The following is a 124,647-nucleotide window of genomic DNA, read 5'->3' as shown; positions in this document are numbered from 1 at the left end:
GTAGCAGCCCAATAGCAATATATATATGCACTTAAAAAAAGTGTGTGTGTGTGTATACATACATACATATATATATATATATATATATATATATATATATATATATATATATATTATATATACACACGCACCTCAATAAATTAGAATATCATCAAAAATTTAATTTATTTCAGTAATTCAATACAAAAAGGGAAATGCATATATTATATAGAGTCATTACAAACAGTGATCTATTTCAAGTGTTTATTTATGTTACTGCTGATGATTATGGCTTACAGCCAATGAAAACCCAAAAGTCATTATCTCAGAAAATTAGAATTATTAACACAAAACACCTGCAAAGGCTTCCTAAGCATTTAAAATGGTCCCTTAGTCTGGTTCAGTAGGCTACACAATCATGGGGAAGATTTCTGACTTGACAGATGTCCAGAAGGCAGTCATTGACACATTCCACAAGGAGAGTAAGCCACAAAAGGTCATTGCTAAAGATGCTGGCTGTTCACAGAGTGCTGTATCCAAGCATATTAATGGAGAGTTGAGTGGAAAAAGTATGGTAGAAATAGATGCACATGCAACCAGGATATCCGCAGCCTTGATAGGATTGTTAAGAAAAGACCATTCAAAAATTTGGGGGAGATTCACAAGGAGTGGACTGCTGCTGGAATCAGTGCTTCAAGAGCCATCATACAGACATATCCAGGATATGGGCTACAAGTGTCACATTCCTTGTGTCAAGCCACTCATGACCAATAGACAATGCCAGAAGCATCTTACCTGGGCCAAGGAGAAAAAGAACTGGACTGTTGTTTTCAGATTAAAGTAAATTTTGCATTTCATTTGGAAATCAATGTCCCAGAGTCTGGAGGAAGAGTGGAGAGGCCACAATTCAAGCTGCTTGAGGTCTAGTGTGAAGTTTCCACAATCAGTGATGGTTTGGGGAGCCATGTCATCTGCTGGCGTAGGTCCACTGTGTTTTATGAAGACCAAAGTCAGTGCAGCCGTCTACCAGGAAATTTTAGAGCACTTCATGCTTCCCTCTCCCGACAAGTTTTTGGATAGAAATTTCATTTTCCAGCAGGACTTGGCACCAGTCCACACTGCCAAAAGTACCAATACCTGGTTTAATAACCACAGCATCACTGTGCTTGATTGACCAGCAAACTCGCCTGACCTAAACCCCATAAAGAATCTATGGGCTATTGTCAAGAGGAAGGCAAGAGATACCAGACCCAACAATGCAGATGAGCTGAAGGCTGCTATCAAAGCAACCTTGGCTTCCATAACACCTCAGCAGTGCCACAGGCTGATTGCCTCCATGCCACGTCGCATTGATGCAGTAATTCATGTAAAAGGAGCCCCGACCAAGTACTGAGGCATTTATTGAACATACTTTTCAGTAGGTGCCAACATTTCAGAGATTAAAATAATTTTTTCAGTTGGTCTTCTATAATATTCTAATTTTCTGAGATACTTTCGGTTTTTCATTGGCTGTAAGCCATAACCATCAACATTAACAGAAATAAACACATGAAATAGATCGCTCTGTGTGTAATGACTATATAATAAATGTGTTTCACTTTTTGTATTGAATTACTGAAATAAATTAACTTTTGGATAATATAATTTATTGAGATGCACCTGTATTTGTCTTGTTTCAGTCCCAACGGGAGTTTTATTTCTCTTAATTCCTAGTACATGAGCAATCCTAATAACATTACAGGAAATAATTGTTTTCCTACAATTTACTGAAGTTACGTCTTTATACCATGAGCTAATCCTCCAGGCACAGAATACCGGTAGGAACACACATTTATAGCCAAATCCAGCATAGGTTCCAGGGGTTGTCTGCCACTGCGCTAACCCTGATATATCACTATGTTCCCACAGAAAATATATTTATACCACTCATCAATATCCGTTGGGGCGGAAAGCCAGTGACAAAAAAGTAAAATGTTGTACCATGTGACAATGTCGCACAACCCACCGGGAATAGCAAAACTGACATCGCTGGGAGGGCGCAGCTGCAGAAGGGGAGGACACATTGTCTATGGGTTCCTGAAGTGATTAAAGGAAACTGACAGCAGATACATGGCGCTCTAGTTTAGGGCCGGATGGATCGGACACCGGCAGCATGGTTTCAGAGCTGCGGTGTTTGAGGAAAAAATAAGCACATACTTTAAAGGGGTATTCCCATCTCCAAGCTCCTATCCAATATGTACGAGTAGTAATAATACCTCCAATTAGAAATGGAGTATATTTCTTCTATACTATGTCACTTCACATTCATGGCACTGCAGAAACTTAGGTATCCAGGATTACAACCACGTATATAGTCACACTTGTCAGTTGCTGATAGTCATAACCTTGGATACCCAAAGGTCCTACAATGCCCTGCACATGAAGTGACCGTGAATCACAAGTATACAATACTAATTGGAGGTACTTGCTAATATTCCTATTACACCTACTATACATTGGGATAGGATCTGGGAGATTAGAATAACCCTTTAAGTCACCAGGAACCAAGTCACATAGGAGACTAGTCATACAGGCAAGTCTCAAGACAGCTTCTCCCTATCTGCTGCCAAAAACCAACAGGACTGTCTCTATATAAACATGGAGACACTTGTCACTGACGGCGAGCAGCCAGAGATAAACTGCTGGGGACCTGTGTCTGACTAGTCTCACATGTGTCTCAGTCACTGGAGGCTTTTAAAGGGAATCTGACACCAGGTTTTTGCCACCTAAACTGATAGCAGCATAACATAGGGGCAGAGCTCCTGATTCCAGAGGTGTAACTTACTGGGCTGCTTAGTGTAGTTTTGATAAAAATCACTGTTTAATCAGCAGTAGATTATCATTAGATACTTGGCGTGCTGTCAGGTAGTCCAGCATATTCACAGTTCTGTAGGAGAGAACATTGATTTTATGAAAATGATGGCAAAACACTCAGTGACACCTCACTGGAATCAGGGTCTCTGTCTCTACATTATACTGCTATCAGATGGGGTAGCAAAAACCTGGTGACAGAATCCCTTTCTCTAACACTGCAGGATTTCAGAGAAAACATACCTGGCTGAACTCATTGTCTGAGACATGCTGCCTGTGGATAGGGAACATGCATCAGCTGTCAGGTTCCCTTTAAGCAGGGGTCTTACAGAAGTGGAGTCAAATCTTAAAAGGTTTTTACACTATTTGATCCCCTTTCATACATTAACTCTTCCTAACAATTTTATACTGATGTTGCTTCTATGAGCACATCTTTGTGTGAGGTCACATCACCCTTTGTATTATTGTAGTCCTGCTCCCTGCCGGTCATTAGAATGCATATCACATACTGGTCAGCTGAAGAGGTGCGCTCCAAAGCATCAGCAGGATCTGAGCTTGGTGATGCAAATGACAAATACTGTGATAGGCTTTCTAACAACAAGCAGCACAGCACTGCTTGTTTATGATACTAAAGGAGTTGGTGCTCCAAACATCAGCAGAATCCATGCTTGATCTGAGCTCATCGATGCATGGTGCAGGATGTTATGGAGTGCCAGATCCTTTAGCTGACAAATAGTGTGATAGGCTTTCTAATGACAAGCAGCACATCCGTTTGTTATACTAAAAGAGTTGGTGCGCCAAACATCAGCAGAATCCATGTCTGATCCGAGCTTGGCAGTGCGTGGTGCACGATGCTTTGGTGCACGATGCTTTGGTGCACGCGCTCCTTTAGCTAACACTGTGATAGGCTTTCTAATGACAAGCAGCACATCAGTTTGTCATACTAAAGCAGTCGGTGCACCAAACATCAACAGGATCAGTAAAGTCAGTGATCTGAACATGCGTGCTCAGGCTCCTGTCAATCACTAATGGGCAGCTCCAGACCCACCAGCGACGTCCTCGTTATTCTGTCCAATTCTGGAGTGCAGAAAGGAAGTAACAGAGCAGGAATCAGCAGCTACACGATAACAGAGGGTTATGTGACACCTAGACAGATGCGCTCATTGGAGCAGCGCAGGTAATAAAAGCATGTTAAGAGTGATTGCTGTGAAGTTAGTTCCTTATGGATTGGGGTCAAATAGTAGTTGAACACCCCCTAAAGAACAGTGACCAGATGAAGACTTTTTCTAATTGCAGATACGCAGTCACCAGAGTCATACATTCTTGCCATATTTAGACGAATGGTCTCTTCAGTGAGGAAGTAGTCGAGCTCTAGTATCACCTATTGGAGGAAGCAATCCTAAAAGTCAAAAGTGCCCCTTTAGGCTATGTGCGCACGGTGCGTTTTTGGTCTTAAAACTGCATGACTGCTTCCCCAGCAAAGTCTGAGTTTTCATTTTTGCTGTCCGCACAGTGCTGTTTTTTTTTTTTTAGCCGCGATTTTGAGCTGACAAACAAAAAAAATAAAAAATAAAAAGTCAATTATTTTCTGCATTTTTCCACCCATACAATGCATTTGCAAAACGCAGCCAAAAACGCACCGAAACGCGGTAAAAATGCATGTGTTTTTACTGGTGCGTTTTTGCGGCCAAAATGCGTCAAACGCAGCATGCGCACGTAGCCTTAACGAACTTTCCCCTTAGACCCCATACTTATATGTATACAAGATTTTTATGATAGTGTGTATGAAAGGTTAGAAATCCACTGCTGCAAATTGTAAGTAGGGATGATTCTTATAGAAAGAAAAAAAATGACAAATCTAGTTGTCTAAAAGACAATTCACTGTACATGTTTTATTTACAGTTTTGTACACTGTCTTAATATGAATGGTGACTGCTTTGCTACTTGAGCCATTTTTTTTTTCTTTTTTGAATAACCAAAAGCAAAATATAGTCTAATACAATGTGTTAAAATACGCAATAGGATACAAAAAAAAAAAAAATGAAAAAAAAACCCCCAAAAGGCATACTATTTCTAGTAAAGATTAAGGAATGTCATGATGTACATTAAAAATAAAAAAATCCACAATTATGTTTAAGAAATCACAGAAACAGATCACTGATTCTACTGAAATGCATAAACTTGCAGCAAAGCTTTGTAATGGCATACAAAATAAAAAATTAAATTAAAGAAGGTTTCTAAACGCACAAAAAAAATAACACTTTTATTCAACCAATTTGCTTTTTTATATCCCCCAGATCCATCACCAAATGTTACATGAACTAAAAAAAAAAAAAATAAAAATAAATCAGAATATCACTAATGTTATCAAGGAGGGAACAAATAAATTAAACCTAGCAGCCAACATCAGCACAAAATACAGCCGGAACAATGCTGTTAAAATGAGAGGAAAAAAAAAAAAGCAACAGAAAAAAAAAAAAAACACAAACCATGAATCGCTAGATAAGTTTGAATGCATTTAATCCTCCGCCTTGCAAATCAGCAAACTATTGTAACTGCATACAATACAAATGGAAAGATTCATTTTCCTGTGGGAGTTGCAAGTGCACACTCTGGATAAATAATCTGTAATAGTAGAGGCAAAATAACGGCTATTACAGTGTTAACCTGGGCAACCTATCAGATAACTGGGAGGAGGGGCATTTGCGCGTTGAAATGTTCTGATTGGGTAACTTATTTTACGAAAAATAAAAAATAAAATAAAAACGTGAGGAAATTTGAACATAGCACAAGACAAAAGGCGAATGACTTCACAATTCTTAGCAATATTGAGGTGGAAATCAAATTTTTTATGCAGTCCACTCTGCTTTTGTAGAGGCTTTGGTACAGCTCCCAAGACGTGATTGCTTGACGCAGTCTCCTGCTCAGAAGGCGTCTTCTTAAACAACAAATCTATTCTTAGTGGTGGAGCCGCTCTTAGTAGCCGTATCTGCATGGGACTGGTATCCAAGCACTACTTTTGGGGGAAGTCCTAACCTTTCCTTGTAAACTCTCCTGTAAAAAATAAAAATAAGACATTGTTTTAAAACAAACAAAAAATAATAAATACAAGGTTCTTAAAACCTAAATAAATTAATAGATTCTAAATACATCATAGCACATATTGAGTAAACAGCAGCCATAGGCATGTAAGTTGACCTCTGACATTCTGTGATTATACGGCCAAGATAAAGGGAGAGGGAGGACATAGCAGCTTCCAAATGTTAAATCTGCAAGTGGATGCCACATGTTCACTTGACCACTGCAGACAATATTTGGGTTCAGTGGAGCGTTTTAGTTAACCAGTGGCCTGAGCGATCAAGGCACTGATGAATCCTGTGGGTCCCGCAGCTTTGTTCAACATGCAAGTTGTAGTTTTTTTTAGGTTATAACATTTTTACTCTTGGCCAAGGTTTGCAAAGTCCCTGTAAACTGTTTAAGAGGTGGTCCACTATTCAGCATTAGTGGCCACATCAACATAAAGCTCATAGAGAGGGCGCGGTGCTATTGTGGTCCACTCATCCCATCACCTGACCCCAAGGCTCCATGACCTCTGAGATCCGGTGAGGTCAAGTCACCTTCCAGTTGACTCAACATCACTAAGGCAGGATCAAGGCTCCCTGAGTGACTGGGCTGTGGGCGGAGTCTCACAGCCCAGCATCACTCCTCCTTGCGGCGCTCTGCAGCGAAAGAGCGCACACAAGAGGATTGTCTTTGACAAAAGATGAAACTTCGCCCACAGCCCAATCACTCAGGGAGACTGAGGCCCACCTTGGTGATGTTGGGTCAGCTGGAAGTTGACGTGTTATAGCGGGATCTCAGAGGTCACGTAGCCCGTGGGTCACACGATGGGGGATGAGCGGATCGCAGTAGCGCCGCTCACAGGCAGAATGTGCTACAAAAGGTATTTCAAAAAAGCCTACTCTATGATCTTTACAGCAATGTGGCCACTCATTTGAAAAAGGACAGAAAATAAACGGAACATTTAAGGCATAATAAAGTAAAGATATTTTATAATAAGTACAAAATTGTAAAAAAAAAAATCAAATATTTTCAAAATTACAATATGATGGTGCTAAATGTTCTCTCTCGCTGTCTCTTTCCAGGGCTGTCTGTCTGCCCACCGACATCTTATTACCTCACACATAAGCTTCTTATACTAACAGTTTATTTTGTTTCTATAGCAACCACTGACAGTTGATATTAATAGCCTGCATCTCCCACCTCCATTCAGATTAATGGAGGCACGATTTTGGAGAGTAAATGTAAACTGCAGGGTTACATTTTCCAGTCATAACAGTCTGACGTTCCCTGAGTCACATGAGGCGTCTGTGCAAAATTTTGTGATTGTAAATGCGACGGTGCGGATTCCTTTAGCGGACATACACACAAACACAGCTTTATATATTAGATATATAGAGCCCCTCCCTTTTGGACTTCCCATTATTCTTGTGTTGGTTGCCTGGGCCCCCCATTAACATGTGGGTTGTCATCCATTATAACATCTAGCACCATCATATTGTAATTTTGAAAAAAAAAATGGATTTTTTTACAATTTTGTACTTAATAAAGTTGAATTTTTTATAATAAGCCTTAAATGCTCCGTTATTTTCTGTCCTTTTTCAAGTTTATTATGGAGTGGCATATGATATGATACGAGATGTGCACTGGTAAATTATTTATATGTCTCATTGTGGCCACTAATGCTGAGTAGTGAATCACCCCTTTAAGGCTCCATGCGCATGTTGCAGAAAAGTTAACTGCACCTTTTGGCCAAAAACCGCATGCATTTTCGGCCAAATTCACATGTTGTGCCTTGGGGTGGATGAATTTCCTTAGATTCCACGTTTTCCAATTGAGAAAGGAGTTTACAAATGTGCAATACAAATCCCTTTAAAAATCAATTTTATTAGATAATATTAAAATCGCCCAGGTGATTAACCCAAAAATTCAAACAATAAGTTAATATAAAATAGGGAGCTCATATAGATCAGGGGTAGCCGAAATCTTAATATATGTAGGCAGATGTAACAATTGTATAATGATAATCCAGTACACACATCTACACTCCAGTGACCCTAATATGTCACGGTGTCTGGCTCTGCCTATCAACGGAGGGTATGACACCCTAACGTAGCTGGGCGCCCCCATTCCTCGACGGCTGACCCTCACTCTCCCTAGATAACCCTACCAATCAATGATAAATACTGTACCTATAATTCTCACAACCAACAAGTTATGATAAACCATTGTTAATCACACTAGAAGATCAATACCTCAATATCAACAAACTAGGTACAGAAAACGAAGCACCTGTTGCCACAGTAAGCTCACAGCATGTCACTCCTAAATAAATGAGGATGAAGGTACTTCCCTCAAGCTGATGCTATATGCATGGCCTCGACGCGTTTCCCCGTCCGTCATCGGATCATCAGGAGGCCCAAGGGAAATGATGTGAGAAGGAAGATTTCAACATCATGTATGGTAGTGCATATGATACATGATGTTGAAATCTTCCTTCTCACATCATTTCCCTTGGGCCTCCTGATGATCTGATGTGCATATATCCGTCTATCTATATACACACACACATATATATGTGTACATATACATATACATACATATTCACACTTAAAAAAACAGAAGTTAAAACTCATGCAGCTATACAAAACTTACTGATGTCACTTTTAATAAAGAAAACACTGAACATAGCTGTACACATCACATTTACTGTAGCATAATAGTATATAACTAGGGATGATCGAATACCTCAAATATTCAGCTTTGCAAATATTTTCCGAATAGGTCGCCACTATGCGAATATTCGATGTGCAGTGTAAGTCTATGGGAAGCCCAAATAGTTCCGAATAGTTGTTATTCGGGTTTCTCATAGACTTACATTGCGCATCGAATATTCGAATAGCGGCAACCTATTCGGAAAATATTCGTGAAACAGAATATTTGAGGTATTCGATCATCCCTATATATAATGCCTGAATATATTAGAACTTACCCTATATGTGTAACAGCGTCCCTGTTTTCACATTCAGAAGTCCAAATTGCTATTTTATCTCCTTTTGCTCTAACATTTACAACAGCTCCACATACATCATCACTGAAGTCATCAAATGACTCTCCAATAAGGCACATGAGCTAAAGAAAGAAGTATATAAAAAAAATTAAAGTGTAGTTACGATTTCAACATTTTGTCCTACAACTGTACAAGAAACAACATAATAGAAAAAAACACTGTGGAAGAGGACATTTCTTGCCTCCACTTACCACTCTCACTAAAATAAATATATATAATATATAGGAATAGTGTCCTAAAGAGTCAGGTCAAAATATAGTTAAAACATATCTTAAACATGGGCAGGAGAAAATATAAATCGAAACACCCACAAAACTGTCATTTTTTTTTTTTTTTTTTAGTGGCTGCCACTTCATAACCAAATAAAAAAAATTAAAAAAAAAAATAAAAATATATATATATATATATATATATATATATATATATATATATATATATATATATATATATATATATATATATATATATATATATTATATATATATATATATATATATATATATATATATATATATATATAATATCTCTCTCTCTCTCTCTCCCTATCTCTCTCTCTCTCCCTATCTCTCTCTCTCCCCATCTCTCTCTCTCCCCCTCTCTCTCTCTCCCCCTCTCTCTCTCTCCCCCTCTCTCTCTCTCCCCCTCTCTCTCTCTCCCCCTCTCTCTCTCTCCCCCTCTCTCTCTCTATATCTCTCTCTCTATATCTCTCTCTCTATATCTCTCTCTCTATATCTCTCTCTCTATATCTCTCTCTCTATATCTCTCTCTCTATATCTCTCTCTCTATATCTCTCTCTCTATATCTATCTCAAATCAAATAGGCTTTATTGGCAGGATCAAAAAAAACTATTAGCATTGCCAAAGCAAAAAAAGAAGTGTGAAAGGGGAGTGGGTTAGGGTTGTGGGGATGGGGTGTTGGGGCCACAATTTAGGGAGTGATGGCCCATTTGGAGGTCTTTAGTACCCCTCATCTTATGACAAGTGGAGACATATTGGGCGGCGATCTCCACCATTGATTCCTCTTCCCCCAGTAGGATGCGGAGTTTCCTCTCCTCGTCCATGGATGGAAAGTCCGGGGTATGAGCGGTAAGTTTCTGGAAGTGGGAGGCCCTCACTCCTGAGTATTTGTCACAGTGTAGTAGGAAATGCGCCTCGTCCTCCAGGGCCCCCTGCTGGCACAGTCTGTTCTCCCACGGCTTGTATGTCTGTCGGTGCCGCCCTGTTTCCACCTCTAGGCTGTGGGCACTCAGTCTGTACAGGCTAAGTGTCTGCCTGTCTTTGGGGTGGCGTAACCTTTGCAGATATGGGGCCAGAGTGTAGTCCCTCCGCAGTGACCGGTAGATGGTGAGTTTCTGGGCATTCTCTAATTCACTCTTCCAGACCTCTATGTATTGCATCTTGCAGCTCTCTGAGATCTCTTTTATTTGGCCTTTTGTCAGGGTGTGTTGCTGACTTTGGCTGTACTGGCTGCCGGGGTTCCTGGCTTGCTCTGGGCTCCGGCTCAGCAGGGCTTTATGATGGTAGGAGCTGGGGTTGCTGTTCTGTATGTGTGCCTGGTGTGATAGTGCCCGCTTGTGTATACTGAGCCATAAAGGGAATCGGCCCAGCTCTGCCCGACAGGCTATGTTTGAGGTGCTGCGATGGACTTGGAGGAGATATTTGCAGAACTCCAGATGGAAGACTTCAGTTGGGCTGGAATCCCACTTTGGTCTGGATAGGTCACTGGGCCCCATATCTTGCTGCCATACAGTAGTATAGGGGTGATGACGCTGTCGAATATCTTGAGCCAGACTCTCACCGGTGGTTTGAGGTGGTACAGTTGTCTTCTGATAGCATAAAAGGTTCTGCATGCTTTCCCTTTCAGGGTCTCTGCTGCTTGCTTAAGGCTCCCAGTTTGGCTTAGCTCCAGACTGAGGTAGGTATAGCTGCTGGTCTTCTCCAGCGTGGTGCCATTTAGTGTGAGGGAGGGAGTAGAGGTTTCATTATACTTCCTCTTCTGAAACACCATGACTTTGGTCTTCTTTTGGTTGATGGGCAAAGCCCATGTGGTGCTGAATGTTTCTAGCACAGCCAGACTATCTTTGAGGCCTTTCTCGGATGGGGAAAGCAGCAGGAGGTCATCTGCGTACAGCAGGAACTTCACCTCTCGGTCATGCAAGCTGAGACCTGGGGCGGGGGAGGATTCCAAGGCTGAGGCCAGTCCATTTATGTAGATATTGAATAGAGTTGGGCTCAGGCTGCAGCCCTGTCTTACCCCGCGGCACTGCCGGAAGAAGGCAGTCCTCTTTCCATTAACCTTCACGCTGCATCGGTTCTCAGAGTATGAGCTCTTGATCACGTCGTAGGTTTTGCCACCTATTCCACTCTCCAGGAGTTTAAGGAACAGGCCTGGGTGCCACACTGAGTCAAAGGCCTTCTTGAAGTCCACAAAACATGCAAATATTTTCCCCTGTTTTTTGCCATGGACGTGGGTCTTGAGGCTTTTCAGGGTGTAAATGTGGTCCGTGGTGCGGTGGTTTGGCATGAACCCAGCTTGGCTTCTGCTGAGGACGTCACCCTGGGTGAGGAAGGTGATGATCCTTTTATTAATAATGCTGTTAAACAGTTTTCCCAGAATGCTGTTAACACAGATCCCTCTGTAGTTTGCTGGATCATATCGGTCTCCATCCTTGTAGATGGGCGTTATGAGACCTTGATTCCAGCTCTTTGGGAAGTAGCCGCCACTCAGGACATGGGTGAATAGTTTAGCCAGTGCTGCATGAATATCTGGGGAACTGTATTTGATCATCTCTGGCAGGATGCCGTCACTGCCCGCGGCCTTCTTGCATTTCATAAATTTGATTCTGTCTTTTATTTCCAGCACACTAATTGGTATGTCCAGAGGATTTTGGAAGTCTTTGATTGTCTCCTCCATGTCCCTGAGTTTAGTGGTTAGGTGCTCCTGTTCTGGAGTTAGGTCTTCTTCTGGTATATTCTTGTAGAGGCCTTTAAAGTAGCTGTGCCAGATGTTGCCATTTTGGATGTGGAGGGTGCTATGCTTGGACTTCGTGCCAATATGACTCCAGGTTTTCCAGAATGAGTTGTCCTGGAGGGAGTCCTCAAGCTTCTGTAGTTCTTGGGAGATGTGCCTCTTTTTTTCTCCTTGAGAATGCGCTTGTATTGCCTCTTTAGGGTGTCATAAGCTGCTCTTAGGTCCCTGTTTTTGGGGTCTCTGTGTTTTTGGTTTGAGGCTACCCTTAGGGAGTTGCGTAGTGACTTGCATTCTTTGTCGAACCATTTTTGGCCTTGTTTGTTTGAAGGTTTCTTGGGGTTGGTCTTTCTGACGCCTGCTAACTCTGCCATGATATATAGGATGTTGTTAAAGTCATTCACTGCCCGGTTGACTCCTTGCTGGTTTGATGTATAGCGTCTTGTGTTGAAATTTACAAGTAGCTCTTGGATCTTGGTTCTGTTGCTCATGTTGGTGTATTCAGTGGATAACTGTTTAGGCCATTTGTAGGATGGTGTCAGGTTGTGGAGACCGGTCAGGTGGGGCTTATCTGTGTATTGCTTGTCCGTTGATCTCATGTACAGCAGTGTCTGGTTGTGGTCTGACAGGTGAGTTTCGGGGGTGACTATGAAGGCATTTATTTTTGCTGGGTCCATGTCTGTTATTGCATAATCCACCACACTGCTGCCAATGTGGGAGTTTAGTGTAAATCTCTCTAATGAGTCCCCCCTGATGCGCCCGTTCACTATATATAACCCTAAGCTCCGACACAGGTTCAACAGGGTTCTGCCGCTTTTATTCACCACTCTGTCAAAGCTGTTTCTTGCTGTCTGTACTGAGTCACTGTAGAAGGGCCCCTCTCCCATTACATATGTATTTCCGTCAGGTGACAGGTAGTCCTTCTCTGTACCCGTCCTGGCATTGAGGTCTCCGCAGATGAGAACTCTGCCCTTGGACTGGAATTGGGCTACCTCCCTCCGTAGGTCCTCATAGATGTCCGGCTTATAGTATGGGGATTCTGATGGAGGAATGTAGGCTGCGCAGAGGTAGATGTCCTGCTGAGAGGTGAGGATGGAGCTGCCTATCCTCATCCAGATATGGCTTTCTCCTCTTTTTACTGCCTTGATGTGATCTTTAATCTCTTCCTTGTACCATATTAGTATTCCCCCTGAACATCGGCCCTGTATGGTGTTCTTGTTTTTCTGGGCAGAGACAGAAAATTCCCTATATCCTATGGGTGCCAGGGATTCTTTCTCTGTCCGTACCCAAGTCTCCAGAAGGATCTGGATGTCAATGTTCTTTAGCCTTTGTTTGAAGTCTGGGTCATTTGTCTTGGACCCAAAAGCTGAGGCATTCAATCCTTGAATGTTGCAGCTGCTGATAACTAAGGATGTCATATTTGGTCGATATACCTTATAATGAAGAAAGATTTTCATAGGACATAACAGGTTCTTGTGGTAGAGGGTTTGGGTGGCATGTGTTAAGGGTGTCTCATGAGTTGGCCGCACAATGTTTTGAGCAATGTCCTTATTTCTGCCATGTCACCGTTCACTGTTGTTTTGTAATGCCATTGTGGGGCATGTGGTCCCCTGTGCCCTCTCTGTGGACTCTCTCTGGGGTTTGCTGTGTGTTGCAATTGTGGGGCATGTGGTCTCCTGTGCCCTCTCTGTGGACTCTCTCTGGGGTTTGCTGTGTGTTGCCATTGTGGGGCATGTGGTCTCCTGTGCACTCTCTGTGGACTCTCTCTCTCTATAGATATCTCTCTATAGATATCTCTCTATAGATATCTCTCTATAGATATCTCTCTATCTATATATATATATATATATATATATATATATATATATATATATATATATATATATATATATATATATATATATATATATATATCTATATCTATCTATCTATCTATCTATCTTCCCCTCTCCCTATCATTTGTGCTCCAAAGTGTCAGCTCGGGGCACAAAAGAGAAAGAAAAAAAAAATCCTCACATCCCCATTGATGGAAACATAAATGTATGGGCCTCAATACAGCAACAAAATTTTTTTTATTTTTTAATTTAACTCACCACTAAAAAGATATAATTGACACATTTGGTATAGCCATAATTGTATGGATCTGGAAAATCAACTAGCTAGATTATTTTTACTTCTAAAACTACCCAAAAAAAAACCAAAAACGTGTGGATTGGCAATTTATTTTTCCCATTTTTTTCTGTTTTCCAGTGCATTCAATGGTAAAATGCATGATGTCATTCAAAACTACAACTAGTCCTGCAAAAAATGAAGCCCTCATATGGCTGTGTCGATTGGGATAAAAACTGCTTTTCAAACACTAGGATATAGCGATTGTGTTCTATCCCAGGCTACATTTATAAGAATAGAATTTCTGACTTTTCTCTGCAGGATTTCTACAAGACTGTTTCAGGATCTTTTGTTTTACAAGCATTGGTTACAGTAATGCACTTTAATGTCATGTTGGTAGATTAAGTAGACCCGGAGTCGGTCTTGGAATCAGGCCTGTTCCTCTACCATTCTGTTTTTTATAGGAGGATAGTATCAGTAAAAGCCATACAATTGCTCTAGCTTTACTTTCTTAGTCCTCCATGTCCGATCAGGTATAAATATAAATACAATTCAGAAGCATCTTAACACTAGAAGTCCCAGGAATTTCAAGCTCCATAGGGTTTCAATGGTAGACATATTAAATGACCCCTCTCTGGGACTTCTAGTGTTAAAAACGTCTGTAAAAGTTGGCAGAAAGTGTCCAGCAAGGTCGGGGTAAGGAGAAAATCAAAGTAGTTTGTCATTCTAGATTTGTAGCTGCCCTCCCCATGACACACATACGTGTGAACAAATTCCCATCCACGGCAAACAGCGGAAACCAGCGAGTCTGCCGTATGCTGCCTCTGAGGGAACGCTCTCTTTAAAAAGTAGACGTCTTCAGGAAACGAATATACAGGGTTACAGGTAACCGCTACAAATACACCAGTACCCAGCAGGGTGTAAGGACTCTATTCTTTCTCCAATTGGGAATGTCATTCAGAGGCAGTTTGGGTGTCTGGCTTTACTGGGTTTCGTATGGGGCCAACTTGGTGTAGGGTTTTCTCCACCCTACTTAATCTGTTATGTTGGGGATAAAACCTACCGTTTCTAACCAAAAACGATCTAAGTCATTTCTTCTTTGCTGCTTATTCAGGGTAATTAGCCATCTTCCTCCACGCTTATTCTTCTCATCCTCCCACATGGGGTCAATTCCATCCTGGAGAAAAAAAAAAGTTTATTTCGAGTTAATGCAATACAGGATACTGCTGAGCGCTAAACCATGACACTACTGGTCTTCATCCCTATTTTAGCCGCCTAAGAGGCAGGTCATCTGTCTTCTACACTTATGAGCATGGGCTGTGCACTACCTGGACAACCTCTTCCTCCCAGTGGCTTTGCCAGAGGCTTCTGCTCCACTCTGCTGACTGGGCGGGACTGCTGACGTCATGCTGATCAATAGTCGGCTCCCTGCTGTCTAACTGGAGGAGTCGGCTGTCAATCAGCATGACGTCTGCTGTTCCGTCTGGTCTACAGAGCAGAGCGGATGGGAAGCCACAGCCCTGTTGATGTGATGTCAGCGGAAGCAGCCGAATCACTGGCAGGGATAACACAGCCAGTTTCTGATACATGCGCTTGATCGATGGTTTGGGCAGCATGTAGTTATGAGCAAGAACTACCATGCTCAGGTGCTCAGTACTCGTAACGAGCAGTCGGGACGCTCAGACGTGCTCAATATGTGTACAGATTATAACTGAACTCATTGGGGCACTAGAGCATTCTTCTGGATGATCTTCTGGAAAAATTGCTAGAGTAGTTTATTGACTTCTAGTACACGAGTGAAGCCCTTCCGACTGCTCGATACAAGTACCTGAACATGGTAGTGCTCGCTCACCACTAGCAGCATGCATCAGAGGTCAGGCTCCCTTAATAGTAAGCACGGTCAGTCGCCATAAAGGGAGGATGTTAATCAGGGGGCAGATGTGGGCGCTGAGCACTTTGCCATGCGAAAAGGTGCACAAATACCACCCTAATTTACATATGTAATAAAAAGTTTTATTTTTTTACTGTATAAAAAGAAGTTAGCTAAATCAACAACACTAGTATTTTCTAAGGGCTAGGCCCTCTACATGAGTGTCTGAATTATTTACTGAGTATTAGGGGGTGACAGAACCTTTGACTCCTTCCCACTGTGGCCATTTTTCATTTTTTTGTGCTTTTATTTTTTCCTCCCCAACTTCCAAGAGCCATAACCTTTTTGTTATGATTCCCCAGGTCAGTACAAGTATGTAGATATCAAACCTTGTTTTTTTTTTTTTTAAATTTAAGTGGTGGGAAAAAAAAATCTCATTTTTCGGGATCTGCGGGGACTTGTTTTTTTTTAGTCCTGAGCTGCTGCTTTTACTGATACTACTTCGGGGTAGATGCGATGCTTTGATCGTCTCCTTTTGCATTTTATGGCAATGTTGCAGAGACCAAAAAACCCGTAATTCTGGGATTTAGAATATTTTTCTCATTACGAGTTTTACTGATCAGATTCATTTTATATTTTGATATATCAGGCATTTCTGAAAGTCACAATACCAAATACGTGTTTGCCTTTTGTTTTATTTTTAATTGGGCAAAAGGGGGAGATTTGAATGTGTTCTGTTTTTTTCTAAACCATTTTATTGTACTTGCTAGTCCCTTTAGAGGACTTCAAATTGCGATCTTACGATTGCTTGTGCTGTACAGAGCGGTGTAAGATCACATCCGCGCCTGTTAGCTGCACATGTTGGATGAGCGGATAGCCGACATGTGCAGGGAAACACGCAGAGTCACGGAGCCGACACAGGAGGTACCAGTATGCCCTAGGTCAGTAAGAATTAAGAAAAACAAACAATCTCACCAACATTACTATAGTAATGTCTCTTAACCCCTTAACGACCCATGACGTACTGGGTACATCATGGATCGTGTGCGGTTAATCCCCGCCCTCCCCGCCGTGGGCAGGCGGCGGCGATCCGCGCACATATCAGCTGTTTTAAACAGCTGACATGTGTGCCTGCTAGTCGCGGGTGGAATCACTTCCACCCGCGATTATTAACCCCTTACATCTCGCTGCCAATATCTAGCAGTGAGATGCATATGCGCGCCGCCATTACAGTGACTTACCCTGCCCCCATCAGAAGTCACATGACATGATCACGTGACTTCCGGTGGTTGCCATGGTAGCACAGGGTCATGTGATGACACCTGTAGCTAACATGAGTCACTTCCTCTCAATGCCGGAATACAGCCGGAATTGAAAGTAAAGCACCATATCTGCAGTTCTCAGCTCTGTAGCTGTGATCTGGAGATATGGCAGAGCAATCGGATTGCTGATCGCTATAGTCCTCTTGAGGGACTAATAAAATTTAAAAAACAACAAAAGTTAAAAAGTTTTAAAAAATTAAAAAAAAAAAACAAAAACTGAAGTTCAAATCACCCCCCTTTCACCCCATTGAAAATTAAAGGGTTAAAAAAAATAAAAAATATACACATTTGGTATCGCCGCGTTCAGAAATGCCTGATCAAAATATAAAATCACTTAATCTGATTGGTAAACGGCATAGCAGCAAAAAAATTCCAAATGCCAAAATTACATTTTTTGGTCACCGCAAATTTTGCGCAGAATGCAATAACAGGTGATCAAAATGTAGCATCTGCGCAAAAATAGTACAGTTAAAACAGTCAGCTCGAGGCGCAAAAAATAAGCCGTCTCTGAGCCATAGATCCAGAAAAATGAGAACACTACGGGTTTTGGAAAATGGCGCAAAACGTGCGCCACTTTGTTTGGACAAGCTTGTGAATTTTTTTTTAACCCCTTAAATGCAAGTAAAGCTATTCATGTTTGGTGTCTACAAACTCGCACCGACCTCAGGCATCATACCCACACATCAGTTTTACCATGTAGTGAACACTGAATAAAATATCCCAAAAACTATTGTGCGATCACACTTTTTTGCAATTTTTCCGCACTTGGAATTTTTTTGCCGTTTTCCAGTACACCATATGGTAAAACTTATGGTTTCATTTAAAAAGTACAACTCGTCCCGCAAAAAACAAGCCCTTATATGGCAAGATTGACAGAAAAATAAAAAAGGTACGTCTCTCGGAAAAAAGAGGAAAAAGACTAAACGGAAAAACGCAAAATGCCCGGAGGCTGAAGGGGTTAAAGAACAGAGACAATAACAATGGATTAGGAGCATTGAACTAAAAGTGAAAAGTTGCCATTGTAAAGGAATCGGTCAGTAGGAGCAACCCTCGTAAGCCTTCAAAATAGGCATGTGGATTAAAGGAAGCTGAATAAAAAAAAATTATATCAGATTGCAGATATCAAGTTCTTCTAGAGATATCAACCTTTTTCTCAATACGTAAACGAGTTAGGATCTATGACCCGGAAACGGATTTCCCCTAGAGTGTGCCTTTTAATTAAATGAAAGGGGGTATTACTAGTGTGAGACATGTAATGACTGACAGTCTGATCTCTTGATCTACATATCTGACACTGGTAACGCTCTCTTTAAATGTAAAATAAGCCATGGAGGCAGCTTCCCATGCTGATCTATGTCCAGCACACAGCCTATTAAAGCTTATGTACATATAAAAAAGAGGGACTTCTCTGGAATAAGACTTTGGATTGCAGATAACTAGCTATGATTTTATTCAGCTTCCTATGACCTACATGCCCATACAGAGTACTTAGGAGAGTTGATACTACTGTCAGACTCCTTTTAAAAGGAATGCTACACACAATTACAATTGGAAAAACAGCCATTTGATGTAGTGTAAATATATTTACTTATATAAAAAACTTACCTTAAAGAGTGAGTAGTCACAACCTGACATTAAGTTACTAGACAACTGAATGTGGTTATAAAGTCTGGAGGAGAGAAAAAAAAAAAAAAAAAAAAAAGAAGGAGTCAGGAAGAATCAGCAGAAATCCAAGTCAAGGACTGCAATAACAAGTCTACAAGATGCAGATTTCACTTGTATTACAAGGCCTGTGGTTTCTTTCCTGCAACATAGTATCTTCAAAACGAAAGAAGAAAAAAAACCCCAAATACTGAACTAACTGCCCCTGAAACGGCAAACTCAGTATATCGCTAGCTTGGAAGAGGGGAGAAGAAATGGCGAAACACTAAGATGTCTTTTCCCAGCAGATTCCGGTCAGGACCATTATTTCATGGTGCATGTATACCAACTTATTTGCCGGCTCATTCTTCTTTGGTAATGATTTAGCTTCTTGTTCCTTTTTTCACCTGGCATTTCATTACATAGCTTCTCACATGCAGGTGTCCTAACAGTCGGGCCCTGGTCCTGCTCTGCCCCCATCTATATGGAGGCTGGCTGATAGAGGGGGAGGTTAATATTAGAGGCTAGGACCATGCCTATTCAGTACACTTTGTCGCGGTGAGATGGTTTTTTGATTACAAGCGTGTTAACCAAGTATCCTAATGATAGTTAATTGTGCCATTCCTATTTACTTACTGCAGGGTATATGCTCATTTTGCTTCTATATTAGGCTTTGTCTATTGAATCACCATAGTGTGAATATGCTCTTACACGGTGCATGCTCCAGCTCATTTCTTTAGCTTTGCTTAGAACAATTAGTGCCTAGATCAGAAATAAGAGGTAAGCATAGACTAAAGCCGGCCTTACACACAATGTCTGAACCTGCGCTTCAGCTGTATGAGAAGACTGAATGTGTTGCTCTGACGTTAGGAGATAAGGTTCAGGAAGTTGGATTTTAGCTATTCTATGCTTTTGTCCACAGCGAGATAAGTCCCCAGCAGAGGTGTTGTCCTGTTGTACCACGAACCCCTATTCCCATACTTACACACTTGGCTGAGCTAAGCAGATTTTACATAAGGGGGTCGAGAACAGATAGCCATTAGCCAAAATGAGCCAGCCAGCAGTCTGTAGGAAAAGCCTGTGCCTATTGTCTTTAACAGTATTGGCATTTATGGTTAGGAAACAAGGATCTCTTAGCATCTCATTCTATATTTTCTCATGTCTGGATTCAGTACCCAGTCAGGGACATATGACAAGTGTTAACTCTTTAATAAAAAAAAAAAAAGACCCTAGTTATTTATTTATTTTAAGCACTTTCCTCCAAGAGCCCTGGCAGACTTTAATCTACAATCATTTGTACCAAAGGAATTTCAGTACATCGTAATCTGTCGTAATGGAGAGCTTCCCAATGGTACCAAGATGGCAGCCATGGGGTACTTGAGCAGCCCCCTTATTCCCTTCCCGACTGCCATGGTAGCCCATCAGAGTGACAGTGGCATCTAGATGGTTAAAAACTGTGTCAGGACCGTCTCTAAGCGTGGAGTGCCTCTGTTCCCTCTACACTTGAGGACACTACTACAGAGTTATTTAATGTCCTAAGGCTAGGGACACACGAGCGTATGGCATCCGATGTGAGAGCATTGGATGCTATATGCCAACGACCCGCTGTGCCGCGAGCATGACCGTGTCATACTGTGATCCGATCCTGCTGCGAAGAGGGAGGGACTACCTCGTAAGTTATTTGGGCTAATGACTTTTTTTCTGTTAGTCTTTGCTCCTCACTGGCCTGTCAGTGACATTTGCCCTATCTCCTCCCAAGGACACTAAAGTACTGGAAGAAACAGACAAGGCATGATGTGTCCAGTGTCTACATGTGGCACAGATCCTAACCACAGAGCACACTATGCGAAGCAGGTCAGCACCATTATTAGCCATGTTACATCTTTCCTTTTTCCCCAGTAACAGCCTGCCTTTAACACAAAAACAAAGTCAGAAAAGTAGGATGCCGGAATCCAATAAGTCGATACTTACGCCCAAAAATCTTCAACTGTGTCAAATTTTGATATTAAACGAAGGTTGGCTTGCCAGGTTTTGCTTTTGTCATTTTTGAAGAACCACAAGGCCCATCTGTAACAGAGAAATATTGATGGAATAGGGCAGTGAGTGTCACGCTGTGTGAAGAGAATGCCTAAATACATTACCTTGAGACCCACAATGGATGACATATACACCAGGTAGAAGTGTTCATCAGCACATTAATATACATATTGAACAACAGGTGGCGCCATATTAAGTACATTTAAACAGCATTAATACATGAGGATTTAATTTCGAGCCATAAAGCTTAAGCCCACTAATGACTATATCCAGAACACCGGATGTACGGCTACTTTCACACTTGCGTTGGACGGCTTCCGTAGCATTGCGTTCTGTGACTGATGCAACGGATGCGTTGCATATAGTGGCACAACGGATGCTACGGATCGTACAAAACAACGGAAGCTTTTTTTTTTTTTTCTTCTTTACAGTTTTACCGGCAGCAGACTATTGTGAACGATCAGCTGATCGCTCTTAATAGCCGGCTGCCGGTCGCTCAGCTGAGCGCTATCACATGCCAGCGGCCGGGCATGCCGGCGGGCGGGCGCTCAGCTGATCTCTCTCAAATGCCGGCGGGCGTTCAGCTAAGCGCTCTGAATAGCCGGCGGCCAGGCATGCCGGCGGGCGTGCGTTCAGCTGAGCGCTCTCAATAGCCGGCGGCCAGGCATGCCGGCGGGCGTGCGTTCAGCTGAGCGCTCTCAATAGCCGGCGGCCAGGCATGCCGGCGGGCGTGCGTTCAGCTGAGCGCTCTCAATAGCCGGCGGCCAGGCATGCCGGCGGGCGTGCGTTCAGCTGAGCGCTCTCAATAGCCGGCGGCCGGGCATTCAGCTGAGCGCTCTCAATAACCAGCGGCCGGGCGGTCAGCTCAGCGCTCTCAATAGCCGGCGGCCAGGCATGCCGGCGAGCGTGCGTTCAGCTGAGCGCTTTCAATAGCCGGCGGCCGGGCATGCCGGCGGGCGGGCGTTCAGCTGAACATTCGGCCACCAAGAGACAAAATAAAGTTTGTGATTTATATAAAAAAAAAAAAAAAAAAAAAAAAAAAAAAAAAAGAAGCATGCGCAGTGAAATCCTACGGATTGCGCTGCTCAAAAAAAAGTTACATGCTGCGTTCCTTCCGCCCGACGCAGCGTCAAAATAAGCGTCGTCCGGCGGATGCAACATTGACACTTGCGTTAAAGTGCGCTGTCCATACAAGTCTATGGAGAATAGCGCAGTGCTTTATAGCCTTATACTAAAAGCTCCAGAAGCAAGGACTAGGGGACACAATATGCAACTGGGTAAGGAATTGGCTAAAAGATAGGAAACAAAGAGTAGTCATAAATGGTACATTCTCTAAATGGGCTATAGTCAGCAGTGGGGTGCCGCAGGGATCTGTGCTTGGACAGATTCTTTTTACTCTCTTTATTAATGACCTTGTGGATGGGATTGATAGTACAGTGTCAGTCTTTGCCGATGATACCAAACTATGTAGGATATTAAAAACTGACCTGGATAGTACAATATTACAAAAAGATCTGGATAAGATGTCAGAATGGGCAGATACTTGGCAAATGATATTTAATGTTGATAAATGTAAAGTAATGCACCTAGGACGGAGTAATCCTATAACTGCATATACATTAAATGGAAGTAAACTCGGGACTACAGAACAGGAGAAGGACTTGGGTATTCTCATTACAAATAAGTTGAGCAGCAGCACTCAATGTCAAGCAGCAGCTGCTAAAGCAAACAAGATTCTAGGGTGTATAAAAAGAGAGATTAGATCCCGTGATCCCAACGTATTGTTACCCCTCTATAAATCACTTGTAAGGCCACATCTGGAATACGGGATCCAGTTTTGGGCTCCACATTTTAAAAAGGACATTCAGAAGTTAGAGTCAGTTCAAAGGCGGGCAACTAGACTACCACAAGGAATGGAAGGCCTCCCATATGATGACAGGTTGTAAAAGTTAGATATGTTTAGCTTAGAAAAAAGACGTCTCAGAGGAGATCTCATTTATATGTATAAATACATGTGTGGTCAATATAAAGGACTGGCACATGACTTATTTCTTCCAAAGACAGTACTAAGGACCAGGGGGCACTCACTGCGAGTGGAAGAAAAGCGATTCCGACATCTAAATAGGAAAGGGTTCTTTACAGTTAGAGCAGTCAGACTGTGGAATACACTACCACAAGAGGTAGTAATGGCAGATACTATAACAGCTTTTAAAAAAGGGCTGGATGATTTCCTCAGTACACAAAACATTGTTGGTTATAAATGACTTAGTGACCAAATGTAGAACTGGTGGAGGAAGGTTGAACTAGATGGACCTAGGTCTTTTTTCAACCTAAGTACGGTAACTATGTAACTATGTTAACGGACTGCGCTATTCTCCATAGTGACGGACTCCGCTGAACACAAGTGTGAAAGTATCCTAAACTGTATATGAAGATAACACCGCAGCTCCGAACACTGCTTAGTGGCAGCTGCTAGGTACTGCAGATTAGGTCCCATTGAAGACTATGGGAGCCGATTTAAAGTACCCATTACTCAGTGGATGTGACAGCTGTTGGACAGGGCAGGTGCTGAGTGTTGGCCGCAGTGACCTTATATTGATGATAAATACTAAGAACAGGTCATTAGAATAGAAATAGTGAACACACCTTTAATTCAAAAAGAAAATGTAGAAAGGCTTTATACACACTAGCATTTTTTAATACCAGACTGGCGGCACCCAAAGAACGTCATTCACCAGAATGGGGTGCATCGATTTTTTTGGTGCGGAATTGAGAATTTTACTGGACAAATGAGTGCAACGTGCCACAATTTCTAGCAGTATCTGTGCTGCAGGCTCCAATGCAGAAGTGAGCCCGGCCTAAATGAAAGCATTCCTGCTGTCTGGATTCCCAATGTTTGCATACAAAACTCTGCAGCCTGATCAGAGAGTAATATTCTCTTTCATCGGTCCTCTCCTCCTGGCTACCCTGCCAAATATACATCAGATAAATCAAATGAAAGGAAGACGGAGACTACAGATTATTAAGTAGCGACACGGGTTCAGTAGACCCCATCAAGAGCCTTCTTAGGCCTTGTGCGCACTGGGAAATGGAATTTTCTTGAGAAAATTCCGCATGCTCTCAAAAATTACCGCACCCGCGGTAAAAAACCGCGGGAAACCGCACCCGAAAACCGCATGCGGTTTGCTGCGGTTTTACCGCGGTATTATTCGCGGTATTGCCGTGGTTTTGCCGCATGCGGGTTGGGATGTGCTTTATTGCATTCAATGCAATAAAGCACATTAAAAAAAAAAAAAAAAAAAAGTCATTTAATTCTGAGATAGTAGATAGACAGAAGAATAGATAGAGGGATAGATAGAGGGATAGACAGACAGATAGATAGATAGAGGGATAGATAGAGGACAGATCGCTACATTTCCCACGGTCAGCAGTGAGTTCACATTACCGGCCGTGGGAAATGACCGGTAATTACCTCTGCTGTCTGCTGCATTCATTCAGCGCTGTGTCTGTGACAGTCACGGCTGGATGTAAGCAGCGCAGGACCTGTGGATTACGCCGGAGCGGTGGATTACGCCGGAGCTTTGGTGCGGGAGGGGTTAATAAAATGGTGAATGAGGCTTGTTTGTTTTATTTAAAATAAAGGATTTTTCGGTGTCTGTTTTTTTCACTTTACTTACGGGTTGATCATGTCAGCTGTCACATAGACGCTGCCATGATCAAGCCTGGAGTTAATGGCGGTGGTCCCCCACCATCATTAACCCCTTGTATTACCTTGCTGCCACTGCTACACGGCTGCAGGAAGAGCAGAGGACACGCCGGTGCTGCCGCATAATGAATGCGACAGTGCCGGGGCAGCTGCGGCTGATATTCTCGGCTGCCGGAGGGGGAGTGAGGCGGGGGACATTAACCCTGCCCCTCTCCCTCCCCAGCCTGAGAATACCGGGCCGCCGCTGTGTGCTTACCTCGGCTGGACGGTAAATATACAGTGGAGCCCACGTTCTTTGTTTTCTATATTTCCGTTTTCTTTCTATGTGTGTTCTATGTGTCTGTGTCTATGTGTTCTGTGTCTGTGATGTGTTCTGTGTCTGTGATGTGTGTGAGTTTACTCTCTGCACGGCTTCCTCTTCCTGTAATGACATCACTTCCCTGCAAACCGCAGACAGGCGATGTACATTACCGGAGGTAAACCGCGAAATACCGCAGGGAATAACGCAGCAAAACGCAGTGAACCGCACAGAATTTGCTGCCTGCGTTATTCCCTGCGGGATTTCATGATTAACATTGAGTCAATGGAGTGAAATCCCGCAGCGATGTGCGGAAAAGAAGTGACATGCACTTGTTTTTGCTGCGGGATTCCCGCAGCAAAACATGCAGCTGTCAAATTCCGCCCAGTGCGCACAGGATTTTTTTTCTCCTTAGGATTTGCTGGTGATTCACTGCAGAGATGTTATGAACATTTTCTGCAGCGAAACATGCAGCAAATCCGCGGAAAATCCGCGGCAAAATCCGGTAAGTGCGCACATAGCCTTATTAGCATGCAAGTCACTGGTAAGGAAGGGCAGACGGTCTAATGCTTCTTCATAAAATAATAATGATCCATTTATTGGTAATGAATTAACATGAAACTGTACTTTCAACAAACTTTGTATAAAAATCAGTAGAACAAACGAATAAATTCAACTTTGTAATATCTGATCTGAAAAATCAGCTATTTTCCCCACTTATCACTTATTCCTCACCATCCACTGGGGGGGTGAAAAAAAAAACAAAACAAAACATCGCATATCTGTCTTGCCCAGCAAGTGGCATGGAGAGGAAACAGGCAGAGGCACAGAAGCATCAAGGTGAGCTCTCCAAGGCGACCTTAGATAGTTAATAGATAGCTGATCGCTAGGTAGATAGATACATACATAAAATAGAAATAAAGGATAACATTTATTTTACTGAAAAAGAAAACTAGTGATTCCCCCCCAACATGCAAATGGAATAAGCGCAGGCACTAACGGCCTTATGACTAGTCCCTACGCTCATTACCATGTCATAAAGGATCTTTAGAAATACTTTTCCTAAAGACCTATTTATGTTTGCTACTAGATGCTGGGACAGTTAGTCAGGGATTAGCAATATGCACCCAGAACTGCTTGAAGTCCTGGGTGCATATTGCACCGGACAGGGTTCCTTTAAAATCACGAGGTCATAGACCTAACTGAATGAAGCCCCCTATATTTCTCTTAACAGATGATGAATCTGAGTGGGGACTCAGGACCCGTGATCATGTCGCAGGGGTCCCTATCGCGTGGGAGAGGAGCACACCACCTTGCCCTGCTTCCTAAATGCTGCAATCACAATTGATCACAGCATTTATGGACTTATCTAGGTGACGCAGGCACCGCTCCTGGCAGTGAGATTCGGGGCTCTGTTGTGAAAGTAGCTCCTGTGGCTGTGCGATAGCCACCCAAACTGCCACCAAAACTGCATCTTGTCACAGAAAGCCTGGAAATATGAAAGAAAAAAAAAAAAAAAAGCTTGTAAGGATGGTCCGTTTTTGCCACGATGTTGTTAGTGCGTTTTTTTAAAGGAGAAACAAAATAATAGGATAATTGATAGCTAGAAAGAAATAAAATAGCTCGATGGAACGATAAGCTCACTTGGCCAGCTGTTTTTTAAATTTTATTTTCTGGGGAAAAAAAAAATGACTTTGGGTCCCCCCCCGTTTTTCATATCCAGCACAGGAACAGCAGCAGCTGCGGGCTACAACCCTCAATTGTCTGCTGTACCTTGGGAGGAAAAAGAAAAAGAGGAAAAAGAAAAAGAAGAAGAAAAAGAAGAAGAAAAAGAAGAAGAAAAAGAAGAAGAAAAAGAAGAAGAAAAAGAAGAAGAAAAAGAAGAAGAAAAAGAAGAAGAAAAAGAAGAAGAAAAAGAAGAAGAAAAAGAAGAAGAAAAAGAAGAAGAAGAAGAAGAAGAAGAAGAAGAAGAAGAAGAAGAAGAAGAAGAAGAAGAAGAAGAAGAAGGGATCCCAAGTCCCCCCCCATTTTTCTAAAACCAGCCAAAAGTACAGCAGACAACTGGGGGCTGATATTAGGGTTAGAAGGACCATGGTTATTTGGCCCTTTCCAGCCTAACAATAGCAGCCCACAGCCACTCCAAAAGTGGTAAATTCATAAGATACGCCAATTTTGGCGCTGGACCCGGCTCTTCCCATTGCCCTGGTGCGGTGGCAATCGAGGCAGTAAGGAGTTAATAATAGCCCATAGAAGCTACTAAGCCCTAGATTAGTAATGGCAGGCATCTATGAGATCATTAATCTGTAAGTGAAAAGGACATTTTTGTGTACTCACCGTAAAATGTCTTTCTTGGAGCCTATCATTGGGGAACACAGACAGTGGGTTATATGTTGTCTCCAGGGAAGGCTTGACACTAGGTTTAACCCCTTCAGCCCCCGGGCACTTTCCGTTTTTGCGTTTTTGTTTTTTGCTCCTTTTCTTCTGAGAGCAGTAACTTTTTTATTATTCTGTCAATCTTGCCATATGAGGGCTTGTTTTTTGCGGGACGAGTTGTACTTTTAAATGAAATCATAGGTTTTACCATATATTGTACTGGAAAACAGCTAAAAAATTCCAAGTGTGGAAAAACTGCAAAAAAAGTGTCATCGCACAATAGTTTTTGGGATGTTTTATTCACAGTGTTCACTATATGATCAAACTGATGTATCTATGTGATGCCTCAGGTCGGTGCGAGTTTGTAGACACCAAACATGTATAGGTTTACTTGTATCTAAGGGGTTAAAAAAAATTCACAAGTTTGTCCAATAAAAGTGGCGCACGTTTTGCGCCATTTTCCGAAACATGTAGCGTTCTTATTTTTAAGGATCTATGGCTCAGTGATGGCTTATTTTTTGCGTCTCGAGCTGACGTTTATAATGGTACCATTTTTGCGCAGATGCTACGTTTTGATCGCCTGTTATTGCATTTTGTGTAAAACTTGCGGCGACCAAAAAACGTAATTTTGGCGTTTGGAATTTTTTTGCCACTACGCCGTTTACCAATCAGATTAATTGATTTTATATTTTGATAGATCGGGCATTTCTGAACGCGGCGATACCAAATATGTGTATATTTATTTATTTTTTAACCCTTTAATTTTCAATGGGGGGAAAGGGGGGTGATTTGAACTTTTAGGTTTTTTGTTTTTTTTTTTTATTTTTTTAAAACTTTTTTTTTTATTTTACTAGTCCCCCTAGGGGGCTATAGCAATCAGAAATCCGATCGCTGATCGCTATCTGCTGATCACAGCAATACCGCTGTAATCAGCAGATTCAGTCACTTTGGTTTTCCCTCTGCTCTCGGCCGAGGGAAAACGAAAGTGAAACATCGTAGCAGCAGGCGTCATCACATGACCCTGTGCTACGATGGCAACCACCGATAGTCACGTGATAACACACATGACTTCCGGTGGGGGCGGCGGTAAGTAACAAACATGGCCGCGCGCATTTAAATCTTGCTGCCTGACTTTGGCAGCAAGATTTAAGGGGTTAATGGCCGCGGGTGGAAGCGATTCCACCCGCGGCTAGCAGGCACACATGTCAGCTGTTGAAAACAGCTGATGTGTGCCGATCCACGCCGCCTGCCCGTGGCTGGGGGCGGGGCTTAATGGGACACGATCCTGGACGGATATATCCGTCCAAGGTCGTGAAGGGGTTAAAAAAGTTAGCTCCTCCTCCCACAGCATATAACCCCAGCTAGGCGGGAACTAGCTCAATTTGGTGTAAAAGCAGTAGGAAAAGGACAAAAACAAGGGCGGGGGCTGTGTCCCCCAATGAAAGGCTCCAAGAAAGACATTTTACGGTGAGTACACAAAAATGTCCTTTCCTTTCTCGCCTTTTCATTGGGGGACACAGGCAGTGGGACGTCCCAAAGCAGTCGCTGGGTGGGAGCTGAACTATTAACAGTGTATAACATCAGACTAAGAGCTGACTAACAACTGCAGTGAACACATATCAAAACACTGTCAAGAACCGAGCAGTGGCCACTTATAAATGGGCCACTGCTGCTGAAGGACTTGTCTTCCAAGAGCAGCATCCGCGGATGCATGCGTATGCACTCTGTAGAATTTTGTGAACGTGTGCACACTGGACCAGGTAGCGGCCTTGCAAAGTTGGGCCGCCGAAGCCTGATGGCGGATAGCCCAGGAGGCACCCACTGCTCGTGTAGAGTGGGCCCGCACAGATTGAGGGGGAACGGCACCTCGTGCTTTGTATGCCTCACAGATGGCAGTCCTGATCCATCGAGAAATCGTGGATTTAGACACCGGGTTGCCCTTTTTGTGTCCTACTGGGAGGACGAAGAGGGCATCGGACTTGCGCAACGGCGCTGTTCTGGAGATGTAGATCCGCAGAGCCCTGACAAGATAGAGAGTGTGAAGGGCTTTCTCAAAGGAGTGGACCGGGGCCGGGCAGAATGACGGCAACACAATGTCCTCGTTCAGGTGGAAAGAGGATACTACCTTCGGAAGGAAGGCGGGGGAAGGCCGAAGGACCACCTTATGATGGAATATCAGGTAAGGTGAGCGACAGGAAAGAGCTGCCAGTTCGGACACTCGCCAGATAGAGGTAATAGCGATTAAAAAGGCAACTTTCCAAGACAGTCGTTGAAGAGAGATTTCTCTCAGAGGTTCGAAAGGAGGAAGTTGAAGGACTCCCAGAACCAGATTCAGATCCCAGGGATCTAAGGGGTGGCGATAAGGAGGGACCAAATGCGCTACCCCTTGAAGAAAGGTACGGACCTGAGGACGAGAAGCCAGCTGCTTTCTGGAAAAAAAAAAAAAAAAAAAAAAAAATTGACAAGGCAGAAACTTGTCCTTTAACCCCTTCACGACCTTGGACGGATCTATCCGTCAAGGATCGTGTCCCGTTAAGCCCCGCCCCCTGCCGCGGGCAGGCGGCGTGGATCGGCACACATATCAGCTGTTTTCAACAGCTGACATGTGTGCCTGCTAGCCGCGGGTGGAATCGCTTCCACCCGCGGCCATTAACCCCTACAGCAGTATAGCTGTGATCAGCAGATAGCGATCAGCGATCGGATTGCTGATTGCTATAGCCCCCTAGGGGGACTAGTAAAATAAAAAAAAAAAGTAAAAAAAAAAGTTTTAAAAAATAAAAAAAAACAAAAAAAACCTAAAAGTTCAAATCACCCCCCTTTCCCCCCATTGAAAATTAAAGGGTTAAAAAATAAATAAATATACACATATTTGGTATCGCCGCGTTCAGAAATGCCCGATCTATCAAAATATAAAATCAATTATTCTGATTGGTAAACGGCGTAGTGGCAAAAAAATTCCAAACGCCAAAATTACGTTTTTTGGTCGCCGCAAGTTTTGCGCAAAATGCAATAACAGGCGATCAAAACGTAGCATCTGCGCAAAAATGGTACCATTATAAACGTCAGCTCGAGACGCAAAAAATAAGCCATCACTGAGCCATAGATCCCAAAAAATAAGAACTCTACGTGTTTCGGAAAATGGCGCAAAACGTGCTCCACTTTTATTGGACAAACTTGTGAATTTTTTTTAACCCCTTAGATACAAGTAAACCTATACATGTTTGGTGTCTACAAACTCGCACCGACCTGAGGCATCACACCCAGACATCAGTTTTACCATATAGTGAACACCGTGAATAAAATATCCCAAAAACTATTGTACGATCCCACTTTTTTTGCAATTTTTCCGCACTTGGAATTTTTTTGCCGTTTTCCAGTACACTATATGGTAAAACTTATGATTTCATTTAAAAGTACAACTCGTCCCGCAAAAAACAAGCCCTCATATGGCAAGATTGACGGAATAATAAAAAAGTTACGGCTCTTGGAAGAAAAGGAGCAAAAAGCAAAAACGGAAAGTGCCCGGGGGCTGAAGGGGTTAAGGGAACTGAGAGCAAGACCCGAGTCCAGACCGTCTTGCAGAAAAGCAAGAACATTAGGGATTGAAAAGGTCAGGGGTGACCGATTATGACGGTCACACCAGGAACGATAGGTCTTCCAGGTCCTGTGGTAAATGCTGGCGGAGGAAGGCTTCCGAGCATTAAGCATAGTATGAACTACTCTGGAAGAAAGACCCGATTTGGCTAGAATCAGGGATTCAAGCGCCACGCTGTCACATGCAGCTGTGCTGTATTCTGGTGGAATATTGGACCTTGAGACAGAAGATCCGGGCGGTCGGGAAGACGCCAAGGAGTGTCGCTGAGAAGTTGGAGGAGCTGTGGATACCAGGCTCTCCTGGGCCAGTCCGGGGCCACGAGGATCACCGGGATTCCCTCCGCTTTGATTTTCTTGATTACTCTCGGAATGAGAGGAAACTGAGGGAAGATGTAGGACAGGCGAAACTGCGACCATGGAAAGACTAGGGCGTCGGAGCCGAGCACTAGCGGGTCTCTCGACCGGGATATGAAGGGATGTATTTTGGCATTCATTCGAGACGCCATGAGGTCCACATCCGGGAGTCCCCAACGAAGAGTGATCTGATGGAACACTTCGTCGTGGAGGGACCAATCCCCTGCCGCTAGACCTTGCCTGCTGAGAAAGTCTGCGGCCCAGTTATCTACCCCTGGGATATGGACAGCTGAAATAATGGGGATGTGCTTCTCTGCCCAAAGAAGAATCCTGGATACTTCCTTCATCGCTGTCTTGCTGCGAGTTCCTCCCTGACGGTTGATGTAAGCCACGGCCATGGCATTGTCTGACTGGATCCGAACAGGGAGGCCCAATAGTAAGGGTTGAAAATTCTGAAGGGCCAAAATTATGGCTCTGATCTCCAGAACATTGATGTGCAGGGAGCGCTCGGAAGGAGACCAGCGTCCCTGAGCAGTGTGGTGGGGAAACACTGCCCCCCAGCCGATCAGGCTGGCATCCGTCGTGACTACCTGCCAGTGGACCGGGCGGAAGGACTTCCCTTGAGATAGGGATGAGGCTTGAGTCCACCAGAGGAGGGAGCTGAGCGCAGACCGAGATAGGCGGACTGACCGGTCCAGGGAAGCTGGATTCTTGTCCCAGGAGCATAGAAGATCCAGTTGTAGAGGGCGCAGATGGAATTGGGCAAAGGACACTGCTTCTATGACCGCCACCATCTTGCCTAACACTCATTTCATTCCGAAGGGATGTGTGACGGCGAGAGCGCAGGGATTGGGCGGCCCGGATCAGGGAAGACCTCTTGTCCTCTGGAAGAAAAACCCGGGACTGAGCAGTGTAACAGCATACCTAAAAAGGTGATGCGCTGATGAGGAATGACTTGAAGTTGATAAGCCACCCTAGCCTTGACAGCGTGTCTAGGCAAATCTGCACACTTTCTGAGCAAACGTGAAGAGAGCTCCCTTTGACAAGAAGGTCGTCCAAATAGGGAACGACCAGGATGCCTCTGGGGTGTAAAATGGACATGACGGCCGCCATGACCTTTGTGAAGACCCGAGGCGCAGTGGCCAGCCCAAAGGGGAGGGCCCTGAATTGGAAATGACGGTGTCCTACGGCAAAGCGAAGGAACCGTTGATGAGAGACACATATGGGAATGTGTAAATAAGCATCTTGAACGTCTATGGAAGCTAGGAATTCTCCAGGTTCCATAGCAGCTAGTACTACTCTCAATGATTCCATTCGGAAAGTTCGAATCCGTACGAATTTGTTCAGCCGTTTGAGGTCCAAGATAGGGCGGACAGAGCCATCTTTTTTTGGGAACGACAAAGGTTTGAATAGAAACCTTTGCCGCGCTGTTCCAGGGGCACTGGAATGATAACGTTTGCTTTCTGTAAAGAGGCTATGGCCTGAAATAAGGCCTGGCTTTGCGTTTTGGACTTTGGAAGGCGAGAACGCAGAAACCTGTTGGCCGGCAGGGAATGGAAATTGATCTTGTAACCTGAGGTGACAATTTCTCAAACCCAAGCATCGTGAGTGTGGTCTAGCCAGATATCCCGTAAAAGCAGAAGCCGCCCTCCCACAGGAGTCGGATATGAGGGATACCTGGCGTCATGCTGAGGGGGTCTGTACAGAGCGAGGTCCTTTGGGTTTAGGTTGCTTGGAGTGGGAACGCCAAGAAGAGCCACTTGAGGGACTGGATCCTCGATCTGATCGTTGGGACGGTCCTTGGGCTGATTGTTTTGGGGGGCAGGGCGAAAGGACTGCCTGCACCAAGAAGATTTTTTGAAATTTCTGGCTACAGGCTGTTTTTGTGGTAGAATGGTACTTTTACCACCCGTCGCCTCAGATATGAGTTTGTCCAGGGATTCACCAGACGAAGACCCTGGAAGGGAAGTGTGGACAGGGACTTCTTGGAGGCACTGTCCGCATTCCATATTCCTGCGGACGAAGACAGCATTGGCTGCCGTTAGGGCTGACCAGCTAGCTGCATCTAGGGAGCCGTGAAGAAAATAGAGGCTAGAGAGAACAAATCAAGAATCTCCAGAGCCTCTGGAGGAATATTGCAAGGGCGAAGCAACTTGCGCAGGTTCATACTCCACACGCTTATAGCTCTTGCCACCCATGTCATGGCAAACAGGGGGCGTAGAGAGCTGCCCGAAGCCTGGAAAATAGATTTGACCGCAGCCTCAACTGCGCGGTCGGACGAGTCCTTGAGAGACGCGTTGTCTGAAACAGACATAACCGTGTGTTTAGCCAGTCTGGATACTGGCGGATCCACAATGGGGGGTACCGACCAGGGCTTAACCTTTTCCGGAGGAAAGGGATAAGCGAATGAAGAGGAGGATTTTTTATTAAACCTCCTATCAGGGTGATCCCACCGTTTAGATATGATTTGATGAAAAATCGGATCCTGGGCAAAGGACTTAGGAGGCTTCTTGGCTCGCTTGATCGCCGACTGAGAAGTCGGGTCCGAGGGCTGATCAGAAATCGACAGAGTGATTGACAGCCACTATTAAAAGTGTCTTCCATATGCCTAGACTCAGAAGGGACATCTGAATCAGAGTCAGAGTCTCAGGAATCGTGACTACTAAAGGTCACGGAGCCTGAGTCAGACTGACCATCGTGTGAGTCAGACGAGGCGGAGCGGTCGCAATGGCGCCTTTTGGAGACAGCCTTTTTACTGGGGATGATACACTAGACGAAGGCGGGCTCCTCTGAGGGAGCTGAGCCGGGGGGAGGCTGCGGGAGCCTATTGAAGGCTGGGATATCTGAGCGGCCAGGTCATCTAACCTTTTAGACATCAGAAGAGCCCATGCAGGGATAGCCTCATCAGACGGGGGTGCTGCCTGAATGGTGGCCGGGGCCGAACCCACAGACTGCACGACCCCCTGGTCCGGCAACGCCTGTTGTGACACTGTAGTAGGGGCATCGCAGCCCCGGCAGAGTGGATAGCTTCGACCATTGGGAAACGAGCTTCCACAGGTGGTACAAGCATAGTACAGGGCCATAGAGGATGCCTGGGAAGCTTTATCACCCTTGTGGTTTTTACGCATGTCAGCAACAAACGTACAATTAGTACTGTGAGCCTCTAGCAGTATTACACTACTGTGGGTGAGGAGCTATTAGCAGTATTAGAAAGGGACTGCTATACAGAGCTGGTATATACCAATAGTAAAGTGGCATACATTGCCAAACAGTCGGTATATACCTGCAGGCACAGTCAGTATATACCGCTAAAAGCTGATATACACCGCCAGCCAGCAGGCACACACCACTAGAAAGACAGCAATATAACGCTGAACAGAGCGGTATATAGTGCTGCAGAGTTGCAGAGCCAAGGAGGCGATCTCACCAGTGTCTGCTCCCCACGTGTAATGGCGTCCAGTGTTCTCTGGCAGCATGGAGGGGAGAGACGGCCCACTAGAGGGAGCGGCTTCTGGAGCAGTGGAGGGGGCGTTGCTAAGAATGCAGGCCGAAGCCGGGAGCTAAATTTATGATGCTTCCCCGGGAACACAGCCTGCATCGCCCCACCGGCGCCTCCTCAGGCGGCGGTTGGATGCAGGGGACGGATACAAGTCGTCTCCCTACCTGCTCTTGCTCCGTCTGAAGACACGTCGGTCCTGGGATGCGGAGATCTCTGGGATGCATCTTCGGCTCAAGGCTACCAAGTGCTCGGCTCTGCTTAGCCCTCTGGAGCTACCTTTGTGAGGTGCTTCCAGGGAGCCTGGAGGGGTACGCAGACACTACCACTTGGGCGCGAGGGAAGACTGACGGCTTTTGCACTCCAGGTTTCCTCTGCCCGTAAGCGGGGGGGAACGAGGGTGAGCACACCCTGGTATTGCCCCATAGTCAAAAATAGAATAAAATCACAAAGAAACAAATAAATAAACAAAAAACATGAGCTGGCCTGGGGCTCAGGCCAGACGTGTCAGCCTCCCTGCTGACACTAAAAAAAAAGAGGCAGTGGGTGTCTCCTGGGCTATCCGCCATCAGGCTTTGGCGGCCCAACTTTGCAAGGCCGCTACCTGGTCCAGTGTGCACACGTTCACAAAATTCTACAGAGTGCATACGCATGCATCCGCGGATGCTGCTCTTGGAAGACAAGTCCTTCAGCAGCAGTGGCCCATTTATAAGTGGCAACTGCTCGGTTCTTGACAGTGTTTTGATATGTGTTCACTGCAGTTGTTAGTCAGCTCTTAGTCTGATGTTATACACTGTTAATAGTTCAGCTCCCACCCAGCGACTGCTTTGGGACGTCCCACTGCCTGTGTCCCCCAATGAAAAGGCGAGAAAGGAAAGGACATTTTTGTGTACTTACCGTAAAAGGTCTTTCTTGGAGCCTTTCATTGGGGGACACAGCTCCCGCCCTTGTTTTTGTCCTTTTCCTACTGCTTTTACACCAAATTGAGCTAGTTCCCGCCTAGCTGGGGTTATATGCTGTGGGAGGAGGAGCTAACTTTTTTTAAACCTAGTGTCAAGCCTCCCCTGGAGACAACATATAACCCACTGTCTGTGTCCCCCAATGAAAAGGCGAGAAAGGAAGTAAATTAACACACAACCCAAAAATCCATTATTTGAAATAAAAGATAAACAAGTACCCTCTTTCACCACTTTATTATCCTCAAAACCACCTGTGCAGGTCCAATGTAATCCATATGAGGTCCCACGACGCTCACAGCGAGCGCAATAGAACTTGACTGCCCGATGTGAGCTCCACGCAGCAACTGAAGTGAGCCGCGCGGTCAGCGGTGGGGTCACCCAGGTGATATGCTGTCACAGCTGCAGTCCTCCACCTGTGACCGCAAATCAGGGGACTTTTCCCTGATTGACATCACCACTGATGGAGCAGCGCACTTCAGTCTCGGCCTGAACCTCACAGCGGGCAGTCTTGTTCTATGGCACACTGTGTGAGCATCAGATGTAGCAGTGCTGGAAGTATCGTGGGACCTCGTGTGGATTACGTCTGATCTGGAGGGGTGTATGGCAGTTAAAGTGGTGAAAGAGGGTGTTTGTTTTTTTTTCTTTTATCTCAAATAAAGGATTTTTTGGGTGTTTATTTACTTTCACTTATAGATTAGTGATGAGGGGGTGTCTCACATGCCTGCCATGACTAATCTAGGACTTAGTAGCACCTATGGGCTGTCACTAACTCCTTATTACCCCAAATGCCACTGCACCTGGGCAAATCGGGAAGAGCTGGGCAAAGTACCAGGACTGTCAGATTTAATGCATGTGGTAATTCCGGGCTGCTGCTAGCTGATATTTTTAGGCTGTGGAGAGCCTAATAACCATAGGCCGCCCCAGTCTGAGAATACCAGCTATGGGACACTTAATTTATTTATTTTAAAAGGTATGATATAGACCCGCCCACCAGCGTCTTTGATTGGTTGCAGTCAGACAGTTGTCAGCATGGGGGAACATCTGACTGCAACCAGTCACAGACGCCGGTAGTCGGGAGAAGCGGTGAATAATTATGAGCTTAATAAGCAGTCCTGAAAAAAGAATGAGCGGCCACGAGAGGAGTGTGACAGCCGTGCTGTGCCGTTGATCGGTGAGTATGAAGCGGACGGAGAGAGACCGAGAGAATTTATCCTGGAATAATGTGGATGACCCGCGATTTTTGTGACAAAAACGCAAATAAAACACATGCAAAATGCACAAGTTTGGTACCATGCATTTTTCATCCCTTCATTGATTTCAGTGGGTGACAAAAACACAAGAATAAACATGCTGCATTTTTTGTTAGACTGTTTTGACAAATTGCAGACCAAAAAACTACAACGTGCGGAATTCGCATAGACTTTGCTGGGAAGTAAAGGTCAGAACTTGCCGACAACAAAACTGCACCAAAAATTGCTACAAAAAAACCATGGCAAAAACGCAGCGCGTGCATGTAGCCTAATAGTACATTGCAGGCTGGAAAAAAGTTGATGCATTTTTTTGGGAGCCAAGCACAGCAATGCATTACTAAAGAGAAGAGTACATTTTTTCCTGTTTTTTAACCCACTGTTGTGCTGGGCACCGAAAAAAAAAAACCAACCCCCAAACAACCAGATAGTGCAATTCCAGCGTTAATATTACTCATTAATGTTACTCATTACATACCTGTTCTGTAGTGGATGCTTGATGTAGTGCTCAGGGTTTACAATCTCCTGACTAGTCTCTGTTTTTTCTTCTTCTTGAGTACTGACAGTTTCCTATAAAAGGAACGTAGTCTTGTTACCATCAGTGTCACTAAAACCTAAAATTAGCACATGCACACTACTCAAAATTGAAACTAGGAAAAGTCATTAAATTATAACCACAGGATTGATAAACATGTTAAGGACCAGAGAGCCGATACATGCTGCCCGATTTAAGGAAGCATAATTCAGATACAGCCAGGTATGTATGACTCTGAAACACTGCGTTCTTTACAAGAAAAAAAAATAGATGTGGACCATGTGAATAGGATATAGGAGAGTTCTGTACTGTACGAGATGTAGGATATAGGAGAGTTCTGTACTGTACGAGATGTAGGATATAGGAGAGTTCTGTACTGTACGAGATGTAGGCTATAGGAGAGTTCTGTACTGTACGAGATGTAGGATATAGGAGAGTTCTGTACTATTTGAGATGTAGGATATAGGAGAGTTCTGTACTGTACGAGATGTAGGCTATAGGAGAGTTCTGTACTATACGAGATGTAGGCTATAGGAGAGTTCTGTACTATACGAGATGTAGGATATAGGAGAGTTCTGTACTGTACGAGATGTAGGCTATAGGAGAGTTCTGTACTATACGAGATGTAGGCTATAGGAGAGTTCTGTACTATACGAGATGTAGGATATAGGAGAGTTCTGTACTGTGCGCGACATAGGATATAGGAGAGTTCTGTACTATACGAGATGTAGGATATAGGAGAGTTCTGTACTGTACGAGATGTAGGCTATAGGAGAGTTCTGTACTATACGAGATGTAGGCTATAGGAGAGTTCTGTACTATACGAGATGTAGGCTATAGGAGAGTTCAGTACTGTACGAGATGTAGGATATAGGAGAGTTCTGTACTGTACGAGATGTAGGATATAGGAGAGTTCTGTACTGTACGAGATGTAGGCTATAGGAGAGTTCTGTACTATACGAGATGTAGGCTATAGGAGAGTTCAGTACTATACGAGATGTAGGATATAGGAGAGTTCTGTACTATACGAGATGTAGGATATAGGAGAGTTCTGTACTGTACGAGATGTAGGCTATAGGAGAGTTCTGTACTGTACGAGATGTAGGATATAGGAGAGTTCTGTACTATACGAGATGTAGGATATAGGAGAGTTCTGTACTGTACGAGATGTAGGCTATAGGAGAGTTCTGTACTGTACGAGATGTAGGCTATAGGAGAGTTCTGTACTGTACGAGATGTAGGCTATAGGAGAGTTCTGTACTGTACAAGATGTAGGCTATAGGAGAGTTCTGTACTATACGAGATGTAGGCTATAGGAGAGTTCTGTACTGTACGAGATGTAGGCTATAGGAGAGTTCTGTACTATACGAGATGTAGGCTATAGGAGAGTTCTGTACTATACGAGATGTAGGCTATAGGAGAGTTCAGTACTGTACGAGATGTAGGATATAGGAGAGTTCTGTACTGTACGAGATGTAGGATATAGGAGAGTTCTGTACTATTTGAGATGTAGGATATAGGAGAGTTCTGTACTGTACGAGATGTAGGCTATAGGAGAGTTCTGTACTATACGAGATGTAGGCTATAGGAGAGTTCTGTACTATACGAGATGTAGGATATAGGAGAGTTCTGTACTGTGCGCGACATAGGATATAGGAGAGTTCTGTACTATACGAGATGTAGGATATAGGAGAGTTCTGTACTGTACGAGATGTAGGCTATAGGAGAGTTCTGTACTGTACGAGATGTAGGCTATAGGAGAGTTCTGTACTGTACGAGATGTAGGCTATAGGAGAGTTCTGTACTGTACAAGATGTAGGCTATAGGAGAGTTCTGTACTATACGAGATGTAGGCTATAGGAGAGTTCAGTACTGTACGAGATGTAGGATATAGGAGAGTTCAGTACTGTACGAGATGTAGGATATAGGAGAGTTCTGTACTGTACGAGATGTAGGATATAGGAGAGTTCTGTACTGTACGAGATGTAGGATATAGGAGAGTTCTGTACTGTACGAGATGTAGGCTATAGGAGAGTTCTGTACTATACGAGATGTAGGCTATAGGAGAGTTCAGTACTATACGAGATGTAGGATATAGGAGAGTTCTGTACTATACGAGATGTAGGATATAGGAGAGTTCTGTACTGTACGAGATGTAGGCTATAGGAGAGTTCTGTACTGTACGAGATGTAGGATATAGGAGAGTTCTGTACTGTACGAGATGTAGGATATAGGAGAGTTCTGTACTGTACGAGATGTAGGATATAGGAGAGTTCTGTACTATACGAGATGTAGGATATAGGAGAGTTCTGTACTGTACGAGATGTAGGCTATAGGAGAGTTCTGTACTGTACGAGATGTAGGCTATAGGAGAGTTCTGTACTGTACGAGATGTAGGCTATAGGAGAGTTCTGTACTGTACAAGATGTAGGCTATAGGAGAGTTCTGTACTATACGAGATGTAGGCTATAGGAGAGTTCTGTACTGTACGAGATGTAGGCTATAGGAGAGTTCTGTACTATACGAGATGTAGGCTATAGGAGAGTTCTGTACTATACGAGATGTAGGCTATAGGAGAGTTCAGTACTGTACGAGATGTAGGATATAGGAGAGTTCTGTACTGTACGAGATGTAGGATATAGGAGAGTTCTGTACTATTTGAGATGTAGGATATAGGAGAGTTCTGTACTGTACGAGATGTAGGCTATAGGAGAGTTCTGTACTATACGAGATGTAGGCTATAGGAGAGTTCTGTACTATACGAGATGTAGGATATAGGAGAGTTCTGTACTGTGCGCGACATAGGATATAGGAGAGTTCTGTACTATACGAGATGTAGGATATAGGAGAGTTCTGTACTGTACGAGATGTAGGCTATAGGAGAGTTCTGTACTATACGAGATGTAGGCTATAGGAGAGTTCTGTACTATACGAGATGTAGGCTATAGGAGAGTTCAGTACTGTACGAGATGTAGGATATAGGAGAGTTCAGTACTGTACGAGATGTAGGATATAGGAGAGTTCTGTACTGTACGAGATGTAGGATATAGGAGAGTTCTGTACTGTACGAGATGTAGGCTATAGGAGAGTTCTGTACTATACGAGATGTAGGCTATAGGAGAGTTCTGTACTATACGAGATGTAGGCTATAGGAGAGTTCAGTACTATACGAGATGTAGGATATAGGAGAGTTCTGTACTATACGAGATGTAGGATATAGGAGAGTTCTGTACTGTACGAGATGTAGGCTATAGGAGAGTTCTGTACTGTACGAGATGTAGGATATAGGAGAGTTCTGTACTGTACGAGATGTAGGATATAGGAGAGTTCTGTACTGTACGAGATGTAGGATATAGGAGAGTTCTGTACTATACGAGATGTAGGATATAGGAGAGTTCTGTACTGTACGAGATGTAGGCTATAGGAGAGTTCTGTACTGTACGAGATGTAGGCTATAGGAGAGTTCTGTACTGTACGAGATGTAGGCTATAGGAGAGTTCTGTACTGTACAAGATGTAGGCTATAGGAGAGTTCTGTACTGTACGAGATGTAGGCTATAGGAGAGTTCTGTACTGTACGAGATGTAGGCTATAGGAGAGTTCTGTACTATACGAGATGTAGGCTATAGGAGAGTTCTGTACTATACGAGATGTAGGCTATAGGAGAGTTCTGTACTATACGAGATGTAGGCTATAGGAGAGTTCTGTACTGTACGAGATGTAGGCTATAGGAGAGTTCTGTACTGTACGAGATGTAGGCTATAGGAGAGTTCTGTACTGTACGAGATGTAGGCTATAGGAGAGTTCTGTACTATACGAGATGTAGGCTATAGGAGAGTTCTGTACTGTACGAGATGTAGGATATAGGAGAGTTCTGTACTATACGAGATGTAGGCTATAGGAGAGTTCTGTACTATACGAGATGTAGGCTATAGGAGAGTTCTGTACTATACGAGATGTAGGCTATAGGAGAGTTCTGTACTGTACGAGATGTAGGCTATAGGAGAGTTCTGTACTGTGCGCGACATAGGATATAGGAGAGTTCTGTACTATACGAGATGTAGGCTATAGGAGAGTTCTGTATTATACGAGACGTAGGCTATAGGAGAGTTCTGTACTGTACGAGATGTAGGCTATAGGAGAGTTCTGTACTGTACGAGATGTAGGCTATAGGAGAGTTCTGTACTGTACGAGATGTAGGCTATAGGAGAGTTCTGTACTGTACGAGATGTAGGCTATAGGAGAGTTCTGTACTGTACAAGATGTAGGCTATAGGAGAGTTCTGTACTATACGAGATGTAGGCTATAGGAGAGTTCTGTACTGTACGAGATGTAGGCTATAGGAGAGTTCTGTACTATACGAGATGTAGGATACAGGAGAGTTCTGTACTGTGCGCAATGTAGGATATAGGAGAGTTCTGTACTATACGAGATGTAGGATATAGGAGAGTTCTGTATTATACGAGATGTAGGCTATAGGAGAGTTCTGTACTATACGAGACGTAGGCTATAGGAGAGTTCTGTACTGTACGAGATGTAGGCTATAGGAGAGTTCTGTACTATACGAGATGTAGGCTATAGGAGAGTTCTGTACTGTACGAGATGTAGGCTATAGGAGAGTTCTGTACTGTACGAGATGGAGGATATAGGAGAGTTCTGTACTGTGCGCGACATAGGATATAGGAGAGTTCTGTACTGTACGAGATGTAGGATATAGGAGAGTTCTGTACTGTGCGCGATGTAGGATATAGGAGAGTTCTGTACTATACGAGATGTAGGATATAGGAGAGTTCTGTACTGTGCGCGACATAGGATATAGGAGAGTTCTGTACTATACGAGATGTAGGCTATAGGAGAGTTCTGTATTATACGAGACGTAGGCTATAGGAGAGTTCTGTACTGTACGAGATGTAGGCTATAGGAGAGTTCTGTACTGTACGAGATGTAGGCTATAGGAGAGTTCTGTACTATACGAGATGTAGGCTATAGGAGAGTTCTGTACTATACGAGACGTAGGATATAGGAGAGTTCAGTACTATACGAGATGTAGGCTATAGGAGAGTTCTGTACTGTACGAGACGTAGGATATAGGAGAGTTCTGTATTATACGAGATGTAGGATATAGGAGAGTTCTGTACTGTACGAGATGTAGGATATAGGAGAGTTCTGTACTATACGAGACGTAGGATATAGGAGAGTTCTGTATTATACGAGATGTAGGATATAGGAGAGTTCAGTACTATACGAGATGTAGGATATAGGAGAGTTCTGTACTGTACGAGATGTAGGCTATAGGAGAGTTCTGTACTGTACGAGACGTAGGATATAGGAGAGTTTAGTACTATACGAGACGTAGGATATAGGAGAGTTTTGTATTATACGAGATGTAGGCTATAGGAGAGTTCTGTACTGTACGAGACGTAGGATATAGGAGAGTTCTGTACTATACGAGACGTAGGATATAGGAGAGTTCTGTACTATACGAGATGTAGGATATAGGAGAGTTCTGTATTATACGAGACGTAGGATATAGGAGAGTTCTGTACTATACGAGATGTAGGATATAGGAGAGTTCAGTACTGTACGAGATGTAGGCTATAGGAGAGTTCTGTACTGTACGAGATGTAGGATATAGGAGAGTTCTGTACTATACGAGATGTAGGCTATAGGAGAGTTCTGTACTGTACGAGATGTAGGCTATAGGAGAGTTCTGTGAACCTACATTTAGACCTGCGTAATCATATAGTGCATCAGAGAAAATACACAAAATTTCAAAAAGTATACAAATTTTATTAACATGATATTGACAACACAGAATATCACATGATTAGAGACGGATGTCAAAAAGGACACAGTTAAAAGTCATTCCCCTTAAAAACACAGAAAAACAATCCTGGGACAGTGTGGTATAAAGTTGGTATAATTGAAGTGGTCAAAAAATTGGATATATGCATACACCCTAAAGTACATCAAAGCTAATTTGCATAAGATCACCAGTCTAATATGCTTCAGCAATCATAAGAAGGTGCATGATTATACCCCTAATACATCAAAAATACTAATACTGACATTCCAGCAGGTATAATCAACAACTGTTGTTTAGAATTAATACAACATGCAGATGTAGGCATACTATACATATAAGAAACCATCATGGATTACAAAGATCAAAGCATGCATTACTGCAGTTGGATTATTGGTTATTACCCATGTAATGGTTTACCAAACTTCAGGTCAAAAGGTATATAATACCCCAAATGCGTACCATGCCAACCTACCACCCAAAGAAAGAGGGGGGAGGGATAGGCCAGGGGTTTGACCAAAAGACTTGGTAATCTGCTGGAGGCAGATTAAGAATAATCAAGAACCACTACCTGTTGAACCACACTGCCCAGCACCTCTACGCGCGTTTCACACTGGCTTCGTCAGGAGGTGCTGTGACTGTACGAGATGTAGGATATAGGAGAGTTCTGTACTGTGCGCGATGTAGGATATAGGAGAGTTCTGTACTGTACGAGATGTAGGCTATAGGAGAGTTCTGTACTGTACGAGATGTAGGATATAGGAGAGTTCTGTACTGTACGAGATGTAGGCTATAGGAGAGTTCTGTACTATACGAGACGTAGGATATAGGAGAGTTCAGTACTATACGAGATGTAGGCTATAGGAGAGTTCTGTACTGTACGAGACGTAGGATATAGGAGAGTTCTGTATTATACGAGATGTAGGATATAGGAGAGTTCTGTACTGTACGAGATGTAGGATATAGGAGAGTTCTGTACTATACGAGACGTAGGATATAGGAGAGTTCTGTACTATACGAGATGTAGGATATAGGAGAGTTCAGTACTATACGAGATGTAGGATATAGGAGAGTTCTGTATTATACGAGATGTAGGATATAGGAGAGTTCTGTATTATACGAGACGTAGGATATAGGAGAGTTCTGTACTATACGAGATGTAGGATATAGGAGAGTTCAGTACTATACGAGATGTAGGCTATAGGAGAGTTCTGTACTGTACGAGACGTAGGATATAGGAGAGTTCTGTATTATACGAGATGTAGGATATAGGAGAGTTCTGTACTGTACGAGATGTAGGATATAGGAGAGTTCTGTACTATACGAGACGTAGGATATAGGAGAGTTCTGTATTATACGAGATGTAGGATATAGGAGAGTTCAGTACTATACGAGATGTAGGATATAGGAGAGTTCTGTACTGTGCGCGATGTAGGATATAGGAGAGTTCTGTACTATACGAGACGTAGGATATAGGAGAGTTTAGTACTATACGAGACGTAGGATATAGGAGAGTTCTGTATTATACGAGATGTAGGCTATAGGAGAGTTCTGTACTGTACGAGACGTAGGATATAGGAGAGTTCTGTACTATATGAGACGTAGGATATAGGAGAGTTCTGTACTGTACAAGATGTAGGATATAGGAGAGTTCTGTATTATACGAGATGTAGGATATAGGAGAGTTCTGTACTATACAAGATGTAGGATATAGGAGAGTTCTGTATTATACGAGACGTAGGATATAGGAGAGTTCTGTACTGTACGAGATGTAGGATATAGGAGAGTTCAGTACTATACGAGATGTAGGATATAGGAGAGTTCTGTACTATACGAGACGTAGGATATAGGAGAGTTCTGTATTATACGAGATGTAGGATATAGGAGAGTTCAGTACTATACGAGATGTAGGATATAGGAGAGTTTAGTACTATACGAGACGTAGGATATAGGAGAGTTCAGTACTATACGAGATGTAGGCTATAGGAGAGTTCTGTACTGTACGAGACGTAGGATATAGGAGAGTTCTGTATTATACGAGATGTAGGATATAGGAGAGTTCTGTACTGTACGAGATGTAGGATATAGGAGAGTTCTGTACTATACGAGACGTAGGATATAGGAGAGTTCTGTATTATACGAGATGTAGGATATAGGAGAGTTCAGTACTATACGAGATGTAGGATATAGGAGAGTTCTGTACTGTGCGCGATTTAGGATATAGGAGAGTTCTGTACTATACGAGACGTAGGATATAGGAGAGTTTAGTACTATACGAGACGTAGGATATAGGAGAGTTCTGTATTATACGAGATGTAGGCTATAGGAGAGTTCTGTACTGTACGAGACGTAGGATATAGGAGAGTTCTGTATTATACGAGATGTAGGATATAGGAGAGTTCTGTATTATACGAGACGTAGGATATAGGAGAGTTCTGTACTATACGAGATGTAGGATATAGGAGAGTTCTGTACTATACGAGATGTAGGATATAGGAGAGTTCAGTACTGTACGAGATGTAGGCTATAGGAGAGTTCTGTACTGTACGAGATGTAGGATATAGGAGAGTTCTGTACTATACGAGATGTAGGCTATAGGAGAGTTCTGTACTGTACGAGATGTAGGCTATAGGAGAGTTCTGTGAACCTACATTTAGACCTGCGTAATCATATAGTGCATCAGAGAAAATACACAAAATTTCAAAAAGTATACAAATTTTATTAACATGATATTGACAACACAGAATATCACATGATTAGAGACGGATGTCAAAAAGGACACAGTTAAAAGTCATTCCCCTTAAAAACACAGAAAAACAATCCTGGGACAGTGTGGTATAAAGTTGGTATAATTGAAGTGGTCAAAAAATTGGATATATGCATACACCCTAAAGTACATCAAAGCTAATTTGCATAAGATCACCAGTCTAATATGCTTCAGCAATCATAAGAAGGTGCATGATTATACCCCTAATACATCAAAAATACTAATACTGACATTCCAGCAGGTATAATCAACAACTGTTGTTTAGAATTAATACAACATGCAGATGTAGGCATACTATACATATAAGAAACCATCATGGATTACAAAGATCAAAGCATGCATTACTGCAGTTGGATTATTGGTTATTACCCATGTAATGGTTTACCAAACTTCAGGTCAAAAGGTATATAATACCCCAAATGCGTACCATGCCAACCTACCACCCAAAGAAAGAGGGGGGAGGGATAGGCCAGGGGTTTGACCAAAAGACTTGGTAATCTGCTGGAGGCAGATTAAGAATAATCAAGAACCACTACCTGTTGAACCACACTGCCCAGCACCTCTACGCGCGTTTCACACTGGCTTCGTCAGGAGGTGCTGTGACTGTACGAGATGTAGGATATAGGAGAGTTCTGTACTGTGCGCGATGTAGGATATAGGAGAGTTCTGTACTGTACGAGATGTAGGCTATAGGAGAGTTCTGTACTGTACGAGATGTAGGATATAGGAAAGTTCTGTACTGTACGAGATGTAGGCTATAGGAGAGTTCTGTACTATACGAGACGTAGGATATAGGAGAGTTCAGTACTATACGAGATGTAGGCTATAGGAGAGTTCTGTACTGTACGAGACGTAGGATATAGGAGAGTTCTGTATTATACGAGATGTAGGATATAGGAGAGTTCTGTACTGTACGAGATGTAGGATATAGGAGAGTTCTGTACTATACGAGACGTAGGATATAGGAGAGTTCTGTATTATACGAGATGTAGGATATAGGAGAGTTCTGTACTGTACGAGATGTAGGATATAGGAGAGTTCAGTACTATACGAGATGTAGGATATAGGAGAGTTCTGTATTATACGAGACGTAGGATATAGGAGAGTTCTGTACTGTACGAGATGTAGGATATAGGAGAGTTCAGTACTATACGAGATGTAGGATATAGGAGAGTTCTGTATTATACGAGATGTAGGCTATAGGAGAGTTCTGTACTGTACGAGACGTAGGATATAGGAGAGTTCTGTAATATACGAGACGTAGGATATAGGAGAGTTCTGTACTATACGAGACGTAGGATATAGGAGAGTTCTGTACTATACGAGACGTAGGATATAGGAGAGTTCTGTACTATATGAGATGTAGGATATAGGAGAGTTCAGTACTATACGAGATGTAGGATATAGGAGAGTTCTGTACTATATGAGATGTAGGATATAGGAGAGTTCAGTACTGTTTTTTGACACCTATTTTTTGTCTCTTTCCATGTCAGGTTTTAAATAAACCTGCATTGTTTTTGATACTTGCTGGAATTTGGCTTTTGATAAATTTATTGATATACTTATATGTGCGGATTACATGTTCTTGATGAGTTTACGCAGTGGAAATACATTAAAATAAATGTGCATTTTTTACAAACGGATTTTTTGCATGTAATGCAAATGTATGAGACAAATCTGCAAAAAAAAAAAAACAAAAAAAAAAAAATTCAGTGTACCCGGAAGAGAAATTGACATGTCGCAGATTTAAAACACGCACCGCAGGTCAGTTTACGCTGAGAAAAAAAGAAGCACAGGGGGCAGGAGATTTCTATAAATGTCATCCACTTTGCTGGAACTGTAACTGTCAAAAACAAATGCGGCAATACAGATGTTGTGGGGTGATTCCGATATTTTTATATCACATTTTAGTCTCCTCGTGAAGCTTCGATCAGTTATAACACACATTGCTATACTATAGTATTGCAGTACATAGTGAAAATCATGGTATTTTATGAGCTCCGTCTCTGAGCTTGTTAAAAAGTACCAAGATGGCATCTTTAACAATGACCCTTTGAACCAATGATCACGTTGTGGAGTGGGTCAATGGAAGTCTGCATGCGAGCACCACCGAGCATTCCATTTACATACGTCTGTAAGAGATTGACAGCAGCATGTAAATGGTTAACAGCCACAGCTAAAGCTCAGGACTGGCATTAATCCATATCCTAATGATAGAATTGAGTAATTAAGAATGAACTAAAACAAAAAATGCAGACTAGCATAACATATCTAATGAGAGAGTCTGGACCTTAACTTTTTTCAAAAACGCTACTTGTAGCGTTTTTGAGCTGCGTCTAAATACTGCAAGTCGCTGGATCCTGACTAAACAGCATGCAAACGCATGTCAACGGTGGTATACTGAGACAGGATCCTGCTTGCTCTACTGAACATGCACAGAAACCAGCCTCCGGTAATCAGTCCCTCTCTCCTCCTCTCTCTCCACTCTCCCCCGCCTGAGGGCGGAAGACGCTCGTAACCAAGGTAAACATCGGGTAACCAAGGTCTTAGTTACCCGATGTTTATCTTTGTTACGTGTGCAGGGAGCCCGGCTCCTAGCAGCTGCAGACGCTCGTAACCAATGTAAATATCGGGTATCCAAGAAAGTTACCCGATGTTTACATTCGTTACGAGCCTCCACAGCTGTTAGATGTCGGCTCCCAGTCTTTCACGTTCAGTTCCCCTCACTCCCGATCACATGACTCCAATGCCCGCCCATAAACTTAAAGTGACAGGATCCTGCAAATTAACACATGCGTTTTTCTTTGCAAAAACAGGATCCGCTTTTGCAGCAAAAAAAAACGTTCATGACGCATGCTAAAAAAACGTAGTGTGAAAGCAGCCCAAGCTCTGCAGCTCTGAAAACGGATTGTACGACAACTGCCGCGCCCAGTAAACTAAGTGATACATCTCTGCAATCTGGGTCTCTGTCCCTACCTAACTCATGCTGCTGTCAAAATAAATAGCAAAACGAAAAGCCTGCCGACATATTCCTTTAACCCCTTCACCCCGGCCACTGAAACACCCTTCTGACCGAGCCACGATTCTGACCAATATCACTTTGACAGGTTAGGCTCCTTTCACATTGCGTTTCAGTGGCTCTGTCGGGGCATAAGGCCGAATTCCCGCCCCTCCCCCACAAAACTTGTTTTGGACGTATGCGCCGACAGGGCTATTGAGTATAATGGAGTAGATAGAGCACACGCTTGCTCTGTCTGCCACCATTTTCGGGTGTATAAGCTTTTTGCAGGCGGACACCCAAACAGTTATATATTTTATAACGTTGAGCCGTGAATATAAATTAATACACTAATATAAAATATATATATAAAATATATATATAAAATATATATATATATATATATATATATATATATATATATATATATATATATATATATTATATTATTATAAGATAATATATATTAAAAAATATATATACATACACGTACATATACACACACACACGTGCGTTATATATATATATATATATATATATATATATATATATATATATATATATTTATATAAATTTTTTTTTTTTTTAAACTACATTATCACTTCAACCAGGTAGCTGGTTTTTTTTTGTTTTCTTTACAAGGGTATCAGGAAAAAAAATGCACCACAAAATTTATTGTGCAATTTCTCTTGAGTATGCAGATACCTCATATGTGGTGGAAATAGACTGTTTAGGCGCATGGCAAGGCTCAGAAGGAAAGGACATTTGAGTCTTCAAACACATGGACGCTGATCAGTGCATGGACTGATGAGGTGCAAAACAAGAAAAAAAAAATCCTGCCCGAAAAATCGAGCATGGATGCCGATATGTGATGTACATTACTGATCAGCGTTCAGCCGCTGCAGGACGTACGGACAGATGAAGTGCAAAACCTAAGTACATGAAGTACAAAAACTAAAAAAATATAAAAAAAATTCTGCCCAAAATGGAGTATGGATAACGCTCCGTGATGGGCATCGCGGATCAGCGCTCGCAGGACGCACGGACGGATGAGGTGCAAAAATTGATGGGGGATGACGGAGAAAAAAAAATAAATTATACTCACAGGACCAGAGGATTAGGAGGATAAGTGACCACAGGAACTGCAGGAGGAAAAGAAAGCAGCAAGAAGGAGAGCATATCACAGGAGACAGCAGCAGGCAGCAAGATAGACGGCTCACGCTCGAGGACCCAGCGATGGAGGCAGATGCGATCGGACTAATGAAGACCTCGGATGAACCGGTGGCAGCAGATAGGGGACGTCTGAGGGGGACAGCAGATGCTGAATGGGAGAAAGGAGAAGCCGAGGGATCGCAACGACCGCAGAGGGAGGAGAGGAGAACGTATAATTCAGATGGAGAGATCACAGGGAGGGCGCAGGATGGAACAGATCAGCAAGGGGGCAGATCAGGCGGGCGCAGGGCCAGCACGCAATACTCACAACAGCAGCAGAATCAAGGAGTAGGAGCAGCGATCGGACAGTGGGATGGTACTACTAATACCTGCAGGGCCCGGCACAGACATGCTGGGGAAGGGCTCTCTCCAAGCCAAAACAAGCCTGGGGAGGGCGGTCACCTCCAGGTCAGACCGCTCGGCCTGAACACTGATTGGAGCGATTGTGCATCATAGCACGATCGCTCTAATCAGTGCTGCGGGGAAAGGAAAGGGGGGTGTTATGGGCGCCGTATCTGCTAGCCTCTAGCCAATAATCCAATGCTGCTGCAGTACCCCATAGCTGGATCTGGATTTTTTTTTGCCAAAACCAGTGCGATCGCAGTGATTGGCGGTTCAGATTTGAACAGCCAATCACAGTGATCGTGGATGGGGGGTGGCGATGCCACCCCTCCTCCTAGGGTCAAGCACAGATCTCCTACTGTAAGAAAGAGCAAGGGGTATAATATGAAAGCCGTCGCTAAGGCCGAGGCAATCAAATGAATTTTAGGACGTACCCTTACATCGTTAAAGTCACGTAAAAATAAAACGTAACAGTACGGCCCGTGGTCGTGAAGGAGTTCATGGTAGCAACCCAAGTTTGCCGCGATGCGGCAAAAAAAACGGATGCAGCCGCCAGATGCCTTCTTTAAACTGAGCATGCTCCAATTTATTGTAAAAAACGGATCCAGCAAAAAAAAAAAAAAAAAAAAAAAAAAAAAAAAAAAAAAAAACAAAACAAAAAAAACAAAAAAAGCAAAAACACAAACGGATGAAACGGATGCAAGAACTGATGCGCAGGATCTGTTTTTTGACGGATCCATAAAAAAAAATAAAAATCTGGCGCTTCCGTTTTTGCATATTCTGCGCCGGATTCGTGTCATCAGGCAAACGCCGGATTGTGCCTGATGCCAAAAAACTGATGTGGCCTTACCAACCAGCAAGACCTGTTCTTTTCTCTATAAGAAGCCCTCCTACTCTGCACTCATTACCTGTAATAATTGCACCCGTTTGAGCTTGTTACCTGTATAACAGACACCTGTCTATACACTCAATCACATTCCCACCTCTCCACCATGGCTGACCAAAATTGCAAACCTGCATAAGGCTGGGATGGGCTACATGACAATAGGCAAGCAGTTTGGGGAGAAGTAAACAAATGTTGGAGCAATTAATGGAAAATGTAAGAAACACAAGATGACTGTCAGTCTTACTGGATCTGGGGATCCATGCAAGATCTTACCTCATGGGGTAAGGAGGATTCAGAGAAAGGTCAGGAATCAGCCCAGAACTACACAGGAGGACCAGGTTAGAGCAGGGACCACAGTCTCAAAGACTACCATTAGTAACACACTACGCGCCATCATGGATTTAAATCCTGCAGGGCACACAAGGTCCCCCTGGGCACGCCAGCACATGTCCAGACCAGTTTGAAATTCCCCATTAACCATCTGGACGATCCAGAGGACGCCAGGGGGAAGGTCAAGTGGTCAGATGAGACCAAAATAGAGCTTTTAGGTAGAACCTCCACTCGCCATGTTTGGAAGAAGGATGAGTACCCGAAGAACACAGTACCAACCGTGAACCATGGGGGTGGGAACATCACACTTTGGGGGTGTTTTTCTGCAAAGGAGACAGAACGACTGCAAAGTATTGAACGGAGGATGGATGAGGTCATTTAACGCGAGATTTTGGCCAACAAACTCCCTCCCTCAGTAACTTAGGCAAGATCTACATGAAATGCCTGACCTCTAATTGCAAACAAAGGTGTCTGTATCATATATTAAATTCTGCTTTTCTATTGTATCAAATACTTATTTCACGCAGTAGAGTGCAGATTAAAAAAAATCATACAATGATTTTCAGGAATTTTTTTTTGGGGGGGGGGGGGAATTCTGTCTGTCACAGTTGAAGTATACCTACAATAAAAATTACGGCCCTCTTCATTCTTTGTAGATAGGAAAACTTGCGAAATCAGCAGTGTATCAAATACTTATTTTCTCCACTATACAAAGCCTCAATATACTTAAAGCAGATCGTCATCTTTTTCTGTGACACAGACACGCCCCGCAAGTCTCTGTATTCAATGAATGCAGAAACCAATACATTTTAGCAAAATTATTTTCGTTTTTTCCTTCTCTTAGTCCAGGGGTGGGGAACCTTTTTACTGCCGGGGGCCATTGGAAATTTCTGCCAACCTTCGGGGGCCGCACACAATTATCAGTGTGAAAATGAACCGGCTATATTTGGTCAAACAGTTAATTAACTCACCCCTATTGTGGTGGCCGGAGCTGCTTCTGTTTTGTGTGGCTGTGATGTTCGGCGATACTTATGTTGCTTCTCTCTTTTCCAGGTTTGTCACGGTCTGGAGCGCAGGCAACTCTTTGTGATAATAAGATTGGTAGACTATATACATCACACAAGAGACACAGGGACTGGTGTATATAAATCACAGGAGACACATACATGACTGAAGGGGCTGTTGGCATAAACATCACATAGGAGACGCTTGGACTGCTGTATATACTGTACATCACAGGAGACACCTACATCACTGGAGACACTGGGGGCACATACATCACACGAGGGGCTGGGGACTTGTATATGCCCCCATCCCCCTCCTGTGATGTATGCGCCCAGCCCCCTCCTGCGAGGTCTATGCGCCCAGCCCCCTCCTGCGAGGTCTATGCGCCCAGCCCCTCCTGCGAGGTCTATGCGCCCAGCCCCTCCTGCGAGGTCTATGCGCCCAGCCCCTCCTGCGAGGTCTATGCGCCCAGCCCCTCCTGCGAGGTCTATGCGCCCAGCCCCTCCTGCGAGGTCTATGCGCCCAGCCCCTCCTGCGAGGTCTATGCGCCCAGCCCCTCCTGCGAGGTCTATGCCCCCAGCCTCTCCTGTGGTATGTATGGCCCCAACATTTCCAGTGTGATGTATATGCCCCCAGCGTCTCCAATGTGATGTATATGCTCCATCCCGTCTTGTGATGTATATGCTCCTAGCATCTCCAATGTTATGTATATATCACAGGAGGGGTTGGGGCATATCCAGGACAGGAGAGTCTGGGAGCAGATACATGACAAGAGATGCTGGGGACATATATATGACAAGAGGGGAAGGGGAACAGACATTACTAGTTCACTGGGAGGCATAAGCATTGCTGTGAGGCACAGATGGCACTGGGGGGGGCACAGACATCACTAAGGCAACACAGAGAGCACTAGGGGGGCATGGACATCACTAATGGGGGGGGCACACAGACAAGACTATGGGGGGGCACACAGACAAGACTGAGGGGGGGCACACAGACAAGACTGAGGGGGGGCACACAGACAAGACTGAGGGGGGGCACACAGACAAGACTGAGGGGGGGCACACAGACAAGACTGAGGGGGGGGCACACAGACAAGACTGAGGGGGGGCACACAGACAAGACTGAGGGGGGGCACACAGACAAGACTGAGGGGGGGCACACAGACAAGACTGAGGGGGGGCACACAGACAAGACTGAGGGGGGGCACACAGACAAGACTGAGGGGGGGCACACAGACAAGACTGAGGGGGGGCACACAGACAAGACTGAGGGGGGGCACACAGACAAGACTGAGGGGGGGCACACAGACAAGACTGAGGGGGGGCACACAGACAAGACTGAGGGGGGGCACACAGACAAGACTGAGGGGGGGCACACAGACAAGACTGAGGGGGGGCACACAGACAAGACTGAGGGGGGGCACACAGACAAGACTGAGGGGGGGCACACAGACAAGACTGAGGGGGGGCACACAGACAAGACTGAGGGGGGGCACACAGACAAGATTGAGGGGGGGCACACAGACAAGACTGAGGGGGGGGGCACACAGACAAGACTGAGGGGGGGGCACACAGACAAGACTGAGGGGGGGCACACCGGAGAAGGGGCGGGGAGCGAGCGGCACACAGCGCCGTGCACCGGGCGGCACACAGCAGTGGAGGGGGCATGCTGCACCGGAGAAGGGGCGGGGAGCGAGCGGCACACAGCAGTGGAGGGGGAATGCTGCACCGGAGAAGGGGCGGGGAGCGAGCGGCACACAGCGCCGTGCACCAGGCGGCACACAGCAGTGGAGGAGGCATGCTGCACCGGAGAAGGGGCGGAGAGCGGGCGGCAGTGGCACACAAGTGCCGTGCAGCGGGCGGCACACAGCAGTGGAGGGGGCATGCTGCACCGGAAAAGGGGCGGCGAGCGGGCAGCACACAGCGCCGTGGAGCGGGAGGCACACACAATCGCTGGAGTGTGGGCGGCACAAGGCTGGAGGCGGTGAAGGTTTTGTGGGACGGAATCGCAGAGTGATAAACCCGCCCACAAAGTAAGTCCTGAGCACGCTGGCCACTGCCATCGAGAGCGCTCATTGGTGTGCGCAAGCAGCGCATGTGGAGATTTAAAGGGGCGGCAACCGGCAATATCGCGGCGGCGTCCACAGCACTGCCACCCCCGGAAATCTGCCCGCGGGCCGCAGAAAAAGGTCATGGCGGGCCGCATGCGGCCCGCGGGCCGGAGGTTCCCCACCCCTGCCTTAGTCCAAAAGCCATAACTTTATCATCAGGTGATGAGTTGTAGTATTGGGTAACACCATTCAATTTTACTAATCCGCAGGAAAAGGAAAAATTTGCAAGTGGGATGAAATGAAAAAAAAATGCAATTTTGACATTTATCATTTTTACAGTGCTTCGACATGATTCTCAAGATCAGTACAATCACTTGAATATTGGTTCAGTAATGGAGGAACGGACTGGCCATGTAAAGGCATTGCTGCACATATAAATAGACTGGAGGGAGGTGAAGAGCTGCTGCCATATTCCCTTCAATAAGTGGTGACATCCTGCATGTCACAGGAGTCAGACGGTCCTCGTCTTCGCAGGAGAGGTGCAGATCGCAAAATACAGCATACCTAGAATAATGATGTATTGGTACACACAATTCCTTGCTTGCTACTTTAAGGCTATGTGCGCACGCTGTGTTCTAACTTGACAAACTGCAGCGTTTTGACCAAAAAAAAAATATTGCATCCAGAACACATGCATTTTGGATGCATTTTTGACAGTGCATTCCCACTCAGCTCTGCTACATCCCCACCGAACATGGCTGGCTGCAAGACAGAGCCGCACGATCAGAATGAACTCGGAAGAACTTCACCCGACTTCATTGTCATCATGCGGCTCTGTGCGTGTGCTGTGGCCTGATTTGCGGTCACACGTGAGAAACTCACCGGTGACCGCAAATCCCCGAGTGACTTAAGTGAGCCATGCGATCAGCGGTGCCATCACTCAGGTGACCCACGGCCAGCTGGATTCCTCCGCCCGATCACCGCAAATCACCTGAGTGAGGGCACCGCTGATCACTTCAGTCACTCAGGCGACTTGCTGTCACAGTTGGAGGATCCAGTGCTGGCCGCGGGTAACCTGAGTGACATCATTGCTGTTCACACGACTCGCTTCATTTGCTGCGTGGAGCTGACAGAGCGGTCGTGGTCTGTGGCCGCTCGCTGTCAGCTTCCGATGTAGCAGAGCTGAAAGCGTTGTGGGACCTCGTGTGAATTATGACGAACCTGGAAGGGTGTTTGGGGATTAATAAAGTGGTGAAAGAGGGTGGGGTTTTTTGTCTTTTATTCCAAATAAAGGATTTTTTCTTGTGTGTGTGTGTGTGCTTATTTTCTTTAACTTACAGATTAATCATGGGGGGTGGGGGGGGTCTAAGACGCCTGCCATGATTAACCTAGGACTTAGTGGCAGCTATGGGCTGCCATTAACTCCTTATTACCCAGATTGCCACCGCACCAGGGCAATTCGGGATGAGCTGGGTAGAGTCCCGGGACTGTCGCATCTAATGGGATTGCGGCAATTCTGGATGGCTGCTGGCTGATATTTTTAGTCTTGGAGGCTCCCCATAACGTGGGGCTCCCAATCCTGAGAATACCAGCCGTCTGCTGTGTGGCTTTACCTTGGCTGGTATCAAAATGGGGTTGGACCGCACGTCTTTTTTTAATTAAATTATTTCACTGCATGATATAGACCCGCCCACCCGCGGCTGTGATTGGTTGCAGTGAGATTGGTTGCAGCGTGGGGGCACGTCTGAATGCAACCAATCATAAGCGCCGATGGGCAGGGGAAGCAAGAAATACGAGATGGAATTAAGAGCGGCCGGCATTTTCAAAACCTGGAGAAGCCGCCAGAGCAGTGTGACAGCCGTGCAGCACGGCGCCGGTGATCGGTGAGTGTGACAGAGAGAGAGACAGAGAGAGACCGACAGATTTCAATGGGTGGAAAATGCAACCAAAACGCAAAAAAAGAAGTGACATGATGCTTTTTTAAACGCATCGATTTTGTCAAATATTTGTCACCCAAAATGCTGTGTTTAAAAAAGCAACGTGCGAATGGAATTTACTGACTTCTCATAGACTTTGCTGGGGAAGCACAAAACATGCATTTACGCTGCAGTTTAAAACGCTGCGTAAACGCATGAAAAAATGCAATGTGCGCACATAGCCTAAAGCGAATGTTGATCCGATTTGAGATGTGCACAGTTAAAAGATTAAAAAGTTACTTTTCTGTACAAAGTAGAGGACGCCACATAAGCAAAAACATTCACGAGGCCGTACAGGACAATACCAAAATACAAATGACCCGATTGGCAGCAACTAAAGTTGCAGACTTTACCGTTTCCACACAATACTTTTACCTACAGCACTTTTGAAAACCTCTAGAACGACCTCTTAATGACATCAGGGACTAACGGACCTAACAGGAGCATGACAATAGGCTAAAAATGAATGGAAGCCCAGACATACATCAACCACCCTGGTAATCATTAAAATACTGTATACCCATTTGCAAAATGAGACTCGAATTAGGATGTGACGTAGACTGCTCAACATTACTGGATGTAATCACAATCCAATGACACTGGTACAATGTCAGTTCATATACCCCCTATCCATCCTGTTCATATACCCCCTATCCATCCTGTTCATATACCCCCTATCCATCCTGCTCATATACCCCCTATCCATCCTGCTCATATACTCCCATCGTGCTATATGCCCCCATCGTGCTCATATACCATCCTGGTATATGGCCTGTATCCTATAGCACAGAGAAAAAAAATAAACGTTTATACTCACCTTTTCCTCACTCCCTCCAGCACCGATCATCTTCCTCTCTGCGCCACTGACCTGTGTGTGTGGAGCCGTTCCCCTGCTGCATCGCGATGTCTTCCTGTCTGTGCCGATCAGCTGACCAGCTCAGCACAGATCAGCTGACCGGCACAGACAGGAAGACATCGCGTGCAGCAGGGGGGCGGCTCCACACACGGGGACGGGTGAGTGTACCGATTCACTGCACCCCGCGCTGGTAATGACGCGCGGGGGGCAGTGAATACAGCCGCACATGATCACTCCAGGCTGTAATTGCCAGGGGTGATCATGCGGCCGGCTCTTTGCTATGCGCGCGTCCCCGCTCGTCCTCCCGCCCACCTGTCAGTGCCGGCTTCAGCGCTGAGAGATGGGCGGGAGGATGGGCGTGCATATGTAATGAGCGGGCCCACGTGGTCACGGCAGGCGCTACTGCTGCCTGCTCGTGCCCCCGATGACCCGCAGCACCCTCATTCCCAGCCGCAGCCCTATAGTCAGACCATAAGACGCACCCCCAACTTTCCCCCAACATTTGGGGGAAAAAAAAGTGCGTCTTATGGTCCGAAAAATACGGTAACTTTCAGCTTCCTTTCTTCCCATGTGTTTCCCCCATACATTGAATAAACTCAATTTCTAGAAATTCTCCAGGACTCAGATCAATGTGTTGAAAGAACACTAATCGTCAACATTATAGAAAAAAAAAAAAATCCATCTCAGTGGAATATACTATGTCCACACGGAGAACAGAGGCTAGGGCTTCACAGCTCAAAAGAAGAAATGCAGGGAGAAAATGTTATTAAACCATTAAAATAACGCCGCAGCGGCACCAGAAATGGTGTCTTGTCTAAAGCCTGCTTTACATGAGACGATAGATTGTGCGATAGCACAATCGATCGTACCCGCCCCCGTCATTTTTGTGTCACGGGCAATTAGTTGCCCGTGGCGCACAAACTCATTTAACCCCCGTCACACGTGCTTACGTTCCGGACAACCTCGCTGTGGGCGATGAACGTCCACTTCCTGGAGTGGGAGGGACGTTCGGCGTCACAGCGACATCACACGGCAGGCGGCCAATAGAAGCGGAGGGGCTGAGATGAGCGGAATGTAAACATCCCGCCCACCTCCTTCCTTCCATTAAGCCGTCGGGTGCCGCAGGAGGCAGGTAAAGCTGCTGTTCATCGTTCCCGTGGTGTCACACGGAGCAACGTGTGATGCAACGTCAACGATGAACAACCTCCGCCATTTTAATTAAACAATTTTATGAAACCTAGCGACGAGTACACGACTCACGATTTGTGAGCGTTACTGCGTCGCTAGGAGGTGTCACACGAGACGGCGTCGTGCGGTATGCCGTATGTGCGTCACGAAAACCGTGACCCCGACGACATATCGCACAATCTATCGCCTCGTGTAAAGCCCGCTTAAGGCTCTGTGCGCACTAGTGCGTTTTACCCGCGGATTTACCCGCGGATTTGCTGCGGAAATTTCTTGAGAAATGTCTGCAATCTTTGTGCAGACATTTCCCAGCAAATTCTAAGAGAAAAAAAAATAGCTGTGCGCACGCTGCGGATTTTTCTCAAGAAATTTCCTTGAGAAGAATTTCTCGAGAAAAATTTCTTGAGAAAATGAGCATGTCAATTCTTTTCCGCAGGTACCCTGCGGATTTCGGCAGTACAGCCTGCAAAATCCGGAGGGAACCACCCGCGGGAAAATCACGGCAAATTCGCGGCTAATCCGCATGCGGATTTGGTGCGGATTTTTTCCGGAGGTCCGGAAATCTTTCACTCCCAGAAGTTTCTCAAGAAATTTTCTTGAGAAACTTCACATTTCTAGTGGGCACAAAGCCTTAGACTCTACTGATGTCGAAACACGTTGAATTTGTTCCCTGAGGGGTCTGTTTGGTACCAGTGCCTCTGCAGCATTATTTTAATTGTTTAATAAAAGCATACAAATTTTAATCACTGCCTTCTTCTATTCTCTTCTGAATCGTCCACATCAGCTGCCGGTTGTCCATGTAAACAGCCCTGTAGTCTGCAAGCTGAGGAGACCGCTACTAGCAATATGGTTTTTAGTTACAAATTGGATAGATATTGAGTCAAAGGATGAAGAGGTTAATCCAGAAAGAGCCCACTTCGAATTCCATGGAGGAAAAAGATTTCAAGTGTAAGTTCTTGGCCCAACTCTAAGAGAAGGTCTACAGAACCTGGAGCTCAACTTGGAACCAGAGCGGAGCAAACTGGACTGCGTGTACTGGGAGCCAGACCAGTACACTGCCTTGAGAAGAATATTCATATGCTATGAACCTTTCCACATTACACCCACAAATGTATTTTATTGGGATTTTATGTGATATACCAACACCAAGTATCAAGTATTTGTGAAGTGAGAAGGGAATAGTGTTCTAAATATTGTAACTGTATACATCTGAAAATTGTGATGTGTTTTTGTATCCTCCTCCTGAGTCAATACTTGGTAGGACCACCTTTTGTGGAAATTACTGCTGCAAGTCTATTGGGGATGTCTCTAGCAGCTTTGCACATCTAGAGGATCACATTTTTGCCCCTTTTAATTTGCAACCTCGTTCTTAGCTGAGGCTACTTTCACACATCCGGTTTGAGCAGTGCGTCTCAATCCGGCTGTGAAACCTATGCAACGGATGCGGCGAAAGCACCGCATCCTTGGCATAAGTTTTTACATGCGGCCCGTCCATTCTTTTGCGGTTGCGGCACGCTACTGAGCATGCGCAGTGGAAGAAGCCGCAAGTGTTTTTTGCCGCATCCGGCGTCCATAGGCATGCATTGAAAAATGCGCCGCAGCGGCCGGATGCGTTTTTTTTGCCGGACAAAAAAACGTTACAAGATACGTTGCCTCCGGCCGCCGCTTTACTTAATTTTTCCGCATCCGGAAAAAAACGGATGCAACGCAAAGCCATCAGGCACAATCCGGTAACAATGCAAATCTATGGGTATAAAATGGATGCGGTACCGGATCCGTTTTACCCGTTTTTTTCCGGATTGTGCCTGATGGAAAAAACCTGATGTGTGAAAGTAGCCTAAGCGAGATGAAGAGCGTCTGAAGAGCAATTTTCAAGTCTTGTCACAAGTTGTCAATGGGATTTAGGTCTGGACTGTGCCATTCAGGTCAACAGTGCATGTTTTAACCCCTTCAGCCCCCGGGCACTTTCCGTTTTTGCGTTTTTGTTTTTTGCTCCCCTTCTTCCGAGAGGCGTAACTTTTTTATTTTTCCATCAATTTTGCCATATGAGGGCTTGTTTTTTGCGGGACGAGTTGTACTTTTAAATGAAACCATAAGTTTTACCATACAGTGTACTGGAAAACGGCAAAAAAATTCCAAGTGCGGAAAAATTGCAAAAAAAGTGGGATTGTACAATAGTTTTTGTGATATTTTATTCACCGTGTTCACTATATGGTAAAACTGATGTGTGGGTATGATGCCTCAGGTCGGTGCGAGTTTGTAGACACCAAACATGTATAGGTTTACTTGTATCTAAGGGGTTAAAAAAAATTCACAAGCTTGTCCAAAAAACGTGGCGCACGTTTTGCGCCATTTTCCAAAACCCGTAGCGTTCTCATTTTTCAGGATCTGAGGCTCAGTGATGGCTTATTTTTTGCGTCTCGACCTGACGTTCTTAACGGTACCATTTTTGCGCAGATGCTACGTTTTGATCGCCTGTTATTGCATTTTGCGCAAAATTTGCGGCGACCAAAAAACGTAATTTTGGCGTTTGGAATTTTTTTGCCGCTACGCCGTTTACTGATCAGATTCATTGATTTTATATTTTGATAGATCGGGCATTTCTGAACGTGGCGATACCAAATGTGTGTATTTTTATTTTTTTAACCCTTTAATTTTCAATGGGGTGAAAGGGGGGTGATTTGAACTTTTAGGTTTTTTTATTTTTTTTTAATTTTTTAAAACTTTTTTTTTCACTTTTTTTTATTTTACTAGTCCCCCTAGGGGGCTATTGCGATCAGCAATCCGATCGCTCTGCACTATCTGCAGATCTCAGCTACAGAGCTGAGAACTGCAGATTTGCTGCTTCACTTTCAATGCCGGCTGTATTCCGGCATTGAGAGGAAGTGACTCATGTTAGCTACAGGCGTCATCACATGACCCTGTGCTACCATGGCAACCGCCGAAAGTCCCGTGATCATGTCACGTGACTTCCGGTGGGGGCGGGGTAAGTCACTGTCATGGCGGCGCCCATATACATATCGCTGCCAAGACTTTGGCAGCGAAATGTAAGGGGTTAATGGCCGCGGGTGGAAGCGATTCCACCCGCGGCTAGCAGGCACACATATCAGCTGTTGATAACAGCTGATATGTGCGCCGATCGCCGCCGCCTGCCGGCGGTAGGGGGCGGGGCTTACCGGCACACGATCCATGACGTATCTAGTACGTCATGGGTCGTTAAGGGGTTAAGGATTTCATTAGTATTACACGGGTGATAAACGCAACACCCGTGCAATACTAGGAAATCCTGAGAACATGACCTGTTGGTGGCTCTTGAGGACTGGGCTTCGGGAACACTGAACAAAACCATAGCAGTGGCAGTATGTTGAAGGGTCATATCCTGCTTGAAGGTGAACCTATGTACCGGTCTCAGGAGTTTGGAGCCTCTAAGGGTATTGCAAATAATCAGGAGATGCTGCATTATAGATTTGGGTCTTTCCTGTCTCGGATTTTTACTGCGTTATCCCATTGAGAACACTTGTGTCTCCACAAGCATACACTGACATACTGCAGCTCAGAAACCACAGTGCATGCCAGTTTGTGTTGCGTAGAAAAACAGCCCAGTGGGCATGAGATTACTATAAATCCCATCCACTGTGTCTGTACTGTACAATGCAGCGTTTTGGACGCAGCGAAAACACACCATGTCTAAAACACTCATCAGCCAAACAGGTTTTCCTTCAAGATTTCCCTGTATTTAACTCCATTCTGCCATAATCTCTGACCAGCTTCCCTGTCCTGAAGAAACACCCCCCCACAACATGATGCTGCCACCACGTTTGATGGTGGGTATGGTATTTTCAGGGTAATATCCAGTGTTAATTTCTGTCACTCAGTTTTGAATCGAGCATCTTCTTCTACATGTCATGTAGGGGACACAGCCAACATGTGGCAGATGGTTTTCCAGTCGATGAGACCAAACTTTCTGGCTGGTGCCCAAACTTGCTGTTACACCCAAATACTAAGTTTCAGTGACAGAGCAGTTTATTTCCGGGAGAGAAAGAATTTATTTTCCAATGAGGTCACATTGGGATCAAATTAGTTTCTACAGATGTCTAAAATTGGGCACATGCAACTGCTGATGAGCCAGATAGACAGCCCAAAACAGACAAGGCAGTTTGAATTGAGGAAGATTTCAGATGAAGAAAATTTTTCACCTGTTGTCAGATTAGAATTTTTGGGATTAGTCAACCTATCGACTGAAGCAATTGAATTGACATCTTTAGGTCTATTAAAATGTGCACACTTGAGATGGCTGCTTTCAATATACAGTGCCTACAAGTAGTATTCAACCCCCTGCAGATTTAGCAGGTTTACGCATTCGGAATTAACTTGGCATTGTGACATTTGGACTGTAGATCAGCCTGGAAGTGTGAAATGCACTGCAGCAAAAAAGAATGTTATTTCTTTTTTTTTTTTTTTAAATTGTGAAAAGTTTATTCAGAGGGTCATTTATTATTCAACCCCTCAAACCACAAGAATTCTGTTTGGTTCCCCTAAAGTATTAAGAAGTATTTCAGGCACAAAGAACAATGAGCTTCACATGTTTGGATTAATTATCTCTTTTTCCAGCCTTTTCTGACTAATTAAGACCCTCCCCAAACTTGTGAACAGCACTCATACTTGTTCAACATGGGAAAGACAAAAGAGCATTCCAAGGCCATCAGAGACAAGATCGTGGAGGGTCACAAGGCTGGCAAGGGGTACAAAACCCTTTCCAAGGAGTTGGGCCTACCTGTCTCCACTGTTGGGAGCATCATCCGGAAGTGGAAGGCTTATGGAACTACTGTTAGCCTTCCACGGCCTGGACAGTCTTTGAAAGTTTCCACCCGTGCCGAGGCCAGGCTTGTCCGAAGAGTCAAGGCTAACCCAAGGACAACAAGGAAGGAGCTCCGGGAAGATCTCATGGCAGTGGGGACATTGGTTTCAGTCAATACCATAAGTAACGTACTCCACCGCAATGGTCTCCGTTCCAGACGAGCCCGTAAGGTACCTTTACTTTCAAAGCGTCATGTCAAGGCTCATCTACAGTTTGCTCATGATCACTTGGAGGACTCTGAGACAGACTGGTTCAAGGTTCTCTGGTCTGATGAGACTAAGATCGAGATCTTTGGTGCCAACCACACACGTGACGTTTGGAGACTGGATGGCACTGCATACGACCAAGAATACCATCCCTACAGTCAAGCATGGTGGTGGCAGCATCATGCTGTGGGGCTGTTTCTCAGCCAAGGAGCCTGGCCATCTGGTCCGCATCCATGGGAAGATGGATAGCACGGCCTACCTGGAGATTTTGGCCAAGAACCTCCGCTCCTCCATCAAGGATCTTAAGATGGGTCATCATTTCATCTTCCAACAAGACAACGACCCAAAGCACACAGCCAAGAAAACCAAGGCCTGGTTCAAGAGGGAAAAAATCAAGGTGTTGCAGTGGCCTAGTCAGTCTCCTGACCTTAACCCAATTGTAAACTTGTGGAAGGAGCTAAAGATTAAAGTCCACATGAGACACCCAAAGAACCTAGATAACTTGGAGAAGATCTGCATGGAGGAGTGGGCCAAGATAACTCCAGAGACCTGTGCCGGCCTGATCAGGTCTTATAAAAGACGATTATTAGCTGTAATTGCAAACAAGGGTTATTCCACAAAATATTAACCCTAGGGGTTGAATAATAATTGACCCACACTTTTATGTTGAAAATTTATTAAAATTTAACTGAGCAACATAACTTGTTGGTTTGTAAGATTTATGCATCTGTTAATAAATCCTGCTCTTGTTTGAAGTTTGCAGGCTCTAACTTATTTGCATCTTATCAAACCTGCTAAATCTGCAGGGGGTTGAATACTATTTGTAGGCACTGTACCATCCAGATAAATGATAGTCATGGAAACTGGTCTCAACTTTGCTGCAACTTCTGCTACAATCTTAAGGCCCCGTCACACTAAGCAACATCGCTAGCAACATCGCTGCTAACGAACAACTTTTGTGACGTAGCAGCGATGTTGCTAGCGATGTTGCTGTGTGTGACATCCAGCAACAACCTGGCCCCTGCTGTGAGGTCGTTGGTTGTTGCTGAATGTCCTGGGCCATTTTTTAGTTGTTGCTGTCCTGCTGTGAAGCACAGATCGCTGTGTGTGACAGCGAGACAGCAACAACTAAATGTGCAGGCAGCAGGAGCCGGCTTCTGCGGAGGCTGGTAACCAATGTAAACATCGGGTAACCAAGAAGCCCTGTCCTTGGTTACCCGATATTTACCTTTGTTATCAGCCTCCTCCGCTCCTGCTCTGTGCACATGTAGCTGCAGCACACATCGGGTTAATTAACCCGATGTGTGCTGTAACTAGGAGAGCAAGGAGCCAGCGCTCAGTGTGCGCTGCTCCCTGCTCTCTGCACGTGTAGCTCCGTGTGGTGGTAACCAAGGTAAATATCGGGTTGGTTACCCGATATTTACCTTAGTTACCAAGCGCAGCATCTTCCACGCGGCGCTGGGGGCTTGTCACTGGTTGCTGGTGAGCTCACCAGCAACTTGTGTAGCGACGCTCCAGCGATCCCTGCCAGGTCAGGTTGCTGGTGGGATCGCTGGAGCGTCGCAGTGTGACATCTCACCAGCAACCTCCTAGCAACTTACCAGCGATCCCTATCGTTGTTGGGATCGCTGGTAAGTTGCTTAGTGTGACTGGACCTTATGACACCACTATTAGGGAAATTCCAAGGAGCTGATAAAATCCTAAAGAGGTAGAAGAATGGGTCGAGGGGGGCACAGAAATGCGCATGCGCACAATGGAGGATGCAGTGAGAATAACGTAGGATGAGTCAACCATACGAAACAGAGAAAGAGGAAGGCAATGGTAAGCAAAGAGGGGGTGTCAGATTAAGGCCATGTTCACATTTCTGGGTTTTTTTGCATCAGTCACCTGCGTAGCTTGATGCTTGTGACTGATGCGTTGTACAACAGATGACAAGAAATGGAATTGATTGTCATAAGAAAGCGGATTACATTGGTGAAATTATTTCAGTATAAAAACGAGAGAGAGAGCGAGAGAGAACAATCAGCTGATCGCTCTCAAAGCCCGCCGATTGTTCCTGCTGCTGGAACTGAACTTACAGTCCATCATGGTGTTTTGCTGTGCACATGCTCACAGTAAAAAAAAAAAAAAAAAAAAACGCCGCACAGAAAAACGTTAGTGTGCTTTCCCACCGCCTTATGGTCAGTCAGTAAACGACTGATCCGTCACGCGGCGGATGCAACGCAAGCCATCAGTCACAATCCGTCGCTAATAGAAGTCTATGGGGAAAAAAACATTCCTGCAAAATATTTTGCAGGATACCGTATTTCCTTAAGGCGACGGATTGTGACTGATGCAAAAAGACGGAAATGTGAACTTAGCCTAAGACGGGAGATGCCCATCAGACCAGACCGCCCCCCCAGATGAGTATAATAAAACTCATGTTATACAGAGCGGATTGGGGATTTATGTATAGTAGAGTGGAACCTTGCTTAACGAGGACAATCTGTTCTGGGACTGTGCTTGTTAATCAAGTTACTCATTCAGCAAAGCAAGATTTCCCATAGGAAATCATTGCAATGCAGACAATTCCTTCCACAACTTGTTAAATGTCCCATCCTGGTCCCCTATTCCACCCAAACACACCCAAACACTATATGCTCACCTTACCTTCCGTTCCATCGCCGGTCTCCTGGGACTTGCTGTTCTCCGGTGCGAGCTGTGTATCGGGTTACCATAACGACGAGGGAGGAACTTCCAGCCAGAGCGCTGACGTCAAAGGCAGAGTCGCTTGCCTCTGATTGGCCAGCGCGCTGCCTTTGAGTAGCGGTGACAGGAACCAGGAAGTTCCTGCTTCGTCACTATGGATGCCGATGCACAGCCTGGAGTGGAGTGGCGAACTACAGGACCCAGGAGGCCGGCGATGAAATGGAAGGTACACATTATATGCTCACCTTACCTTCCGTTCCACCGCCGGCCTCATGGTACTTGTAGTTCGCCGCGAGCATGTCGCGATGTACCCGGGAACTACGAGAACCATGAGACCAGCGGTGGAACGGAAGGTAAGGTGAGCATCATACTGTATATGTGTGCGTGCGTGTGTTTGTGTGGACTTCGTGCGGGTTAGAGCGCGGTGGATGTACGGAACCGGAAGTGTGTGCGGTGAGGATTTTGCTCGCACAGCAAAGCTTTCTCGTAAACCGGGTTACAAATTTACAGAAAGCTTTGCTTGTTAAGCGAAATTCTCGTTAACTGGGTTACTCGTTACGCGAGGTTCCACTGTATTCTAGAATGTATATAATGGCTTACTGGTGGTGGCTGCAGTTTATATGGGGAAAAAAGCCTGGTGACAAGTTCCATTTAACCTTAGGTGTAGTATCCTGATCCTCACAATCCTCCTCATCAAAAGGGTAACATCGTTTTAAATCTCTAAGAATAAAGGATGCTTTTTACAGGTTTATTCAATTCTGCTTTAATTTATGAATATTCGTATGAACAGAAAACATCTACAGTGTTCACCAAGACTCCCCCCAAATTTTCATACTGAATAATACATCTAGCTCTTTTGGACTCAGGCATTAAAGGGAACCTGTCATCAGAAATTTGGCTTTCAACCTAAATGTTTCCCCCTCTGCAGCTCGTGGGCTGCATTCTAGTAAGGTTTCTATACTTTTTGTGCCCACTTTAAAACCAAAATAAATACTTTATAAAACTGTACCTTTCGGTTTGAAAATCTTGTTAATTTTCCATGGGGGCAGGCCGTGTGGCGTCCGTTGCTGTCCCTTACGCCGTCCCCCATGTTCCAAATCATCCCTCAGGACGCCGCCCACTGCGCCCGAGGTCCCGTGCACGCCGGGACACCTAGTGACGTGGTCGCACGCACGAGAGTATGGGCGGCGCTGTGATTGCATCGCAAGTGCGCGCCCATACTCTCGTGGGCGCACTCTCCCCTCTGTACGTCGCTCAGATCCTCTCCGCTTCTCCTGTAGTGGCCTGCTCCGCTCCTCCCATCTATTTCCTGCTGCAGGGTACGATGGGAAGGAGGTGACGTCGGGCCGGCGCAGAACGCTGGAGGCAGTGGGGAGAGCGCGGCCACGAGAGTATGGGCGCGCACTTGCGATGCAATCACAGCGCCGCCCATACTCTCGTGCGTGCGACCACGTCACTAGGTGTCCCGGCGTGCACGGGACCTCGGGCACAGTGGGCGGCGTCCTGAGGGATGATTTGGAGCATGGGGGACGGCGTAAGATACAGCAACGGACGCCACACGGCCCGGCCCGCCCCCATGGACGATTTACAAGATTTTCAAACCGAAAGGTACAGTTTTATAAAATATTTATTTTGGTTTAAAAGGGGGCACAAAAAGTATAGAAACCTTACTAGAATGCAGCCCACGAGCTGCAGAGGGGGAAACATTTAGGTTGAAAGCCAAATTTCTGATGACAGGTTCCCTTTAAGCGTTGTTCTGACAACATTAATAAATGTAGACATTTTGGATATTTGTCATTAGAAGAATCTACTCTGTCTCGCTCTCCTGTTATCTAAAAAAAAAAAAAAAAGTAGGCACTGCCACGTTACCAGTGTCCGAGCGTGGAGCACAACTACCGTATTTTTCGGACCATAAGACGCACTTTTTTTCCCCCAAATGTTGGGGGAAAGTTGGGGGTGCGTCTTATGGTCTGACTATAGGGCTGCGGGCAGGAAACGAGGGTACTGCGGTGGAGCGGCCCATCTGGGGCACGAGCAGGCAGCAGCAGCGCCTGCCGTGACCACGTGGGCCCGCTCATTACATATGCACGCCCATCCTCACGCCCATCTCTAAGCGCTGAAGCCGGCACTGACAGGTGGGCGGGAGGACGAGCGGGGACGCACGCATAGCAAAGAGCCGGCCGCATGATCACCCCTGGCAATTACAGCCTGGAGTGATCATGTGCGGCTGTATTCACTGCCCCCCACGCGTCATCATCAGCGCGGGGTGCAGTGAATCAGTGTACTCACCCGTCCCCGTGTGTGGAGCCGCCCCCCTGCAGCACACAATGTCTTCCTGTCTGTGCCGGTCAGCTGCTCTGTGCTGAGCTGGTCAGCTGATCGGCAGACAGGAAGACATCGCGATGCAGCAGGGGAACGGCTCCACACACACAGGTCAGTGGCGCAGAGAGGAATATATGATCGGTGCTGGAGGGAGTGAGGAAAAGGTGAGTATAAACGTTTATTTTTTTTCTCTGTGCTATAGGATACAGGCCATATACCAGGATGGTATATGAGCACGATGGGGGCATATAGCAGGATGGGAGTATATGAGCAGGCAGGATGGGGGTATATGAACAGGATGGGAGTATATGAACAGGATGGGAGTATATGAACAGGATGGGAGTATATGAACAGGATGGGGGTATATGAACAGGATGGGGGTATATGAACAGGATGGGGGTATATGAACAGGATGGGGGTATATGAACAGGATGGGGGTATATGAACAGGATGGGGGTATATGAACAGGATGGGGGTATATGAACAGGATGGGGGTATATGAACAGGATGGGGGTATATGAACAGGATGGGGGTATATGAACAGGATGGGGGTATATGAACAGGATGGGGGTATATGAACAGGATGGGAGTATATGAACAGGATGGGAGTATATGAACAGGATGGGAGTATATGAACAGGATGGGAGTATATGAACAGGATGGGAGTATATGAGCAGGCAGGATGGGAGTATATGAGCAGGCAGGATGGGGGTATATGAGCAGGCAGGATGGGGGTATATGAACAGGATGGGGGTATATGAACAGGATGGGGGTATATGAACAGGATGGGGGTATATGAACAGGATGGGGGTATATGAACAGGATGGGGGTATATGAACAGGATGGGGGTATATGAACAGGATGGGGGTATATGAACAGGATGGGAGTATATGAACAGGATGGGAGTATATGAACAGGATGGGAGTATATGAGCAGGCAGGATGGGAGTATATGAGCAGGATGGGAGTATATGAGCAGGCAGGATGGGAGTATATGAGCAGGCAGGATGGGGGTATATGAACAGGATGGGGGTATATGAACAGGATGGGGGTATATGAACAGGATGGGGGTATATGAACAGGATGGGGGTATATGAACAGGATGGGGGTATATGAACAGGATGGGGGTATATGAACAGGATGGGGGTATATGAACAGGATGGGGGTATATGAACAGGATGGGGGTATATGAACAGGATGGGAGTATATGAACAGGATGGGAGTATATGAACAGGATGGGAGTATATGAACAGGATGGGAGTATATGAACAGGATGGGAGTATATGAACAGGATGGGAGTATATGAACAGGATGGGGGTATATGAACAGGATGGGGGTATATGAACAGGATGGGGGTATATGAACAGGATGGGGGTATATGAACAGGATGGGGGTATATGAACAGGATGGGGGTATATGAACAGGATGGGGGTATATGAACAGGATGGGGGTATATGAACAGGATGGGGGTATATGAACAGGATGGGGGTATATGAACAGGATGGGGGTATATGAACAGGATGGGGGTATATGAACAGGATGGGGGTATATGAACAGGATGGGGGTATATGAACAGGATGGGGGTATATGAACAGGATGGGGGTATATGAACAGGATGGGGGTATATGAACAGGATGGGAGTATATGAACAGGATGGGAGTATATGAACAGGATGGGGGTATATGAACAGGATGGGGGTATATGAACAGGATGGGGGTATATGAACAGGATGGGAGTATATGAACAGGATGGGAGTATATGAACAGGATGGGAGTATATGAACAGGATGGGAGTATATGAGCAGGATGGGAGTATATGAGCAGGATGGGAGTATATGAGCAGGATGGGAGTATATGAGCAGGATGGGAGTATATGAGCAGGATGGGAGTATATGAGCAGGATGGGAGTATATGAGCAGGATGGGAGTATATGAGCAGGATGGGAGTATATGAGCAGGATGGGAGTATATGAGCAGGATGGGAGTATATGAGCAGGATGGGAGTATATGAGCAGGATGGGAGTATATGAGCAGGATGGGAGTATATGAGCAGGATGGGAGTATATGAGCAGGATGGGAGTATATGAGCAGGATGGGAGTATATGAGCAGGATGGGAGTATATGAGCAGGATGGGAGTATATGAGCAGGATGGGAGTATATGAGCAGGATGGGAGTATATGAGCAGGATGGGAGTATAGGAGCAGGATGGGAGTATAGGAGCAGGATGGGAGTATAGGAGCAGGATGGGAGTATAGGAGCAGGATGGGAGTATAGGAGCAGGATGGGAGTATAGGAGCAGGATGGGAGTATAGGAGCAGGATGGGAGTATAGGAGCAGGATGGGAGTATAGGAGCAGGATGGGAGTATAGGAGCAGGATGCTGGTATAGGAGCAGGATGGGGGTTTATAGCAGGATCATATACAAGGCAGGAGGATCATTACCAGGATGGGGTACCTTAGTAGAGAATTTGGGGACATTACCCCCATAACAGTGTCAGCAGCAGATCCTCGCCCCATAACAGTGTGTCATGACCACATTTTTTGCTTAAAGTTTTATTTTCCCATTTTCCTCCTCTAAAACCAGGGTGCGTCTTATAGTCCGAAAAATACGGTACCTGGTTGCCAAGCAATGTGTGGTAATAATAGTTATCTAAGGAAACATTAGCATTAATGAGTCCAAATTGAGAAAATGTTAAATAATACAAGTTTAGAATAAGCATAGATTAATAAAAATAAATGAATACATTTACTGACCCTGGAATCTGTCACATCAGTAGGTCAAATAACCAGAAAGAGGGATTGGGGGGGGGTGTCTGCGGCAAACTGAGTGTTTGCTTACCTCAAGGGTTAGGGCCCACATTTACAGTAGCCGATAATTGGGATTGACTGCTCCTAGCAATGTTCGCTTCCCAATTATCAAACTGTACAAACAGGCCGCCCCTCACCAGGCAAAAAAGTAACATTCTCGTTCAGCAGATGAAATGATGTTTTAGCTTGCTTAAAAAACATCCCCCTCAGCAGCACATCGTCCTGTGTAAGCAGCATGTGCTGCCGAGAACAATGACTTGGTAGTGCAGTCAGCCTGTCAAACAGGATATTGACCAAAGCAGGCCTGTGCAAATGGATGCAAATGTTCAAAAAGCATGCAATATTGCAAAGCATAGTGCTCCAGTTCTGAGGAGCAAAGGCATTGTAATGCCGGCGTCACACGCTACGATATCGGGCGATATGTCGTCGGGGTCAGGTCGTTAGTGACGCACATCCGGCATCGTTAGACATATCGTAGCGTGTGACAGCTACGAGCGTCTGTTAACTAGCAAATATACTCACCTTATCGTTGCTCGTTGACACGTCGTTCATTTTCATAATATCGTTCCTCCTTCTGCGCGCCGGTTGTTCGTCGTTCCCGAGGCAGCACTCATCGCTACGTTTGACACCCCGGGAACCAGGGCTGTGGAGTCGGAGTCGTGGAGTCGGAGCTCATTTTGGTGGAGTCGGAGTCGGTATAAAATGCACCGACTCCGACTCCTAAAATATATAATAAATTGGGGACAGGAGTGCAATGCAGAATGTGCTGAATATTTTACTAAATAATAACATTTAGTATAATGCTTATATTTAAGTGAAAAATTTATTGTAGTACAATGTGAACATCAGACATTTAATTGTTTTTATGATACAATAATCAAGATATTTGGATAGAACATAAAATATTTATTGGAATACAACTTTAGAACACAAAAAACTGTAATAAATTGTAAATATGTAATACACTATGTAATATACAGTAGATTACATATATATCTTGTGTGTGTATATACACTGTGTGTATATATATATATATATATTTATTATATATATATATATATATATATATATATATATATATATATATATATATATATATATATACACACACACAGTGTATATACACACACAAGATATATATGTAATCTACTGTATATTACATAGTGTATTACATATTTACAATTTATTACAGTTTTTTGTGTTCTAAAGTTGTATTCCAATAAATATATTTTATGTTCTATCCAAATATCTTGATTATCGTATCATAAAAATTATTAAATGTCTGATGTTCACATACACATATTCATGTACTACAATAAATTTTTCACCTAACTAAGCAATATATGTAGGAGTCGGAGTCGGTGCAAGAGAATTTGAGGAGTCGGAGTCGGAGTCGGAGTCGAAGGTTTGGCTTACCGACTCCACAGCCCTGCCGGGAACAACGAACTGCAGCTTATCTGCGTCCCGACGGCAATGCTGAAGGAAGGAGGTGGGCGGGATGTTTACGTCCCGCTCATCTCTTCCCCTCCGCTTCTATTGGCCGGCCGCTGTGTGACGTCAATGTGACGCAGAATGTCCCCCCCCCTTCAGGAAGTGGATGTTCACCGCCCACAGCGAGGTCGCTCAGCAGGTAAGTGCATGTGACGGGGGTTACCGACTGTGCGACACGGGCAGCAATATGCCCGTGACGCACAAACGATAGGGGTGGGTACGATTGAACGTGCGATCGCACGATAGATCGTCCCGTGTGACGCCGGCATTAATCCTATGGTTTTCTGCTTGTAGTTTAGCAGAGGTGTCGGTACATGCACAGACCTCCCAGTACCTATCCATTAGAGCTTATATCGTGTTTCCCCGAAAATAAGACCTCCACCGAAAATAAGACCTAGCAGGATTTTTTCAGGCAGGCTTAAATATAATACATCCCCCGAAAATAAGACCTAGCCGCGGTCAATAATGAAGTGTCCATGCAGCGGTAAAAAAGTTAAAGATACTGCAGGACACTTCATTATAGACAGCAGACACCCCCAGAAGAGAGAAGACCCCGCGATCATACTCACCAGACGCCAACCGGGAGCAGGTGAGCGCATCAAGGTGCTGCGGCGGAATATATACACACAAATCAGATCACATATACACACACACACTACAGATGGCATCCACACACTCACCACATCCAGCGATATCGATTGCTTCTCGGCGCTTGTAAGGACTTGCGACGCTGTGCAGTGGATCTGCCAGGACCTGCGGGAGGATCACATGGCCGGAAGCACGTGGTATCTCCAGATGTTGTGAGTGTGTGATTGTATAGGTATGTGCGATATCGTGAGTGTATGCTATCGAATGTGTGAGTGTATGCGATCGAATGTGTGCGTGTCGGCTAGACGCAGGGGATGGTGTGTAGCACAGCTGCCTGGAGTGCCCACCGGAGGTCACAGGGAGGAATGATGTGAAAGGTGTGTGTGTGATCTCATGTATGTGTGTCGGTCAGATGCAGGGGAGGCATGCAGCACAGATCACAGGGAGGAATGATATGGAATCTGATGTGTGTGTGTGTGTGTGTGTGTGTGTGTGTGTGTGTGTGTGTGTGTCTATATGAGTGTATGCTATCTTATGTGTGAGTGTATGCTATCTTATGTGTGAGTCTGCCAGACGCAGGAGAGGGCGACATGCTGGGAGATCTGGGAGCCATGCAGACGCCCGGGGCTGGTAAGTATGATGATCCTGGGAAGGGGAGGGGGTCAGCTTTTTGGGGGTGGTAAACTTACCCCAAACCATGTATCCTCGACAATAAGTCACCCCCTGAAAATAAGACCTAGTCCTTTTTTCCGCGCAAAAAAAAAAAAAAAATATAAGACAGTATCTTATTTTCGGGGAAACAGTAGCACAGCCTTGAAGCTGTCCGGATCACTAGTGTGCAATATTACAGAAACTGTCAGCACAGAAATGACTGTTGAAACCAAGCACAAGTCCTTGCCACCTGCTTGTTATCCTTCCATCTCTGGCCTTATGACTCTCTAAATCCAGAGCCGTCAATCAACAAAGAGACCACCTCTCACTATGTATTGAGTGATGACAAACTGCACTGGTGCCACCCTGATCCCTGAAAGCCAGAGGCTGCCGGAAGAAAAAGGTTAAATTTCCTCCTGGCAGTGGGGCTCTTACTGCAGGCAGCTTCAGAATGCTATTAACCTGCAGATGAGATTTAGGGTATGTGCCCATGATCAGGACTTACTGCGCCCTGGACACAGCGGGTCCTGACCTGCGGGGCTGGGCGTCTCCTCCTCCGGAGAACGCAGCTGTCAGTACCCACGATCAGGGTTCAGTGCGCTGCGGTCTCCGGCTTGTGTTCTCCCTATGGAGGACGCAGGCAATTCTGCACCAAACAATTGACATGCTGCAGTCTGGAAAGATGCACCGCAGGTCAGTGCTTGCTGCGGAAAATACAAGTACAGTGGGCACGGGATTTAAAAAAAAATCCTGTCCACTATGGTTGTCCTGTACAACGCAGTGTTTTGGACGCAGCTGAAGCATGCTGCGTCTAAAACGCTGCAAACACTGATCGTGGTCTGGACACGCAGCCTAATATTGTTTTTTTTACTTGACAGGTTGCTTTAAAAGGACCGCAACACAGTGGAGCCAAGTTAAAAAGTGCAATAGATTATAGACACATTTTATTCCCTTCAAAATTGGGGATGTCCAGGAATGCCATCAGCTAGCATCAACGAGTGGGATTCATCTTCTGTGAAGAAATCCTCTTGAAGTAATATTCAAAGAGTTTTGCCCAAAACCAGAGAAACTGGGGTGCAGAAAAGTGTCAGCAGGTGCTCTAGACTTTGGAGTCAAAATTGAAAGCATTTAGCTGTAACAGAAGGCCGGTTGTGTGCTGGAGGGCAGTACAACATTGAGTTTGCAGGCAACAGTGAGGCATGGTGGAGGGTCCTTGCATGATTAGGGCTTCATTAAAGGGAACCTGTCACCAGAATTTTCGCTATTAAACTTAAAAAATCCCCTTCTGCAGCTCATAGGCTGCATTCTATAAAAAGGTTCATCTTGCTACTGGCCCCCCTTTCAGACCTACATAACTTTATAAAATATTACCCTTTTGCTATGGTAATGTTGTTGGCCCCAGGGGCGGGCTGTATTTCATCTGTCCCTGTGTTCATTTACATAGATGAGGCCGCCGCCCTCATCTTCTGCAGTGCTCCGGAAGTCTCGCGCATGCGCAGTGGCACTATCAGGGGACTGAGCACTGTTTTCAAAATGCGAGCACCAGTGATGTTATTGCGCAGGCGCGAGATTATGGACGGCGCTGTGGATGTCATCACCAGCTTCATCCAAGTACCCGTCTATAATCTCAAGCCCGCGCTTTTACCTCTGCCTCTACTGTTATGCGCTTGCGCTGGCCATTGCTTATTTTTATCATCCCCGTTTACCTTTTTTTTGAAAACAGTGCTCAGTCCCGCGATAGTCCCACTGTGCCTGCGCGAGACTTCAGGAGCACTGCAGAAGATGAGGGCGGCGGCCTCATCTATGTAAATGAACACTGGGAGACAGCGAACAGCGGCAGGAGGGGGGGATAACAGACGAAATACAGCCCGCCCCCGGGGCCAACAAACCTCATTAGCATACCAAAAGGTAATATTTTATAAAGTTGTTGTTTAGGTCTGAAAGGGGGGCCAGTAGCAAGATGAACCTTTCTAGAATGCAGCCCCGGAGCCGCAGAAGGGGATTCTTTTAGTTTATTAGCGAAAATTCTGGTGACAGGTTCCCTTTAAAAAGGTAAATGGAATTGGGGATTTGGACAGGATTAATGGTGTCCTCATTGCTAACAAATACAGGCGGATACTTATCCCTCATGGAATACCATTAACCCCTTAACAACCGCGGGCCATAAAATTACGTCCTTGTGGTCATAATGTTACTGCCCGCGGTCTGCCGGCAGCATCATGCTGCGATCGGCACACATCTCAGCTGATTTTCACAGCTGAGATGTGTGCCTGCTAGGCACGAGCAGAATAGTTATCTGCTCGTGCCATTTAACCCCTTATATGGCGCTGTCAATATGTGACAGCGCCATTATAAGCGCAATCGCGGTAAACATTTACTTACCGCCCGATACCGGAAGTCACGTGACGCGATCACGTGACTTCCAATAGTTGTCATGGTAGCACAGGGTCATGTGATGACTCCTGTACTACACCTGACTTGCTTTCACTTTCGCTGTGCCAGCGGCACAGCTAAAGAGAAAGAGCGTATCTGCTGTTTACAGCCTTGTAGCTGTGATCAGCAGATACTGCAGAGCGATCGGAATGCTGATCGCAATAGCCCCCTAGGGGGACTAGTAAAATAAAAAAAGTTAAAAAAAAAGTTAAAAAATTAAAAAAACAAAAAACCTAAAAGTTCAAATCACCCCCCATTCGCCCCATTGAAAATTAAAGGGTTAAAAAAATAAAAAATATACACACATTTGGTATCGCCGCGTTCAGAAATGCCCGATCTATCAAAATATAAAATCAATTAATCTGATCAGTATACGGCGTAGCGGCAAAAAAATTCCAAACGCCAAAACAATGTTTTTTTGTCGCCACAACTTTTGCGCAAAATGCAATAAAAGGCGATCAAAACGTAGCATCTGCGCAAAAATGGTACCGTTAAAAACGTCAGCTAGAGACGCAAAAAATAATAAACGTGCGCCACTTTTTTCGGACAAACTTCCGATTTTTTTTAAACTTTTATATAAAAGTAAACCTATACATGTTTGGTGTCTACGACCTCGCACTGACCTGAGGCATCACACCCACACATCAGTTTTACCATATAGTGAACACAGTGAATAAAATCTCAAAAACCATAGTGCTATCGCACTTTTTTTTTGCAATTTTTCTGCATTTGGATTTTTTTTGCCGTTTTCTAGTACACTATATGGTAAAACTGATGGTTTCATTTAAAAGTACAGCTCGTTCCGCAAAAAATGAGCTTTCACATGACCATATTGACTGAAAAATAAAAAAGTTACGTCTCTCAGAAAAAGAATGGCGAAAAATCGGCCGGTCGTGAAGGGGTTAAGGAGTCATTAGATCGGCTCCAAATTTACTCTACAACCGGACAATGAGCACAAATATAAAGCCAATGTCATTAAGAACTATTCAAGAGTAAAAAAGAATGAGTTCTAGAAGTAAATACATGTCCCCCCATATCCATTATCATCAAGTCTGCCTGGGATTACCGTATTTTTCGGACTAGAAGACGCACTTTTTTCCCCCCCAAAATTTTGGGGGAAAGTGGGGGGTGCGTCTTATAGTTAGATGGCTGCGGGGAAGGGGGGTGCAGTGGTGGGGGAGCGGGTCAGAAGTGGCAGGCTGTAGCAGCGCCTACCGTGACCACGTGGGCCTGCTCATTAGCCTTATTTCATACGCATGCCTCCTCCCGCCCATCATCTCTCAGCCCTGAAGCCGGGGCTGACAGGTGGGCGGGATGATGGACGGGGATTGCGCGCATACTAAACCGCCGGGCTGCGTGATCATCCCTGGCTCCTACAGCCTGGAGTGATCATGTGCGGCTATATTCACTGCCCCCCGCATCAGCACAGGGGGCAGTGAATAAGTATACTCACCAGTCACTGTTCCCTGCAGCATCGCAATGACCTCCTATCTGCCGGCCTGCTGATGTGTGTGGAGAGCCGTGCACACAGCGATAACGTAATGCGCACGGCTCCACACAGGTCAGGGCGCTGCTGCTGGCACAGACCGGAAGACTAGCAATGCTGCGTGGAGTGAGGAAAGGTGAGTATAAACGTTTATGTTTTTATGTGTGCCACAGCATGAGGGCTATACCAGGATGGGGGACATATATACAATGGGGATAATATACAAGGCAGGAGGATCATTACCAGGTTGGGGTACCTTAGTAGAGAATTTGGGGACATTACCCCCATAACAGTGTCAGCAGCAGATCCTCGCCCCATAACAGTGTGTCATGACCACATTTTTGTGCTTAAAATTTGTATTTTCCTCCTCTAAAACCAGAGTGCGTCTTATAGTCCGAAAAAGATACAGTGCATAAAACAAAAGGATTTGGACAAGTCTATAATTGACAGAATATCAGTGATTAGTTCTTCAAGAATTTTGGAATGAGCTCCTTGAAAAACTATGTGCAAGTATACCTGGAAGAATGGTAAAGAGTGGCCACCAAGAGTTCATGCGATTTAAATTTCTCACTAAGCATTTTCTGCAGTACTCCGGACACCCCCTTCTTAATCCATGTTTTCCACTTGTACTCGCCTCTCCCAGTGATCACGTGACAATCAGCTTCCCTCTCCCCACCTTCAGACAAGTCACTTACATCCGGAGGTGAGCACTGCCGCTGTCTTGCGTCCTCCGGATACAAGCAATACGTATGAGGGGAGAGTGAATGGACGCAAGGATCACATGACAATCTCCATGGGAGAGGCTGAAATGGCTCCAAGAGGGAACCGTAGATTGAGAAAGGGGATGTGAGTAGTGGACAACTCATTAGATCAAAATAACTAACTTTTATATTTTATGGAATTCCTACATTGCTGAAATTTTCCACGTCTAAAAGCACTGAATACACCAAAAAGAAAACCAAAACACTCTAGTTCTGATTTTATGTTGCTCATTGCATAAGGAAAACATAAGGCTGCTTTCACACATCCGGTTTTTGTTGAGCGGCACAATACGGCGTTTTGCAGAAAAACCCCAACTGTTTTTTTTTGCCGCCGGTTGTGTTTTTCAAGGATAGACTTGTATTAGCGCTGTATTGTGCTGCATGGCCTTGCGTCCATTTTTTGCCGGATGCGGCATATTTAGCCCATGCGGCGGCCAGATGGAACGTTGCCTGGTACTTTTTTTGTACGGCGCAAAAACTGCATAGCGCCGGCGCAATTTACAATGCAAGCCTATGAACGCCGGTTGCGGCAGACTGTGGCAAAAACTGCATTCAGCCGTCAGATGCGGTTTTTGCACTGCGCATGCTCAATATCAAGCCGCATCCGTCAAAAAACGGACGGGCCGCATGGAAAAACGTATGCAACGGATCCGTTTTTTTCGTCGCATCCGTTGCCTAGGTTTTTGAGCCGGATTGAGCCGCACTGCAAAAAACGGATGTGTGAAAGCAGCCTAAACAGTAAATTGATTCTGCAGATCTATACAATTACAAAAAAACTCAAGTTGCTATAGGGTTTTGATTTCATTTTACGGATATTCTCAACTTAAAAAATAATTTTGCCTCAATTTTCTAGGATTCAACTTATTTTTCTATGGAAACCTGTGTGGGCATTCACTGATGTTATTGGTACCATTTTGGGATACAAATTACTTTTCTCTATTTTTTATTTGGGGGGGAAGAAGGAAAACTTTTCTGGTGACTAAAGGCTGCTTTACACGTAACGGCATCACTAACGAGATGTCATTGGGGGTCACGGAATTCGTGACGCACACCCGGCCTCGTTAGCGACGTTGTGTGTGAAACGCACGAACGACAGTTATCGATCAAAATTACTCACCTTATCGTTGATCGTTCACGCGTCGTTCTATTCCCAGTTATCGTTGCTGTTGCAGGACACAGGTTGTTCGTCGTTCCTGCAGCAGCACACATCACTATGTGTGACACCGCAGGAACGAGGAACCTCACCTTACCTGCGGCCGCCCGCAATGAGGAAGGAAGGAGGTGGGCGGGATGTTCCGCCCGCTCATCTCCGCCCCTCCGCTTCTATTGGGCGGCTGCTTAGTGACGTCGCACGAACCTCCCCCTTAGAAAGGAGGCGGTTCGCCGGTCACAGCGACGTCGCTAGGCAGGTATGTGTGACCGTTCTTAGCGATGTTGTGTGCCATGGGCAGCGATTTGCCCGTGACGCACAACCAACGGGGGCGGGCGCTATCGCTAGCGATGTCGCTGTGTGTAAACTGCCCTTTACGCTATTTAACAAATGAGTCAAATAATTTTACATTTTCAAAATGTGGACTATGTACGTAAGGTGCCAAATATGCTTTTCGTTTTTTTGGGGATTGGGAAAGAGGGTAATTTGAACTATTTGTCCCCCATGTTTTAGCCTTCCAAGGTGACTTATACCAACAATTGTTTGGTCACTTACACAATATACTGCAACAGTTCAGTGATACTGCATGTAGTGAAATAAACTCTACCCCATCAGTCCAGTCATAGAATGACTGACCGGAATCTTACTTAGGTGGTAACGGGGACCTTCAGTAGACCCCAGCTGCCATGTAACCCATCAGCAGTCCGTGATTGGAAGGAAAGGCACCGCCCACACTACATGCCGCTATCCATGATTAGAAAAAAAGGCACCGCCCACACTATATGCCGCTATCCATGATTGGAAGGAAAGGCACCGCCCCCACTACATGCCGCTATCCATGATTGGAAGGAAAGGCACCGCCCACACTACATGCCGCTATCCATGATTGGAAGGAAAGGCACCGCCCCCACTACATGCCGCTATCCATGATTGGAAGGAAAGGCACCGCCCCCACTACATGCCGCTATCCATGATTGGAAGGAAAGGCACCGCCCCCACTACATGCCGCTATCCATGATTGGAAGGAAAGGCACCGCCCACACTACATGCCGCTATCCATGATTGGAAGGAAAGGCACCGCCCACACTACATGCCGCTATCCATGATTGGAAGGAAAGGCACCGCCCACACTATATGCCGCTATCCATGATTGGAAGGAAAGGCACCGCCCACACTACATGTCGCTATCCATGATTGGAAGGAAAGGCACCGCCCACACTATATGCCGCTATCCATGATTGGAAGGAAAGGCACCGCCCACACTACATGCCGCTATCCATGATTGGAAGGAAAGGCACCGCCCACACTACATGTCACTGTTTTATTTTTACAGCAGTATCTCAGTGGTTGAGCCAGAGCCATACATGTGCATGACATAAAAGACAAGAGTCAGGAAGTGGTTCAAAGTTATGCTATGATTAAATGGCCATGTTTGATCAGGAAAAATCAGTCGCTCAGGAGCCACTTGTGTAGCAGGCCCATGATGTGTGGCTCTGCCAGCTTGGTGCAGTAACACCAGGTCTAGCAGACAACTATGAGGTCTCTGGATGGTGACTTTTTGGCGTAGCCCTGCACAGCTAGGATGATGCTGCCAGTAGGGTGCTTGAAGCAGAAAGCAGCAGTGTGGAGAGGGTGCAGGACACAAATGCCACAAATAGGGTAAAGTGGGAAACCTTAGATGCAACTATTCTGCCTAGAAGGGATGAAGGTACAAGTTTTTGATGGGTCTTCTCTAGGAATGCTTTATCATTATAACGGTAATGGGGGACTGTGGGTGTCACGATTTAGAAAGGAGGGTGCTTGATGTGGCTCGTCAGCTTCTCTCAGAACAAATTGTGGCTCTGAAAGGCTGGGGACCCCTACTCTAGAGGCTGTGGAGAGATCCTGCTCTATATGAATCATTCGGTTATGCTAACACGCCACTCCGTACTGAAACTCCCTCTGCTTACATTAACATCAGTTCTGAAATCCATCCGCTGTTGATATTTTTCCAATTGTCTGAACTGAAGAATGAGGATGGCCTTCAACAGTGTCCTGGATACATTAGGTGGTCGTTCGGAGGGACAGATTTATAATAAAGGATGGAAACAATTGGCTCCTAGACACTTCAGTGAGCCAACATCCATCATGTTGCAAACCATCAAGTTGGATCTGATTGCCCAATACTCAAAAATGGTTTCCACCATTGTGGATATTTTGTAATGTTACACCAGTCTATTCACCAGCATCCTGGATAACCACCCTGGTCAGATCTGGGCTGATGGGGAAAATGTCATTACTACCTAAGCCGTGTGACGAAACATTAGCCATGCTAGTAACTGCTGCTGACCCTGGGGAGCTCACCATTACTATACATGGTGGGTGAAAGTAGGTACACTGTGCTGATATTTTATCAGTATCATCCAGGTAAGGAGCTACCTACCAAAGTGACGTAGAAGGCTTGAGGGGGCACCATGTTCACCCAACTTGACACCCACAAACATCTTTGTAGTTCAGGGAACTTTTCAGAAGCGTTGTCACAGAGGTATGAGAGGACTTCATCTCCAAGGATGCTGGCCGGAATTTGTATGCAACGTGGTGGCGAAAGGTTCAAGGAACATAGACATGTCTGACAGCGAAGACTAGCATGACCTGATGAGTTCTGTGTACCTACTTATAGCTCCGGCTGTCCAGCTGAGGACAGACTGCAGCACTATGGGAGGGCCAATACAATGCTAACCCCTTAAGAGTCAACAGCACTCAGGTATCTAGGGGTTAACTTGGGCAGCACCCTTGGGCACCCACTATTGCCATGGTCATGGCTTCTGGAGGCAGCACCACCATTATCTGCATTGGATCCATGGGGTGATGGAAGGTGAGGGTTTCCAGGTCTTAAAAGACCCATGGCCAAGACCAGTACATGCGTAAGGGCACCATCTACATACATTACACATACATTTTTAGAAATGGGGAGGAGAAAAAGAAATTATGGTTTTCTGAATGGACATCTGTTGCAAAAAAATAAAATAAAAATCTGCCAAAGTAGGTCCAGTAATTAAGGGGAGGGGAACAATAGGCCACCAATAACTCATCGGAACAGTCCCATTAGTGTGCCCGGCCAACTGCGCTCACAGAGCGACCTATAGCGCGGCAGACAGACCAGCAGCAGTCTGGAGCACACGGGGCCTCCAGAAAGGGAAATGTGAGGATGGGGCAGAGCGACCCCCTTCCGGATGGGGCAGAGCGACCCCCCCCCCCCGTGACTACAGTGAGGCCGGTGACTGACAGCCCCCATGCACTGCTTACAGTGAGGCCGGTGACTGACAGCCCCCATGCACTGCTTACAGTGAGGCCGGTGACTGACAGCCCCCATGCACTGCTTACAGTGAGGCCGGTGACTGACAGCCCCCATGCACTGCTGCCACCACTCGCTGCCGCTCTTGTGCAGTGCCCACCATATGTGTAGCCTCGGAGGCCGCCTCGCACATGTCGCTCGGCCCCGATATGTCCCCCCGTGGGCCGCCTCCCCTGTGAGGCCGGGAGACCCCGCGCCGCCCGGGTGGATGCAATGCTCGGACCCTCCGCACCCCCCGCCACGCGGCCTTTTCTCGCGCCCGCGTGCCACGCGCCGCTTCAGAGCGTTCAGCAGCGCGCCCCCGCCCCCTCCCCCATGACGACCCCTCCGCCTCACACATCACGGGACACGTCGCAGGCGCGCCCGGAGCATGGCGGTGCCGGCTCAGCAGTACAAGCCGCCTGCTACTCCGCTAAGACATGCTGCCCCGGCTCCTCCTCCCGGATCACCGCCACTCTCCCCTCCCGGCGAGCAGACGCCACCACGGGCGGCACGTCTCACACCTCAGGAAGCCATCGGCCCTGCCAATCTGCCGCCACAGTCACGCTGCGCTTTATGCGCTCATTCTCCTGCTCACGGGTCCACTCACCGGTTCCACGGTCGCCATTTTAGATAGATGTGACTGCACAGCAGCCGCTGGCAGGGAAGAAGAGGCGACGACAGAAAAAAAATATTCAAACCGGGTTGGTTTGGGGAGTGCCACGTGACGTCCGGCGAGTCCTGGGCTTGCGCAGCCCCGCCCCGTCCCGTTGCATGCCGGAAGCTGTAGTTCAGTCACTTGTATAAGTGGCAGAGTCCTGTGGAAGTCCTGCGAGTACGGGTGACGTCAGAGAGGAGGAGCATGGCGGCTGGTGAAGGGCACAAGGGTGACGTCCTGCGAGCAGCATAGCCCAGACGGCTGGAGCCGGCGTGTGACCACATAGGCCAATAGCTGGCTGTGCAGAGGGCTGGGCCATGGCTGCCTTCATGCAAGGTGGTTTTAACCTGGCATTTTTTTATCCTCTGTTTTCCAAGATCCAAAACTTTTTAATGTGATTTTTCAGCTGCAATGGCTGCCGGGGCTGTATATGTGAGGAGGGCTGTTTTCAATGATGTCATTCATTTTACCATGTAATAATATATTGAAAAATGTAAAAGAAACACATGCCAGGTGGGGGTGCAACGGTAAAAAAATCAATATTTGTTCCCTCCATTGAGGTTTTGGGTGTTAGTGTTTATGGCTGCCATTAAGTGTTGCAATTGACCTGTAAACCTTTTATAGGGAGCACCCCACAAGAGATCCTCGCCCCATGGATCTAGTGATCACAATTGGCCATTGTTAAAGGGAACCTGTGTCAGCAGAGCTATGGCCATCACCATTGGGCTCTTATATAAATCATTCTAACATGCTGTATATAAGAGCCCGGGCCGCTGTGTAGAATGTAAAAAATCACTTTATAATACTTACCGAAACGGTCAGTGCGGCGAAGACAAGTCAGATGGGTGTCTCCGTTGTCCAGCGCCTCCTCTTTCGGCCATATTTGTCCTCCTTCTGAAGCCGCGGTGCATGATGTGTCCTACGTCATCCACACTTGCCGGCATTCAGGTCCTGCAGAGGCACACTTTGATCTGCCCTTAGCAGGACAGCTCAAGTTATCTTAGTGCACCTGCGCAGGACCGGCGAGTGTGTATGACATAGGACGCATCATGCACACAAGCTTCAGAAGGAGGACGAAGATGGTCGAAAGAGGAGGCGCCAGCACTGGAGAACAGAGACTTCCATAAGACCCAACTCCATTGCAGCGACCGTTTAGGTATGTATAAAGTGATTTTTACATTCTACACAGCGGCCTGGGCTCTTACAGCATGCTAGAATTCTGTATACAATCCCTGGGAAAAATTATGGACCTACCTGGCTCTGAGGATGTTCATTCAGTGGTTTACTTTTATTTAAAAAAAAAAAAAAGCAGATCACAGACATGGCACGAAACTAAAGTAATTTCAAATGGCAACTTTCTGGCTTAAACACTAAAAGAAATCATGAAAACATAATGTGCTAACCAGTAACTTACTTTTCAAGACCAAACGGGGAAAAATTATGGAATCGCCCTGTAAATTTTCATTCCCAAAACTAACATTGCATCAAATAAGAGCTCGTTAGTCTGCATCTAAAAAGGAGTGATCACACCTTGGAGAGCTGTTGCACCAAGTGGACGGACATGAATCATGGCTCCAACACGAGAGATGTCAATTGAAACAAAGGAGAGGATTATCAAACTCTTAAAAGAGGGTAAATCATCACGCAATGTCGCAAAAGATGTTGGTTGTTCACAGCTGCATATAAAGTCTGGTCAAAACACAAAGATGGGAAGGTTGTTAAAGGCAAACATACTGGTAGACAAAGGAAGACATCAAAGCGTCAAGACAGGAAACTTAAAGCAATATGTCTCCAAAACAGGAAAAGCACAACAAAATAAATGAGGAATGAATGGGAGGAAACTGGAGTCAGTGTGTGACCGAACTGTAAGAAACCACCTAAAGGAAATGAGATTTACATACAGAAAAGCTAAAAAAATAAAAAGAGGACTGCCTGAAGAGAACATGTAAATTTTCAGTCATTGGTGATATGGGGCTGCATGTCAGGTAAAGGCACTGGGGAGATGGTTGTCATTACACCTTACATAAATGCCCAAGTTTACATTGAAATTTTGGACCCTTTTCTTATCAGTTGAAAAGGATGTTTGGGGATGATGAAATCATTTATTAAGATAATGCATCCTGCCATAGAGCAAAAACTGTGAAAACATTCCTTGAAAGAAGACACATAAGGTCAATGACATGGCCTGCAAAGAGTCCGGATCTCAATCCAATTGAAAATCTTTGGTGGAAGTTGAAGAAAATGGTCCATGACAAGGCTCCAACCTGCAAAGCTGATCTGGCAACAGCAATCAGAGAAAGTTGGAGCCAGATTGATGAAGAGTGTTCTTTTGTTTGTTTTTGTTTTTTTTGTTTTGTTTTTTTTTTTTTATTCCATAATTCCCCCCCTGTTTAGTCTTGAAAAGTAAAAATTAATGGCTAGCACATTTGTGTGTGTGGTTTGTTTTTTTTTTTGTGTTTCTTAAAGCCAGAAAGTTGCCATTTGACATGACTTTAATTTTGTGCCATGTCTGTGATCTGCTTTTTTTTTTTTTAAAAACAAAAGTAAACAACTGAATGAACATCCTCTGAGCCATGTGATTCCATAATTTTTGCCAAGGGTTGTAAAAGAGCCCACTGGTGGTGGCCGCAGCTTATAGGCCCCACATCTAGTGACAGGTTCCCTTTAAAGTAAGATTCTTACAATAGCAAATTCATCCCGGTGCCAACACATTACCCTGCAGGGACCCTCCTGTCAGACTGAAAAGGGACTACACTCCACATGTACAACATCCTATCTAATGCCCTCAGTTTGCCTTCACTGCCTCCTTTACTCGCATTGCGCACCTCTCTTCCTTCCTCTCAAGTGACCCTGCGGGCACCTTTCCTATCCCGCAGTACAGGAACAGTAGAGGCCTACACTCTAGCTTCTGTCTACAGTGTGTTCAGGCATGTGAAGCTGTGTACAGTTCTCAGACGTGACTGCCTAGGTTACATTTCCACTGTCTGAGCCCAGCTTTAGTTGGAGGTATACATTTTCTTTTGCATATATTCTCTCCCACTCTTACTTTCCTCTTTACATTAAATAAATTTGTCAAGCCTCCTAATGGCTCAGGAGGGAGACCGGTTCTGTCATCCAGAGATGAATGTTGTGCGTGTGTGTGTGTGTAGAGATATATATATATATATGAGAGAGAGATATATGGAGAGATAGAGATATATCTCTCTCTATATATATATATATATATATATCTCTAATATTTTATATTAGAGAGAGATGGAGATAATATATATTTAGATCGACAGATATCTATATATTATAATTATAAAAAATCAATCCTAAAATAACAGCGAATGGCATTGTGAAGCTGCTGCAGGAAGCGGGTATGTATCGGCAGTAAAATGTGTACTATAGTAACATTGTTACATCTTTATTGCGACTAGCTGCAGCGACATCTGCCTCTGTCACCAGGCCACACCATATTTATACTACAGAATGTAGTGGCAATGTCATTGCCAATACTGCTGGACAGCACAGGCTCTGTCCAGACAGCTCTACTGGTGTGGCTGGGACCTGTGGTACCACCTGGTCAGGCAGAATGGGTGTGTTCAGTTCAGTAACTCGCAGGTATAATCACCTCCCTGCTGTGGCCAACAGGGCAGTTCCACACCCTCTTTAAACTCCCAGTAATTGCCAGATGTATGCATTGTTCCTGCTTCTGACCATGCTTGTGATACTGACCATGATTGTTGTATCGTCCCTCCTGACTATCTTGTCTGACCTCTTAGTATCTGATACAACAGCAGAAACCTGCAAGCAGGTAAATATTGCCCAATAGTCCAATATATACAAGATAATAGCAGGGACTAAAACTTAACTTTTAATACTACAGATAAAAATATATCAATATTACAAAAGTGCAGTAATATTGCCAAATGGCTATAAACTGAAGTGGTCTCACCCAGATGTTCTCCAGGGATAACAGGACACACCGATCCAGGGTTGATCAGAAGCGGAATAAACCAGGGTAAGGCATTGGGAGATGGTAAAATATAAACCCTGTCGTGCCCCGTGCCAATGCTTCCGCCCTGACAAGGGCAGCGCCCAAGTGAGCTGTCTGCCCCACAACCAAACAAAAAAGCGTTCTCCCAACGCGTTTCCCTCTAAGTGAGAAGAGTTCTTCAGGGGAGATTAAAGAACAATTTGAACAACCTGCAGTGGCAGGGTTCAAGAGGCTGATCAACCTGCAGTGGCAGGGATCAAAGGTACAGGCTATGTGTCCAAGTATAGGGTGGTACATGGACACTGGTGTCTAAGATCGCTATATACCCATTGCTAATTAGTCATTACCTTCGGCTGTGCAGGGAAGCACCCTGCATAATTCTCCATTCGTGCCCACACTGTCGGCGTCTGAGATCACTTCCGGTCACATGACCGGCAGACTTCCGCGCTCCAGTCTGGAACGCATAAGCACCCATTGGATGGGAAAAACGTCAATCAATGAGGTCACATCCGGTTTAGCGATAAACAGTATTATGATCAAACAAAGCTTCCCCATCCAATCACTCCGTACAGGGGGCCCGTCACCAACGTACAGTGGCGACTCCCTGCATATTATTAGGTTAATGCTCTAGTTGCTGGCGAAAAACATCACCTATAGTCATGTGACTAGCACACTTCCGTGCTCCAATGTGGAGCTAATAGGAAATGATTGGGTATGGGAAACTTCCATCACAGGGGTCATGTATAGTTTGGCAGACCAATCTGTGATATATATCCCATCCAATCATATTGCAATAGGGGTGTATCGTCACAAATCATGTGACGTATGTTGTCCATATACAGTTTGTATCACCCTCATATCGCCAGTTAGTGCTAATAAGCAAAACCAAACATCAGCCTATGTTTTCATAGATGAATGATAACTCAAATATATACAGGGCACTAATGACCAGCAGATAGAGCACCTAGGATTATTCATGAACTTACTAATTATTATAAAGAGTTAGATCGTCAGCTCATCAGATCAACAAACTAAAATGTAGGATACTCGCCAAGACGACCAAAATTGCGGTGACCAGAAGGTTAAATTGAAGGGTATAATCACATATGAATAGCGAAACTATGATCAGTGATCCACAACTACTACTGCAAAGAATAGGGGGGGGGGGGGGGAAAGGGGGAAAAAACAATGTCCTTCCCAAAGACGGACCATCTTGGATCTAACTGTTCCAAAGATCCCAAGGGGTATATAGCGATCTTAGACACCAGTGTCCATGTACCACCCTATACTTGGACACATAGCCTGTACCTTTGATCCCTGCCACTGCAGGTTGATCAGCCTCTTGAACCCTGCCACTGCAGGTTGTTCAAATTGTTCTTTAATCTCCCCTGAAGAACTCTTCTCACTTAGAGGGAAACGCGTTGGGAGAACGCTTTTTTGTTTGGTTGTGGGGCAGACAGCTCACTTGGGCGCTGCCCTTGTCAGGGCGGAAGCATTGGCACGGGGCACGACAGGGTTTATATTTTACCATCTCCCAATGCCTTACCCTGGTTTATTCCGCTTCTGATCAACCCTGGATCGGTGTGTCCTGTTATCCCTGGAGAACATCTGGGTGAGACCACTTCAGTTTATAGCCATTTGGCAATTTTACTGCACTTTTGTAATATTGATATATTTTTATCTGTAGTATTAAAAGTTAAGTTTTAGTCCCTGCTATTATCTCTTAGTATCTGACCCTATTTTCCCTCTGAACTGTGGGCAGCATGAATTAGATGACTGGTTCCCTCTGCCACATGGTAGGGGCTGCAATCTTGCTGTATAACTATACAATGTTTTCCTTTTGTATACCAATTGGCCTATCTTTACTGTGAAATCAGGGTTTTATTTTCCTTCCTTAATATTATATGCTGACTCAGGGAATAAACATTGCAAAAAGTATGCTATGCAGCATGTAAGGATTACCAGGCGAGCAATATTTGCATAATTACAAGTTGGATAAAATAATCTGGTTTCATAGAGGCACGCTATCATCTTCCTAGACCAGTCTGACAGCTACTTGACGTTACTAAAACTGCTTGGTCTTCTGTATGTTATTGCTTTTAATGGGGCAATTAGGAATTTGCTAATTATACCCTATGTTCCTATTTTTAATAGGTCATACAACACCTATGTTTCTGGACTATAAATACTGTTAAAGGCCACGCGAGTCTTACCCCCTAATTTTAAAGCACCACTGTAGTGTTTGTTTCCTGTCTTTTTCAGCCTTGGAGTGTCTTGCGTTTAAAAAAAAAAAAAAAAACAATCTCATGCCCCTGTTCTTATACTTGCCCTCCGGTGAAAGCGGCGTCCTCCAGTCCCACAGCACCACCTTGTGCCCATAACTTTATTGGCAAGAAGTTAATATTTGCGTTGCAAGCGATCAATACATTTATAGAGGAGCCAGAAATGAGGCTGTCATAGAGCTGTATTGAATGAGGCTGTCATAGAGCTGTATTGAGTTGTGACCTCCGATGTGCATCATGAAACACTGGAGCGGCCGACAGGTCACAAATCACAGGAGACGAACCGGAGTGATGTTGGAAACAGGTGAAGACTGCAGCAGGTAAATATAAGGCAGGGGACTTGCAGATAAAGCACCACTCTAGCGGTGAAATAAAAAAAAAAATCCTATAGTGGTACTTTAAGGCTATGTCCGTACTCTGCGTTCTTGATTTGACAAAAAAATGCACTCTCTGGCAGACTTGACAACTGTAAACACTGCGTTTGACAAAAAAAAAAAAATGCGGTAAAAACGCATGCCTTTAAGATGTGTTTTTGTCTGTGCGTTTTTTAAAGGAAACATAAAATATGATAGGATAATTGATAGCTAGAAAAAGATGGATAGAAAATTTAGATAAAGAATAGATAGGTAGAACATACAGAATAGCATGTTAGAGGGATAGCTAGCTGGGACAGCTTTTTTTTTTTTTTTTTCTTTTTTTTCTTTAAAAAAAACGTGGGGTCCCCCTCCATTTTTCATATCCAGCACAGGAACCGCAGCGGCTGTGGGATGCAACCCTCAGCTGTCTGCTGTACCTTGGCTTATGAAAAATTGAAAGGATCCCACTTTTTTTTTTATTTAATTTTATTTAAAAAAAAAAAAAAAGACATAAGGTCCCCCATTTTTCTAAAGCCAGCCAAAGTGCAGCAGACAACTGGGGGCTAATATTACTAGGGTGTGGAGGCCCATCGTTATTTGGTCCTTTCCAGCCTAACAGCAGCTGACAGCCGCCCGAGAAGTGGCGCATCCATAAGATGCACCAATTTCGGCGCTGGACCCGGCTCTTCCCATCGCCCTGGTGCGGTGGCAACCGGGGTAATAAAGAGTTAATGGCAGCCCAAAGCAGCCACTAATTCCTAGATTAGTGATGGTAGTAGTCTGAAACCCCACCCCCATCACTAATCTGTAAGTGAAAGTAAATAAACACACACACCCCTAAAATCCTTTATTCGGAATAAAATACAAAAAACTCCCTCTTTAACCATTCTATTAACCCCCTAAACACCCCTGCAGCTCCGACGTAATCCACACGAGGTCCCACGGTGATTCAGCTATGCTACATCCCTGTCCTGTCACAGCAGCACCGTAGAGCATGACTGGCCGCTGACAGCAGGCAGAGACAGAACAGCGTGATGAGAATGAACTCTGATGAACCTCTGACGTCAGTGCTGTGACACAGGCAGTAGTGTGGGGCCCGCAGCTGTGACGTCGGAGGTTCACCGGAGTTCATTCTCATCACGCTGGTCTGTCTCGGTGTCACGGCCTGATTTGTGGTCACAGGTGAAGGACTCCAGCTGTGACTGGAAATCACCTCATTGACGGTACTGCTGATCGCGCGGCTCACTTCAGTCATTCGGGTGATTTGCTGTCACAGGTGGAGGACTCCAGCTGTGGCTGCATCTAACCTGAGGGATTGCACCGCTGATCCCGCGGCTCACTTCAGTAGCTACGTGGAGCTCACAGCGGGCAGTCTTGTTCTGAGGCACTCGCCCGAGTGTCAGATGTAGCAGTGCTGGAAGCGTTGTGAGATCTCGTGTGGATTACATTGGATCTGGAGGGGTGTTTGGGGGTGATAGTGGTGAAAGAAGGTGGCTTTTTTTGTCTTTTATTTCAAATATTTTTAATGGATGTGGCAATTCCGGGTGGTTGATATATTTAGGCTGGGGGACTCCCAATAACGTGGGTCTCCCAGTCTGAGAATACCAGCCCTCAGCTGTGAGGCTTTCTTGGCCTTGGGGGGGGGGGGGCTGTTTTTTTTTAAATTATTTAGTGTACGATATAGACCCACCCACCGGCTGCTGTGATTGGGGCAGTAAGACAGCTGTCACTCAGCGTGGGGGCGTGTGTGACTGCAACTAATAGACGTCGGGGGGCAGGGGAATTGGCGAATATGAAATTAGCCTAATGAGCGGCCGGCACTTTCAGAAGCAGAGGCCGCAGGAGCAGTGTGACAGCCGCGCTGGTCCGGTGATCGGTGAGTATGAAGTGGAGAGAGAAAATGGAGAACGGTTGGTGACTTGCGTTTTTTGTTGACAAAAATGCATCCAAAACGCAACAAAAAAGCAGTGCAAACGCACAGCTAAACATTTTGGTTGCATTTTGACATAACTCATTCATTTCAATGGGGGGAAAATGTTCACAAAACGCAATGAAGTGACATGCTGCGGTTTTTTTTTGGTTTTTTTTTTTTTTTTTTTTTAGGCAACAATTTTGACATATTTGACAACGTGCGGATGACATTTCTGATTTATCATAGACTTTGCTGGGGACGCAGAAGCATGCAGTTTGTTAATGATACAGTGCAGTTTAAAACACAAGAAAAAAACGCAACATGCGCACGTGGCCTAAAGCGTCATTGATGCATCAGTATATTTGATCAGTAGTTTTATGCCAAATCCAGGAGTCTCTCCAACACAACATGTGTTAATCTTTCAATTATAGTCTTTCTCTGTAAGGGTACCTTCACACTTTAGCGATGCAGCAGCGATCCGACCAGCGATCTGACCTGGTCAGGATCGCTGCTGCATCGCTACATGGTCGCTGGTGAGCTGTCAAACAGGCAGATCTCACCAGCGACCAGTGACCAGCCCCCAGCCAGCAGCGACGTGCAAGCGACGCTGCGCTTGCTTGGAGCCGGCGTCTGGAAGCTGCGGACACTGGTAACTAAGGTAAACATCGGGTATGGTTACCCGATGTTTACCTTTAGTTACCAGCTCACACCTCTTAACTTGGCGTGTGCAGGGAGCAGGAGCCGGCACTGGCAGCGTGAGAGCTGCGGAGGCTGGTAACGAAGGTAAATATCGGGTAACCACCTTGGTTACCCGATGTTTACCTTGGTTACAGCTTACCGCAGGCTGTCAGACGCCGGCTCCTGCTCCCTGCACATTCAGGATTGTTGCTCTCTCGCTGTCACACACAGTGATGTGTGCTTATCAGCGGGAGAGCAACAATAAAAAAACGAACCAGGGCTGTGTGTAACGAGCAGCGATCTCACAGCAGGGGCCAGATCGCTGCTCAGTGTCACACACAGCGAGATCGCTAATGAGGTCACAAAAACCGTGACTCAGCAGCGATCTCGCTGTGTGTGAAGTACCCCTAAGCTCCACTCCTGCTTTGGCAAACAGACACTGATGCAAAAATACTAACGTGTGAATAAGGCCTAAGGCTATGTGCGCACTTTGTGTTGAGTTAGTTGCATTTCAAAACGCATCCTCTGGCAGAAATTGTCTTTGTCAAATTTTGGTTTTGACGACAAAAACACTAAAAATACGCTTCGTTTCTACCACATTTTGGCCACGATTTACATGCTTTTTTTCATTGCTTAAAGTCAGATGCGTTTTGAATACAAATACACTACTAAATAAAGTTTAAACATTCAAACACTAAGAAAAACAAGATTACAAATATGATTAAAATCATATACAAAATAGCTAATTTTATTAAGATAACTGTTCTAATATTTATGTATAAAATTACGTTAATTTATTGATTTTCATTAATTTAATTGTCGTGTGTGTGTGTGTGTGTGTGTGTGTGTGTGTGTGTGTGTAAAGGGACATATCATGCCATTAATATATTGTCAAAAAAGCATGCTTTCTGCATCAAAAAAGCATGTAAAATGCTAGGATTTTGATTTGGGATGCGTTTTAAAACTTCTCATTGACTCTATTAGCAAAACGCTGCCAAAATGGCAAAAACAATTGACATGTTTCTTCTTTAAAGGCAGAGATTTTGACACATTTTCAGCATCTAAAACGCTGCATTTTTAACAGCATTGTGCGCACAAGAAAGCCCTATTTCCCATAGACTTTGCTTGAAAATCAAAACTCATGCATTATTGCTTTAAAACGCTGCAGTTGAAAACGATGCGGAAACGCATGAAAAAAAGCAAAGTCGGCACACAGCCTATGAATGTATCCTTGAACTGTTCATGGCCAGGAAAGTAACAGGCCCTTGTAGTAAACAAAAGTGCCTTTTTTAGGTTATGCACAACTTTTTCCAGAACCCATGATGGCTCCACAAGAAAGGGGATCCGCCCTTCAAGGACAGGAAACCTACAGGATAAAAAGGGCAGTACCTCTCCCCGCATCAGTTGGTTTCCTGTCCTTGAACAGGGAGACTCCAGGAATCGGCGGGATTCACGATCGTCCTTGGGGCCGAAAATGGAAATTCCAGCCCTGGCCGGACGGTATTTGCAGAGGCACCGGTCCTGCTGCGGCCGGCGGAGGTGCTGTAGAAACGCCGCAGCAGACCCATGGGGGTACTGACTACGTGTGGAATCACCCCCCTCCAGTGAGGCGACGACAAGCCCACGGGGGCTGGGATCGGAGCGGCGAGACCTCTATCAGGTGAGTGTATGGGGGCGGTGAGAAGTCCCAAGGGGATCAGGTGAGGCTTGGCGCAGGTGGCGGTGAAGGTTCACTTACCAGTTTGGGTGGCGTGTCCTCGTGACTGCTTGCTCCAATGATGCTTCCAATATTGTATGGGAGGCGCCATGTTGTGTGTGGCCGGGTATGTGTTCATCGGTATTGTGCATGCGCAGGGCGTCCACTCCTATTAGACGCTCCGCCTGCTCACATCAGCCAGCCAGAATTGAGGGGGCGGAGCTTCTGACCGTTTAAAAAAAAAAGAGCAGCAAACCTAGTAGGCTGGTGTATTACAGCCTCTGAACCCTCCAGTAATGGATGAGCAACAGAAGCAGCAGCCAGCATCCTCCTCACCTCCTCCATCACCACGGCCGCAGTCTGATCAGCCGGATTGTCCTGACAGAAGCGTCAGCAAAGAGGCAAACCTCAGCGTGGTCGAGATAGCAGTACCACACGCTCTGGTGAAAAGCGTTCCGGGAAAAGTGATAGCCAATCCAACCAGCGGGAGACAAAGTCTGGCAGACCCAACAGCCAGAGATCCTCCAAGGGAGGAGATTCGGATGGCGTTACTTCTGACCCGGTACCACCTCTTTGCGTCTGAAGGGTGAGTGATCTTCGTGAAAGTTCACCTTTTTAAAGTCGTCTTTGTCTGTTTCTTCTAGATTCGGGACAAACCTAAAAAATGTGTATCTAAAAATAGATATAGGGAGTGTGCTCTGTGTATAAAAAGGAACTATCTAGTTCCTGGACTAAAAGGCTGTGCAGAAGAAAGCCTGGGATTTGCCTCTAATCTGAGATCCGTAATTATGGCAGAGGTCAGGGACTCCTTTTAGATCCCTGTCCAAAGACAAACTCTCCTGCTTTTGAAGAGACTGATAGGTCAGAGGGGGAATGCGATTCTTCTGCCTCGCCTTCACCCTCCTCCTCAGATAGCGACTCAGGGGGTCGTCAGTGCTTCCCGGTCGAGAATACAAGCTAGTTAAGGCATTACGATCCACTATGGGCATCCCAGATGAGAAGTCTATCCAGGATCGTATGTTTGGTGGCCTAGAGCAAAGGAAGCGACGCACCTTCCCTGTCATAGACAAAGTACAAGCCCTGATTACAAGGGAATGGAAGAGACCAGATAAGAAGCGTTCCATTCCAGGTGCATTTAAGAAAAAATATCCCTTTGAGGAGCCCTCCTGTTCCACCTGGGATAGGGCTGCCAAACAGGTTGTTGCTGTCACCAAGGCATCTAGGAAATTTACACTGCCTTTGAAGATATGGGATCCTTTAAAGGACCCATTGGATAAGAAAGCAGATCACTTTCTGAAAAATGCCTGGGAGGCTTCTGCCGGAGGATTGAGACCTGCCATTGCAGCCACCTGTGCGGCTAGGTCTCTGGCAGTGTGGATCAATGAGCTGGAAGATCAACTTAGAACAAAGTGTCAGGACTGGTTTTTTTCTGTCGATCCTTTTTGGGCTTTTTGCCCTTTTCCAAGATGGTGTCCACTGCTTCATTCTTCTCCATGGGTTCTTTATTCTCTTGCCTTTTTAATTCTAATCCAGCCTCCAGTCCTCTGAGTATTCTGCCTGGTTTCCTTCTCCTAGTGGCATCTCAAGTTACTTCAGCAAATCCTGTGTGAAACTCCTGTTGCTACTCTTCAGAGGTTATTCCCACCTGCTGCTGATACCTAGCCCCTGCTGTGGTTCTGTCCTGCCTTGCTGTCACATAAGCTGGCTTACTTAACTGCTCTGCATTTGTTTCCTGACCATTGTATTCTGCTTTGTTGCTTCCACTATTAAATTGAAGCAGTAGCGGGGCACGGGACGGTTCTGGACACTAGAAACTGCATTTGTTTCCTGAACATTGTATACTGCTCTGAATCTCACTTTGGCCTTTCAGAGACTTCCTTACGGAGCCTCAAAGACTGCATTGCTAAATCACATTATCCTGTGAGGTTTTCTAGAGACTTTCCATAAAGGCCTCTTTTTTTGATATTTTCACTGTATGTTTATGGACTTTTTTGTTTTTCCTCTGCACTTGTTTGCTTATCACCGTGTGTTACAATACAAACTTTATCACCTATAAACCGGGCTCAGTTGTGTCTTTGCTCCACGGAAATAGATTCCTGAGTTATCAATTATAATTATTACACAAGGGCTCCAAGAAAGGAAATGTTTACATCCCTTTCCCGGTTGCATGGAGCAGCAGCCTTTAGAGCAGACGCCTCGGCAGATTCCACTAAACTAGCGGCAAAGTCAGCATCCCCATCCAATGCAGCCAGAAGAGCCCTTTGGTTAAAATGTTGGCCGGGGGACATGCAGACAAAGTCAAAACTCTGCAACATCCCATGTCAAGGAGAATATTTATTCAGGCCGCTCTTGGATGATATCCTTGAGAAGGCTAGTGATAAAAAGAAAGTCTTTCTTTTTTCCATCCTCCAGACGGTCCTTTCAGAAGAAACCGGTTTGCTGGGGTGCACCACACAGAGACCAGAGTAGTTGGTCCGATAAGAAGACAGGGAAGGGGTTCATGTTCAAGGGACCCTCTAAGGACCAGAAAAGATCATCCAAGTGACTTGTCTCCCCAGGTCGGAGGGAGACTCTCATTTCCTTTTGTCCTGGGAAAATATATCGTCAAATTCGTGGATTCGGGCCTCAAGCTTTCCTTCCACCAATCTCCTCAAAGATTCGTTATTACACCTATAAAACAGTCTCCAACGGAACAACTTGCCTTGGAAACAGAGATTCGAAAGCTTCTACTCAAGGAAGTCTTCGTAGAGATTTCCAGACAAGAACAGGGGGAAGGATTCTACTCCACCCTATTTTTGGTGAAGAAGGCCAACTGTTCATTTCGAACCATAATAAACCTGAAAGCTCTCAACCACTTCCTTCAGATAGACAGCTTCAAGATGGAGTCAGTGAGATCCACTGTAAAGTACTTGTATCCACATTGTCACATGGCGGTAGTGGACCTGCGAGATGCGTACTATCATGTCCCAATAAACGGTCTATATCAGAAGTTCCTCAGAGTAGCCCTGAACATGGGCGGAAAGATCAAGCATTTCCAATACAAAACCCTCCCTTTCGGCCTGGCAATAGCTCCGAGGATTTTCACGAAGTTGATATTAGAAGTAACTGCTCATCTGCGTCAGAAAGAAGTCCTCATCATACCCTATCTGGACAACTTCCTGATTATCGGCACCTCTGCTCACCAATGCGCAGCCCTTCTTCAGGTTGAGTCTTCCCTGAGAGGGCAAGGTTGGCTCATAAACCAAGAGAAGCCCAGATTAAACTTGTGCAGGATTCAGCTTTTTCTGGGACTCCCCTTGGATTCAGGTACTCAGATGTGTCGCCTACCAGATTCCAAAATGGAAGGTCTCCAGACCCACATAGAACGGGTACTAAATACCAATCAGATGTCTCTAAGAGGAGCAATGTCCCTTCTAGGCTCATTAACATCAGCCATCCCAGCAGTCTTTTGGACCCACGCACACACCAGAATCCTCCAGTGGGATTTCCTGGAACATCAGGCAGCTCTGGGGGATCACCTGGACAGGTCTATTGTTCTCAGCCCTCACACGATACAGTCCCTCCATTGGTGGATGGATCCAATAAATTTAAGAAGGGGGGGGTTCCTTGGATAATCCCGGAGTCGGCAGTAGTAACCACCGGCGCAAGTTTGTACGGTTGGGGGGCCCACATCGTCTAATCCAAGGAAGATGGTCTGGAAGAGAAGCTCATGGTTCCTTGAATACCAGGGAATTACGTGCGGTAGAAAAAGCGTTAAGACAGTTTCTGTCATCACTGACTGGTCGCCACGTCAAAGTCCTGTTGGACAACCAAGCAACAGTTGCATACCTCAATCACCAGGGAGGTGCTCGTTCCAGGCCACTTATGAATATAGCTAGCAAAATCCTTGTTCTGGCGGAGAATCATCTTGAATCCTTATCGGCAGTGTACATAAGGGAAAGAAAACTCTGTGGCGGACTATCTCATTCGAGCAGGTTGCATCAAGGAGAATGGACCCTAAAGCAGTCAGTTTTCACGCAGATAATGGAAATTTGGGGGTTCTGGAAATCTTTCTGACCAGGAAGAACAGGAAAGTTCATCAATTTTGTTCACTAGATTCAAGGGATCGTCCTCACTCAGTGGACGCTCTCTTGATAAAATGGGACTTCAACCTCGCCTATTTCTTCCCTCCAATAGTCCTCATTCCAGCAGTTCTGCGGAAAGTACGGGAGAACAGGGTGGCAGTTCTTCTGATAGCCCCCTTTTGGCCAAAGCGATCGTAGTTTTATTGGCTGACCAGACTGTCGATAACCAGACTATGGGTTCTATCAGAACTACCATGCCTCCTCTCTCAAGGTCCAGCAGGTTGCATCTAACGGCATGGAATTTGAGAGGTCACTTTTAGGAGGCAGAGGGTTTTCTCCAGGTCTAGTTTCTACCCTGATGCAGTGTAGGAAACTGGTCACTACACAGATTTATGGGCGGATATGAGACAAGTTCTTAACCTCCACGGGTGCAGATCCGGCCAGTCAAGTTCCAGTGACAGTCATTCTAGAATTTCTCCAGAAAGGTTTGGAATTAGGTCTGTCAGTATCCTAAAAGTTCAGGTTTCGGCCCTGGGTGCTTTGTATAGCTATATAACCTGGCCAGAGACCGTTGGGTTTCCAGGTTTATTAGGGCCTGTTCTAGATCCAGACCTCTGCGCATTATGCCTCTACCATCATGGGATCTTAACTTAGTCCTATCAGCCTTAACTAAGCCCCCATTTGAACCCCTGGATTCTGTATCTCTCAAGAATCTATCCCTCAAGGCTATTCTGGTTGCCCTCACTTCAGCACGCAGAGTTAGGCTATGTGCGCACGTTGCGTAATTACATGCAGTTACGCTGCGCTTTGTAGCGCAGCGTAACTGCATGCGTCCTGCGTCCCCTGCATAACCTATGAAGATTGTGCAGGGGCCGTGCGCACGTGGCGTCTTAGAGCGCAGCGCTTCGGCTGCTGCCCGAAGCGCTGCGTTCTAAGAAGTGACATGTCACTTCTTTCCTGCGCTTTGCCGGCAGCCCCTGCTCTGTCTATGGCAGGAGCTGCAGGCAGAGCGCATGGAATCGTCTTTTTTTTTTTTTTTTCACTACGGACATTTTCGGCAGCGATTTGAAGCGCACGTGTGCTCTTCAGATCGCTGCAGACATTTCTGCAGTGAAGTACACCACGTGCGCACATAGCCTTAGTGACCTGCAAGCCCTGTCCATAAATCCACCTTATGCACAGTGTTTTGATGACAGAGTAGTCCTAAGAACGGACCCAGCTTATTTACCAAAGGTAAATTCTCAGTTTCATAGAACACAGATTGTGCGTGCTTCCTTTTATGATCCATCTACTCAGGAAGAGAGAGGATGGCACTGACTGGATGTTAAATATTGTCTTCAGGAGTATTTGTCAGTTAGTTTAGGGTGGAGGAAGGTCAATATTTGTAGTCTTTCAGGGTCATAAGAAGGGGCTCAAGGCTTCCAGGTCCACCTTAAGCTGGGTTCACACATAGCGACAGCGACAACCACGTCGCTGTTACGTCACCATTTTCTGTGACGCAACAGCGACCTTGTATGTCGCTGTTATGATCGCTGCTTAGCTGTCAAACACAGCGATGCAGCAGCGATTATAACGTCGCTACATGTGCAGAGAGCAGGGAGCCGCGCACACTGCTTAGTGCTGGCTCCCTGCTCTCCTAGCTACAGTACACATCGGGTTAATTAACCCGATTGTGTACTGCAGCTACATGTGCAGAGAGCAGGAGCCGGCAGCACAGGCAGCGTGAGAGCGGCGGAGGCTGGTAAGGAAGGTAAATATCGGGTAACCACCTTGGTTACCCGATGTTTACCCTGGTTACAGCTTACCGCAGCTGCCAGATGCCGGCTCCTGCTCTCTGCTCGCTTCATTTCGTCGCTCTCTCACTGTCACACACAGCAATCTGTTCGTCACAGTGGGAGAGCAACAATAAAAAAAAAATGAACCAGGGCTGTGTGTAACGAGCAGCGATCTCACAGCAGGGGCCAGATCACTGCTCAGTGTCACACACAGCGAGATCGCTAATGAGGTCACTGCTGCGTCACAGAAACCGTGACTCAGCAGCGATCTCAGCAGCGATCTCTCTGTGTGTGAAGCACCCCTTAGCTAGGTGGATTAGAGATGCCATATCTATAGCTTACACAGCTAGTGATGAGGAAGCGCCTGTAGGTCTGGAGGCTCACTCCACAAAAGCGATTGCATCTTCCTGGGCGGAGAGATCGGAAGTTTCCATCGAGCAGATTTATAAGGTGGCCACATGTTCTTCTCCGTCCACTTTTTTTTTTTTTTTATTTTTAACCACTATAGACTGGATTTGTCCTTCACCGACCTCACCTTTTGGGAGAAGGGTTCTCAAACTGTAGTCCCTTCCTACGATGTTATCTACGTAATTCTCTCATGGTGCCGGACAAATATGTAATTACTAACTGGTAATGTTTTTTGTTTGTGTTTTTTTTTTTTTTTTTTGGTCCTTTTCATGCTCTGTAATCCAACTGATGCAGGGAGAGGTACCGCCCTTTTTATCCTGTAGGTTTCCTGTCCTTGAAGGGCGGATCCCCTCGCTCATGGTGCCATCATGGGTTCAGGAAAAAAACACATTACCAGTAAGTAATTATGTATTTTTATTACAAAAAAGCAAAATTAAGCAAATTTGGGAGTAATCTACAGTTAAGGCTATGAGATTTCTATTTTGCTGTCTACATAGTGCCTCTTTTTTTGGCTGCATTTTTGAAGATTCAGCCAAGATGCGGCATGTCAATTCTGCCAGCGTTTTTGAGCTCTCTTCCAGTCAATAGATTTAACTATGGGACACAATTGTGAAGTTGAATGAAATGTATTGCTTATTTTAAACTTTAAAAAAAAATAACTGAAAAGTGTGGCATGCAATATTATTCGTCCCCTTTAAGTTAATACTTTGTAGCGCCACCTTTTTCTGCGATTACAGCTGCACGTCGCTTGGGGTATATGTATCAGTTTTGCACATCAAGACACTGAAAGTCTTGCCCATTCTTCCTTTGAAAACAGCTCGAGCTGAGTGAGGTTGGATGGAGAGCCTTTGTGAAGAGCAGTTTCGATTGGATTCAGGTGATTCAGGTCTACTGAATATACTTTCGCAAGGCACTGTACAACAATAATAAAAGCAGATTGGGAAAATTAGCACACATGGATCAAAAGATCCATGGTAATGGGATATTATGTCAATCAAAAAAAGCTCACATCCAAAGTGCCTTCTTGTACTGTCACACAGCATTTTGCACAAACTTCGCCCACTTTCATGGCGGCATTGAATTCTGTTAAGATTGCCGATTCTGACATGCCACCTGGTTTCTCTGGTGTCTGGCATCAACGCAGGCAGACTCTGGTTTTGACCTGTTGTGTGCTGATCATGGGTAGGCTAGCAAGAGTTAATTTCTGACAAGTCAGCTTGCTCCTTTAATCACATGTTGTAGGGAGACCTATCACATCTGCTCCCCAACTATTTATACTCTTGGAAACCTTCTAGACATGTCCCAGATTCTTTTGTGAAAGTTTTGTGTTTAGTGGTGTTCCACTGTTTTGTACTTCCTGCTCTTGTTTTTCCAGCACCCATGACGGCACCACGAGAGAGGGGATCCGCCCTTCAAGGACAGGAAACCTCCAGAATAAAAAGGGGCGGCACCTCTCCCCGCATCAGTTGGTTTCCTGTCCTTGAACAGGGAGCCTCCAGGGATCCACTGGATCCAAGAAGGTCCTGATGGGCCGAAGATTCCGGCGCCCGGCCGGCCGACTCTGGCAGCGGCACGGGTCCTGCTGCGGTCGGCCGAGGTGCTGTGGAGCTGCCGCAGCGGACCCATGGGGGTCAGGTATGCGTGCATCGCGCCCGATAGGAGCGCCAGGAGCCTGTGGGGACCAGGTAAGTCCGGTCGGCCGCAGGGCTCTCCCGACGCAGCATACCCACGGGGGTCCTGTCTGCGCGCGGGCTCCTTCCCTTCCTACTCCCGCCCCACTCCTTACCACGCGTACCGGCACCAGGGGCCGGGATAAGGGTGGCTGCTGCTGCGCTCCCTGCGGGGCGTCCTCGTGGCGGCAGATGCTATGGTGCTCCCGTGTAGTTACGGGGTCGCCATGTGAAAGTTCTGTCGGACAACCAAACGACAGTAGCATATCTCAACCACCAGGGGGGTACTCGCTCCAGGCACCTCATGTCCATCACAAGCAGGATCATGTCTCGGGCGGAAGCTCATCTGGGCTCCCTGTCGGCAGTGCACATCCGAGGGAAGGAGAACAATTTGGCGGACTTTCTCAGTCGCACCCAGTTTCACCAAGGCGAATGGTCTCTAAACCAGTCCGTTTTCGACCGGATAACGGAGATGTGGGGGGTTCCCGAGATAGCCCTCTTTGCAACACGAACCAACAGGAGGTTCCCCGATTCTGTTTCCTGGATCCGAGGAATCATCCCCACTCGGTGGACGCACTATTGCTCAGATGGGACTTCCGCCTCGCATTTGCCTTCCCTCCACTCATCCTCCTCCCTGCAGTGCTCAGGAAGATACGGGAGGATCAAGCAGTCGTGATTCTCATAGCACCCTTTTGGCCGAAGAGACCTTGGTTTTATTGGCTGACGCATCTGTCCATCACCAATCCGTGGGTTCTCTCGGACCTACCGGATCTCCTATCCCAGGGTCCAGCCTTCCACCCGCAGAACACCAGGTTACACCTGACGGCGTGGCACTTGAGCGGTCACTGTTAGGCAACAAGGGGTTTTCTCAGGGTCTGATCTCCACCTTGATGCAGTGCAGAAAGCCTGTCACTACTCGTATTTATGGGCGCATTTGGGCCAAATTCCTGACCTCTACGGGTGCGGATCCTACTAAGCCACCCTCTGTCCCGGTTGTCCTAGAATTCCTCCAGAGGGGTTGGGAACTGGGTCTGCCGGTTAGTACCCTAAAGGTGCAAATCTCCGCACTGAGCGCCTTGTATAACCATGCCCTGGCCGGAGATCCCTGGGTGTCTAGGTTCGTTAGGTCCTGTACTAGGTCTAACCCTCGGGTCAACATGCCACTACCGTCCTGGGACCTTAACTTGGTCCTTTCAGCTTTAACACGGCCTCCGTTTGAGCCCTTAGATTCTATCTCTCTCAAGCATCTGTCCCTTAAGACGATTCTCCTGGTCGCACTCACTTCTGCCCGTAGGGTTAGTGACCTTCAGGCCTTATCCATTTCTCCTCCGTATACCCAGTTTTTTGATGACAGAGTGGTTTTAAGAACTGACCCTGCCTATTTGCCGAAGGTGCATTCCCACTTCCATAGATCACAAGAAATAGTGCTCCCCTCTTTTTATGCCAACCCTTCTACTCCGGAGGAGATGGGATGGCACTGCCTGGATGTTAGGCGTTGTCTTCAACGGTATCTGTTGGTCACCTCAGAAGGGAGGAGGGATAAGTCTATGTTTGTAGTCTTCCAGGGTTGTAGGAAGGGGCTTAAGGCTTCTAAATCCACCTTGGCCAGGTGGATAAGGGATGCCATCTCTGTTGCTTACACGGCCGGGGGTGAAGCCGTACCTCCTGGTGTGAAGGCACACTCCACGCGAGCGATGGCATCTTCCTGGGCGGAGAGGTCGGAGGTCTCCATCGAGCAGATATGTAAGGCGGCAACCTGGTCTTCTCCGTCCACCTTTTTTAATCACTATCGCCTTGATTTGTCGTTCACCGACATCACCTTTGGGAGGCGGGTTCTGCAAACTGTTGTCCCTCCCTAGGTCTTCCTCTCTGTAATTCTCTTGTGGTGTCGTCATGGGTGCTGGAAAGATACGTAATTACTTACCGGTAATGTGTTTTTTCTGAACCCATGACGGCACCCTTACATTCCCTCCCTGCACTTAAGTGTTGCTAGTTTGCTTCCTTTTTCCCTCCTCTTCACTGGGCGGTTATGGTGGCGGGATATGTTTTAACGATGTTCCTTGTCTCGGAGGTCCTGTCATGCTCGGTAATCAACTGATGCGGGGAAAGGTGCCGCCCCTTTTTATTCTGGAGTTTGGAGTTGGAGTTTCCTGTCCTTGAAGGGTGGATCCCATCTCTCGTGGTGCCGTCATGGGTTCAGAAAAAACACATTACCGGTAAGTAATTACGTATTTTCCTCCTGAATCTCTTATTGCCTTATCCTCTGTGCGTGCTGTGACAGTGTTGTTTTTTCCCTTGTCTCTTTATCTGTAGTTTCAACACACTTCTGTCCCACTCCTCTTGGGTAAGGGGAGAATTTTAGATCTGGTCTGGAGCAGGACCAAGAAGGAGACTCAGGCCTTTCCACCATTAGGACTATCCTTGAGAATAGGGATACTATAGGGCCCCCTAGCTTGAGGGACAGCTTAGGAGTCCCAGTTCTCTGCTATCCCAAAGTCATTGTGACCAGTCCAATTATATACGCTGCACAAAAATATAAAAACGATGGCGTATAATGTGGATATAGCACATTAGAGTATCTCTGATATGGATATTGCCCTCCAGCTGAGTCTCAAGATTAATGAATTGGTTCAGGTGGGACTAATCTGACATTTGAGATACCACTCAGGAAGTAGGTTTTTCCTCTGTCCACAGATAGATTACTCTCTTAAGGCCTAAAGCCCCCGTTACATTTAACGACTTACCAGCGATCCCGAAAACGATGCAACCTGATAAGGATCACTGGGAGGTCGCTGGTGAGATGTCACACAGTCAGATCTTACCAACGACACAGTAACGATCAGCGACCCTTATAACGATCTCAGCAGGCATTGGGACTGTGTTAAGCTGGGTTTACACACTGCAACATCGCAAACGACATCGCTGTAACGTCACCGGTTTTGTGACGTTACAGCGACCTCCCCAGCGACATTGCAGTGTGTGAAACCTATCAGCGACCTGGCCTCTGCTGTGAAGTTGTGATCGCTACAAATCGTTCAGGACCATTCCTAGGTCCTTTGTTTCCCGCTGTGCAGCATGCATCGCTAGCAAGTTTCAGTGTGTAAAGGGGACTTTACAGCGACTCCGCGACTCTGTCTGTGTAGCGTCCTGATTAGCGGTCACCGGTGAAGGATTCACCGGTGACCGCTAATCCCCCGAGTGACTGAAGTGCCCCCCCCTCTCTCATACTCACCGATCCCCGATCACCGGCGCTGCACGGCGTTCACTCTGCTCCAGCGGCTTTTCCTTTTTGAAAAAGCCGGCCGCTCATTAAACAATCTCGTATTCCCTGCTTTTCCCCGCCCACCGGCAAATATGATTGGTTGCAGTGAGACACGCCCACACGCTGAGTGACAGCTGTGTCACTGCACCCAATCACAGCAGCCGGTGGGCGTGTCTATACTGTGCAGTAAAATAAATAAATAATTAAAAAATCCGGCGTGAGGTCCCCCCCAATTTTAATACCAGCCAGATAAAGGCTGGTATTCTCAGGATGGGGAGCTCCACGTTATGGGGAGCCCCCCAGCCTAACAATATCAGCCAGCAGCCGCCCAGAATTGCCGCATACATTAGATGCGACAGTTCTGGGACTGTACCCGGCTCTTCCCGATTTGCCCTGGTGTGTTGGCAAATCGGGGTAATAAGGAGTTATTGGCAGCCCATAGCTGCCAATAAGTCCTAGATTAATCATGTCAGGCGTCTCCCCGAGATACCTTCCATGATTAATCTGTAAATTACAGTTAAAAAACACACACACCCGAAAAATCCTTTATTAGAAATAAAAAACACTAACAAATTCCCTCATTACCAATTTATTACCCAGAACAAAGCCCTCCTTGTCCGGCGTAATCCACGGTCCTCCAACGTCGCATCCAGCTCTGCTGCATGCAGGTGACAGGAGCAGCAGAAGACACAGCCGCTCCTGTCACCTGCACGCAGCTAATGAAGAGAGCCGTGTGATCGGCTGAGCTGTCACTGAGGTTACCTGGATCCAGCGGTGGCCGCGGGTAACCTCAGTGACAGCTGAGCTGATCGCGCTACTCACCGCCGCTCCGGTCAGCTCCACGCAGCAAATGAGGTGAGTATAGCGATCAGCTGAGCTGTCACTGAGGTTACCCGCGGCCACCGCTGCATCCACCGCTGGATCCAGGTAACCTCAGTGACAGCTCAGCCGATCACACGGCTCTCTTCATTAGCTGCGTGCAGGTGACAGGAGCGGCTGTGTCTTCTGCTGCTCCTGTCACCTGCATGCAGCAGAGCTGGATGCGACGTTGGAGGACCGTGGATTACGCCGGACAAGGAGGGCTTTGTTGTGGGTAATAAATTGGTAATGAGGGAATGTGTTTGTGTTTTTAATTTCTAATAAAGGATTTTTTCGGGTGTGTGTGTTTATTTACTGTCACTTACAGATTAATCATGGAAGGAATCTCGGGGAGACGCCTGACATGATTAATCTAGGACTTATTGGCAGCTATTGGCTGCCAATAACTCCTTATTACCCCGATTTGCCAACGCACCAGGGCAAATCGGGAAGAGCCGGGTACAGTCCCAGAACTGTCGCATCTAATGTATGCGGCAATTCTGGGCGGCTGCTGACTGATATTGTTAGGCTGGGGGGCTCCCCATAACGTGGGGCTCCCCATCCTGAGAATACCAGCCTGCAGCCGTATGGCTTTATCTGGCTGGTATTAAAATAGGGGGGGACCGCACGCCGGATTTTTTCATTATTTATTTATTTACACGGCACACAGAGCCGCGCGGCATTAAATGAAGTCGGGTGAAGTTCACCTGCTGTCCCCAACGACCAGCTAGTCGCTCTGCAGGTCCGGATCGCTGTTAGGTCGTTGGCCAGGTCTGCCTGTTTGACAGCTCACCAGAGACTTTGTAGCGATCCCGGCTAGGTTGAGATCGCAGGTTGGATCGCTAGAAAGTCTCAGTGTGTAAACCCAGCATTAGGAAGTCGTTGGTAGGCGTCAAACAGTGATGCATCCTGCCCAGCAGGACATCGCCTTTTGAAGAAAATGGTCCCAACAATTCAGCAACGACTAGCGATGTCACAGCAGAGGCCTGATTGCTAGTAGGTGTAACACACACAGAATCTGTGACGCAACAACGATCTCGTTAGCGATCTCGTTGTGTGTGATGGGGCCTTAAGACACACGGCATGAAAATCGGACCAAGTGGAATGCGATAAAACATTGGATTCCACTCGGACCAATATTAGCCTGTGGCAGCACCCATGAGCGATTATTTTCTCGGCCCCAATCGGACCGAGAAAACAATCGCAGCATGCTGCGATTGTAATGCGAGACTTTCTCTCGCACCCATTCAAGTCTATGGGGCGAGAAAGCGCACTGCACTCGTGGTACACCGGTGTACCGCGAGTGCAGGGCTAGAATGGCAATAGCCGGCTACGGAAGAGAGAGGGAGATGAATCCCTTCCTCTCCTCCTCTGTGCCGGCCTGACCCTCCTCAGTGCTGGCCCGCCCGCACCGTCGCATTATCGGACCTCAGTCGCAGTGACACTCGCATGACACTCTGCTCCCGCTGTGCTGCCAGCATGAGCTGAGTGTCATGCGAGGATCGCATTAGTCCCTGTGTGGCCCCAGCCTACGGTGTGATGCGGCTTCACGGCTCCGGCCTCATCAAAGCTCTGACCTCACTGGTTTGCAGCTATGGTCTCACCACTTCTTAGCCTTTGACCTTCACAGCTCAGACCGCTGGCGCACGGCCTCTGTGCCTACAGGCTTGCGCCTCAGTGCCTATGAGCTTTCATCTTTGGCCTCGCATCTCTGGCCTTGTGCCTCTTGCCTTGCACCTCTAGCAGTATAACTCACATCTTGGTATCTAGCCTCGACTCCGATTAGTGAAGCTTCGTACTTTATAGACCTGGACTTGGTTTAGCCTGATAAGTAGCCATACTCACATTGGCCTAATAATTCTGCTCCCCACTGCTTCAGAACAGGAATTTATGTTCAGCTCATACAGATCTGGTGGGGGGCTGGGGGCATACAGATCTGGTGAGGGGGCTCGGGGCATATAGATCTGGTGAGGGGGCTGGGGGCATACAGTTCTGGTGGGGGGGGGCTGGAGGCATACAGTTATGGTGAGGGGGGCTGGGGGCATACAGATCTGGTGGGGGCATACAGAACTGGTGGGGGGGCTGGAGGCATACAGTTCTGGTGGGGGGGAGCTGGGGGCATACAGATCTGGTGGGCGGCTGGGGGCATACAGATCTAATGAGGGGGCTGGAGGTATACAGATCTGGTGGGGGGGATAGAGGCATACAGTTCTGGTGGGGATAGAGGCATACAGATCTGGTGGGGGGAGCTGGGGGCATACAGATCTGGTGGGGGGCTGGGGGCATACAGATCTGATGAGGGGGCTGGAGGTTTACAGATCTGGTGGGGGAGGGAGGTGGTGGTGAGAGGAGCCGCCCTTTTATTTCAGTTGTTTCCTGTCCTAAGATGAGCGGACCTATCTCCTCTGGTGGCGCTGTCGTGGTGAAGGGAAAACATGTGATTTGATTACGTGTGCAACATGGCGGCCACCATCTGTCATTTTTTGCTCCATGGCGATCTTTCTTGCTCCTCACCCTCATGCTGGTAGGTAATATTCTAATTATAATTATGTATAAAAGGACACCAGTAACCACGCAACACACTTTCCCCTGAGGAAGCCACACCATTCAGTGGCGATAGGCGTGGGGTCTTGACCTCACCCCTATCTTTATCTGACCCCCTGTGTGTCTGTTTACAGGTAGTATTGTTCTGTGTGTCTTTAGAGCCACGTTCTCCTTAGGACAAGTATTTTTTTCCTGCATTGTCCCATGTTTGTTTATCTGTCTGATTCATGGACATTTGTGATACATGGTTTAAGCATTGTCAGGATTAACCTATTGCCTACTTTCTCCATCCAGCTCTTTAGGGTACATTGTCTTGGCCTGTTTATACACACACTTTTTCTATTCAACCAAATGCATTTCAAAACTTGCTTCTTGGCATTGTTTTTCAATACAACTTACTGTACCTTCACACTTTAGCGATGCAGCAGCGATCCGACCAGCGATCTGACCTGGTCAGGATCGCTGCTGCATCGCTACATGGTCGCTGGTGAGCTGTCAAACAGGCAGATCTCACCAGCGACCAGTGAACAGCCCCCAGCCAGCAGCGACGTGCAAGCGACGCTGCGCTTGCACGGAGCCGGCGTCTGGAAGCTGCGGACACTGGTAACTAAGGTAAACATCGGGTATGGTTACCCGATGTTTAAATTAGTTACCAGCGCACACCGCTTAGCTGTGTGTGCAGGGAGCAGGGAGCCGCGCACACTGAGCGCTGGCTCCTTGCTCTCCTAGCTACAGTACACATCGGGTTAATTAACCCGATGTGTACAGCAGCTACATGTGCAGAGAGCAGGGAGCCGAGCACACTGATTAGCGCTGGCTCCTTGCTCTCCTAGCTACAGTACACATCGGGTTAATTAACCCGATGTGTACAGCAGCTACATGTGCAGAGAGCAGGGAGCCACGCACACTGCTTAGCGCTGGCTCCTTGCTCTCCTAGCTACAGTACACATGGGGTTAATTAACCCGATGTGTACAGCAGCTACATGTGCAGAGAGCCGGAGCGGGCAGCACAGGCAGCGTGAGAGCTGCGGAGGCTGGTAACTAAGGTAAATATCGGGTAACCACCTTGGTTACCCGATGTTTATCTTAGTTACCAGCCTCCGCAGCTGCCAGACGCCGGCTCCTGCTCCCTGCTCGCTTCATTTGTCGCTCTCTCGCTGTCACACACAGCGATCTGTGTGTCACAGCGGGAGAGCGCCTTTGAAGAAAACGAACCAGGGCTGTGTGTAACGAGCAGCAATCTCGCAGCAGGGGCCAGATCGCTGCTCAGTGTCACACACAGCGAGATCGCTAATGAGGTCACTGCTGCGTCACAAAAAGCGTGACTCAGCAGCGATCTCGGCAGCGATCTCGCTGTGTGTGAAGCACCCCTTATTCTGTCATTCTTATTTAATGGGGCTCAGGTTTGCAGAGGGTGTGAGGGTTTTGGTGTCATATACCATTGACCTCCATTAGATTTTTGTAAGCTTATGCTTTAATTGGTTTTAATGTGATTTTCTTGGTGTCTTTAATAAATACATTTTGTACAATATTTAAAAGCATTTCTGGTGATCCCACTTTTTTGCGCATTTGCGGTTTCTCTTCAATCTTCATATTGTTTAGGATGTGTTTGTGGTATTGATCCCTGAATTATATATTTTTGGTGCCATCCCCATCTTGTTTTTCAAACCGTAATTTAAGTGATACATCGTTGGATTCGGGATCCTTTTGTCTACATCATGCTCCAGGTAGCAAAAAGCCTGCTGACAGATTCCCTTTAGCTATTTTTTATATTAGAGTGCACTGCTCACAGTAGGTTATTAGTAGTTAGTTTTCCCTTCCCCCTTACCCCTCCTTCCAAATAGACTCCATTGATTCTTTCTTGGGTTGAGCCGACCCGGACTGTTATAGTCTGGATCCGCGAAGTTTCAAAGATGCTTGAGTGCCGAACCGGGATTCTGGGTGTACGATCTGGATTCGGCACTGGAAAATTTAAAGCAAAAAGAATTAAGCCAGCGTTTCATACTTACGGAGACTTGTCATGGCGGCAAACTGCTTCCGGGTCGTGCATTCACTTCCTGTTCTGCGCATTAGGCTCATCGCCTACACACTGCCTTCTGTGCTTTTCCCGCCCACCGGCCTTCCTGTCTGTGATTGGTTGCAGTCAGACGTGCCCCCAGCCTGTGACAGTGTCTGCTTGCAGTCATTGCAGCACTCACAGCTGGCGGTCGTGTTCTATGGCCGCTCGCTGTGAGATGTAGCATAGCTGGAAGCGGTGTGGGACCTTGTGTGGATTACGCTGGACATGGAGGGGTGTGGGGGTTAATAAAGAGGTGAGAGGGTGTTTTTTTTGTTTGGTTTTTTTTTGTATTTTATTCCAAAGAGAGGATTTTTTTTTTCTCTGTGCTAGTACTTATTTACTGTAGTTTACAGGTTATTGATGCAGGTATCTCATACACACCTGTGCCATTACTACCCTAGGGTTTAGTAGCACTGTGTGTTATTAACCCCTGCTATTACCCCGATTGCCACCGCACCAGGGCAACGGAAAGAGCCAGTAAAGCATCAGGATTATCACATCTAATGGATGCAGCAATACTGGGTGGCTGCAGGCTCAGAATACCAGCCCCCAGCTGGCTTTATCGTGGCTGGGTATCAAAATTGGGGGTGGGGGTAGGGGAACCGCACTTTTTTTTTTCTTCTATTATTGTTTATTTAAATAATAAAAGAAGCCGCATGCGGTTTCTCTTAGGCTGGAATCATACTTGCGAGGGACTCAAGTCGCATCACCCGACAAAGCCGCACACTCTTCTGACAGGAGCGGGTCGGCAGCATGTGTTTCTATGTATCTGCACTCTCCTGTAAGGAGAGTGTGCAGTTGCCGGGTGATGTCATGCCAGACTCTCATGAGTCTCGCATCGCATCACCCAGCACAGCCGCACACTCTTCTGACGAGCGGGTCGGCAGCATGTGTTTCTGTGTACCTACACGCTTCTGTAAGAAGAGTGTCCGGCTGCCGGGTGATGTGATGCCTGTCTCTGTATCAGTCTCTCTGTCTCTTTCTATCTCTGTGTCTGTCTGTCTCTTTCCCCGGTCTGTCGCTCTGTCTGTCTTTCTTTGTCTGCGTGTCTCTGTCCCTGTCTTCCTGTCTGTCTCTTTCCCTTTACCTGTCTGTCTTTGTCTGTATCTCTGTCTCTTTTGCTGTCTCTATCTTTCCCTGTCTCTGTCTGTCTCTATCTGTGTCTTTTTTCCTTGCCTGTCTTTCCCCATTTGTCTGTGTGTCTCGACATCTTACCTCATGCATAAGCTTTTTACACTATGAATGTCCTTAGTTCCTATAGCAACCAATCAGAGCTGCTATTAATAACCTTTTGGATCGCAGCTCCATTGACTTTTTAATGGAGGCAAGTTTTTGGAGAGTAACTGTAAAGCGCAGGGTTACATTTTCCTGTCAAAACATAGTCTATGACGTTCCCTGAGTCACATGGGTAGTCTGTGCAAAATTTTGTGATTGTAAATGCGACGGTGCGGATTCCTTTAGCGGACATACACACATACATAACACATACAGTACATACACTCAGCTTTATATATTAGATTTATTTTTATACCACCATACTGACCCCCAGACACTTGCACTGCTTTCCCCCCCACCGGCCATTCTAGCGCCTGTGATTGGCTGCAGTCAGTTGATACGTTGCCACTCAGGGTCGGGTATGTCTAACTGCAACCAATTACACACGCCAGTGGGTGGGCAAAGCAGTGAATATTCTATTCTCGGCTCCGGAAGGGAAAGCGTGACCCGGAAGGAGTGTGCCGCCATGACACAGTCTGTGAGTACACCACGCGCGCTCCTACCCCTTTATCCCTTTCACCGACTTTTTTTTAATCTCCGGATTCTGGTCCCCATAGACTTATATGGGTATCGGATTCTGAAGCTGATCAGGGTGTTTTGTTTTATTTTTTCTAAATTTAGCAGTTGAGTAAAAAAAGTTTTCATGAATCACAGGACACTAGAACTTGGAGCAGAAAACTGCTCATTACACTTTATCCATTAGCTTGTCTAGTGTATTTTGGTGCCATACTTCCTCAATGAGTAATGCTCACATATCCCTCCATATTAGTGCACTTTGCTATGCGGGTGTGTATGGAATCACAGCTTATGCCATTCACTTGAATATAGCCGCTCTGCAGCGGTGGACTCGAAACACCTCTGTGCAAAGGTAAAACTTTGAAGCAGTACTGTAGTCATCTTCAGAAGGGGTGGCAGCCCCAGACGTCGGACCCTAGGTGCAGATTAAATTAAGACATACTTTAGCAATATGAGAATGTGTCTTCAAGTTATTTAAGTCTTTGTAATGGTATAAAGGAAACCTAGTGGAATGCAGTATGAGACCATTATTTATTGTGGAATCATAGTCAACCTGTAGACCTGGCCAAGTCAACAACCGTTCTACCATTCCATCAAAAATCACTTTGAAGTTTTTAGACGCTTGTCATAGCATTTGTGCAGTGATGGCTCAACTGAAAATTAGTATCTTTAATTATAGGGAAGCACAATTTGAGTTCTAAGAATTGATATTTAGACATATAATGCATTTTAGAGTCTACAACCACTCCCTATGAAACATTATTTTTATAATCTTTTAGCTTAGCATGCATTTTATGGGATGACAGCACACCGCATCATTGGTTGTCACCTGCATTCAGTTTGGCAGGTGGAATTTCAGGAATGTAGATAATTGAAATTAGCACTGCATGATGCATAGATAGTTCCACATACATAACCTTTTATAAAAATTCCATATATTTAGTAATAGGGGGCAGTAATGTTCACGGTTTTGATTTACAGTATATGCACTTGTCACCAGATACTTGAAAAATGCAAGTTAATAGAACTTCATAAGTGGAACAAGGGTGATATTGATTTTAGCCTTCTCTTTTATAATGTGCTTGAAATGGAAATTTCTCACATTTCAAGACAGTTTTTAGTGACTAAATGAAAAATGGCTTCTCACAGCAGTCTATACTTAACTGTTGTGGTCATAACCTAATGTTAAAGTCATCCTAGCAAATTACCAGTTGTGTGCACCTTACGTGCTGCACTAGTAATGGAAAATGGAATTATTCACATGATATTCTACATAAATGACCTAAAACCGTAAGTCCTACCTTGATAGTGCTAAATATACATGGGTTTAAATACAGTTTTTATCTTAAAGGGCTTGTCTCATCTCTGTAAATTAGGTAAAATTGCAACGTGCTTGAAAAGAAACAAGGAACTATGAAATCAATTTCTTTAAAAATCTCTGTTAAAGGAAACCTGTCAGGTGCAATATGCACCCAGGACCACGAGCAGTTCTGGGTGTGTATTGCTAATCCCTGCCAAACCTTCCCTATATACACTACCATAGATAAAGAGATCTTTAGAAAAAGTATTTCCAAAGATCTTTTATCTTATACTAATGAGCGCAAGGATTTTTTCTTTGTCTCTTATTTATAAGTGCAATATAACTGGAAGTGATTTTTATATAAGTGCATGAATTTTAAACTATTATCTAAAGGAAAAGGGAAGGGAAGGGAGAGAGCAAAAAGAAAAGAAAAAAAAAAGGTGTTTTTAATCTGAATAATTTATTATGTGTTTTATATCACTGCATATTTTAAACACCAAAATTTTCTTTATTAATAATTTGAATTTTTATTCTTTCATAATTTGTATCATTCATGCATAGCAACAATATTTGCTTGCCCCTACACATGATCCATATAGGGATTTCAGCACAAGAACCACCATTTACCTCTTGAGATTGAGTGATAATCTAATTGGAAGTACACACCATGTTCCTCATACCCGCCTACATCATATACATAGACAGATCAGTCTATAAATTAGATTTTCTAAATACCAGCAATGTAGACTATACCTGATGAAGGCTTTTGTTAGCTGAAACACATTGTCCGTAATTGTCCGTTTTTTATTGAACTTATTAATAAACCTTTTTGTTCTTGAAGTTTTTGCAAACTTGCACTGATATCCCATTTATCTTCCGGAAGCGCCGAAAAGGATTTATTTACTCCATTACCCCCGTGGGAGTACCTTTTCAGGACTCTCATTGATTTTCCCGGGGATTCGTGCTGCATACTGGCGGATTAATAAAAGAGTTGATCCACTACACGGATCATACTAGCGAAAACCGAAGAAATCTGCACGGTGAGTGTAAAATTCGTACGATCATTGCAATCTGTGTTTACATACATCTACACTTAGATTTGGCGCCCCGTTGTCCTCTTCTTCTTTTTTTTTTTTTTTATTTTCTTTTATTCAGTAAAAGTATGTGCATTGTTAGGAACAGGACTCCTTAGCGCTGCATTGTAATCTATCTTCTGAAATGCTCAAATGGATGTGTATAAGAGAACAGGACTCGGCCCTTTCGTAGTGCGCATGAGAAAACGTCTGAATCCTGGTTGTGGTGACAAAATAATCTCTAAGGCCTGCGCCACACATCCGTGCCTCCGGTACGTTTTTGGCATTTTTTACACGTACCGGAGACACGTGCTGATGTTGACACAGTATTTTTAATATAAAAAGCCTCACGTCAGTGTTTGCGCACGGAGCGTGTGTCCGTTCCGTGCGTACGTTTGAGCGTGCCGAAAAAGCGCTGACATGTCCGTTTTCCACCGGCATAACGTCCTCACGGATCCATTAAATCCTATGGGTCCGTGTTTACACGTACGTGATACGGATGGCCTCCGTATGCTATCCGTGTGGTCCGTGTCCGTGTTTTCATTAGAAAGGTTGTTACAATCTCAAATACTTTCAGGTGGCGTAGCTAACATATTTTTTTTGCACAAAACTAACTATGCATTTGCAGAAGGAGTGAGCAAGCAAGCAGTTGTAGTTCTGTGTATTGAAACATATATTTTGAGCAAAATTTCGGCTTCGAAATATAATAATGGCACCACGGGTGGACACGGAGAAACTGATAACAGCTGTCGAGACTCACCCACCATTATGGGATACACGTGTTGATGGTTACCATGACCGACTGACAGTTGACCGCCATTGGAATCAAGTAGCTGAGGAAGTGTACCCCAATAATGCATGGGCTAGATGTTCGCCTGCAAAGCGTGCTAAATATGGTAAGTTGTTGTATGTTTTTATATTTATTTATTTAATATATATATTAGGATTTTTCAAATAATTACAAACGGTGAATGTTTTGTTATAGTTATGTTGTCTTTTAGTTAAAAAATCTTTGTGAAGAATTGGTATATGTACTACTCTATATATTGAGTTCATGTTAAATTTTTAAAAAGTTAACCAAACATTTCATAACTAACAAAAATCAAAGTATACTTATTTTTGTAATCTGACTTTGAATTCTTCATGAAGTTAATTAATTAACTGATTAAACTGTCATGTGTTTTTAAATTCCCTGTTTTATTAGTCTAATTTTAGTATCACAATTTCAATTCATGTTTTTTTATTTTTAATATTTTTTGTTAATTTAGTTAAATAACATTTCAATATCATGACCTACATGAATAAAATAATATTTCTAGTAATTTTTTGCCAAATGATATTGCTCTAAAAAAAAAATGAAAATTTAAATATATATGACAATTACTTCAAAGATAATTTATCAGAAATATTATTTTGTTGTGTGAATGTCTAAAAATGCTTTTGAATGAAGAATATATAAAAAAATGTTTTTTCCTCAAAAGTATTTGGCCAACATTATTTTGTTAAATTGTATATTACATTTAGCAAACATTATTTTAATTAATGTGTGCAGATTTATGGTGAATGTTGCAAGTGACATATTTTTTTAAATTACACAGTTGACTTGGTCAAAAGGCGTTGGCGTTCAGCACGTGATCAGTACCGAAGGGAGTACAACCCTATACCATCCTCATCCAGCCAAGGCCGCAAACGCAGATATGTTTATTATGAACAAATAAGCTTCCTAGCACCCATCTTAGAAGTAACACAGTAAGTGTTTTTTTTTTTTTTAAGAAAAAAAAAAAAAAAATGCAACATTCATTTACTTCATGAAGATAATTGTACAAATATAAATGTTAAGATTGTAATATGTTGTCTCATTTCTTATAGAACGGAGGATAATCTAGACGATTCAGATGATCAACCAACAGCAGGTCCCTCTGCTACAGCCACCTCAGCATCAGAACAAGAACCTGGCAGAGAAGACAGTGAAAATCCAGAGATTCAACAAGATGCAGCAACTGAATCACATGAGGGTGGGACAGAGAGTGCACAAACCAACACCCAAGGCTCATCAACACAACAAGCAACCACACCAGCTACACAATCAACACAAACAAATGTACTTCCACGTTTTGCACCACAACCTCTACGTGCAAGAAGAATCCGCAGACCTGAGGAAATGAGATCCTTACCGGAAATAATTGACACACGCATTATTCACATAATGAACACTCTAATTCCAGAAACAGATGCCGAGCGCTTTTGCCGGTCTTTATCTTCTAGCTTAACCAAAATTCCATCCGATAGGCAGGAACGTGTACGTGCTGCTATGCTGACCCTACTTTCAGCTAGTCAGGCAGAACAGGAACCAGTCAGAGTATATGAGGCCATAGAAAATTGGCGTACCATTATGCAACAACATACAGTCCCAAACACAACAGACAATCAAAATACAATTTCAACACAAACAACAATGGCAACTGTAATAGTCAATAATCCAGTATTACAACAATCTGGTCAACCTTCAATTGCTTCAAGTACGTTATTCCCAACACCAATTAGACAAGGGTATGTTGCAACCAATACTGGTGCCTTAAGCACTGTACAAAGTGCTACCTCACAGCAACCCATGAACTATATGAATTTACAACCCACTCCAAGTACTAGTTACTTTACTCAACCCACAAATATTGGTGGTTTACCTAACTTGTTTCCTGGTTCAACATACCCACAATCATTCATGATGCCTCATTATCCAATCTCAACTGTTACCTACACCACACTTACAAACATCAGTCAACTATCCTCAAGGTCAACAACATACACACACACAATACCCAATTACCCATGTAGATCCACAGGTGTACTCAACAACAGGCAATGTGTTGGGACAAACAAGCATGCAACAGACTGTTCCACACACTACTGTAGTTAGTAATAGGAACGTTGTTCAGCAAACAACTGCTTCCATTCCTGAAAATACCATTTTTGAGGCCACACAAAACAACATACTCAGCAACACTCAGGTTACTTCACTAGAAGATCTTGTTGACTTATGATACACATTTTTGGTAATCTTTACATTCAAACAACAAATATGATGAATGTGTCAAAATTAAAAAAAAAAAAGGGTTTCCAAAAATGTGTAAACTCTGAGTTTAAAAAAAAAAAAACCATGTGTGATTATATTTAGTGACGGATCACATATATGTTTGATGGCATGGTTTTTTTTTTTATTTTAGGAACACATTTGTACCCAACCAATTTGATGGTTAGATTACTTCTTATATTCTCAAAACACAGTTTACATTTATTATGTCTATGTCAATGTCCAACATGAGACCAACTTAATTGGTCGACAATTTTTCAACATTGTAAGCAATGCACACATTTTTGAAAATGTACTCTTGTAAGTAAAGTATATTTTTAATTTTAGAAAGAATACCATAAAAATTTACATTTTGTAAAATTTAACAGAAGATGAACAATATGTTCATTTTTTATTTTGATGTGAAAAAATAACAGCATTACTTTATGGATTAATATGCTTATTATTAATAAAAAAATATGTTTTTGAAAAAAACTATCATCTTTATTATTTAAATTTTTAAATAATATTGCATTTTTTAAATAGATGTTTAACATTATTAATGTTGTAAGTTTAAAATAACAAAAAAAACATGATAGTAACACAGAAATTTACAAAAACATACATACAACATTCAGAAATCCATGTTGTTAACAGAAATGTCAGTTGATGATTAACGCATTTTCACTTTAATACAAGTAAGATTTAAGCTCTTAGATGTTTAGAAAAAATTACACATTTTCGTATAAGAAAAAATAATAAATTTTTATCGAAATAAATCCATGACAATGTTAACAAACATCACTATTATTATTATCATCAAAAAAATTAAAGTAATCAGTAAATACATTTCTAATTTGTAAACCAGATGTCACGGAATTATGAGACATAGGTTCACCTGTTGGATTAACAACATGGTTTATCTGAAATTCATCATCCACATAAGTTCCTCCTTCATGTATCCGACAGAAATTGTGAAGCACTATGGTAGCCTTGAGGACAGATGTCACAAAGTTTGGCTGCAACTGAATAGTTGTCTGATAAATGCGCCATTTGTTAGCTAAAATACCAAATGCACACTCCACATAACGTCTTGCTTTAGTTAGCCGATTATTAAAGTACTGTTTCCTGTCATCAATGGATCTCCTTGGATATGGTCGCATAACATGTTTGGATAATGCAAATCCTGCATCTGCTACCATCACATATGGTGCCAACGGTCCAGATGTACCAGGTAGGGCAACTGGTGGGGGGATCAATAATGCATTTTCTTGCAGGCGTTGGGCTAATCTTGATGAACGGAAAATACGGGCATCTGAGGCACTACCATAGGCCCCAATGTCTGCATAAATAAAACGGTATTCTGTGTCAACCAATGCCAAAATAACAACGGAAAAAAACTTATGAAAATTGAAATAACGTGACCCAGAGTTTGGTGGCTTTTTAACTCTGAAATGCTTGCCATCCAAAGCTCCTATGCAGTTAGGAAAGTCAACAGTCCTTGAAGCCCTTAGAGATTTTCAACCAATCTTCTCTGTTTGGCTGAGGCATCATTTGTTCTTTTAAATGTTGCCATATCATGTCGCATGTGTGACGTACTATAACGGCAATGGTTGATCTCCCCAACAAAAAATCAAAATGTAAAGCACTAAAAGATTGACCAGTCGCCAAGAATCTATGAAAAGAAGACAATGATTTACAATTAACAATATGTTATTTTAAATTAAAGCAATCAAAAGAAAACACAAACATTGATTCAAAACAGATATTACATCAATAAAGATCAATTACACATTTCAATGTGAAAAATAACACATTTACAAAAAATTATAAAAAATAACAAATACCTCAGAGTCACCATAAATCTCTCCTCTGGGGAAATGGAAAGCCGCATCCAAGTGTCCTGATGTTGCAAATGAGGTCGTAAAATATTTAGTAAGTAATCAAAACTCTCAACTGACAAACGGCAGTATGAAAAAAACTTATCTGGGAAATTCCGTAACTCAAAAAATAAAGTATGGAAATGACCATGCATAGGCCGCATCATCATTAGTGGATGCACCCACAATCTGGTTCTTCTTACATTATCATATTGCAACATGTGCCGTCTAACGCCAAAACGACGAGATATAATCCAACATAAAAACACTAAGGCCTCCGTGGATAATGGCATTGCGAAAATTTTGTCACAACACATAGGTGCTCCAAGGCAAAATACAAGCAGGAAACAGTTTATAGTTAACTTATATTTATGTCCTAATCACATACACCTATGTGTCATTTAATTCCAAGTAATCACCATTATCTCAATGTGTGAAACATGTTAAACACGCACAAAAAACGGACTGCACACGGAACACACACTGACGTATTTCACGCACAGGAAAACGCACACACGTACACACGTATGACACACGATATGCATACGGACACTACACGGAGGGGAAAAACGGACTGCAAATACGGAACACGGACACAAAAAACGGACTACAGCAAACGTACGTTTTTTACACGTGAGTGTGGCAGAGGCCTAAAGCAGAGGTCTCAAACACGCGGCTCCTGAGGCTGCTTGTTGCGGCCCACAGACCCCGTGACAATCGCGGCTCTATGCTGAGGGTCAGCGCTAGCAGGACTTTACTGCATTTGAATCCATTTGTGGTGCCGCGCAGAGGAACTGTCAGCTCTATTCCAGTTGCTGCTGCTGTCTGCCAATCAGATGCAAGGAGGTGACATAATACAGCGACGTCTCTTCCTTGTATCTTATTGGCAGGCAGTAGCCATTGGTCCAGACACAGCTCCTCTGCGCGGCACTGCAAATGGATTCAAATGCATAAAGTTCCTGCTGGCGCCGACCCTCAGCATAGAGCCACGATCGTCATGGGCTGCAACAAGCAGGTAAGCTAAGTGCTGCGTCCCGGACGCAGCAGGTCCTGATCGGTGGGGCCGCACGTCTCCTTAGGAGACTGCAGCTGCCCGTGCCTGCGATCGGGGTTTGGGCCGCTGCGGTCTCCTCGCTGTGTTCTGCCTAGGGAGGACGCTTCCGACTCCGCAGCATAAATTTACAAGCTGCAGCCTCTGCAAACCGCACCGCAGGCCCGTTTTCACTGCTGGTCGTACACGCACAGTGGGCATGGGGTTTTTAGAAATCTCATCCACTCTGCTTGCATTGTACATAGCAGGGTTTTGGACGCAGCTGAAGCATGCTGCATCCAAAACTCTGCAAATACTGATCATGGCCATGCAGGGAACAGAGGAAAGGTGAGGAGAATTTTTTTTTTTTTTTGCGTATTACTAAAGGATGGGCAGAATACTACAGGGATGACCACAATACTACAGAGCACAATACTACAAGGGTGGGAAGAATATTACAGGGCACCATACTACAGGGATGACCACAATACTACAGAGCACAATACTTCAAGGGTGGGCAGAATATTACAGGGCACCATACTACAGGGATGGCCACAATACTACAGGGCACAATATTACAAGGATGGCTACAATACTACCGGGATGGGGACAGTGCTACCAGGATAGGCACAATACTACAAGGATGAGCACAATACTACAGGGATGGACACAATACTACAAGGCACAATGAGGGTCACAATATTACTGGGCACAATACTACTGGGCACATACTACAACGATGGGCAGAATGCTACTGGGCACAATACCACAAGGATGAGCACCTTACTACAGGGTACACAGATGGGGACATTACTTAAGCATGGACACATTACTACAAGATGTTGGCTAAGATTACTATATGATGCTACTAAATGTAAAACAATATTACAAGAAGGTGATAAAATGCAAAAAGAAAAAATTAATACAGCATGACATTTTTTTTCTGCCGTTTAAAAATGCTTTTTTATATATATAAACTTAACAAAAAAAGTGCACGCTTGTTATAATATACAAGCAAAAAATGTTTCAAAAAGTGATGCAAAGGTGTATAGAAAAAAACATGGAATCACTAAAAATGTTCACTTTGTCCTGCAAATAATGTGGCCCCTCTCAATTACATAAACTACACACTCTCATCAAACTTACCCAGGTGTAAAGAGAGCAAAAAATTATTGGGCAATGGATAGTGAAAAATAAAATTTATCCACAGATATGCCATTTCAGTGACCAATGTTTTTGCCCAGGTTAAGTGGATTCCCCTGGGTTCTGAAATGTGATATAAATGGGCAGACACTTATGTTTAGGCACACTGCAGAGTTCAGTAAAGAAAAGCACCATTTTCAAGTGTGGGTTTATGTGTATGCCCCATTTAAGGAGTTCTCTGTTCCAGGGCCTGCGCACGTCGCGCTGGTCTCCTGGCAGGATCTTTAAGCATGCGCATGCTCCTGAACTCTTAAAGGGACAGCGTGCATACCCTAAAGTATCCCCAGCCCATGCCTGGGAGTCTGTGTATTTAAGGCACCTTCCCCAATAGGGAGGTACCTGAACAATTAGGTTTCTAGTATGCTCTGTCCCGATATCTTATACAATTGTCCTGCCAGTCTTCAGTAGTGATTCCTGCTTGCTGCTACAACTTTGTCCTTCCTGCACCTGTACCTGCATCCTTACTTGGCATGCCACCAGGGTAGTCTTATTCATGAGCTTTGTAGAACTGCAGTAGAGAAAACATTGACTTTATCAAAATGACAGTAAACAGCTCAGTAAGTGACACATCACTGAAATCAAGGCCTCTGTCTCTACAATATCCTGCTTTTAGATGAGGGAGCAAAAACAATTATTTTAACCCCTTCACGACCGAAGACGTACTGCTGGTTGCTGTGGTGAGCTGGTAGTGATCCCTGCACATGTCTATCAGGCGCAGGTGGATCCACGATCCACTCGTGCCTGTTGATCCCTTAGATCGCGCTGGGAAAATGTGACAGCACAATGTATTTGGCCGATTTAATATAAAAGGCGATTTCCCTGCTGCCATCGGAGGCCCCGTGATTGTGTCATGGGGAGCCGATGGTTGCCATGGTAGCAATGGGTCATGTTATGACTCCCCTTGCTATCATGACGTAGTTCTTTTTACAGCCGGCAGAGCAGTGTCTGTAACAGGAGAGCATCATTTCTGCTGATCAGAGCTGTGCAGCTCTGATCAATAGAAATGAATGCGCAATTAGACTGCTGATCCTTATAGTCCCCTAGGGTAACTAGTAAAATAAAAAAAAAGTTTTAAATTAAAAAACTAAAAAAATTCTAAAAGCTCAAATCACCCCCCATTCACCCCATTAAAAATTAAAGGGTTAAAAAATATACACATTTGGTATTGCCACATTCAGAAATGCCCGTAATCTGATCAGTAATCAGCGTAGCGGCAAAAAATTCTAAATGCCAAAATTTAGGTTTTGGGGTTTGTTTGGTGGTCACAAATATTTGCACAAAATACAATAACAGGTGCTGAAATCATAGCATCTGCACATATATAGTATAATTAAAACTGGCAGCTCAAGATGCAAAAAAAAATAAGCCATCACTGAGCCCCACATCCTGAAAAATAATAATGCTACGAGTTGCGGAAAATGGCGAAAAATGCCGCAAAAAGTGCACCACTTTTTTTTTTTTTTTT

The 124,647-nt window shown here is 45.1% G+C and overlaps 1 protein-coding gene across 1 annotated transcript; it reads right to left on the bottom strand.

Moving 5' to 3' along the window:
• Positions 1 to 4,706: 4,706 nt before the first annotated feature.
• Positions 4,707 to 84,398, bottom strand: EIF4E (eukaryotic translation initiation factor 4E). The gene is made up of 7 exons (XM_075337035.1): positions 84,242 to 84,398; positions 37,411 to 37,502; positions 20,840 to 20,935; positions 18,833 to 18,896; positions 15,099 to 15,212; positions 8,882 to 9,021; positions 4,707 to 5,883 (listed from the first exon to the last, which is right to left on the bottom strand). Exons 1-7 carry the CDS (start codon positions 84,257 to 84,259, stop codon positions 5,769 to 5,771), a joined length of 639 nt encoding a protein of 212 aa, XP_075193150.1. The 5' UTR covers positions 84,260 to 84,398; the 3' UTR covers positions 4,707 to 5,768.
• Between the last annotated feature and the right edge of the window lie 40,249 nt (positions 84,399 to 124,647).

This window comes from Anomaloglossus baeobatrachus, chromosome 1, assembly GCF_048569485.1.
Source record: "Anomaloglossus baeobatrachus isolate aAnoBae1 chromosome 1, aAnoBae1.hap1, whole genome shotgun sequence".
Classification (NCBI taxonomy): domain Eukaryota; kingdom Metazoa; phylum Chordata; class Amphibia; order Anura; family Aromobatidae; genus Anomaloglossus; species Anomaloglossus baeobatrachus.
This window is presented reverse-complemented; position numbering and strand designations above follow the sequence as displayed.

Coding starts and splice junctions, on each gene's coding strand:
- EIF4E (XM_075337035.1), bottom strand. Junction 20,936..37,410: donor AAGCATCCACTACAGAACAG/GTATGTAATGAG, acceptor TCTCTGTTACAG/ATGGGCCTTGTGGTTCTTCA. Junction 5,884..8,881: donor GACGCTGTTACACATATAGG/GTAAGTTCTAAT, acceptor TATTTTTTACAG/GAGAGTTTACAAGGAAAGGT.